Source organism: Ambystoma mexicanum, chromosome 10, assembly GCF_040938575.1.
Source record: "Ambystoma mexicanum isolate Mex_15411 chromosome 10, UKY_AmexF1_1, whole genome shotgun sequence".
Classification (NCBI taxonomy): domain Eukaryota; kingdom Metazoa; phylum Chordata; class Amphibia; order Caudata; family Ambystomatidae; genus Ambystoma; species Ambystoma mexicanum.
The window spans coordinates 1458791842-1458936020 of record NC_090932.1 but is presented as its reverse complement, the minus strand read 5'-3'; the positions used below and the strand labels follow the sequence as shown (position 1 = coordinate 1458936020).

Below are 144179 nucleotides of genomic sequence, written 5' to 3'. Positions count from 1 at the left end.
ATCGTTCAAGGGGTGAAAAAAGGATTGCAACCCAAACTGTAACGGTAGTAAATTTAATTTTACAAATGGAATGTGTTAATATTCAGCAATTTAACAGTAAGCACAGGTGCAAATCTAGACAAGACCAATTTGCAAATGTTTTTAACTGAAATGGAGTTTAAATAGATTTTTACAACAAATGTAAATACCAAATGGGGCATTTCTAATCACACAGGACCATTAACACTTGTCAGACACATAGGGTTTAAAGTGAACTTTACTGAGAATGTCAGGCTCTTGTCCAAGGAATATTTGGAGAACAGTGGCAAATGAGGTATTTGCAAGCACGTTAGGTCAGTAATATTGGTGGCATATGCAATTTATTCAATCATGGACAATTCAATTAGCATCTTTTAATTGTATATTATCCAAAAGCCAGATGGGCAAAGTACCTGAAGATGACAATTTTTGTCACCAGGACACCAATGAGGTTGCTCAGTAAAAAATGATATGCCACAGTAGGAATATATGGCAATACTGGTGCCACCTGGGGCATTCCAGCAGCATAATAACACTTATCATTTTTGCTTTATCCTTGATGCTCAGTAAAAAAAATGTCATGCCATAGTAAAAACGTAAATTTAGACTGGTGCCACCCAAGTAGGCCAATCTAGCTACCAAAAACACTTGTTTGCTTTACCCTTGATTCACAGTAAACCATTTTTACTGTGCATCAAGGATAAAGCAAAAAAGAATGACATGCCCCCAACTGGTCCATGCATACATTTATTAGCCTGCTCCTCCATCATACATGCAGACACACACTCTCATACACATGCATTCGTACAACTCACATTCTCCCTCATTGACCCGTGCATTCAAACATCAAACAACCTGCATGCAGGTATACATGAAAACAAACACACCAACATTGAAGTTCCCACACGTACATGCAAACACGTTTCATGCACTTCGCTTGCCTGCTTGCACCCTCAGCACACGCCGCCATGGATGACCGGATGGCTCACCCCTTATCGCCATAATGTGAACATGCTGACTGACAGATGAGAATTCCTCTCATGTCAGTCAGCGTGTATACACCATTAGCGTAATAATGAGAGGAGATAGGCCAGACTTCCAACGCCCTGCTCACCTCTCAATATTGTGAGCTGTGTTTGTTGCAGAGAACAAAAGCCTATGCATTCCAAAACAAAAGTAGACCAGTCACTCAAGCAAGATACGCGATTGCCTCAAACATAAGTCTTGCCTGTACAAATTAGGCATATAAAAATAAATCATCATCAACATAACCTTATTTGGCGTGATAGCCATCAAAGTATACAGAACAATCACAAATTAACAATACAAAGCATAGCCAACATTGAGAACAGCCAGAGAGGGCGAATGTTTTAGGCAAGAGAAAAGTCTCAATGGGCCTAGGACCTGCAGCAAGCCTCAACTAGTCATGCAAATTTAAGAAAGGCCCTGTGATGGCCGTCAGTGATTACGAAAAAACCTATTGGACCTTATTCCCCCCAGAGGGATAGCATTCCCCCCACCCCCTCCCCCCAGCCAACACAGGTCCTGGGATTCCGTGGCCCCCTGGGTGCAAGCACAGTTCAATTACGCTATTAGAGGGCAGAGTGCGGGACTTGTATGCCTTCAATACGGCCATAGCCAGTTCTTTGTTGCAAAGTTTTAATTCAACAGAGTCCTCGACCCCCCCATTTGGACGTTCTGGCACAGTTTAGGGTCCTTGGACAAAAATGGACACCCTCCTGTGGTTCTCAACCAGTGTAGAGTTTTATTAAGGAGTGCCTCCCTTGGTTCTGTGCTACTAGAGAGAGGTTTAGGAATTCTTTGCAGTAAGATGGTCCTGTTGTCCAGCGGCCTGCCAAACTTGGTAGGGGAGGGGTGTACGTTTGCGATCGCCAACCAAGCTGAGGCATCTGGGTGCGGAGACCCGTTTTGCGCTCGGATGGATTGAGGGAGCTTGGAATAAGGCCCCTCATTCATGTTCACTTTTGGGGGGGTAGACTGTGTTTTCCTCAGTAGCAGTGGGTGAGGGGGAGTAGGGGCCCTTATGGTGATGACAATAGGGGGGACGGGGGAGTTACAGACACGATCAACTCCATTGAGTAATTTGCCCCAGTCAATCTCCTGATTGCAGGTTGGATCCTTTGCAGTTATTCTGCTGGCCGCCTCTGCAGTGAGGGTCAGCAGCAGGGTCTTTGGAGGAGTTCAGCCAGGACTAAGTTTCAGTTACAGCAGCAAATGGGGGGGGGGGGCGAAGGGTGAATGCCACCAGCCTCCCTCTTCTCCTGTGCAGCAGTATCCGTAGGATTGGGTGAGGGGCTAGCAACAGGCCCTGACATTACGGTCGATAGGGGGGAGGGGGAAATCACAGGACTGATGATCGGGTGCATGATCGACTACGAGTTCGCTCCCCAAGGCCCTATAGGGGTCTGTGGCCGCGAGGGGCCCTTCCATAGCCCTTCTACCGGCAGTGCAGTTTGTTCGGGAGACCAGACAGGGATTAGGCAATCAGCATTCACCACAGGAGCAAGAGTGTTCACCTGGGGCTCGGGGGCTACAATGGGGGCTACAGCAGTCAGGTTCAATACCAGAGTGGAAGGACTTCCAGCCCCTTGGGAGCCCAGAAATTGGGAGATTGCTTTCATCAGCCAATGGGTATCCCCGAAGGCAGTGGGTGCTATAACCTCATGGGGGGCTCCTTGCGCACCATGAGCAGTTTGAGCAGATTTAGTTCCCAATTTCGAGTTCCTCTTTAGGAGCCTGATTTTCCTCTTGGCACCCAAGGCTGGGCACGGTCCAAGCGCAGGGCCATAGGACACAAGTGCTATCCGGGCTGGGGTTTCCCCAGTATCTTGTCCTTGGAGGTTCGGCATGATGCCCCCAAGGGAATGTTTTCCAGAGCATAAAGAGAGAAAGAATTAACTCCCAAGTTACCTCCTTTGTAGACAGGGCCAGCTTCCGTCCGTCGGTTTGGCTTCGGGTTGCAGTTTCGCGATATGGGTGGAATAGAAACGGAGTGTGTGGGGTACAGCTCCTCCCCTGCGATCCGCAAACACCCTGCGGAGCGCAAATACCCCGAGCCCTTTCTGCCGCAGGCTTCCACCCTCACGGGTTCAGCCCGCACAAAGTCAGCAGGGGGGGGGGGCAGGGCTTGATGATTGCCAGCAAGAACAGACTTCCCGGGCTCCAGGCTCCCCTGGCGACTCCCGCACCAGTTCTCCCACAGGAAATAATTCAAGGATGGAAAGTTGGCCATGCATACCATCTATTGGTCAATGATCTACATCTTAACTGTTCAAAAGACCAGAAGACAATTACTCATCAAGGCAAAAACATGGACATGTGGGTCACTTATTATGCCCTTCCAGATCCCAACCAGAGCACTTTGTCAGCAGCAGATGGTTTGCTGATGGAACCAACGATCAGATACTAATTGTGGTTGCTGCTCCTTTTCATTAAAAGCAGCCAAATTGTGGAAGCATCTATCCACTCACATCTGCCATATCTCAAACCAGAGTATTGTTGTAATAACAAAACACTCCTTTTTCTATGGTAATTGGGTAGCTACATGTATCTGGTTTGAGGGTATTTTGCACCGCCAAGATGCCTTTGCAAAGTGTACACTGCCCTGTATAAAAAACGATTATCATGCAATCAGCAGACTATACCATTGGTGTACAGAACCTTTCTAGCAAAATATGTGAATGTTGGCAACAAAAACAAATCTTGCATATACATAAAGGCCAGTTGCAACTGGTGTAATTGAGAGTTGGGCATTCATGCCACTTATCTGTCCATTATGCACCTGCCAACCATCTGCTAGCATCCTATTTCACCCTATTGGGGTACAGAAAGGGGAGGCCCAGTTTGTTAGCGAGCTTGCTGGACAAATTATTTGCCTGCTCCAGCCAGTGCTCTTACTCTAAGTGGAGGAGTGATTTGGAGTGTTCATCTTCATCAGGAAGATCAGCATGATCCTCCAACCCATAGCCAATGCCACAACTGAGCACACTACACATCCCTTCTTGCTAAACAACATCTACCTTTACATATATCAAAACAGTCACTGCGGAAGACTTCGCTGCAACCCTAACATACCGTAAGGCCTCATCGTACATGGACGAGATCTTCCCTGCCTCCATACGCAAGACCCTTCTGACTGAAGCACTTCTCCCTTACCTGACAATCATCAACAGCTCCCTAACTCAAGGTACATTCCTCTTGACCCTCAAGACTGGACAAATCCTCCAACTTCACAACAAACCAACACTGCACCCTTATGACATCAGCATCTCCCGCCCAATCACCCATCTTCCCATCCTAGGCAAGATCCTTTCAAAACCAGTAGCCACACAAATCCCCCAACGCATTAAAGCCAACAACCTCCTTCAGTCCTACTGTAGAGGAGGAGCCAAGTACCCCTACTCCACCTACCCCGCCTACATTACTGGAGAAGTATGAACCAAATTATGTGACATATACAACACCAATCAGAAGGCAAGAAGAAGAGGAACGACTCTGTGCAGTACCCATAAGAATGCCTATACCTAAGAGAATATGGGAAATAAAGTATCCATTAAGGAAACCATACCTACATCCAAGACAATATGATGGTCATTTGAATGCTATTCCTGATGAAACAAAGAAACTGAATGACCAGGATGAATGGTGATGTCATACGAAACTGAATCGATTCCAAAGATATAAGATAATCAGAACTGAGAGGCAGACGATTTATGAAGAATTAAGAAGTACTAAGGATAAGTGACATTTTGGGATCAAGATGAAGAAACTTATACCACAAACATGTGGAAGATATTTAGTTAGTTTAAACGTGTACAGATGCAATGAAACGCAAGCAGCAAAGCAATCATGAAGCTAGCCAAATGCTTATAGTAAATAGATTGCGGCAAGCACCAACATATACATATATACATCATAGATACATATGGATTGAATAAAGAATCAAGGTTTCACTACGTATATAGTAGTCATGAACAATGAGGAAGGCCTCAAATTCAGTGTCCCAGTCAAAAAAGCAATTGAATTAACCACAATATATTTCAGCTCAGGAGTTGGATGAGCAAGAGAGCCAAGGTCGTATCAGAACTAAAATTGGCTGACAATTAGCGTGAAACAGTAGCTCCTGTTCACGAAGTTCAAGTATAAACAAAGACGTCAGAGGACTATTGGAAAATACAGTTAAATACACGAAAAAGGCCTCAATTCATGGTGTCCAGTCACGTGAGGGAAGAAAGTTGGACGCGTGAGATCACACCTACGCACGGAAGCCAGACAGTACCCATACCCCTTAAAAAAAAATCCCAGAGAACAGTACAAACTCAAGGCCAACTTCAGACACTAATTGACACTGAAACGCTGAGGTGATGGTGTCCTTTTAATTGGTAGGAAGCTGGTATCGAGACAAGCTCACCCGCACCTGGTTGTTCAGTGTGCATGCTGCTTACGTAGGTGGAAAGCTATTGATGGGGGTTAGTAGCCAGTACGTACAAAAGTGATGGGTGGAAGGTTTTGAATGAATCTGAACCACTGGCTTTGCTCTGGGCAACCTTCCACACCACAATTGTTTAGCCTGTCTGCGCCATTGCAAAAGGGGTTCAGCCATATCAGTCAGGTACAGCCACCAATGGTAGCAGCCCAGCCCGATCTGCTAGGCCAGGTCCCCTCTGCACGGAAACACAAGCAACCCCAGGCATGTTTCGGCCTTGTTGGGCCTCCTCAGTGAGGTGCAGCTTGGTTCCCTATGGTGCAGCGAGCAAGGGACCCACGTCTGGGCATACCCTCTCTCACATAGTGAGACAAACAGTAAGCACAAAAGTGATGGGTGGAAGGTTTTGAATTAATCTGAACCACTGGCTTTGCTCTGGGGGTTTAGTAGCCAGCCAATGTTAGAGGACCCCGTAGTTGGTGGTCCTATAGTTGTTTACCAATGGGACGTTGTACATTTAGTGACGTTCATAGTGGCCATTTTGAAGGAAGGGCTTAGATGTCCCACCTGTTGTTGACTATCCTATTAATTTTCTCTGTTACTTTATACAGATATTACACCTATACTTAGTAGTTCACTTAGAGCCAATCCCGCTTCCCCATATGTTTTAGAAACTTGCCACGTAGGATGACGTTGGTAATGACGCAGGTCTACACGTCAGTAGTGACACATTTGGTCTATAAAAAATATGTTTTTTCTTAAATGACTTGAGAGTTGATTATCGGGTGATTGCTGATGTTCGTTGTACTCCCTGTTTTACTTACTTACATTAAAACAAACTTTTTGCCTAACTAGTTGTGTCGTCTGAATTATTGATGGTTGATTAAAATCTGCATCCCCATCCATCTCAAGGGTATTGCTACTCATCTTAAAGAGCTGGAAGTCCCCAGTTCACTACCAATCTGGCTTTGGACCCACACGCAGTATTGTAAAGGAGCTACGATCAAGGTGCTCAACGATGTCCTTCAGATCCTTAATGATGGCCATCCTTGCCTTCTGGTTCCTCATGCCCTCTCAACAGCCGTTGACACAGTAGACCACCAGACACTCACCAACATTCCACATCAACTAATAGGCATCAGCGAAATCGTCCTCAGCTGGTTGAAATCCTACTTTGTTAATCGCCACCTGTTCCCCGAAACTGCTTCCTCCAGATCAGTGATCCCCAATGTGTAGCTCGGGAGCAACATGTGGCTCACAGAACCCTAACATGTTGCTCGCCAGTTGCTTTGGGCTACTGTGTGAAGGCGCAGAAGGAGGATGTTCTACAGAAGACTGACAGTGTAGGATGGGCCAGCAAAGTGAGGCAAAGCTAGCCAATCAGTCTGCCCCATCAAAAAGACGATGTATTACTTGCTGTGGAGGCATCATCACAGTAGGCTGAAGGGCAGGCGTTTGTTGGCACACGGGTATGCACAGCACATAGAGCCAAGTAGGTATGTCATCTGAACATTGAGGCTAGAGATTAGGGAAGCCTCATGAAGATCTAATAAAAGCAGATGTAATAAACCCATCCTCCTGCACCCACACTTCGTGGACTGTGTGGCTGTGCAATGTGCATTAATCGAATGGGATGGGCCTTCAGGAGAATCTTGGGTCCAAAAACCTGGCAAAACTGAAGCACAGGCACGATCAATGCTACTTCTGTTGTAATCATCATTAAAACCAGCCTTTGTACCCTAACTTAGAAGGCCAGCCTACCTTATTCTTAGGGTATGTATTGAGCGCAGATCTAGCTTTGGGAAACACCACAACACTTTACAAATCATACGAGAAGGACATGGTGCGAAAAGCAGAGATACAAGGGAACACAGAGCTAACACTGGGGCAGGAGGAGGGTGGGCCGTTTGGCTGGAAGGGATCTACAAGCAACCAGGAGAGGAAACAGGGGGAGGCAGATCACCCAGTCTCAGATCAGGTGCAGAGTGGTGTGTTAACCTATGTGTTAGGGAGGAGCCATTTCTTGAAGAGGAGAGTATTTACAGAGAAAGCCTGTCTTTTAGGCATTTCCTTCCTGCACTGCCAGAGTTCAAGTCTGCACGCATCCTTACTTCTGGTGGATCGTAGGGCTTCAGCAATGCAGAGATTCTGTGAGGTAGCTTGGGGACTTATGGTCGACAGCCTTGTAGATGAAGCGATACAACCAAAAAACTAATTAGGTTGTCCAACCAGGAATCTTTATTTCTGAGGCTTGTGGATCTGCTTAGAGCACATGCTATGCATAGGCCGACATCTAGTGGTAGCTGCGGAGCATTACATTTTTGTTTTCGGAACTCGAAAAGGGACGTCAACAGGGCGTGCCAGTAATACTTTCCCTAGTGTGACGTCCACTGCACCCATGATCCTTCACGCATCGATGTCCATCAGATTGTTTTTTCCCGCCACCGTAGTCGGACGCATATCGCAGAGTTCCTTCTTGGCTGACACCATTTCTAAACTTAAACTTAGTTTTTCTTTGTCCTTTTGACAACCGTACACTGCAGGATCTCCAGCAATGGATCTCGAGGTCAAGACCACCCGTTGACTACAACGACTCATCTCGACAAACTTTGTTTGCAGTCTTTCCAGTCCCCAGCATTCAAACCCTCAAGGACAGCATGACTGCCATGTTTTACATAAACAAGCAGGGGGGGCACACACTCTCCAAGTCTGTCCAGGCTAGAACCAAAAACTTGGAAGTGGGAACTCAAGCGGCACATTAAGCAGAGATCCTCTACCCGAAGAGTAAGTGGCAGCTTTCAGGGGCTCTGGAACCGAGTCTATTTGTTGTGCGACTTCGTCCCACTTGTGGCAATTGTAGCTGAATAATAGCGTAGTATTTTTAGCTATTATTATTTGATAGGCAGCCGAGGAGGCTACCTTCCTGTCCAGGGTGTAGATCTTCTTGCTCTCCTTGTCAGGAGGGGCTTCAGCAGAGGCTAGAGAAGTCCCAGCTCTCTTTCTTCTGGTGGCGACTACTAGAGAGTCAGGCTTTAGCTGCCCCCTGATGTATAAATTGTCCAAAGGGGCTACTTGAAAAATCTTTTCAATTTGTGGGTTGACTGCTCTTGTCAGATTGGGGTTAAGTAGTGAGGGCTGAATATGCCTCTGGACCGATTGAAGTAGAGGATAAACTGTGCTGCAGATTTCTTATCCCCAAGGTTGTCCTCTATGAAGTCTTTATTGACTTGAGCTTCCTGTGTATCTACCTTAAAGTGTTCTGCAGCCTTTAAGAGCAGGTCATTGTACTGCAGCTGGTTGTCTATCGGGGAGTCAACCACCGGTTGGTCAGTGTTGTCTGGGGATTGGATGATTTAGACATCATCGACATCATCATAGTATTGGTCCAAGTCCCCTATGTCCCCTTGGTCCTCCGAGTCTGAATACGAGCCAGGGTCATGTGAGCCTCGAGTGTCATAATAATATGTGTCTTGACCTACCTCTTGATATGAGGTAGTAGCTTGCGTGGCATCTAAGCGGGCTGTCTTGGTGGCGGGGTGTTTGCTTGCTGCCTCGCCCTGAGGGGGGCCCTGAAGGTTGTGGAGTTGATCTGAGTGTTCATTAAAGAAATGTTTAAAACTGGACATCATCCTCATGACCCTATCAAATTGTTCTGGGGTCCATTGGGAGGAGGTTGACAACACTGAGGGAGTAGGTGTGGATGAAGGTTCTGGGGAAGGGCTTTGCTTAAGATGCATTGCCCTGAAAGGGTGTCCTCAGGTGTAGAATAATCCCCACTTTTAGTACCTTAAGACTTTAAGTCTTGGGGCGTTGAAGATTCAGAATTTTTAGACGCTCAGCCTTTCAGCGGGGCTTTCAGTAGGGCGTCAGGGGTGTGCTTTTTAATTAAGTCGCTCATGTTAGTGCCTTTTCCAGGGGCCGTCGATGCATTTTTCGACGCCCGGTCGCCGAAACCCGATTTGGGCTTTGGTGTCTGTTCCGGGCCTGCCATGCAATGGACCAGAGGACAGGGAATGTTTGTACCTTCCCTTCGACACCGCGTGTGGCTTATCAGTTGACAATGTGGTCGACTTTAGGCCATGAAGGATGTGCTTGGTGTGGTGTGTACTGGGGGTGCTTGAGCTGCCAGGTGTCGTCTCCATAGCAGAAATGCCAGCCTTCCTGTTGGAATCCGGGGCTCGCTCTCGGGAATCCATTGGATCCTGATCGCTCTAGGCATCACTGGATGCCGACATTGCTGGAGGCTCCTTCGACGTCCATGGCAGCCGCGGCCTGCATGGTGTGGTGGGCCCAGCGTTTCGAGTATTGTATAAAGATGGCAGCCTATCAAAATATATGGGAGTGTAGGGGAATATGCATTCTCTAAGTGAGCTGGAATAGGATTTTTGCTCCGCTCTCCCTACTGTGCAGGGCCGAGGCTCATTGGGGCCTGGAAAGGCTGCAGACAACGTTTGTCGAGATGGGAGTCGTCGTCAATGGATGGTCTTGTCTTCTAGAGCCACTGCCAGAGATCTTGCAGTGTACGGTTGTCGAAAGGACAGAAAGAAAAACTAAGTCTAAACGTTACTAAGTTATGGCATCAGCCAAGAAGAAGCTCTGATATTTGTGCGACTATGATGGCAGAAAAAACAATCTGAGGGACATTGACGCGTGAAGGACCATGGGTAAAGTGGACATCACACTAGGGATAGTATTACTGGTACGCCCTGTCGACATCCCTTTTCGAGTTCCGAAAACAAAAAATGTAATGATCTGTGGCTATTAGATGTCGGCCTATGCATCATCTGCAAGGTTGTGAACCATAAATCCCCAGGCTACCGCACTGAGAATCTCCGCCTCTGTGAAGCCCTACGATGCACCAGAAGTAAGGATACATGCAGACGGAATAAGTTACTTACCTGCAACTGTTGTTCTCCAGCATGGGTCTGGCATGGATTCACATGCTCATGAATATTCCCCGTCGTAAGGCTTGGAATCCTCGGTAAAGAAAAAAATATCACTTTCAGTTTTGTTTCTGAACTGTCTTTCTACTAATAAACGATCACTGGTCTCTGCGTCATACTGCCCCCAGCCAATGACTGTCCTCTACCTAAGCCCCTCCTCTAGCAGCCATCTTCAGATTTGGTAGCACGTAAACTGGCAGTAGGACCAAGAGAAGAGCCGCAGAGGAGTTGGAGGGAGGGTTCGCATGTGAATCCATGCCAGACCCATGCTAGAGAACAACAGTTACAGGTAAGTAACTTGTTCCTTCTCCAGCATGGGGTCTGGCATGGATTCACATGCTCATGAATACAAGAATACATAGCTGTACACACATGCACAACCACGAGAGGTGGCAAGACTCAACATAAGCATTTCAACAACTCAACATTAAGCATCTCTTACCTCCTCACCAGGCTCACCTTCAAGCGAACAGACGACTCTGGACTCCTCCCTGGAATCCCAGTCGACGCAGTAGAATCTCATGAAGGTGTGCGTCGACCTCCACGTAGCAGCCCTGCAGATGTCCAGCAGGGGCACACCAGACAGGAACGCCATAGTAGCAGCGAACGCTCTGGTTGAATGGGCTCTCAGACGGCCGGGCAATGGTCGGTTTGCCAACAGTGCATGATGCAGCCGGAGAGCCATCTGGAAATGGAAGCCTTCGAGAGGGCCTTCCCTTGGTTCACAGGTCAAAAGTTCACAAACAGCTGTGATGTCTTCTGAAAACACTTTGTGTGGTCCACGTAGAACTTCAGCGCTCTAGCCACATCCAGCGAGTGCAAAGTCCTCTCAGCCGGCGACGAAGGCAACAGGAAGAAAACAGGTAACACCAAGGGCTCGTTGAGATGGAAGTCCGACAGCACCTTGGGCATGAAGGAGGGGTGCGTCCTCAGCACTACCCTCGTCTAGTGGAATGTCAGGTATGGGGGTTTACAGGAGATGGCCTGGATCTCTCCCACTCTTCGTGCGGAGGTGATGGCCACAAGAAACGCTGTCTTCCACGATAGGAACTTCAGCGGTGCGGAATGCAAGGGCTTAAATGAGGGGACCCATGAGCCTGGTCAGCAACACGTTGAGTTCCCACACCGGGGCCGGAGCCGGAGCCTTCATCGTCAGGAACGAGCGGAACAGTCATTTCATGAACTCTTCACCAGGCGATGAGACCACAGAGATGACCACCCCGGAGTTCTGGTGTAGCGGGAGATCGCTGCCAGATGGATTTTGATGGAGGCGTGAGCCAGCCCCGCCTTGGCCAGCAACAGCAAGCACAGCACTTGAAGGGACGTGATCTGCAAAGGGTTGATCTTCCTTGCACAGCACCAGACAGAGAACCTCTTCCATTTGTGTCCATAGCACTTAAGAGTCGAGGACGCCCTGGCCTTTGCAAGCACCTCCTTGCAGTCCGCCGGGATATCGTACCCCTCGAACTCTAGTGCTGCAGGAGCCAGGCCTGCAGGTTCAGCGATCCAGTGTCGTGATGTAGGATGGCGCCTCCTTCCCTGGGGCGAGAAGATCCGCGTCCATCGGCAGTTTGACTGGGGGGGCGGGAGGAGGGACGCTGACATCTCCAGAAGGTCCGGGAACCAGATCTGCCTCGGCCATGCCGGTGCGACGAGGATCATCCTGGGGACAGACTGAGTTGACTGATGAGTCACAGCAACAAAGGCAACGGTGGGAACGCATACAGGAACAGGCCGTCCCAAGGGAATGAGAATGCGTTGCCCATGCTCCCTGGCTGGGGAAACCTGCTGGCGAACCTCCGGCACTTGGTGTTCGTCGCCGTCGCGAATATATCGATCTGGGGATTGCCCCATCGTCAGAATAGGTGATCCACTTAATCCTGCCGAAGTCCGCACTCGCAGCACGAGCGCAGCTCCCTGCTGAGCGAGTCGGCGATGGTGTTCTTTATTCCTGCCAGATAGAAAGGTACCAGGAACATCCTCTGGGCCACGGCCCAGTGCCACAGATCCTGCGCTTCCTTGGATAGGGCTGGGGATCTGGTGCACCCCTGCTTCTGGATGTAGAACATTGTGGTGGTGTTGTTGGTGAAGACCCTTACCACCTTGCCCTTGAGGGACGGGAGGAAAGACTGGAGGGTCCAGAACACGGCTCGGAGCTCCAGGACGTTGATTTGTAGTGACCTCTCCTCCAGGTGCCGAAGGCCTCTTGCGTGTAGCTCTCTCGTGTGCGCCCATCATCCCTCCAGGGAGGCGTCCGTCGCCACCGTTTCCTGATGTTCCGGTATCTCCATGCCCGCCCCTAGATCCGGTGGTGGGATCACCCGCGCGCATCGCTTAGCGGAAAGCCTCGTTGAGGGAGATCTGGTCTTCAAAGCTGCCCGCTGCTTGCATCCAACGGGCGTCAAGGAACTCCTGTAGTGGCCGCATCCGCAACCTGCACAGACGTACGAGGTAGATGCACAATGACATCATGCCGAGCAGGGACTTGATGGACCTCACCCTGGCCACTTCCATGGTCAAAAGCCATTGTACCTTGCCCAGGATGGCTTGCGTCCTCTACTCCGACGGTGAAGCCAACCATGCCACTGTGTCGAGTTTGGCTCCCAGGAACAAGGCGTCCTGCGACGGCACCAAGTGGGACTTTGCGGAGTTGATTGAGAATCCCAGTTCCGTGAGGAGGCGGACGGTCTTTGCTGTGTGATCGACGGCGAGTTCTGTTGACTTTGCTTGGATGAGCCAATCGTCCAGATAGGGGTATACGTGGATCCCCTGCAGGCGCAGCCGCGCCGCCACCGGTGCCAGGCACTTGGTGAAGACCCTTTGTGCCGACATCAACCCGAAGGGCAGGGTCTTGAACTGGTAGTGCCGCCCTTGGACCACAAACCATAGGAACTCGATGTCCTTTGCGTATGGGGATGTGGAAGTAAGCATTCTCCAAGTCAAGCGACGACAGGAAGTCACCTAACTCCAATTGTTCCAGCACGTGCTAAAGGGTGACCATCCTGAACTTGTGGGATTTGATGCATCTGTTGATGTGGCGAAGGTCTAGGATGGGCCGCCAGCCGCTGGTCTTCTTTCGGATGAGGAAGTACCGCGAGTATACTCCGGAGCCCCGGGGCCTCTTTGGGACGATTTCTATTGCGCCCTTTTTCAGAATTGCTCATACCTCCAGAAGCAGCTGTGGCATGTGGTTTTCTTTCCTGGCCACAGGCAGGAAATGGGGACACTTTCTTTGGAACTCCAGGGAGTGCCCGTGGGCCAGGGCATCCAACGGTCGGTGGAGATGGACTCCCACATGCTGACGTATTTCGCCAGCCAGCCTCCCACCGGGGTGCACAGGTGGGGGCCCCGACGTCACACCCAGTTCAGTCTTGTTTCGCAGAGGCCTTGCCACCTTGGCCTCCTTGGCGATGACGACTGTGTCCTCCTGTCTTGTTGCAGCCTCTGTAGGCTTCCTGCGACGAGGAGCGGGCTGCCTGGTGGTACGACGAGGAACTGCCACTGAATCCTTTGGAGGCACCTTGAGACTTGCCTCCGGAAGTCCAAAAGGACGGCCGTCGCTGATGGAGAGAACCTAGGGCCTGGGGCGTGTTGGTGTCTGCCTTGATGTCCTGAAGTGCCTCGTCCACTGCCTTGCCGAACAGGTTGTTCCCGTCGAATGGCATGTCCAGTACCCTGGTCTGCACATCCCGACGGAAATCAGTGGCTTGAGCCAACCGCGCCGTCGCCCCTGACGATTTCTTCTTGGACGCCACAGAGACCACCGAATCTGGGGACGGCTGTGCCCTGAGGCACATGGACCCGGTACTTCTTCTCGTACCGGTTCCTCTTCGCAGGGGCTGTGGACGGGTTCTTCAGAAGGGACAGTCCTTCGTCCCAGATGTCGTCCAGTAAGGGGACTGAGAGGACGGTCTTCCTCTTGGCCTCCCGTCGTTGGTAGAGGAACCCTTCCTTCTGCTCTTCGGGAAATAGCTGGAAAAGCTCCGACAGCCTGCCGATAATAGCGTGAAAGTAGACAATTCCGTCGGGCGGGGAGGCTCGGGCAGGGGGTGATGGGAGATCTGTCCCATCGTCACCACCGTCGTCCGTCCCAGTCTTCCGCGTCTCATCCCTCGGTGGAAGGGATGGGCATGAACGCTGGAAGGGAGGTGGAGGATGGATTAGACTCCGCTTGTTCGGTGCGCTCCCCGATGGTCCAGGCACCGCTGGATCGTCCGCTGGTGGTAAGGGCAACCTTGTCCTCATCTCATTTCAAAGCCATCAAGATTGCTCCCAAATGGTCTTGTGGCATCGGTTGTGATGGGAGTGACACTGGGGCGCTGGGCCCTCTGCTTCCTCAACAGTCTGCGGTTCCTCGTCGGCCCCACCGTGGCTCTCTACATCTGCCTCGTCGGGATCCCTCCCGTAGGCCCAGGCCTCCTCAAACTTCTTGTCCAGGATCTTTTTGACACCAGCCAGCTCATCTTCGGAGGTGGTATCTGTGTCCATTAGGGCTACCGCCCCCCCCTTTCTCATCCCGGGGTTTCCCCGGGGTCTTATTGATAGGCTGGAAAGATGTTTCCCTCCTGGGTGGCAGGGAAACTCTAGGCCCGGAAGTAGTCTCCACTGGGGTAGCCTCCCCAGGCTTCGCTGGGTGAATCTGGGCCTTCACGACCTTGAGCGCGTCTGAGGTCTTCACCTTAGGGGGGGGAGGTCCCCCTCACGCCCCCCACCCCATTGGCTGTCTCCGTCGAGATCGACCGGTGCTTCTCCCGAAGCTTACCCGGGTTCTCAGACTTCCTTTTCACCGAGCCAGAGCGTTGGCTCGTGGACGATGGTGTCGGTGACATTGCGCCCTACCTTTCAGCCGAGGAGCCCGAACCAACGGCGCTGCCGATGCCCATGGACTCATGGTGCTTAGCCTTTTGTTGGGCCCCCGTCGCCGGAGCATCCTCAAAGATCTTAGAAGACCGCTTGACCTCTTCTTCTCACCTGCTGCTGGGCTCTTCCCCTCCAACCAGTTAGTGAGCCGAGTACGACGGTCCTTCATTCTCCGGATGGACATGTTCTTACAGAATGCACAGTCCTTCTCCACGTGCGATTTGTCGTTGTGAAGGCAGTAGAGGCACCGCGAGTGCTCATCTTCCCTGAAGACATTCTGTAATCCACATCCAGGTCCAGGGCAGTCACAAGGGGGATTCAGGGGGAGGCAAACTGCCCCAGGCCTTGCTCATGGGAGGGGCCACGCGGCACCCCCTGCACCAGCATGAAAGGCAGCACAGTCCATGACACGGGGGATGTTCTTGCCTGCCTCTCACAGGGTCCTGTCCCCTGCAAAATGCTTTTTTTTGTTTGAACTGAGAAATAATGAGAGACTGAGGGGCTCAGAAGTGAGCTCCGCCGCCTCTCATTACTGTGCTGGCAGCTCAGGCACACTGAATGACAGGGGCGAAGGCCTCTCCTGTCATGTTCATGGTGCAGAGACCAGCAACATGAACATGCTGACTCACAGGAGAGGCCTCCTCTCTTGTCAGGCATTGTGTCTAGGTGCTGGAGAGGAGTGTGTGCGTGTAATGATGTGTTTATTTGTATGCATGAGTGCATGCAAGGAGTTGTGTGACTGGTGGGTGAATGCGTAGGTGAAATATGTGCCAGCCCCCACATCTAAATTTACTAGCCGGGGGTACACTACATTTAGGTGGGGGGGCTACTGGGTTGCTCTATGGAGGTAAGTGTTTTGTTTTAACATTAAATGTGTGTTTGTGTGTGTATATATGTGTATTTCAATTAATTGTGTATGTATGGGCTCATATATGTCGGTGATAATGATGTGTTTGTTTTTATGTATGCGTGCATGCAAGGAGTTGTGTGACTGGTGGATGAAAGTGTTGTATGTGCCAGTCCCCACCCCTAAATTAAAGGTAAGGGGGCTGTTGGGTTGCTTTACCCAGGATGTGTGGAACCATGTATCAAGGATAAAGCAAACACAAGGGTATAGCTAGGGACAGCGTCAGGGCCTTTCAGACATTTCATTTGAAAAGGGTCCTCGGGGGACCACAGCAAATGCCCCCCATGTGGTCAGTCATCAGTCTTGTAACACAGCAATATATTCCTTTTTATATTCTTTTTATTCTGGAGCTTGAAATGAGCGCTTTCAAATTTTCGCTTTACAGGCTGCGATTGATGAAGCCCTTCCGGCCGTCACTTCCCTGGTGTACACAAGTATTATCACCTTGTTACCTTTTGACACTGGTTCCTCCACATCAGCCACTTACTGACAAAGGAGGATTTAAAGATTTTTAGCTGGCATTTGGTGTTTCAGGTCCCTGCTAGCTAGCTGGCTGTCTCGCCGGGGCCTTTCAGCTCTTTCAGTTGAAAGTGGTATTGGGGGACACCAGCAAATGCCTCCATGGTGCCAGTCATCAGTCTTGTAACACAGCAATATATTCCTCTTTATATATTGCTTTCATTCTGGGGCTTAAAATGAGCGCTTTGAAATGCTCGCCTTACAGCTGCGTTGGCTGAAGCCCTTTCAGCTGTCACTTCCCTGGGATATACAGAAATGTTATCAGCTAGTTGCCTTTTAACACTGGTTCCACCACATCAGCCAACTTCTGGCAAAAGGGATTTAAAGAATTTCAGCAGGCATTTAGTGTTTCAGCTCCCTGCTGGCTAGCTGTCTTGTGATAATCAGCGTCTATTAACTCCTGGCTGTATTTTTTTGTATCCATTATAATGTATGCACCCAATGGGTGCCTCAGTCTGTTTTCCGTTCTAAGCAATTGGGGGTCCCCAACCGTTATGTTGAAATGGGCCCCAACTCATCTTCAGCCAGGCCTAGGTAAAGAAAAGATAAGTGTTATCAGGTGGCTAGTCTGGCCTACATTGAATATTGCCCAGATTAGCCAGTAATAACACTTATGGGGCACAGCCAGTCTGGATATACTTTTAGTGGCATGGAATTTTTTACTGGCGGCGAGTCCTTATAGGTAATACTGGCGTATATTGGTGCAGCCTGCATGGACATGTATAGGAACAGCCAACATGAAAAAAAATAATCATACTGGCATATTTTGTGGGCATAGGCGGCATGAATTGCAATGGAAAATGCTGCTGTGCAAGGTTCGTGACTTACATGTATTGGGTTTTTCCATGTGCTCCCATACAAAACCAATTTCAAACTCTCTGGCTTTTTAACCACATTTTTCAAGAAAGTGCTGTTAATGCACCATTTTCATTGGTTTCAAAAACATTTTTGCGCGAGAAACCCTCTGAAGCACCCCTTGTTTGGTTTGGGCTGCCTCACTGTGCTCCGACAATCCCACATGACTGGTGCAAACATTTAAGGCTCTCTAGTTCAAAGATGTATCAGCCACCACTCAACATCTACCTGTCACGATGTATGATGTGTGTATTAATGCGCACAAAGGGGCAGGGCGCTCCCTACAGCTGGCGTCACACACCACCCGCCGTCACACCATCCTATATATATTTATGCATATGGCAGAATTGTTATTCTGGAGTGAACTTGTCTTCAGTACAGAAACATCACTTTGCTGTAGTTGATTTGCTGTCATAATAATGAACCATATTTGGGTTCCTCCACACAAACGCAAGGGGAGATTTCCTGCGTCTCCTGTATTATAATTGTAAGGGGGTCTCACCAATCTTTTTTACCCCAGGCCTCAGCACACCATGTGACAGCCCTGTCCAGGGCAGATCCTAAACAGCTTGGATCCAACAGGTGTCGTGTCTCCTATGTTCTGGAATGCTTACGATTGGGTACTCCCGAATGTTTTGGTTTTTTGATATCTGGGGGGGGGGGGTGGAGGGGGTTGACACTATCAAATGGGAGACTTATATAGCGAAAAAACGATAGATAGGTCAACTACCCCTTCTTTAAGTCCCTAAGCTGAAACAGGTCAGATCAACCACAATCTTGAGAAATCACAAATTGTTTAGGCCACCACTCAATTATTGAGAGCTAACAATTTCATTTATTTTAATCCATCTTATACAAAATTAAAAACTTGACTGAAAAATCAGTACATTTTAACATACTCACAAAAAGTACTGAACTTGTGCACAAGCACTTACACTCTCCATTGGCCAACAGGTGCCACAGGAAACCCCCAGGGGGTCTACAACACTGCGAGACAATGGCCCGGTGTTTAAACATTAAAGAACAGAGTCCCCGCACAATGATGTGCGTCTCCCTCTCCTCCAGGATGATGAATCTGGTGGGGTGCCCACGTAGTTAGCGCCAACTTCTATAGGACATGGCATGCAATACAGCATTTTTTAGTATGCCTTCCGGTTCGGTGCAGTCACATGACTATCCATGTGACTGAAAGTCTAACATATGGATTCGTGCTGTGAATTGCCAGTTTCCCGCGGCTAACACGGACAAATGAAAGCATTCGAACAAGTGCCATAAAGCATAGCGAACCCCTTTATTCAAATGTGCTCCAATCTCTCTGACAAGATCTCCTGCTTCGGTAATGTCACATATTTGTGCAAGTGACCGCATAACGGAAATACAACCCTTTCAATCATTAGACGGCAGTTTTTTCCCGCAGAGACTCTGGACCCACACGCCAAGGCGTTGAAGGTAAGCATCTCTGACCTTCTGCCCACACTTTTTTCTCCATCTGACATGTGTCCTTTGGCTTAAGTTAGGCCGACCGCAACAAGGGAAAAGATTCTTTCAAAAACTTTTTTTGAAATAATAACGCGTTTAGCCGGAATAGGCACTCTCTTTGTGTGGATGTTCAATATGCAATTTGTTTGAATACTATCTGAAACCGCCACAAATAAGAGGCGTAATAGAATAGGGGCTTGAGAGATAAAAGAGATAGGAAATCTGATACCTCTTTAGAAGAGGGACCTTAGCACGAGAGGCAACTTAGTAATATGAAATACAAAACTTACTAAAGCTCTTGTATTTAATATTAGTTTCGGGCACAGGGAGGTATTGATTATACTTCTGCGATTGAATGATTGTAACTCATAGTCAGCTACTCCCCTTAATTTACAGAATGGTGGGTGCGACTGTGAGCCTTTTGAACAGCCAGACAGATTAGAGGCACGGCGTTCAACACTGAGTGCGGCACGATAATACTACCTCAACACTTTCTGTGTTTGGTTTATCAGACCAAAAAGGTACAACCTTGTTCTGTTTGTCCCAAAGCACGGTTCATTACAATAAATGTATGTGATATAAAATTAATTCGGGTATATATTGACCCACAGGAACGATGAATGATTACACAAGTTAAAATAAGCACCTTGAAAGCAGCCAGACGGCACAGAGTTTCTTGAATGTCCCAAAGAAATTGAAGTACGACACAGGTCAGTTAACATATGGGGGCAATAGAACATTTTGCCTTTTCTTAAATAGAAACCACCCATAAATCCCTTTTTTTAAAACATGTCTTTTAATTTTTTTAGAGTGTCTGGTAAACAACTGTGAATTTGGGAAGCATCTACTACACACAAAATAATTCCCCTGTCCTGAAGATGGCCTTTACCAACTAGACCAACAGCACCGTGAGGGTGTATTGTTAGAGTTATGATGGCCGAAACATAGGTTGACTAGAACTGAGTGAACTGCTACCCGCTTGTGTTTGCTCTTTTTTTAAATCTACTTGAACTTTAAAAAGGTGTCCTTTGTTTAAATAATAACATCAGGTTCACTGCTAAAGAACTGGATATAGTGACAGAGAGGCTGTGTTAAACCATCAAGGAAGAAACAGCTACCTCTACCAACATTAATAGTTGAATTAATTTGTGAAGGTACACCGTCAATCTGAAGGTGAACCTTATTATCACACAAACATCATAGATGAACAGCATCTGATTGTTTTTCCCTTTTCCCTTTTTCTGTTTTAACTGCGGTTTGATTTTTTCTTCTGCTTTGTCCTGGGCCATGACCGTGCGGGGTAGGCCTCAAAGATCTTTCGGAATGCTCCAAGAAGTGAAAACTATGAAAATTCACCCTTGGGGGTGTAGAAAATTCCAAAACGGGTCCCCATTAATCGGAAGAAGAATCGGTGGAGCTTGAGGCTCGAATTAACTGAAAAATGAGAGTAAAACTCTTTGAAAAAACGCAATACGCAGTAAAAGCTCGAGAGCTACAGCATGAGGACTCCCAACACTTGAACGTGCGGTAAAAATCTGAAGATGGCTGCCAGTGGAGGGGCTTAGGTAGAGGGCAGTCATTGGCTGGGGGCAGTATGACCCAGAGACCATTGATTGGTTATTAGTGGAAAGACAGTTCAGAAACGAAACAAACCGATTTTTCTTTACCGAGGATTCCCAGCCTGACGACAGGGAATATTCATGAGCATGCCAGACCCCATTCTGGAGAATTGAACTCTGCCAGTGCAGGAAGGAAACAACTGAAATACAGACTTTCTCAGTCTATGCCCCAAGACTGTGAAACCTCCTACCCATCAACACCAGACTCACCCCTTAATTCTACATCCCAGGAAGGAGCTCAATAGCCTCCTCTTCAAGAAATGGCTCCTCCCTAACACATAGGTTAACACACCACTCTGCACCTGATCTGAGACTGGGTGATCTGCCCCCCCCCCACCCCATTTCCTCTCTTGGTTGCTGGTAGATCCCTTCCAGCCAAACGGCTGACCATCCTCCTCCCTCATTGTTGATAGCTCCCTGTTCCCTTGTATCTCTGCTTTTCTCACCATGTCCTTCCCCTATGATTTGTAAAGTGCTGTGTGTTTCCCAAAGTTAGACCTGCGATCAATACCTACCCCAAGAATAAGATAGTCTGGCCTTGTAAATTAGGCTACAAAGGCTGATTTTACTGACGATTGCAGCAGAAGTAGCAATGATCGTCCATGTGCTTGCCAGTTTTGCCAAGTTTTTGGATGCAAGATTCTCCTGAAGGCCATCTCATTCGGTTAATGCACATTGCACAGCCACACAGTCCAGGAAGTGTGGGTGCAGCAGGAGGGGGGGTCATTACATCTGCTTTTAAAAGATCTACAAGAGGCTTCCCTAATCTATAGCCTCAATGTTCAGAGGACATTCCTAACTGGCCCACTGTGCTGCGCATACCCATTTGACCACAAACACCTGCCCTTCAGCCTACTGTGATGATGCTTCCACAACAAGTAATACATCATCTGCCAGGGCAGACCGATTGTCTTGCGAGAGTTTGCGTGGAGTTATGTGGAATTACTGGAGCGTGACTGAAAGCTGTTTTTCCTTCCTGTTGGAGCCTATGAATATTGTCACTTTAAGAGGATCCACCCCCTGCTATTACTATTTCCACTCCTGGCGCAAGTGTTGGCATGGAGTTATTTGGAGGTGTGGGGGCAGGAGCCCCCACCCTCCCCAGCCCAGGATCAGCGCATCTGAGCTGCTGCACCGTGCCACGAGGCACGAAGAGGATCGCCGCCCAGACAGGCCCCCACGAGCCCCCACCAGCACCCCTGTGCTGCCCACCCTTCCAAGAGCGCCTCTCCACCGCCCTGCCGCCCATCCCTCACCCAGAAGCGGCCCGGGTCGCGCTCCTGCAGCCGCGCCGACAACAGAAAGAAAAAAAAGAAAACAAAATGTCGGGCGCGATGCGGCGCCAGAGCGAGGCTCAGCGTCCTGGTTGCTAAGCAACCGTGCTTAATAGCACCCAACATCCGCCGGCAGGCGGAAGAGCCAGCCACCTCCAAAGGCCATTCTAAGGCCCTGTTTGCCCCTCTGCACTCAGTATTCATCGGCCAGGTGGCGAGGGCAGGAGCCCCCACCCTCCCCAGCCCAGGATCAGCGCATCTGAGCTGCTGCACCGTGCCACGAGGCACGAAGAGGATCGCCGCCCAGACAGGCCCCCACGAGCCCCCACCAGCACCCCTGTGCTGCCCACCCTTCCAAGAGCGCCTCTCCACCGCCCTGCCGCCCATCCCTCACCCAGAAGCGGCCCGGGTTGCGCTCCTGCAGCCGCGCCGACAACAGAAAGAAAAAAAAAGAAAACAAAATGTCGGGCGCGATGCGGCACCAGAGCGAGGCTCAGCGTCCTGGTTGCTAAGCAACCGTGCTTAATAGCACCCAACATCCGCCGGCAGGCGGAAGAGCCGGCCACCTCCAAAGGCCATTCTAAGGCCCTGTTTGCCCCTCTGCACTCAGTATTCATCGGCCAGGTGGCGAGGGCAGGAGCCCCCACCCTCCCCAGCCCAGGATCAGCGCATCTGAGCTGCTGCACCGTGCCACGAGGCACGAAGAGGATCGCCGCCCAGACAGGCCCCCACGAGCCCCCACCAGCACCCCTGTGCTGCCCACCCTTCCAAGAGCGCCTCTCCACCGCCCTGCCGCCCATCCCTCACCCAGAAGCGGCCCGGGTCGCGCTCCTGCAGCCGCGCCGACAACAGAAAGAAAAAAAAGAAAACAAAATGTCGGGCGCGATGCGGCGCCAGAGCGAGGCTCAGCGTCCTGGTTGCTAAGCAACCGTGCTTAATAGCACCCAACATCCGCCGGCAGGCGGAAGAGCCGGCCACCTCCAAAGGCCATTCTAAGGCCCTGTTTGCCCCTGTTCGCCGTGCTCGGCGCGTGGCGAGTTGTCCAGGACATCCTACCCGAACTCTGCCTCATCATGGACAAAAGCAGCTGTAAGTAACACTATGCCATTCTAAGCTGCTCTATAGAGCTTACATATGCGCATTAAAATGTACGCAGCTCCTTAGCGTGAGTCTCGTTCAGGCCCCACTCCTAGCCGCTGCCCAGGAATATTAGTGAATTGTCGCATTGTGCCTGTGCCCCACACTGCTAGTGAATTGTCGCATTGTGCCTGTGCCCCACACTGCTAGTGATTTGCTGCATTGTGCCTGTGCCCCACACTGTTAGTAAACAGGGCCCAAACCTCTGCTACCTGACCTCCACACTGTGCCTTAACTAACTGCACCTACAGATGACTACTACCCTATGCTCACCCATCATGGCCAATACCACACCCCCACCATCCGCACTCATCGCCCCCACGCCCTTCCTCCCATCTTTTTTCACCAAACCTACAGTACACAAACCCAACCAACCCTCAACGCACCCCAGAACCACAAACTCTAGAAATCAAAAGTTAGGCCTCCGCTCCAGACACTCACAGCAAACCTCTCTAAGCAAAACTAAAAACAAAATATCCCCTGAACACAAGAAACTGTCCACTCCCAAGAAGGTAGCCAAAAAGCCTAATACCACTCCCACACCTCGCCCAGACCTACAGTGTGCATTAATTAATGCCAGATCCCTCCCCGCCCACGCCACCGAAATCTATGACCTTCTCACCAACCTTGACCTCGACATTCTTGCCATCACCGAAACCTGGCTACACAACGCCGCCGGCCCAGCCATCTCACTAGCCATTCCACCAGGATACTCCATCCTCAGACAGGACAGAACATTATCTACAGGTGGAGGAGTGGCACTCATAGTCAAAGACCACCTTGAATTAAGACAAACTCCCTCCAAACTAGGGGATAACATTGACTCTCTATCTGCCACCATCACTCTCAATCTAGTATATCGCCCACCAGGCCCTTTACTGGATTTCCAAGACAACCTCACACACCTGCTAGGTGAAAACCTTAAAACCACTACAAAAACCATTCTCCTAGGAGACCTCAACTTGGGGCTCCACGACCAGAAAGATAAACCATCCACTAAGCTAGCACAAGCTCTCCAAGAAATGGGCTTTGTACAAAGAGTTCTCCAACCTACCCACAGTAAAGGGCGCACTCTTGACTGGGTAGTTGACCACAACTGCGGCATCGACATCAGCTCCACCACGCCCACGCCATGGTCAGACCACTTTCTCATTCACTTCTTCATCCCCCTACCTATCAACTTGGTAACAAAACTCTCACCTGCACCCCCAGCCATGGCCAGGAGCGCCAAGAACCTCACCAAAGAAAGCATCACACCCTACCTAGCTCCTCTCACGAACAACCTCCCTGCCTCATCTGACCCAGCTGCACTGGCAGATATCTACAAAACCACCATTAGCACTGCCATTGACATCATCGCCCCCCTACAAAAGAAAAAATCCAAAAACTCCAAACACTCCAATACGTGGTTCTCAACAGAACTAAAAGAACTACGAACTAAAAAACGCAAAGCCCTCAACGTATGGCAAAAAGCACCCAATGCCTCCTCACTATCGTCCTACAAATCACTGGCCACCCAATACAAAAAAAGCATCATAGCAGCCAAATCTGCATCATATAATGAAAGAATCTCCAACGCCACCTCAGAATCCAAAGAGCTCTTCGCCATCTTCAAGGAACTCTCCACACCGGCCACTAAGTCACAAGAGATTGTCAAGGACCAAGCCTGGTGTAACACCATACAAACCGCCCTTCTAAAAAAAAATCGAACTCCTCCAAGCCAAAATCCTAAACCATCACAAAAATCTCACTCAGCAAATCTTAGCTGCATCCCCTAAGGAAACAGTGATTGAGAACAAAAAGATAAGTCACATCACACCCTTTAAATTTAGAGAAGTCTCAGAAAAAGAGGTAATCGATATCGTTAACAGAATCAAACCCTCCAACTGCAAAGGCGACGCTTGCCCCGCCAAACTAGTCAAAGACTGTGTTGAGACACTAGCACCATTCCTCAAATCCTTCATTAATGCATCCTTCAACTCTAACTCAGTCCCAACCAGCCTAAAAGAAGCCTGGGTGCGCCCCCTTCTCAAGAAACCCACTCTAGATCCAGAAAACGCCAACAACTATAGACCCATTACAACAGTTCCCTTCCTGCTCAAGATCCTCGACAAAGTCGCCTACTCACAAATACAGCACTACCTTGAAGAAAACCACATCTTAGGCAAAAGGCAATCGGGCTTCCGCCCGGGGCATGGGACCGAATCTGCCCTTCTAGACCTTAAAATTCAACTTAATGACATCATGGACAAAGGCAAACCAGCTCTCCTCCTACTATTAGACCTATCTGCTGCCTTCGACTTGGTCAATCATGACATTCTAGGCACACAACTTAAAAATGAAGCTCACTTCTCGCCGGAAGCCGTCTCCTGGGTCAAATCCTTCCTAGAGGGTCGACTTATGAAAGTCTTTTCTGAATCTGCAAACGCTACCCCAACCACCATCCACTGTGGCGTCCCACAAGGATCCTGCACTGCACCCACCCTATACAACATTTTCACCCTCCCTCTGTTCAATGACCTCGACCATCACCACATAGCTTACACCAACTATGCTGACGACACCCAAGTCCTGCTCCCCCTTACTGGCTTATATGAACAAGACGCCGCAGCACTAACTAAAATATACACAGCCATTCAAACCTGGATGGCAGCCAACGGACTCTGCCTTAACGGGGACAAAACAGAGATCCTACTAGTTGGCACCAAAGAAACACTAAATAAACTCCCGCCTCTATACAAATCCTTTAACGTCGATAACTGCACCATCACAGTCTCCACTGCGGTAAAAACGCTAGGAGTATACCTCGACTCCACTCTCTCCATGACACGGCAAGTCAATGCCGTAGCCTCCTCTGCTGCATTAACCACTAAGATAATCAACGCCGTTAAACCCTTCCTATCCCCTAAAAACTGCCTGAATGTAGCCAGAGCCACAGTAGGTACCAAATTGGACTACTGCAACGCCCTCTTCCTGGGCACATCTGCACAAAACATTAAAAAAATGCAAGTCACACAAAACAATGCTCTAAGAGCAGCCCTAAGCATTCCAAAAAGGGAGCACATCTCCCAAGCCAGAAAAGAAGCACATTGGCTACCTATAAAAGAACGCATACTATTTAAATCCATGGCCATCACACACAGATGCCTCTCTGCTAATGCCCCACCCTATCTTTCTGAAAGGATCACCCTCCATACCTCCTCTAGACCTACCAGGTCACACCTGACCAACCAAACATATGTACCCACTTTCAAAAGAAGCAAAGCCGGAGGGTCCAGCTTCCAACACCTAGCACCCAAAAATTGGAACGCACTCCCCACCGCCTTAAGAAGCGAAAAATCATACCATGCCTTCCGTAGACTACTCAAAACCACGCTGTTCCACTAACCCCGCCTCACCTGTATTCTCACCACTGTAATTATGGAAATAACAGCAAATGTATGAAAAAACGCGTCTATGCTAATCTGTATATCTGTATACTCACCATGTATGCCTGTAACAAGTAAGAATTCTTAGCGCCACGATGCCCTCGGGCAGATGTGCGCTCTACAAATCCAAATAAATAAATAAATAAATAAATAAATAAATAAATGCCTGCCCCTGCCCCCAGGACGCACAACCAGCTGCGGAAGCGTTTACTCTCTTCAGGAGCTGCAACGGATTCAATGACACCTGATCCAGTGACTGGCCAATGCGATCATGAAGACGCTGACAGCGAGACTTAACTAACGTCAGCTGCACAGGCCGAGGTGAGCACGCTGCTGTGTGGCCTGCCTGCTACGAGCGGAGTACTTAGTATGGAGAGTGACGCGATAAGTGCGATATTCGTGCATGATGGTACTGGATCAAAAGATATGTCCTGGGGTGTGAGCCTAAATGTGTTACAAGACCCAGAATCGATCATTAGCCTATGCTATCCGGATAGCCATGGCGGTGAATGCCTACAGGATACACAAACCTTGCACCACGCGGCTCCCATGCAACACTGAATGGCGGAAGGGAGGTGTGAATATCTCAGCCCCGTAGGTACTCACTGGTGTCTTGTTGCCTGTGGGGTTATAGTTTGGTCATAGACCTGCTGCCACCCTGCAAGAGAAAAAAATTGACAGGTTTTGTGTCTTACCGCAGCCAACAAAACCTCCTCTAGGTGAGGCTCTAGCTGCATGCCGAGCGGACACATTGTTAACAAGTCTAGCCTCGCCACATGGCTTGAACTCATCTGCAAGACGAGTGGCAAGGCTATCCATGGACATTCTTGAGGTCAACAATTTGATACATAACCCAGAGAAACGCAAGAATGTCTTCAGAACGTCAGTCCTAAATAGCTCCATTAAGAGGCAGGCTCATGCCACAACCCCTGGTGACGGCCACTGTGCGCACCTTCAATTATGGGACTCACCCAATGTGGCATCAATCTGTTATCCCTTATTCATCATTGCTGACCCCACGGGGTCGCTGTTATTGATTCATCCAGATAATGCTCAACAACGGGGACCACCCGTTACCTGGGCTTCATACTTCAACTCCTACTGGTGCCAGCTCATCCCTCGATGATCCACTGTTGGCCTCAACTAACAATCCATTAGATACCTCTCCAATCGGGAGTCAACTTGATGAAAGGAGAGCAGCGGTGCCAAATACAAGCTTTGGCACACCTACTGGAAATGGAAATCCACAGCACCTACCAGCCACGATGATGGAACTTTATCCTAATGGCCTCTGACAATCTCACTAGTTCCATTTTTAAAACTGAATGTATCTTATAGCGAGGTGATGAAAGATCAAGCCAATCTGTTGGCCTTGATTCACACAAAACAGATCAACTTAGAAACCTTTGCAACCAAACTAAACTGCAAAATCGCTGCGGCTAGAGAGATGGCTTTCACATCTGGTTCCCACCCCATCTTTAAATAATGCTGACTCGATGGAGCCCCAAGCAAACAATAGTGAAGCATGTGGGTCCCTACAACACGCCAGCCAGATGATGTCATGGAGGGAGCACTCTGGTGAATCGCGTTCAACTGACAGTGCAAAAGTGGTTTCCAAGCTACCGAACATGTATATGAATCTAGCTAATAACACTCCCCCTCCCGCCATCATTAATAATGTAGAGCAGGGCAAATTGGATCCAAATTATGTGATCAATGTTCCAGTGCATCACGTTAAAGACACGCCACTGCCAGAGAGGAGTGCACAAACCATAGAGATTCTTGGTGCACCCTTGCCCTCTCTGCTACATCCATTGGCAGAGCTCAATGAAATATTCCTTCTCCATCTTTCAGAAACGGCAATCCTTCTCAGATGCTGAACTTCTGTGCTCTCTCCTAGAGAACGCAAGTGCCGACCTAAAGAACTTACCCTACGATATTTTAGTGGCTTCTCGGGAAACACTATTTATGACAGTTGATCAGAAACGAGCGCTCTCACAAAAAATCCAAAGCAATGAGCCTTTCAGCAAGGAGTATCACTGTCCACGATCAAGGATGCAGCCCATCCTTCCAAAGTTTGACTACCCGAGACGACAGCCTGTGTCATATACACTTACGATAGAGAAACTTGTGAAATCATCAGACAGGCTGATACTTAATCAGGTTAATGTGATTAAGCTTTTGCACACTATGCCCATACTACATTCAGTCGATTCAATGGACATTAGGATACTCCAATTTGTAGAGGAATCCAGAACAAATTGGGTCATACGTCATCAACGATCAGAGAGAATCTATTCTGAGATATTGGCCCAAAGTGATGCCTTCCTGCCTTTGGGATTCGATTTAGCAATACCCAGCTCTAGGGCAACTGGGAACTGCCCTCAGACCCAATCCGAGGAACTTATGAATATAACAATGTCAGCCCCCTATGATTCAACTGCCTTGAACAACTACCGCCTAGACTTACAATCTAAAGGAGAACTGGCGAAGGCAGCTGACGGCCGACGCATGATGATTAATTTCGATCCTAAAAACGTAAATGCTAGAAGAAAAGTGATGAATCAAAGAGGATGTGATGGATGAATACATCGGAGTATTCAAACTTTTACCATACAACTTCCATTACGAGAGACTCAAAATCACTGGCCACCAGAATGTGTTGATGCATCCTCATGGAAGCTTTGCTTGTGGAATACGAGAGGATTTGTCCACCCATTTGCCGAAAGAAATTTAGAATTATGCAGCTATGACATCATCTGCCTACAGGAGATGTTGATACGACACCAACCATTGTTTGACGGTTACCTCACGTTCATGAATCCTGCAACCACACGATCTACAGGTCGGCCCTCTTCTGGGCTTCTGATCTCAAAGTCTGATGCCAACTTCAGAACTGAAGAGAAATTAAACCCAAATCCATTCACCCAGATTACTATAATCTTGGTACTATCAGATCAAGAGGCACCTATGAAAGCCTATGAATTGCCTTTATGCAATTTGTACTGGAACCCAGCAGGGGTGAATGATAATATTTTTAATGACACCTTACTCAGGCCATTGATCTACATTCCCGCTATTCCTCTCTCAATTTCATTCTCTGTGGGGATTTAACATTCAGCTATTCAATATACCGGGAGTTCTGATATCTGAGGGAAATCTACCATTGAAGGCCAAATTGTGGAGACAAAAACTAAAGAAACATTCCATCCTGCTGATCAACGGCCAGATGAAGGGTGACATCCCCCCGGTTACAACCTGGCAATCAGGGAAGTTACAAGCATACCTGGACTGTATATTTACGTCAGCATCTCTGATCCCTGACCTAGACTCACTCCCTGCAGATTCTCTGCACTATGAAGGAGTGACCATAGGATGCTGCCTTGATATGGAAAACTCCTCAAGAGGGAAGACTATTTGTCACCATGCCAGCCTTACTCTTGAACAATGGAAACAAGAGACTGTGGATTAACCCAGAGGATGTCTCAAATCTCAACACAAAATTCTTCAAAAGCTCACGAATTGGAACAGAGTGCCTCAATTACGATTGGCTTCTCGATCCCTTTAGATCAGCGATCTTAAGACCTACAACAACCGATTCTAATGATAACCATGAGTATCACCGCAAGCTGGTGGAAAAAAGAAAACAAAAGTCGAGACCTAAGGAAATTGAAGTGTCTTCCTCCAGATTAATGTTTGATGCAACAGAAAAAAATTAAACGATATAAGAACTGGCTGCTTATGTCAAGAGCCCTCTGCACTCAATGGGACGCCAAATGTATGCTCTTAGCGCTCACAAACCGGACACTTGATCTCTATGGTCATTATTGAGTGGCTACAACAACCAGGCGGCACGTCTAATTGCTGATGTCTCTGAATCAAGTTGGATCACTCACTTCACAATACTCTTTGCAAAACCTCCCGAGTGTGAGATACAGCCAACTACTCCCGGTCAAACCCAAACCGAGCGTGAAGATCATTCTGAAAAGCTGGTGCGATCTGTATGGGAACTCAAGTGGGGCCGAGATGAGATTCTGCTGAAAATTAAACTAAATATGTCACGTGTACCAGGCCCTGACAGCTTATCCAGCATGACCCTTAAAACCAATCTGGAGGCTTGGGCTGAGCTATGCCAATCCCTCTTTGAAGTGATATTAAAAACCAAACAAATTCCTGATACGTGGAAAAATTAGATTCTGATTCCAATCTACAAGCAAAGTGACAGATCGGCGCCCACGAATTACAGACCAATAGATTTATTGGATCCTTTAAGGAACCTGTGTGCAACAATACTGCTTCTGCGTCTTACTAGCTGGATGAAAATGTTCAAGAGAAGGGACCCACGACAGACAGGTTTTATCAAGGGCGTTGGTATGAATGTTAACCTGCTAATATTGAACATACTAAAGCTGGGGACAACAAGGAATAAGAGCAAGATTTACGTGGTGTTAATAGACTTGAAGCAGGCATTCAACTTTGTACATCGAGACATCTTGTGGAAAAAACTCAAACATGGAATTGTCCTGCTGATATACTAGATGCCATCCAAGCTCTTCACACCAATACAAGTGAGATTATCTGCTATTGGAACTATTAACAAAAGAAAATTGATACCTGTAGAGGCTTGAAACAAGGCGGTCCCCTTGCGGCAAAGCTGTTCAATCTCTGAATTTCACATCTGGCATCAGCGCAGGAAGGTATTAGAGCTCATCCTCCTACATTGAATGACACAGCTGTGCCATGGTTAATCTATGCAGACGATCTGGTCCTGCTGGACAAAACACAGGTAGGACCTCAGAGAAGATTAGATCGACTAGCTGACCATGTGGAAATCAACAGCCTTGCGATAAATACAGCCAAGTTCCAAACCATGATGTTCTCAGCCAACCAACGACCCAGAAGACAAGCCCTCTCCCTCGTTTTACACTCGATTAAACTCACTCAGATCCGCTCATATAAATACCCAGGAGTATGGCTCAATACAAGTATTAGTGAGCAGGATTGGGAGACAGTGCTAAGAGCGAAAGCGGAATCTCTAGCGTGATTAGGCCTTATCCTCCATAAAACATGTGGCAAATTCTCATTGCGTCCTCTTCTAACTTTCTACCGACAACAGTGGTCCCAATCTTTTGCTATGGAGCTGTCATGATGCCTACCCCGGGCATCAGGACCAAGCCCATCAGCTCCGGGAGCAGGCACCCAGATACTTAATAAAACCCCAACAGCCGGGGGCTGTTTGGGTTCAGTCCTGGCGCATTAGGCGCCAGGCTCATAATGGAAATCAGTCCTGGCGCCATAGGTGCCAGGCTCATAGACTTTACTTACCTGATGCAGACCATGCTGCTAGTGAGTCCAAGCTAACATGAGGCCTGGATGGAACTATTTTTCTACAGGGACTATTTTTTACTCGGGCGTGGTTCTAGGGAACTTCTTACCTGGAACTACTTTGGAGGCTATTTAAACCACGACCGAACAACAGCACACGCTTTGCGTTATTCTGCATCCAGCAGCGTAATGCTCACCGTGCATCCAGTCTTCTGCCACGCCCGCTTCGAATCTGGAGCTCCTAAAACCAAGAGGAAAGAAAAAGGACAAGATTAGAAAACGAACTAGTTCGAATTCCTCACCTGATTTCGGATCCATCTCGCCTCCGGACCTGGAAAGAACATCATTTCTGTACGCGTCGCATCTCCAGCTGCAGCGCCGCGCCATACTCACCAGTCCTCGCAGCCTCCATCATTGCTCCGCCGAACTCCGGCATCTGATGGACAAAAGAAAAAACAACAAGGTGAGCCGAGAAAACCAACAAATAAAACGCTTATCATAGACTTACCTGATTACCACCGGAGGCATTATTCTATAACTCTCCACATCTTCATGTGCCGCACCTGCAAAGGGAGAGAAAACAACACGTTAAACACCGGCAACATTTACCGGACGGCGTCGGGTAATACAGACTCTTACCTGAGCGCCACCAACTGCCACAAGGGGTATCTTCTCACGATCTTAGTTGCAAGACAAAGAAGTAAGGGGGGACAAGAGTGAATCATCGGACATATTGAACTCTATGAACTTGATACTTACCGAACTTTGCCAGGAAACCTCAGAGTCAATACTCTCCGGAACTCTCCCACGCCTTCAAACCAGTGAAGTAACTGGCATCAACGCGCCCCTGCAATCCGCGCAGGATGGAGAGCTCATCATTTAAATACATAAGGTGAGGTTCCGAAAAGGGGATATCGGAGGTGACAAGAAGGGAGAACGAGAACAGTGTTGTGGAAATCGCTGGATTTGTTCCGCAAATCACTAGTCGATAGCGTGCTACTGCTTGACATCCAGAGAACAAGATCGAATGATGGTCATTCCTTCCTCTTGAACAAATGGAAGAAAAACTGCACTGACTGCATGGAGGCCCTGGAAGGCTCAATTGAAACCTTGAAGTGCAACCCACTTGCAATCAAGAAGAAAATCCAGAGGAAAGCCTGGATAGAAACCTAGGACCTAAAATCACAGTATATACTGTCTATAAACTGTCGGATTGAGGCACGTACATTAATTCAACTCCCTGCGTACCATCATTCGTTCCCGTGTCCAAAACTGTACGATTTGTTTCTGCGCTTCAGGCTAAATTTGTTCCCTACTCATGAGGTGCTAGGGCATACCAAACAACTGGGAGATCTCACCAACACCTGTTGCTTTTGCAAAAATAGTCTTCCTTATATCATATTGTGATATCTGCAAAGCCATGACAGCTATAAGAGCCCAATATTGTGAGCGGTCACCCGGGACTGCAATTACGTTAACCTTGGAGGAAAGATGGACCACACTTATCCTTGGGGAAAGAAGAGACTAATTTTTGCAGTTTGTTCTGAAATTTCAATCTTAAAAGAACTTTAGCAATCTCTCTGTCTCCCATCAGTTTCTTTCTTCCCTGGATTTGGATTTCCCTTTTCTGCTTTTCCCTTCTATCCTATTTTTCTTTTATCCTTTTTATTAGGCTTTAGTTGATAATCATTGGAAGAGATATGCAATAATGAAAACGTTTGTAATAAACTCATGCAATAAAAAAAAATAATGGATAGCTTTCCCTCACTTTCCTGGCCCATTTTACACTGCCATACTTCTATAGAACATCCTCCTTCTGGGCCTTCACACAGTAGCCCAAAGCAACTGGCGAGCTACATTTTAGTGTTCTGTGAGCAACACGTTGGACCCAAGCTACACAGGGATCACTGCCGTAATGGAAAAAAAATGAACATAAATATGAAAAATGATTATCTAGGGAACTACTTGACGCACAGCGATATTCCACATTTTTTTAATTCTGTCTCCCGATTTGCATATTTCATTTATAAATATTAAACTTGCACATTCACATCCAAAGTTACATTAAAATGAAGGAATGCCGCCTTTCCAGACCACGAGTGGAATTCCCTCGCATCTTTTTGGCATGCGACTGGTGGAACCACACCTGGTCACAAGATGTGGGAAGGAGCCAGGCATCATAAAATAGATTGCACACAGATGGAGAGGGACATATTATATTTAATATTGTGAGATGAATATTGAAGATATTTTTAGATACATCTGGAAGGAGGTGGCTGGGGAGCGGAGCTGAAATCATCTGGATGACTGATTCCTAGGGACACTGGACACAAAAGCCCTTTCAGAGAAAGAGATGTTATGACATATATTGGACTGTGGGCTTCAGACAGTTGAATAAGACCTGGCTGATGCAGCAGCTCCAGGTTAAGTGACTAGCCTATATCCCCAAAATGATAAGCCACATTTGAAATGTAAATCAAACCTGGAGATGGCCCCAAACTGTCCATGATAAAATCCCAGGAATCAAAGGGACTGGGAATGGGGGGGTGGGGAATATGAATGTGACAAAGGTACAATGTTAAAAGTGATGCCCGGTCTCTCCCATTTTCATAGCATACTCAGTGAGATTGTCATTTCTTTAAAACCCCAATGCATCATTGCATTGATAAGTGCAGTTTAAATGGACAGCATTTTGTGCACTTGAATGCAGAACGTTTTTGTAAAATTAGGCACTATTAAATAGAATCTTAGGCTTATGTCGGCACAAAATCACACAGGCCATAGTGTGTTCATATCACACGATTGTCTGATGTGGTGATATGAATATATGCGGCCAGTGGGCCACTGAAATTAGCAGAGAGGATACATCCTAGTCATAGACAAACGTGCAAAGTGTTAAACCCCTGCAGTCCCTTATCTTGAAATACACAGGTTGACCCATGTGTAATGTGAAAGGGTGTTTTACCATAGTACCCCTTAATGGGAAATATTACAATCTCCAACTCAAAACTTGCAGATCAGAAGGCAAATAGGAATAGACGTAGAACTGCACACATGTACAGTGAAAGATCCACACATATATAGATTGAACATGTCACACACAGATTGAAAGTAGCATAAACATGTTCAGAGAAACCTGCACATATTTATTCTTAGAAGACTGCACAACGTGTTAAGAGAAGACTGCACAATACAGGAGAGTTTTGTTCCGAATCCAAACCTGTAGGAATCATTTTTCACTGCTTGCCTACATTTAAATTACCTTCACGCAGCCAACACATTCCAAGCCCCACACTTATACAGGGGAGCTAAGTAGAAAGAAAATGTATTTAGCAATGTCAATTTTTCAAGTAACCTTTCTCCCATACCATATTGTTTCTAGATAGTGGAGAAAATCCAGTAAGAGGTTTAAAAGAGTCTTGGAATCGTTTTATATCGATACATACAGACTCTGGCTGCAATGCTATCATTGAAGTGGACTGTGTTGCCTAGATAGAAGCAATCATAGAAGGAGTGCATTTGGAATGCCTAGTGTGTTTGAGAGTATAAAATGTACCTAGAAATGATTATGGAAATGAATGCTTGTGTGAGCTTATATTAGCAAGATTTCTGGAGGCAGGTAAAATCTTGGGTTACTGACCAATTGTTTATGAGTATCTAACACTGCAGTGATTTCTTTGGTGTAAAGCTGGAGACTACCATTGTCAGACCGATGTCAATTCTTTCAAATAAATTTAGAGTTTTGAGAAATACACTTTTTCTTGCTGATAATCGTGGGGTGGAATTGTATACAGGGGACATGAAACCAGTCATATTACTCACAGCTATACTGACTAGGTTGGATAGGGGTTGTAGGGCAATATAGCAGGAGGGCCACAGGTGGCCAACTCCTGCATTAGACATTTCAGCCACACAAAGATGAATGTGGCTACTTTTCAATCTAGATTACTTTTTCACTTACACATTGAATTGCTGGTAGATTTGGTCTTCAGTCTTGCGTCTTGCAATCAAAAACAGTCTGCATCTTGAGGACATTCTCCACTTAAATATCACAGCCTTTATATCCTGGAATAAAGTACTCCTGCAATAATGAACAACTGAAATTATATCATTCAAATTCCACCTCTTTTTTTATTGGACTTTTTTAAAATAGTCTCCTACCTTTCTTTGCGAGCCTTTTACCTCCACTTAAAGAGTTTGGCCACAGACATATACTTCTGCTACAATTGAAAAGTATGTTTTTGATGACAGTGTTCTACGGGGAACGCAGTGGGTTTATACTCTACTCCAAGACGACAGACTTTCAATGAAAGGGCATAATGGAATTGCAGAGGGTCTGAATAGTTTAAATATTTAAAATGATAAAAATCTTACATACACAACTGATGCCTTTCTAGGCATATTACATTGTAGTGAAAAGTGTAAAATTACATTTCCACACCCATTTAAACGAGAGAAAAAAACATTCTGAGTAAGGGCGCGGTCACTACTGATGTGAACACTCATTAATTCCCCCCACAAAACAAGAGTCCCCCCACAAAACAAGAGTCTAACAGGTGCACCTCTGCTTGGGTGTGGCTTCAAGCTCATAGAACTTCCATGCTTGCTCCCCCACCCAGTTCGTATACCATATCAAAAGGATCGAGAGTGGTCTTTGTTCAGGCTCATTTGGAAAGTGGAATAAAATATTTTTCAACAGCAACTGAAAAATGTGCAAAAATCAACCTTAAAAGAAAGTGCCCCAATGTTGCCCCTGTGCAAAAATCCTTATGCAGATTGACTGGCTGGAACGAAACTGTTTTTACTGTTGCACACGATAAAAGTGACGCAAAGTAGATGTGTTCACTTTTTTTGCTGCACTGTGCACACTTTCTTTCATTTGTCCCTGGTTGTGCATTTCCTTTCTCACAGACGATTGGCCACATGATCATCCATAAAAATACACTTTCCCTTGAGTTGTGGAGCAAACGTGTGCAAAATGTCCATTATTTCTACAACAGCCAGAGTACTGTGGTTGCCACCATCTACCTAGAAACATAGGCTGCATGGGCAGTACATTTCCTTAACAGATGCCGGTGAAACAGGTGTGTGCATTTTCATACAAACATGAACAAAAGCACGAGTCGTATACGTTCAAGACACATTTTATTCATGGGATCATAAAGGCACTTCCAAGACCTGTGTTAGTACTATTTGTATAAAACGGCCATTATTAAATATTTCTTCTAAGCTATGGCCATTCCAATGATTCACTTATAAAACGATACAACCAAGTACCTACTGAAGGAAACATGGACTCCAGGAATGCAACAAGGCCAGACTTCGGTGGCAACAAGTAGGAAAACAGGGCGAGTCTACCGAAAAGAAATAGACCGTGGTAAGTCCGGAGTGCCACCAGACAGATGGCGACTGTACGGACCTCATTGGCCCGCAAGCCGCAAATGTGTCCCAATTGCCAGGGAAAGAGGTAGAGAAATAGTACTTTGTAGGTTGACGAAAATCCTAGGAATAGCCCTGCGTAGGGGTGGGGGGGAAACACATACTGCGACAAGGCTGAGCCCGCACTGGCCAAGCTGCGAAAATGGTGACTAAAACGGGATCCTTGGCAAACCGATATTGGGCGATAAAGCCTTGAAGAACTGGAATTACAAAAATGCTATTCCCCCTGAGTGGATTGGGGGGAAAATGGAAAGCAGCAGTCGAGCAGTGGAAGGGGGGGGGGGCGGTTATCTGGCATGTCCCACTGAGAAGGGCAGGTCCGTAGACCTTTCCCATGGACACACCCACAAGCCACAGGTTGCACAGCAACTCTGCGGTGTCCCCTCCCTCCCTCCCTCGCAGAAACACTAGCACCTTGGAGACCAGCTCATTGCTTGTCTGAGAACGCGAGGATATTCTCGCTGCACTGCATTCTCTGTGATAGAGACAGGACATGCAGTGTAGAGGCAAGGACAGGGGTGCCCATAGGGGAGCTTCTTCATGTTGGTGAGATCGTCGCCCAAGTACCGCTGTCATTGTTTTCTTGTCTGGTTAAAGAAAAAACAACAAAGGGCGGCTGTAAGGAAAAAGCCAGTGGTAGGAATGCCCGTTTCTGGGCAGAGGGTTACTGCCTACTCTGCAATATGGCCTAGGCTCAGGAAGTAAAAAGGTACAGGGTTGTGTTCAAATTATTGAAACAAGTGAACTTTATTAAATAATATCAACACTAAAAGCAATCACGAATCCATTCGATGGCACTGGTTTTCAAATTGGGCCACAAGTGGTATCACTACATATTATCCCCAGCAAAATATCGCCGTATATATGGTCGTCTGGAACGGCCATAGGCGATATTTTTTTGGGGGTGATCATTTTTGGGGTTTTTGGGAGCAGGGGTGTATGTACCCTGCTCCTTTAAAAATAATGTGGGAGTGTCCCCCACAGGTTCCATGTCTTAATATCACCACAAAAATATGGCGATATTTTTGTATGCAATATTTTTTCAGGGAAATTAACACATGGAACCCCACAAGTACTATTGTAACCACTGATCCAAGTTTACTTTGATAGAATTATGGCACTACCCCCAGCTCAATCTTTCCTTATTGGCAAGTAACTACAGGATGGTTCACATGTCACCAGGGCCCCCTCCTGCAACCCACGCAAATGCCCATTTCAAAGTCGAAATTGTCAATAGGGTTAGGTGCTATATGGCATTGCTGTGCTGTGTTGGCACAGTGAGACGGGGGTGGGGGGAGACACAAGTGCTGTTAGTGTTATTCTGCATATTAAAATAATACACACCTAAACAGGATTGTAGTTCGGGATTCAGATTTGTGGACGCTGGTAAAGGTACATGGTTCTTCCATACAATTAATCAATATTTTTTTAAGCCAATCCTACTTTAAAGGTCCAGGAACATGCACCGGTGTAAAATGGACATTCTCACGAACTCAGATGTTGTTACCACATGACTACAGAAACAACACGCATAAGTGCTCTTTAGAGTGAGGAGGGTGGTGTGCCAGGAGGGTGGTGTGCCTATGTACCCATTTAATGATACAAAATAAAACAGATCTTTGCAACAAAAAAAATCTTGACACATTAAAATATATAAAAATAAAATTGCAAGTCTATGGCCATTTCCTTGGCAAAGCAAGAGTATTCCAACACGTTGGCGATCCCCAAGTAGAAGGGCCAAGGTTGTAAATTTGCAGTACGCTGGAGTGGGGACGAAAGCGTGCTGACCAATTTCAGAATGGAAGGCAGGCATGGGCCAGAGACGTTCACCACTGAGCAGTCAAAGATTTTAGGGGGTGCTCCAAATACAAAACGTGGCCGCCATATGTAGGATTGACCCAAATGCCCACTTCTGAAAATTCATGGATCTACTGCTCTGCTCTCCAATCGACCCCGGGTTATGAAGGTGGTTCCTCTGCAGAAAAGGTGACCCAGTAACACCCACGCCCTCATTTACTGGCTGATTTAAAGGCAGAGATATACGAACTGATAACATTTAAATATCCAGTCCACAGTCTGGCATAGCGTACTGTACCCATCCCGGTTGGGATCAATGAGAACTAAACTCGCATCCCCCGCCCCCCACTTTCAAGCCCAAAGGCAAGTGCACGGTAACTGTACAACCTTACACCATCAGTACTGGTGAACTTTTTCACACGTTCCTACAATTAGCGTTTACAAATCTCCCTAAACCATTCTGCTTCCAGAAGTGGACCTCAAACAAGAGAAGTGCGGCAGCAGTTCTCAGATTCGAGTGACATTCATGGACTTCAGCACAGGTCCCGTGATAAGGTGTTTCCACAGTATGACAGGTAGGCAGCGGGGAAGGTGCCACAGGCTTCACGATGACTGATCTCTTGACCATGAGGTCATAAAGCAGGTCCTTTTAGACTCATAACTGCTCACATTTCAGTTGCCTTTCAAGCCACTCGCTCCTGAGCGCAACTATTTCTTTGCCAAACCAGTCGTGCAGTTTAGAAAAAGGAAGCGTCCCCGGGGGAATGGGCCCGTTTGGCTGGAGTTGTGCTGTTCGAGAGGGGAGTCCACATTTCTTTCGCCTTCTGGGAGGCAGAGGCGGGGGAGTGTTTTCCTCCGAGGCACCAGGAGATGGTGCTGCCGCCTCCCAGGAGGCGGTCAGGACATGTCCATTAGGAATAGGGTCCGTGTTGCTTGTGTTGTTCCACACCGCACAGCCATTTTCTTTTACCGTGCTGTAAGATTGGACTACTTGTTCCTGGGGTTCCGGATCAATGGCTTGAGGTAGGATTTCGGAATTAAAAATTGGCTTTTTATTGTGGCAGGCCACTCTGCCCCGGGCCACCAGACCTGTTTGCTGCAAGTCTTGCAGCTGTTTCTGGAGCTCTTTCACCACTAGCCTCATGTAGTCAAAGTTTGCCCTGGAGATTGCCTTCACCCAGGACTCCATGGTGGCCTGGCTGCTAGCAGCGAAAACATAGGGTCGCGATTTGGCATATTCAAAACGGATTGCGAAGGCGTACTCTTCGGTAGACTCGCACAGCTCCACGGTACAGCCCTCCAGGATGATGGCTCCGGAGGGCTCTTTGCTTTCCTTGTCCTCGAAATAAAACAGCATATTACCCTTCAAGACGAACCAGCGCTTATGGTAGGCAGTGCTCCGATCGCTCTTCTTGTACAGGAAGCCAGTGTTATCCGCAGCAGAGCTGCTCATGCCGTAGTACATCACGCAGCGCTCATTCAGCTTCATGTCAGAACAGCCCCAGTGCACCTTCAGGAAAAAGGCAAGAAAGGAAGGGGTTAAAACAGGGATTCGAGTCCAGACTTGTTTTTAGCTCAAATCTCATGATTTATCATTACAATGTACACATGATTGGAAGGGACCTGTAAGGCTCAATTACCATTTCTACTATTCCAGTATATCGTATGGATTAGTACATTACACAAATAAAAGTGTGAAGAAATGTTAGGTCCAACAATCTGAAAAGGATCAAAATGTGGAGTGTTCCATCAGACTAACTGAAAATGAAAAGCAAAGATGGTAGGGTTAACATATGTAAAGGGTCTCCCAGACGTCTTGAGATGCAACACAAAATGTCATGTAACTGCATTAGAGTGAAAGCCAGAGAGTCTGAAAGCTGTGCAAGTGTTGCAGAATCTGAAGAGCAACAGGTCAGAAAGCGGGACCTAGCGAATATAAAAGAAACAGAACAGAATTAAAGGGGAAAAATGTGGGATCCAAGCAGCATTAATGGTGCAAAAAGCATGCAGCGTTAAGCGAGCAATGCAAATATAAGGTCTATGAAAAAGTGCAAGACTTCATGAAACTGCACACTCCTCCATGGCGACCAAACCAAGATGTCCTCCACATTACACCAATGCTGGGGACTTCCCTACCTCCTAGGATTAGAAACTAATTTTCTGATCTTCAGAAAGAACCTGAAAACGCTACTATTTAAATAAATGATCCACCTGTGGTTACTATGAACTGACCATCTCGTTTCCTTTTTGGTTGTCTGTGTCTGAGTGCACGCGCCCTGATGCCGGCGGGCTGCGGCGCGATAGAAATAAATAAATAAAATAGGAAACCGCAGTTAAATGTAGAAAGACCTCCAACCCTCCAATCACTCTTACATCAAACACTCTCCATCGTCAGATTGGGGCAGCAGCAGCGAACAACTGCCCTGCTATGGCAATACTCCCGTACAGCGTAGGGAAGATGAACGCCCTACAGGTAGCTAAGAGTGTTGTGATACATAATTCTCTCAGGCAGAGGAGAGGAGAGGAAAAGGCGACACTCAAGGTAATAGTGCAAGATACTTCGTGAATAAACTCTGGTCCTGCATCACCTACAGTCCCAAGTGACAACTTATCCTACAGCGGTGTAATTTACCTTGGTGCAACAAATGCAGCTGAACTGGGGCCCAGAAAGGGGCGGGGGGGGGGGGTGGAGAGGAATGCTGGTCACCCAGCAAATGAACATGGCACTTGCTCACCCAACACACGTTCATAGCACTGCAAGGTTGTTTGTCAATATATCTCTGCAGCACCATGCGCTTTCTCCAGCACACTCAGTGCAAATCTAACTGGAGATCCACCCACATGGTGCTTCCAAAATTGTACATTTACTGAGAACATGAGACTGAGTGGCACTACATCCATGTTCCTACAGAAAAGATGCACAGGTTAATCAGCGTTCCATTTCACTTTCACGCAGTCACAACAGCATAGCAGCATGTACTGGTTGCTCAGTTGCTGACCTGCCCTCCATAAACAGGTAGCCAGACCTTGGTGGACAGCGTCTGGTAGACTGAGTGACAAAGTCCCCTGCCTTTTGGGTCGATTGTTGGGGTGGCCTAGGGGGCAGGGTGCCACCAATTGGGTTGCAATTCTTGGGACAGCAACTGCCTTGGGAGAATGCCCTGGCCAGTGCCACCATCCCCTGGTAAAGATACAGTGGGTGGCATAAAACACAGAAGCGTGATCCCATTAGAAATATCTTTTCCAGGGGAATAGGCTTGCCAAAGCCATCAACACTACCACCTTCTAAACATACACAACATCGTACGATCCGATTATTCTAAATTGTCATGTAGAGAAAAGCGGTTGCGATTGTGAACTCCCACTCCTGGCATCACCTTGTGGAGGCCTGGAGACAGCAGGTAGTGTCCCACGAAGTGTGCAGCTTTGGAAAAGGGATACCCTTCAGAGCTGTAGAGAAACCCGGGGAATGTAATTCCAAGATGGAGAATTCAATCCTGAATCAATCTGGCTGTGATTCTGCAACACGAGTCCACAGAACTGCCCACGCCTGAGTTAGGTTGCAATCCTGCTCCACCCATTCATGGGAACCTTACCAACAGCCACACAGATTAAACAGAACCATTGTAAGCTTACCTATGAATGGCCTGCCAGGACTGGAACGAGGGGTGGTGACTAAGAGCACTGCGGGGGAGTGAGGATAGAGCAGGAGAGAGTTGGGACCTGGTCGGAGGAGAGCAAAGGAGCAGAGAGAGATATTGAGCAGGTGACAGGAGGGAAGAGAGTAAGCGTGAGAGACTACTCAAGAGGAGGTGGAGGTGAAATCCAGGAAGATCGCCAAGTTGTCAAGAGGAGGAGAATGTGAACAACAGAAGGAGAGAGGAGAGAAATGTATACATCAGGAGGACAGTAGATGGTTAGTCTTCAAAAGGAGTTGAAAAACAGGAGGTTGGCGAGTGGTCAAGAGGAGTGATATGGAGAAGGAGGTTGCTGAAAAGGACAAGTCTTGCCCGGATATAGGTGAGGTAGCAGAAGGAAAGACCTAGAGGTGAACTCCAAGACACAAAAGAATGAACCTGGGAAGGGTTGAGGAAGAAGACAGTGAAGAAGAGTCAATGAGGTGCAGATAAATCATAGTGGTGGAGGAAACTGAAAGGAAGTAGTAAGGAAGAATCCTCAAGGTATGCACACTTCAAAACATTGAGGAGGAGAGTGCTATAGGGCTGATGGGCAGCAGAGCTAGGACTCACACCTGCCTCAAGACCTCTTGCAGTCAGAGGATTGCCATGGAGCTACCACAGACCATCCTGTGGCCTTGCTGCCCTTGGCCCTTCCCTGCATCCTCTCTGGGCTTTCCCCTCCCTGCCACTGCCAACCCAAAGCAGCTGATCGAATGAGGGATCATGTGACCAGGAAGTAGCTGTCTGGCTCGCGGACTGCTGCCTCAGGACCACTTACAACAAACCAATTCATTCATTTAGCTTGTTGAAGGTTTGCTTCAATTAAAACTTAAAACACATGAACACACCTGAAAATAATGAATTGTAAAGAGGAAAGTTGATGGCTTGAAAATAATGCAAAAAATGCCTTCAAGTAAGTTAGTTGCATTTCCCTATAGAAAGTGGGTATAAAACGCATTGGAAAGGTGACAAAGTAGTTTTACACGCAACGTGCCGAAGATTCCCAACCTGGTTACTCCACTGCTCATCTCCGACGGTCAAAGAAGATAGAACATATATAAGGTTGCTTGTGATCGCGTACCGAAGTAATGTGTCTGGACTGCTCTTTTTGGGGTGGAACCAGGTCTGAATTGCTTGCGTTTGTATCCGCCAATAACGGTGCTGCAAGCTGAACCATTATATAAGGCTGCCCAGAATAACTGTGGATGATATCAATTCGGTCAAGTTTGACAGCGGCTTGGCGGACTGTGTCAAAACGAGGAGATTCCCTAGACAAACAGACCCACTCGGGAGAGTTGCTCTGCTACTTCTTCATTCAACATTTGTGTACAGGATACTGAAACTGGTTTCCCACATGATGCGTTTCCTGTCTTTTTCCCCCAAACAGAGAAACAGGACAGGATTTTATTTATTGTTCGCTTGTTAGGCGCTTATAGAGCAAGTACATTCTGTTTCAAAGCGATGAAAAAAGGATGAATCAACTATGCCTTGTGAGTGTCCAGAACGTGCAAGTGCAGAACTGAGGGGACCCTGGGGGTAGGTGCTGGGGTGCCCATGGGTGAGCAACAGATGAAGTGCAAGGTATGGTAAGTGTGAGCCTCCAGGACGGAGGGTGTGCCGACTCAAGTGGTGAGGATAGACAGAAGCTGGGGGCGATTTGGTGTGGGAGGTCATGGCCACAAAGATGTATAATGGCCCTGGACACCAAACAAAGCAACTGTGAGCTTAGCAGAGGAGAGAAGGGGGGGGAAGGTGGAGGTAAAGAGGAAAGTCTTGAGGAGCTTCTGGAATTAAGAAAGTCCTGCTCAAGACGCAGAGGGAGGGTGGGCTGTTCCATAGAAGGGAGCCAGCTGAGAAAAGCGGTCAACCTCCTGCCCTCCGTTTAGCAAAATGCTTTACACACAGAGTTGGTGCCAGAGGAACGCAGAGGTCTAGAGGGAGAATATTTAGTAAGAGAGAGTTTCAAATAGTGCGATCTCCAGCCCCAGACAGCCTTGTGGATGATAGAGGGATTTGAATTTAATCTATAAAGCAACCAGGAGCCAGTGAAGACTTTTTAGGGCAGGGGAGGTATGGTCACTGGGCTTGAGGCCAAGGATAAGTCTTGCTGCCGTATTCTGGATTAGCTGGAAGGGGGGTGCTCAGAGTGGAAGAAGGTAGATTTAGGAGGAGGCTATTGCAATATAGTCAAGCCTGATTCCCAAACACTAGAACGTTACACGCCCCACCCACTTAAATCAACACCAACACATTTCATTCCATTTCTTCAATCCACCTCCTTGGCCTTCTCACAAGTCTCTCGGCACAGCTACGGCTCACTGCCATTGGTGTCGGACGTGTCCACATCTCCGTCCATGCAATCAGAGCAATTTTCCGAAGAGGCAGTATCCTCATACTCGGGATTGTCCTCGCAGATGCTAGCCATGCCTGGGTAAATTCTCTTGAAGGAGGAGGAATTCTGAGTAATGGAGTACTCGTCGTCCTCTGCTGAGACCATGGATCCCTTCACCTTTGTTAGGGTCATCTCCTTGTTCCGCAGGTATGTGGGGTAAACAAGCCTGAATCTTCCTTTCAAACATCAATTCTGACAGACACGCACCCATGGTGGTGCAGGGCGTGTTCGCACCCATGGTGGTGCAGGGCGTGTTCTGGTAGTTTCGCAGAAGAGTTAAGATGGTCTACATGAATGACCTATTTGTGAGAGTGCACACCTGTAGAATGTGCTTGATATTTGCCATAAAGCATTCTGCTGTGCCATTTGCCTGAGACCAAGGGGAGTGACCTTCCTATGTTGAAAACCCAGATGTCCAGCAAATCGGGCAAAGTCCTGTCCACTGAATGGAGCCCCGTTGTCAGACTTACTGTGGTAGGAACCCCACATGCCGCAAACATTTTGTCAAGCGCAGGAATAACAGCATGAGCACTTGTGGAAGACACCAAATGGACGTTGGGGTACTATGAAATTCGTTGATGGCTACTAACACGTACTTGCCATTCGTCAACGGAGCAAACAGGTTAACAGCATCTTCCTCCCACACTTTCAAAAGCATTGTCATTTTCAGAGGTTCAGGGAACACACGGGACACGACAGACTTGCGCACTATGCAATCATTGCATCCATCTTGGGGAATCATGCGTTTGTCCACAGTTGTCTTTTTGTGTCTGACATGCGCAAGGTCTATCATCCGATCCTGTAGGGACACAGGGATGACCAACCTGTTCTCATTTAGCAAGAGTTCTTGCAATGACACAGACAGCTCACCCTTCATGAGGGCAAACGTTTGCACCGCCTTCTGTTCTTCCGACAAGACGTGTCGCTATCTCCCCCGTCGGGACCCTCTCCTTGTTGTGGGACAGCAGGACATCCTTCACTTCTTGTAGGATTTCCTTCAAGTTCACAGCCTTTGTAAGAGCATTACAGATGATGTAGTTGACATACTGATCAGCGCTTTTTCCTTGGCTGGCAGCGGGAATCTGGTCAGGAAGTCAGCATGGTTTTGTTCCTTCCTTGTGTATAATGTCAAAACTGTATTCCTGCAGACAGAGACCGCAGCAAGCAATACAGGGTGGCATTTTTGCATTAGATTTCCCATGGATGGTGGCGAGTGCCTGATGATCCATCACAATCTTAATTTTTTTTCCATAAAGAGGTGGTAATGTTTGCACACCCATACAACACACAGACTCTTTCTCTGGCTGTGAATAAGCACACTCAGTGAGAGAGAGAGAGAGACTTCAACGGGCATACGACACATTGCACCTTGGAGATGTTGATCCTAGTGTATACTGCCACAGAATGGCCCCTAATCTGACAGGACTTGGGTCCACGTCAGCTCGGTTTCAAGTTCAGGGTCGTTATTTGCCATGCACTCAGCTGACGGAATGTGTGCCTTGATCTCGGTGAACGCGTCCTCACAATCCCGAGACAAGTGGAATTCTTGCACTTTTCCTGTGAGCAACCTCAACGGCGTGCTGACGTATGTAAAGTCCTTTAGATACCTTGTACAGTAGCTGGCCATGCTTAGGAAAGACAGGACAGCAGAGATTGATGATGGCGTGGGTGTCATGACCAGTACCTGTACCTTGATGGGATCTGGCTGAAGGTCTTCAGTTGATGTGTCCAAAAACCTTTAGCGTGGATTTACTGAATTCACACGTTGTTGCGCATTACATTTGCCTCCTCCAATGCCATGCAGACTCTCAACATGTGATTGTGTGCGTCTTGAACGGCCCCAAATATTAGAATATCATTGCTGTAATTTAGGCAGTGGGGAATGTGCTGAATTATTTAATGTATCGCATTCTGTAAAATGTCTGCCACTGATGAGATGCCAAAGCTCATTCTTTTATATCTTAACAGCCCTACGAGGGTAGTAAATGTGGCGATATAGCGACTCTCCGGGTGTAATTCGAGCTGATGATAGCCCTTATAGGAGGTCCAGCTTTGGAAACACCTCGGCACCATGCAAAGGGTGCATCATGTCTGTCATTCTGGCGGATACATGTCTCTCCCCTTCAATGGCCTGACTTGGCCTACGCATGTCTACGCACAGGTGTATTCCCAAGCCCCCCCAACCCGCTGGTGTTCCTTTTTGGGCACTGGGATGATTGGGGACACCCAAGGGGTCGGTCCTTTCATATGTTCAATTAGGTCCTGATCGAGTAATGACAAACTCTTCCACTTGAGCCTGAATGTTCAGAGGGATTCCTCTGTAATGCTGAGCAATCGGTTTGGCATCTTTTTTGATGTGGACCTGGATTGGTTTCCCTAGTCCCTTGAATAATGAGGGAAACAGCTTTGCCACGATGTTCTTTACACTCAAGGTATTTGCAAACACTAGCTGGGGTATCCGGCGTTGCCCGTGTCCTGATCGAGTGGTGTCTCATGTGCCCTGGAGGATGTTTGTCTTGTCCTCATGTCGGCAGGTCTTGCTTCAATTTGCTCTGGCATCTTATTTGCCCTGGAGAAAGTTGCTTGTGTCCTCTGGTCGGCAAGTTGTGCTGCCGTTTTGTTTCAGAAGCTCGATATTGATTTTCGCTTTGCATCAGATGGAGCTTTTCCAAGTAATGTTTGTTTTTTGTGCTGCATGTTTCAGTCATTCAATAGCTTCAGCACATTTGAGAAAGTGTCCAAGAAAGATCGATTTATTATGCTCTCTTCATGTGAATGAACTTGTAAACTGTAACCTTGTCATTCCCCATATTTGGAGTGTTGTGATAAAAACAAATTTAGTTTCATTCCCTTTAAAAATGCTTTCATAAACACTTTCGAAACTGTATACAGTAGTAATACATATCAGAGGGATAACCAACACAGACGTGGGTTCAACAGTGTGGATTTGAATAGCCGGACAAACACACACATACATACATACATTCCGCTTTGTATATATAAATTAACTGGTACATAATATGCGCCATGCCCATTTTAATACCAGACTTGAAACTTAGAATACTCCCACCCGGTACATCCCCTTAAAGCAGAGAAATTGACAATGTATGTTGTTAATCATTGTAAGAGCAGACTGATTCAAAACATTCCTTTACAGGGAAGCAGCGTGCTTGATGCATAGGGATATATGTCCATGTCAGGTTTCTTTAACATGGTTCCGTGTGGCAGACTGTCGTATATCTTAGTTCATAACATTTACAATACTTCCATTGATATTCAACATTAAGGTGGGGCTGTATTCGGCAGCCGTCTTATTTCCAATGGCATGAACGTACCCGCTCTTTCCGTCTGTGCTAGAGAAGGACCGAACCTGCCTGGGGAACAGTGCACTTCAATGCTTCAAATCTTCTGAGGCCTTGATTTCCGCTGCTGCGACTGGGGTTTGGTGGGACATCTTCCAGCAGGACGCTTGGGCCTGAGGTGTCGGAAAAAATGTTTGTCTCTTGAGCTTCTTCTGAGATAAGTGGGAGATCTTGGGGTGGAACTGCGCCAACTGTCTGGCCCCCGGAGTATCTTCCTCTGAGGGTTGTGGACAATATTTGATATTTTTGTACACATGGGCCGAAATTATTCTCCTAAACACATGCATTGCATCTGTGTCCCATGGCTGGGCAGGTACCTTCATGGGGAAAATCGTATCCGCATCGGTAGCGCTTCCTTCTAAACCATCTTGTACGCAGATTATACTTGACATACTGGGGCTGGGGTGGCCTGAGATACTGTGATCTTCCCTAGAGATTCGGCTTGCACGCAGATAGCCGTGTACTTGCATGCTAACATCAGGATCTCCTCTAGCAACCTTTTCTGAAGCAGCTTTTTTGCAAAAGTCATCTGGCTCACATCTTATCACTTGTGACCACAGAGCTTCAGCTACAGAGTAATTATCAAGTCACAGTAAGTTACCATTTTCCTCAGCGGAATGACGACCATATCCAGTCTTTCACGCTTCTCCTGGGTTGTTGTGTGAAACATATGGCGTTCATAATCTACATTCCTGTGTATGGCTTTGAGTGAGTAAGACAATTATACCAGTGTGTCAGTGGCATCCTCTGGCATCTCATAGACCAAGTGCCGCACTGTGAGACCCAGCGAATGCATAAAAATGCCTCGTAAGCATCTTTGCTAGCGCACTCCTTTGGCATCAACATGAACGCAGAAGTCTTGGCCATAGACTGCTGCTCTCAGTGATGTCAAAAGGCAGCACCTCTTGCAGCTGTAGGTTTTCCTGATGCTCTTCGGGGCAGGTGGGCCAACTGGGAAGAATGTGGAAGCAGCCGTGGAGGCCATGGAGTCACCAACTGACATTGTATGCATTCTGGCCCCTCTCACCTGGATCAGTGGCCGGAAGGGGCTCCTTCTCACCCCGCCTTCTTGGTGCCTTCAAACTGACAAGCCCTCTGACATCACTTCTACAAAGCACCACATCATTTCCTGGTGCAGCAGTGCTCTCTGTGGCCAGGAGGGGTGGCTTCCTTATGCTCCTCCTCCGTGTTGTCAGTGAGCAGAAAACCACAGATTCTGCTAGGCACAGCCTTGCTCCCTGCAGACAGTAGCGGTCACTCTCCTGGAGCCAATGAACTCCGGGCATGCAGCTGGTGGGCCCTGCACCAATACAGCAATTCTCACAACCTGGAGCGGCTGTTCCGCTGCTCGCCGAAGAAGGGATGAGCTCTTGATCCTCTACACAGCGTCCTCCATTTCCTGGACCAGAGGCTCCCCGCGCCTAGTAGCAGCAGGCATCTTCGGCGGGCGCACGCTTGCCGCCTGCGTCGTGGCTGCCGACACGAAATCTCAGTGGCTGGGCGGGATCAACGACCCAAAACCTTCGTCGTCAGTGTCAAGTTTGACAGCGGCTCAGGGGCCCATCTCGACATTAGGAGATTCCCCAGACAAACGGATGCCACAAGTGAGAGGTGCTCTGCAACTTCTTTATTCAACATATGCGCATGACGTGTTTCCGACCTTTTTCCGCCGACAGAGAAACAGGACGGGATGTCTCCCAAACACTCGAACATTACAAATTCAAAGCATGCCCATCCATTAACCAGCGGTTTAACAAACGAAGAGCCTGTTTTTATACTTTCCATTCTATATTCTTCAGATCTCCGCTTGTAATAATCCCAGAGTCTGACCACAACAGTGGTCGTCTGCTAACATTTAATTTGGCCACATATACTTCTTTACGTTGCTTCAGGATGCGTAGCAAGAAGCCTTCATCCCCTCTCCCCTATGATAAAACAATATCTTAATATAGCATTACATGCCGGATTGCTTCCCATTTGAAGTGATACGAGAATAGGTCTTACAACCCAAATAAAACAACGCTCAAATAATGGAATTCTGAAGAAGGGTGAGCCAGCTCTGCCTGGGTTCAAAGCTGTACCCCACAATCTCTGAAGAAAGCCGTACGCTTGCGGAGTCATCACACACTGGCACATAAGACAACAGAATTGATGCAAAGCAACAAACGAACAGGACACAATATAGGCATTTGTGAACCAATCCGGAATAGGTCTGTAGGTTTTCCGATTACATCAATTCAAATAAATGTTTCATTGCAATCAAACAAGAATATGTATCCAAGTCAACCGTGTATTCTCATGTACCCTCTTTCTATAGGGCAAGCCTTAAGGGCACGACAGGACATAAAAAAGGTGCATTTTTTCAGTGAACAATGGTGAATGATCATGCACTCTTGGTGCGTAAAACACATTGCTTTTGGTGTGCATGTGGCGGGCAGGCGATACAGCTTGGATAGTGGTCGGCAGCTTGTCCTTTCACACTGTTTAAAAAGGACCAAGGCGATACTAAACTTTCTGCATAATGAAAAATTCCTGTTTGGTGCACAATTTGCAATTGTTCATTCGTCTACTATCGGCCTAGACAAAGGAACCTCTGTATCACTTTCTGTTTATCACCTGTAATGGTTTCACTGTTCTGGTCTATGTGAAGGAAGGAAGGACCCATCACTCTCACGCAATCGTCTAGGTACTGCGCCAATGTTGGCATTGCACGGTCACAGCCCATGCTTTGCTCCAGAGTACATTTGCTGGATATTCAGGTGTAGCAATGCACCACAAGACGACCCCCTGGGTAGTTCAGTGATCTACAATTACAGAAGAACTTAGCACAAGTCGACCATGCTTGGAAAATTGTCACTATACTATAATGCAACGGAAATATTCAAGGATTTGTTGAGTGGGAGAGAAGAGCAGATCCTGGGTATTCAGCATCACCCAGTTGGAGGAGTTACCTCTAGGGAACAAGGAGCTGGTACCTAGAGAGTTGAAATGTTAACTTACACATGAGAGGCAAACGGTAACCTTTTGCCCATCATCTAGAAGGCCCAGACATCCAGAGTTACTGTCACATAGGTCTGTTTCTTTGACATCAGCTGGTCTAGGGAGCCTCTTACATGCAGTTAGATGGCCTCTCCTTGGTGAGGCCCTGCGGCAAACGAGTCTTGTCTGCACGACCACCGCCCCAATCCACCCCCCCGCCCTATCAAAGGCAGTTCGCACTGGGGTACTTGCGCTGGCAAGTGGAGCTGTCAGGGAGCGATAAAGGCCAAGAGGTGCCAAATAGCATGTACACTTCAAAGTGGTCAATAGAGCATTGGTTGTTGTTCCCATGTCTACCTCCAGACCCCGTGTCTCCTGCCAAGCATCCCTCCTCACGCTGAACGCCCCCCTGCAATCCACATAAGTGTGTCTCCATTCACGAGTCTTCCTGTGCCTTGTCTGCACGACCACCGCCCCAATCCACCCCCCGCCCTATCAAAGGCACTTTGCACCGGGGTAGTTGTGCTGGCAAGTGGAGCTGTCAGGGAGCAATAAAGGCCAAGAGGTGCCAAATAGCATGTACACTTCAAAGTGGTCTATAGAGCATGGGTTGTTGTTCCCATGTCTACCTCCAGACCCCGTGTCTCCTGCCAAGCATCCCCCCTCACGCTGGACGCCCCCCTGCAAACCGCATAATGCCACCACATATACACGTCATTCATTCACAAACACACCCCTGTTTCGAATTCTTTATAACCCACTTCATATTTCTAATGAGAACTTCTTTACGCTTTGCTAGTCAACCCGTGAAGGTGCTGGTTATCTGCTCTTCGTCTCTGTGAACTTCCGTGACCACTTCGAGGAAACTCGTCAGTTTGCAACCTGTGAACTGCTCCCTGTTCTACGACAAGAAACTACTCTGATCCCTGCATCTAACTGTTTGTTCGTCAAGGTAAGGCCATGTACCATAATCATTTTGCGTCCAATTTCTTTTCGTTCAAGACAGTACATGCAAGGAACTAGTCACATGTTCTGAGTTTAGTCAAATTATTTTTCTATTTTTTTAAAGTTATTCAAATACTTATCCGCATGTGAATAACGTGTATAGTTCCAAGAACCAAAACGAACCTTGCATTGGACCTTTTATGTGTCATTTAATTTTTTAACACATTGGTATTCATAGAGAATTGTTGATCTTTACTTTTCAGAACTTTCCACAATGCCTGCCTGTTCCATTGGCGGTTGCCCTTCGAAGACTCATAGTAAATCTGAAGGTACTATAATGCATGTTTTCCCTAAGACAATAGATCAGATAAGAGAATGGGTCCGATATTGCGGATATCCACCGTCTGAGCTTGAAAGTAGAGTCCTAGAAGTCTTTGCGGACAAGAGGGGTGATCGATACCGCATCTGCAGCAGGCACTTTAGCTCAGACATGTACTCCACATCATTGCTAATAAAGAAGAACACACCGCGAGCGAAGCGAAAATTGCTCTCAACCGCTATTCCCACTCTATTCGTCCACATCCCTCCACTGGTGAGTCAAGTTTACGTATTTATCTCTCGGCCTTGCGGTAGTGTGTAGCATTAGCTAACAATAATTTCCCCATTTATGTATCCACTCAATATGAAGCCGGAAGATTCTCCATCCGTGTCGTTATTGCAGTCATCAGCCACTTCAAGCGCCTATCGGGTAATCTTACTTAGCTATTCTGCCACTGACTTGTTTTAGGCATGTAAATCAATAGTTTTAATTTATCGTGTGATTATTTTACCTAATGGTACACCCTTGTACTCGTCCTCTAGTCTTTGTTTTCAGTTATAATTATTGTTATCCAAAATAATGCAAGTACTGTCTTTCAGGGAGATGCTGAGGAGTCCAACGCATTGACGACAACCGTTGATGTCACTCAGATGCTGGAGGTACGTTTCCGGACCGTTCCATTGATGGAGATCATCAGATCTTGCATTCTTGTAGCGTGATTGTTACACACAATGTTTCTTTCGTTTTTAGCCATTGATATGTCCTTCTGTCGTCGCCCTCCTATGTGCCTTCTTTTTTCAATATTGTGTTCATTACTAATGAAAGTCCTATGTTTCAGGGAGTCGATGGAGCATTAGTCCAAGAAGAAGGGGGAGCATGCAGTTACGGGTCGGCGCAACAGCTTGCAGAAGTGTGCACCACAGTTACATCGTCCCTTGATGTTCTTATGCATTTCGAGGTATGGATACTGACAGTTCGATCAAGCAAAATCATATGACGTGATTACATCCGCTATACTTCCTTCTTTATTAACGCAAGTACTATGTTTCAGGGAGATGACGGAGCTTCTTCTACAAGAACATCACCCCTAGTAGTTGATGCAGATCTCTGGGTGGTGACACTTCCAACGATCGAGCAAATCGAATCATATTTAGATATCCATTATTTATTTTAGACAACTGATCATTTGTGCAGGTCTATTTAGATGAGCCGTTGACGCCTGCACAAAGTTTATGTTCTTTTTAACAAAATAGAAAACCATACTAATGCAATTACTGTGTTTCAGGGAGTTACTGAAGCATCATCTTCAATAATATCATCAATGGAAGTCTATGAGGAGCCCGAGGTATGGATCTTGACAGTTCCATCTAACTAGATTAACAATGCGTGAATAATTGTCGTTTGAATGTTCTACAGAAAGCGTTCATTTGTGTTTTGCTATTGAGATGTACGTGGGTATTGGTCCCCAAGTACATTTTGTGTTTTCAATATTATTATACATACTAATGAAAGTTCTATGTTTCAGGGAGTCGATGGAGCGTCAGTGCGTGATGGATGTGCTTATCATGAAAATATAGTCGTTGCAGCGCAAGAGGAAGTGGAGACATGCACACACGAGTCGGAGCAACAGCGTCCCGATGTTGAAGTTCGAGGCAAGAAAGTTTCAAAGAAAAGAAAGCAAAAGAAGGTTAGTGTCCTGGTCACTATATTATGTTGTTTTTCACTGTTAATAGTTCAATACTGTAAGTTGTGTTTAAACTGAACATCCCTTTTCCAATCTGTCCTCTAGTTGCGAGTGGGTGTACGAACTAAATCTACACAGACAGTGAAGCGAACGAGAGATGTTGCTTGTCAAACCTTTTGACAGGGACTTGAGACTGGAGATGCATCGTGCCAATGGGAAGAATATGAAGTGATTGACAACGGAGCTATACCACATCCAGCCATTGATAGTGAATGTCCTCCTGGTAGTTCGGATGCAGTCGGAGATCAATTCACAGAATCCACACCCGCAAAAACTAAGACCGCGAGAAAGTTGAAGAAATTGTTTTATTCACCCATCGCCGGAGAAGGAACAGATGTTGCAATGGAAGAGAATGAAGTGGACGACAATGAAACACCATCAATATCACTGAACATAGCGGAAGACGATATCAGAGATTCTACCTTTCATGTGAGTGACATGTCCTCAACGTTACAGGCCGAACCAGCTGGGATGCAGAGTGACAGTATAAGGAAAGAGGCCAAATTCATTGTATTCGATAGTTGTTTGATTGATATTATTGTTCGGATGAAATGTGGGCATTCGGTTGGTGGGGAAGTATGTGGGGAGCCATTGATTAATGTGACTCGTGCAATTCGAGGCACTAACCTTAAAATACATGCCACCTGTACAAAATATCATCCTTTCTCATGGTCTGCACAACCCATGCTGTGGCAACTGCCAGCAGGCAATCTACTTTGTGCAGCGGCTGCACTTTTTAGTGGTTCAAGTTTTAAAAAGTTAGAGTCTTTCTTTCAGTTTGTGGGAATCCATTTCATTGCGAAAACTCAGTTCTACAAATACCAAACCGATTATCTATTTCCAGCCATTAGCGAAGCTTGGAGAATGGAAAAAATGTCTATTGATAGTACATTTGCGGGCAAACGGTTCAGGCTAGCCGGTGATGGACAGTGCGACAGCCCAGGATTTTCAGCCAAGTACTGCACCTACCACTTTCAGGACATGGAAAGTAAGAAAATTGTGAGTTCGGTGGTCGTGCAGGTGTCACAAAGTACATCCTCAGTGGCCATGGAGAAAGTTGGCTTTGTAGCATCATTGCAAGAACTACAATCGCGGGGAATGGTGATCGACCTGATAGCCACGGACAGACACGTTTCAATTGCCAAGACAATGAGAGAAGAGTACAAAAATATAAATCACCAATTTGACGTTTGGCATCTTGCAAAAACAATCAATAAAAAAATGTCGGCTGCAGGTAAAAAAAAAGATATGCAAGGTATTTCACAGTGGTCCAAGTCAATCAGCAACCATCTTTGGTGGAGCTCAAAAACATGTGGAGGGTCGTTGGAAATTCTAATGGAAAAATGGCGGTCAGTAATGTTACACTGTAGCAATGTTCACTCATGGACCACAAACCAACATTTCCACAACAGAAGAAGTGGTTGATTCCTTCATCACCCACTCACAAAGCCATTGAAAAGATTGTATTTGATAAAACTATAACAAGAGATTTGAGGGGACTCACAGAATTCTGCCACACAGGAGATTTGGAGGTGTTCCACAATATGTGCCTAAAGTACAGGCCAAAACGATTGCATTTTGGCATGGAGGGCATGATAAATCGGACTCTTCTATCGGTCTTGGCACATAACCATAATGTTGGCCGTCAACAAAGTAGGACGACCGGAACTTTAGGGACGCTTCGCTACAATAAGGCCTTCACTAAAAGAAGTAAACAATGGGTGATCAAACCAGTGTTTCAGGATATGCAATATGAGTTTATTGAGAGACTTATTGTTGATGTCCTAGATAGGCACATACATGGAGTTGTGAACTAACCTGTGCAGGGGACAACTGCATTGCCACCCAACATTGCCTCTGTTCCATGTCCACCTAAATAAGAGCTCATTGAGAAATACACATCACGGTTTAAATGATTGTAATTTGATTGTCTGTTCTCTCGAGTCTCCTCATGTCGCAGGCCCATTGAATATGTGTAGCTATGTAATGTGTAAATAAAAGTGATTGCTCAGTGTACATGCAATGTGTCTCTCCACCCTTGCCCCTCCCTTCACCGTGCAGTAGTGCGAACCACCCGGGTGTCACCTGTGACTTTGCTCTCGAGTCTCCTCATGTCGCAGGCCCATTGAATATGTGTAGCTATGTATTGTGTAAATAAAAGTGATTGCTCAGTGTACATGCAATGTGTCTATCCAACCTTGTTCATTTGCGCATTAAATTAAACCAAACAGTAATATAAATCATTTTTCAAAAAATATAGAATGTCTCCGTATTTATGGTTCTCTGGGGCTGCAAAGCACGCAGACAAAATGCAAAGATGGAGTGTAAATTTCAAGTCCTGTGAGATGGCCTTACACTGAATGTAGCTAACTAGGAATGTGTGCTCGTTCAAAGTGAAGGTCAGCTGCTTTGATTTTTTGCTCGGGTGCCGGAATGGCCCACGACTCAGTATAAGGTTCTATTGTTATTTGACCTTGACAGGCCGGGACCATCCCGAAAGACTTCTTTTTGGGGGTGTGGTGCAATAACGTAAGAAACGATAATGAATAAAATTTCAGAAACGATAGCCATTTAATGTTCGTTCATTAGAAGAAATAACGTCGGCATAGAAGGAGTGGTATTTCGGGGCTGCCCTACGCACAGACACAATGGAAAATGCAAATATAATGTAAGTAACTCTTTAGATGAGTTTAGACCGCAATTTAATTACTATACAGTAGCTTTAAAGACGGGTTAAGTTGTACTTGTTCGTTCTATGTGGCATATTGTTTTGTACCGCGCACTATCTTGAGGAGAACCATCTCCTTTTACGGAAGCACCTCAAAACCTTCCTCTTTGCTTCTGCTTTCTCTCTCCCTCTCCCCTGCTACACCTGGTCCACTGTCTGCGACCTCGGTCCTGGGCCCTTCCACTCTCCACCTGCACTGCCTCCCTGTCAACCCCTGCACTGGGGGACTGTCTCAGTATCCTACAGCCCCCCCTTGACGTATAATACCCAGTTGCACTTTCCTAGCTATGAAATAATTTCCCGACCTGATATATAAAATGAATAATTTTAATAAAGATCTGATGGTGAGACTAATTTCATTTTTTATGTTTTTAAAACAGGTACATCCTTCATTATTGTCTGTGTCACGAGTACCAGACACCGGCGGATGGCTTCTACAACCGCCAGTTGCTTCTCCGCGTGAACAACGTTAGCACCCTGACCATTTTATGGGACGATCGCCAAGTACAAGTATGCCCTTACGCGGTACTAACGGCTAGATGCAACATACAGACCGTTGTGGTGGCCTAGTGCCTCGTTGTTGGAACAGCCACGCGATTATCAGTGCGACCGAAGAGCTTATTTTATCGTAAACCAACACCCTGTGTACTGCACACGAACATCGATTGCCTCAAGACGAACTATTTTGGATCGAGAGCAAAGAAAAATGCAAATCGCAGAATATTCTCTAAACATTTGATGTCCAATAAATGTACTTTGCCAAATGGACAATCTTGCCGTTTGCTTTTAAACCACAGTTTCATATTCCGAATTGTGGCGCTGTATTGTGAGATGATCTAAGACCCTGTGTACAGCAAAGGAACATCGCGTGCCTCAAAACAAACTTTTTGGAACGTGAGCAAATAAAAATGCAAATCGCTGAATATTCTCTAAACATTTGATGTCAAATAAATGTACTTTACCAAATTTACAATCTTGCGGTTTGATTTAAAAGTACACTTTCATATTCCGAATTGTGGCGCGCTGTGTTGTGAGCTAATCTGTGTTGGTTTCCGGGTTCTGTGTGGAGTCGCGTAGAAGACGCATGGGCGCGTTTGCCTACGCAGCACAGAAACGTCACAGAGAGAGGCGGAGAATATGAATGTTTTGATAAAGTCTGTTTCAGGGGCGGGGGATTTGATTTAGTGCCGCAAACGCAGGTGAGCCAGGGCGATGGGGGGAAATGATAGGATTATCAGAAAATGGCGGCTGATTTCGAGTGCGTTAATGGACGAAAAGTCGGGTAAGGTCCATAGGAAAGTTTTCTACGATCTACCGATTTATGCTTAAAAACACATGGCCGAACCGTAGGGACAATAAAAAAAAAGTCCCGGAACTATCCTTTAACGACCTCAGAAGGATGAAAGGCTGAGTCAAACTAATGGCGACCCACAACAGCAATCCTCCACTCGTGCCCTAGTTTCTGAATATTTTCGGTAAGTCAGGTCTCCAGTAGACGAATTTGATGGCCATTCACAACAGCATACCAGTCCCAGTCTAAGAGTTTGTTCTTTAAACCCGAGATGTTCCAGGATAGGATACCAATAGTAAACTTAGTACTAAAGTTCATCTGTCACATTAACAAGTGGAGGTAAGTTGCCATGGGTCGCGATTTATCAATCTAGTTTGTCACACTCATCTACATCAGTTAGTGAGGAGGGTAAGGTTGGGTTGCTTATTGAAAGCAAATTTAAACAATTGCCTTCTGGCACTCCTATTTTATTTCTGCTAGCCGTGGAGTTTGGGGACGTTTTGGTGCTGTGGAATTTGATAGAGATTGCAAGATTATCTGGGGAGGGATTCTATTGTCAACAGAAAAGAGGCCTTCCACTAGTTTCTGGTCACAGAATTGGACTATGATAGAATCATAACCTAAATTCCTGTGCTGATCGTCTTGTGGTCTATAAGCATCTACAATATCCTCTTGAATGATGGACAGGTACCCTTTCTTATGTCGCAACCAGCGAGTGACCTTATCAAACAGTGAATCTTTGTTTTCTCCCCAACGCCCTCATAGTTTAGGGGCAGAATCATGGTGAAGGTATCCAGGGAATTAAATGTATGGGTTGAAGACAGATTTGGATTGAAACTTCACTGAACCATTTGTGTGGGGCCACCTGGAAAATGTACTTTGAACGGGAGATAATCATCGCATTCCTCTAGAGTTAGCATATGCCAGGATGGAGTGGATATAATGCCTCTTGTTTATGACTTTCAGGAGTGGTGAGAGGGTACCTGCATGTATTACTCAAGGTAGGTTTATCACTCCTGACCAGATTACTAAGTGTAATGTGTGTGTCATTCTGGGCTGGAGCACTGGTGTTTCTCAAGTCCTGCCGCATCTGGGTTTCGCAGACATCAGCTATCAACTGGGGATACAGGATGACATGCCGGTTGTTTCGAGAGTTGGAAATAGACAGTTTACTAATGAAGTCTTTAAAGTCATTAATGTCCTTATAGTGTAAATATCTCTTTGTTGTTAAAATGGGTGTTATCTGCCCTCCTAAAAGCACATCGATATACATGTTCAGCCACAATGTGTGTGCAGGATATGCAAATGTGAGGGGGTGCACAAATGATGCTATGTGGGTGGTGTGTCTAGGGTATTTATAAAGTTAAACACATAGGAAGAGAGAGTTTTTGGGAAAGCAGCAAAAGAAAGGGAGCTTGTCGAAAAGGAGAAAAATTGATTGGGGGTGCACTTGGATGTAGCTGATGGCCTTTTCCAGAACGAACCGCATTGCCTAAAATGGATTTGGAAAGAGGGGTACACTGAAAAGAAGAGCTTACCTTGCAAGGCTCCCTTAAGCTTTTGAGGTCCCTACCTGCCTCTTGTCTTCAAAAAACAAATTACCCCAGTGCATTTAGAGAATTGTCCCAAGAATTAATGAAATGCCAGGAAGAAGTTGAAATTATTTTGGGGGAACCCTGTTTACAATGTCACTAAGCAGGTACTAGGCTTGTCATTGAAACCTTTGGGAAGTAGATTTTACTCTTTTGTCCAGAACAGTTACTCAGATTTGCTTTTATACGCATGGATGTTTGTGCATACTGCAAATATACACTTTAGAATGCAGATTGCATTTCTTTTCTGCAAACAAACGTCCTGTATTTATGTGTACTATTGTGGGTGACTTCCCCAGCACTGAAAGATAGGAGACAGCAATAAAAGTTCTTGATTTATTCTTTCGAATAAAGCAGAATATTCAGAAAACGTTTTTAGGCCCAGATTTTGGGGTGTCCTGGTGGTGGGTATTCGATGAGGGATATTTCTCCATAAAAAGAATAGACATTTAGATATAGTCCACATTACAGTAATCACAGGGGTTCTCCACACAGAGTTGCTCCCTTTTAGGAACAAGAGTTGCTCCCTTTTAGGAACAAGAGAAGAGCTGTGGAGAAGTTCCATGAGAAGAACTGAACATTATATATATATATATTTATCGTCAATAAACAACCAGCGCATAACCCTGGTAGACCATCAACCAGTTCAACGCTCCATGTATAAAGTTAAGAGATGGTGGTCATGTATAGCACCCTTCTGCCAATGTTGGCCTCCATCTGTGTGGCTTGGTGAAAAGGGGGGGTTGGGAGGGGCTCTTGATAGTTCGAAGGGTGAGGAGCGGAAAGACTGCAGTGTTGAGGAGTGCATGCACCACTTACCAGATTGCAGGGTATAGATTTGCTTGCGTTTGTGTAGGTAAACGTAACCTGGGGTGCGTTACCCGCTAGAGTTCTCCCAGATTTATAAAGTAATAGTAGAGGATGCATTGGAGTCAAGTAGGGGGTTGTTAGGGAGAGGGGTAGGGTGTGAATACACGATCCTCGCGGAATATTACAAGAGGAGGGAGTGGGTCTCAGGGTAAGGGTGGCTGTGGGTACGCCAAATCCCCTATTCCTTAGAGAATTATATTTTTAGTAATTTGTGGAAGACTACAAACCTAGGAATGCAAAAATGATGAATAGCACCTGTTAATCCACTTATTAAAATGATGCACAGTAAAAGCAAAGTGAATACATCTGTATGTGATCAGGACCCTATGATTAACACCAAGCAACGAGGAATCGGAAATTGCCCCAAACAAGCACACAGGTAACCTTTCTATCAAGTTGCAAAATTCTGCAGTTTTGAAAACTTTGTGTAAACTAACCAGCTTAATACAAGCTACAGGCAGAGGCCAAATGGCTCCCCGCTATTTCAATCCCTGCTACCGATACACGATAAATAGGTGCAAATAGGTGCACGCTCAACAGCAGAGAAATTCTCGGTACATTACTGTACAACATGCACCCATGCCAAATGCATACTTCGGATTGTGTGGTATAAACCAAAAGGCATTAGATAAGGACAATTACTTTTACATGTGCCAACCTCTGCTAGAAGAGCAGATGACTGGAGACAGTATGTGTGCAAGGATGGCCACAATCCTGTGCTGGGCATGGAAGAACGCAAGAAGCAGGTAAGCATACACTGGTCTATGGGCATTTACATTGTAACTAGCCACAAAGGGCAATTAAATGGTGTGCACGTTTTGGCTCATGGGCAACGCCTAGTGTAGAAAAAATATAGTAAGAGGTAATTGGCAAGAAAGTATAATTATACATCATTCCTTGTGTATGTTTATGGCATCGTGACTTCCTGAAAGGTGTGCATTCTGTGTGTGCCTTCGTTGAAATTGGTTGCCTTGGCTAGCAGTTTAATGTAAAGAGCCCCAGATGATTAAGGCTTGACAGGACAGTGATTGTGTGGCTATACTTTGGTTTGAAGGGTGTGCCCATGTTTTGTATCAAGTACTTTTAATGATGCTCATCACTTAAGATGTGGAATTTATTGATGCTCTGGTGTCATGGCACTACATTTATTGGGGTATTAGAAGCTGCACTTGGCATGACAGTTCACATCTATTGGTTTGGCCAATGCTTGTTTAGGGATGTGGTGAGCCATAGTCCCAATAAAGCGGTATCAGAGGCCAATCACGAAATCGACTTGTGCCTAAGTGGTCATTCACAAAGTGTTCACAGGCAGGAAGTGTGCTTTCGAATGAGAGGAACAGGATGCGTGCTGTTCCCGTAGTAATAAGTGCACGAATTGTAATGGCCGCCTGCGCGTGCAGCAGGTGCTCAGCTAGCAAATGGAATTTGTATTCAAGAGAGACCACGGGTTTTGCAGCAGCGTAGCACCGACCGCCTCCACTACTACAGAAGACCAGAGTATTCAGAGACAGCCAATTCATTAAATAAATAATACATACTTCTATTTAAAGAAACAAAACGACGGACTGTCTCACTGATGAAGTTAAATTCTGAAAGAAAGTAAAGTGCGTAAGGGCGTCCTTTTTAAAAGATACAAAAGAAGTGATCCTGTCAGTGGTTTGGAGGCCCTAGAGTTCTGGAGAGACCTGGAAATGCTTGTGAATGTACCGCTCTACATAGAGGGGTGTCCTTGACTGCACTGTACATTATCACAGTCTAGCAATCATTTGGCGAGGAAGTGTTGGAGGTGTGGATAGAACAATGAAAATAACAAATCCTGCATCCATGTCTCGCTTCATCCACCGAGCCTCAAAGCTTGGTTAGGTCCTTGGCCCGGAATGGCCACAGGTCATGGAGTAAGCGGGCCAAGTCATTAGGAGAAATCAAGCAGGCAGGCGTGCCACCTCCTCTCACCCCCTATTGCCCCCCGAATCCCACAGTTGCCACTCGTGGGAGGCCCGCCAGTTTGGCAGCAAAACATAATAATGGGGGTGGGGCTAGGCAGGGGCGTTGCTAAGGGGGGTCCAAGGGGGCTATAGCCCCTGATCTTTTGGTTGTAGCCCCGATAGAATCTCAGGAGGTACAGCCAAAAGACTAGCTAGCCCCCAGCCCCGACAGTACCGACATCAGCTCAGCCCCGGGTCTTTTCCAGACCTAGCAACTCCCCTGGGGCTAGGACATCACACCTAACGAGCCCAGGACAGGGCCCAAGGTAACATTACACCCGCGAGGTGCAAAGACAAGAAGGAACACATTGGGTTAGAGCGGGGCCAGCCAAGGAGGTGCCAACAGAATAGGTTGGGGGCAGCAAGAACAAAGAGAAAGCCGGCGCCGAGAGGTTCGCCTCCGGCAAGAAATCCAAAATAAAAGCGAGCAAAGTCACAAAGGGCAGAAGCAGCTGCAAACAGGGCCGCCCCTGGGATTTGCGGGGTTAAGTGCGGGCCCCTTCATTTGCATTTGATAACACAACAGAAGTGACATCACAATACAATGACCACAACGTATGTAAACAGCAGCAAAAGCATGGTAAAAAGCCCAACAATTTATAATGAAATATTCCAAAGAAAACTAAATCCAAACACGAGACGTGTGCTTTAATGGCACTTATGTGTTCTTGTGGGTAAACGTCGAAACAGGACAACCTGGTGTGAACACTTGAGAAAGCAAACTTTTTTTTTTTTTTTAATGCTGGCCTCAAAAACACAGAACGGGGCTGAATACACCCATTGATAAAAGTGGGCGAACGCGGTCCACGCACATGTATCGACTTGTGCCCTGAAAATCAGTACTGGGCCAGAACTAGAGAAAATATCCCCTCTAGTCTCCAGGATGACAACCTCTCTCATCACATCCATGGTAAATATTCATGGCTCACTTGCATGCTTCATATACATAATGTGAGGACAATGTTACCTTCTACTTCAACGCTTTTTGGCTAGATAAATATAAACATGTGGAAATAAGGCAAACAGCTAAAACGGTTTTGTGCAATATGTTTAATTGTGCTGGAGGAAGGAACAGATTTTTTTTTGCAGTTAACTGCTGCTTTGCATGTGCTTTCAAAATAAAAATGCCTCTTTGCAGTTCTTAACACAACAATGGTCTCTTAAATAGGCCATCAATAGTAAAATGCACCCACTTTAAACAATCTGCTTTAAAAAAAGACAGTGGGCCTCATTACGACCCTGGCGGGAAGCCGTGCCTTTATTACAAGAATCACTGTTGGGCCACAAACTATTAGGCTTGTGAAGGGCAGAGCTGGAATAAACTCTGCAAAAAGCATCTACTGCAAGTCTTCAGTAAGAACAAGCAAGCTATAAACAAAAGAGGCAAGTACCCATTCAGTCAAGACAATACCTTAGGTTTGAAGAAGAGGATCCAGCTGGCTTCTGTTCTAGTTGCAGTCCTGCAGATCCTGGGTTCCTGGGCCTCGGTTGTGGGGACAAGAGGAAGGACGTCTAGAGGACTCCTGCACTGCAGTTTGAAGGTCGTTGGCGGCTACGGGCTCTTTCCAAATCGGCGGCACTTTGCAGTCTCAGCTACTGGTCAATAGCACCACTGCGGTTTTTGGACACTTGATGGGCCTCCCTTGCGTCTGGGGTCCAGCACTCTGTTGAGGTGGCTCAGGCATGGGCCATCCTGCTTCGGGAGGGTCCTCATGGTCTTCCTGGAGCTCGGGTCTGGCTTAAAGATGATGCACTCGATTCTGGTGTTCCTGACCCCTGGCACTCGGTTCCTGCAGCAGCAAGGAAGTGCAGCCAACATGGAGAAGTTTTCCAGCAGAGTTTGTCTTGGGGTCAGTTGGTCCCACCAACCAAAGGGAAGACGTCATCCATTCCAGGCTTCTCCAGTCGATACGAAGTTGGAGCTTCAGCAATGCAGCAGGGCTTCACTGGGCAGTTCAACGTTCTAGGAGGGTGCAGCAAGATTCTCTTCCATGTTCTTTCATCAGATGTTTCTTCCAGTGGTCGACTCTGCCTTCTGTTCAAGAGACCTCACCTTTTATGCAGGTTTCTCCCATTCATGCACAGCCTAGCTGTCACTCACAGCAGCGGGGGCTGCAGGGACAGCCAGCCAGTCAAACCGCACTGGGTGCATTCAGTTAACCAAGGAGCCCAAGGACAGGGAGTTTCGGGCACCTCCTTGGTTCCTACCCTGCCAGACACACTGAAGCCAATGGGGGGGTTTCAGCACTGAAGCCTGCCAAAGGCAAAAACACACAAAAGGGTTAAACCTGATTTGGCACGCAGAGTAAAACCCAAGAAAGACCTCATAATCAAGAAATGCTGAAAAAAGAAGACCAGGGCCATTTTGACAAAATGGGGACCCATTGGTGCAATATTGCAGCTGAGGATTCAGCCTGCGGTAGAAACGCACAATGGTAGGAAAATTAAACCACTGCCACCAGCCATTAAAAGGAGTGCGTGTAACATAAAAAATGTTACATGAGTAAGTAAGAAAAGGGGCCACTAAGTAGCCCCCAGTACTTCCACATAAGATGGGGTGTACTGGACCTACATAGGAAAAACAGATAACGTAAATTTCTATTTACAACTCTTGGAAACAGTAGTTTACCCAAGAGAATATATTTAAACCTAATGAGAAATCAAAAGAACTTCTCTGTGACACTGCACTGAAGGTGCTGTGATTCACAATACAAAAGGTAGATGCTTATGGAGTTTGTCAGACTCCAAAACCAAACAGAGTCCAAATCAGATCAAAAATACATGAGAGAGCGAGAAAAAAGGTCTTGCTCACTCCAGGATGAAAATTGAAAGTCCTAAAGTTCAGCACAGAAATGGGAATCCCCTCCCTAACATCAGGAGGCTGCAGCAAGTGCTAAGAGAGTGCACTGCAGCAAGCTCAGGGACTCTGAGCACACGACCCATGCTGCAGCCTGCAAGAGGGAGTCAACGGCACTCTTGGCGCAGGGCCCTAGCAGGCGTGGGACAAGTGCAGCCACGCCTGCTGCACACACCTAGCACCAGCCCCGACTGAAAAACCACCGTACCCACCCGGCAAAAGGAAGGCACTAGCAGGAAACCACAAATAGTAACTGCCACGCCAGAGTCTGCTGTGCCCGTTACCATTTGTGGTTTTCTGCTACTGTCTGGTGACCAGACGGTGGTGCCAATGTGATGGAAAGACATGTAATTGTTAATGAAAGTCAGGCATGGGGCAAAGAAGACATAAGGATGCAGAGAGCAAAATGGCTAAGAGGAAAAGTAAGGGCAGTAAAACGTAGCCCAAGGAATCATAGGCGAATTGGCGGTACGGGTCAGAGCAGAGGAAGCCCACATTGTCCGGTGCTGCAAAATGAGGGAACCTCATGTAGCTAAAGGGCACAGGCCCTTAAGCTAAGGGAGAAGCGCCAGGACACTGAGGGGGGGGGGGAGGGGGAAAGGCGACAGAAAGGCACGCCAACCTCCTTATCCCCCTTTTTCCCCTACCACCTGCTGTCGCCTGCTGTCTCTCAGGCAGAGCCTTACACAATGAGCCGGGGAGGGGAGCCAACGGGTTCTAATGGGCTCAAAGCACCCGCACCAAAACCCCCAGCATCTCTTCCCCTCTTCAAAGGAGAAGAGTATAACTAGATAAGAAGGGAGAGGTCGCCAGCCTGTTGGTGCCTAGAGTCAGCAGACACATGCATGGCCCAGGCCATATTATTGCTATATAACCAGGGCAGATGGAGTAGGTCTGGAGAAAGAACACTCAGTTCAGAGTGCAGCAGTATTCTGCGTTCGCAGAACCCCATTTTGTTTGAAGTTAAAACCGGCCAAGCTCTGCTCGGAGTGAGCCGAGAAGGTAATCCTCGCCTGCAGCTGAAGTGCAGAAAGCTTGGCTGGGTACGCAGCGCATGCCGTCAGCGGGGAGCCAGAGAGAGCCGAATGGGGGGACAAAATCAGTGCTTTCTACACAGAGGAGGCATTTCATTGAAGCAGTTGACCCATTGACTTTTCCCCTCCCTAAGGTGGACCCTGCACAGGGATGGAGTTTAATGTACCCTCATGTTCGTTCTCCCTCCGGGATGGGAGATTAATCTTAGTACCGGAGCAGCAACGCGTTGCCTTGGCCCCGGCTAGCGGTCATTGAGCGGGCGTTTCCTGCTGGAGCAGGAAATTAATCTATTTGCTGGTGTGGCTGGCAGGGCGAAGGCTCCCTTTCTGAGGCAGCAGCTGAGAAGCAGAAAGACCGGGAAGCATATTAGAAGGACACGCCTTCCAGGCAAATGTTGGGAATTTGTCTGGGGTGCAAATGAGGGACGCTAATAGTTCAGCCAACACAAGAAGGAAGGCTGACGGCAAGTTTTTATCATCAAACAAGAACACTGCACAGTGTTTGTTACAGTCGGCATATGCACATGAAAATGCACTGTCCAGTTGTCGGACGTTCAACAGCAAATCTTAAAATGCAAGTCGTTTAAGCATTTCCAAGGGAAGGTCAGTAAGTACAAAAGGGACGTTCGCGATTCAGGATACAACGTTGGACCGTTTCTGAGGTGAGTGGGGTTTGAGGGTCAGGGACGCTAGGTGGTTGCTGCCCATGCAATACACATTTACTGCTCTTGCGGGCAGGCCTTGTGAGCCCCTGCCTTCCTGGCATGGACAGGGTGGAGTTACTGCCAAGGTGGGTGGGTTGATGGAATACCTACGGACCAGACAAGGCCGGCAAACCCACCCTCCTCTCCTTGCCCCACAGTGTTTTTTTAGAACAAAGGCTATCGCACTACTGCCTCCGGTTATACCGGTCCACAGGCATGCCTGTAGGGCGCATAGAGATAAGGCAGCAGAGGCCATTTCTGCGTTGCAGTCTCTGGGCTTTGGGGATAGCAGAGTGGTTGGCAAGAGCACTTCAAACCCCCCATGACGACAGTTCCTCAGGCTGTGAGCCCGCAGGGCGATACAAAAGCTACTGAGCCTCGGTTTCACCCGCAAGTTTATCTTGCGTAACAGGATTGGTATTTAGTGGGATTGCAAGCAAAGTAAGGGTGTCATATGCCCATGAGCAATGTTCCCTCTAAGCTGTGCACGTGTGCGCTTGCCTAGTTTCTTTCTGGGTGCCGCTCAGAATTTGTTTTTTAGCAGCGCACAAAGGCAATTCTCACCTATGCAAAAGATTTAATAAGGCACAAGCCACAGCAATTACCTAACATTTGCTTTCTCTTAAAATAATTAACTAGTCATGATATTCTGGTGTAGCTCATTTACATTACCATACTATGCATGTGTGACCTTAAAAACAAATATGAAATAGTGGCTCCATGAACAGAAAAATCTAAGATATGCTTGCACACATTAACCAACTACTTTTCCCTCCCCACCCATGAATCCTATGCTTTAGTCTACGATGCGCTTACTCTAACCTCTACCCCAAAACAAATTTAGATATTACCAAACAACCTAGACTCTTCCTCTCTTGGCTCTGCGAAAGGTTACCAGACATGTAACTGCATCCACTTATTTTATGTTTGTTGTAATTTGAATAGTATTCAAGTACCAGAACTTCTGTTATTCATCGTGCCTTAGAAAAAGTTCCTTTTTCAAAGGCCTTCCAATGAGTACCCTGGAATCCCTGAGATATGTCCTGTATGCTGCAGCACGACTTATGAAAGGACTCTGGAAATTCAACCCCGACTCTCCTCTAATTGCACTGGCTCCCGCTGCAAGCCTTTATCATCTTCAAATCCTTTTGCACCATCTACAAGGCTGTCACCCTGAAGTCCCCAAGCTACATCACTGGGAAACTCAGCATCTACAGAGGCCTGCAATCCACCAGAAGTAAGAAAGCATGAAGGTTTGAACTCTGACGGCGCAGGAAAGAAATAAAGAGAAGAACAGCCTTCTCTGACTATGCTCCAAGACTCTGAAACCTCCTACCATCAACATCAGACTTACCCCATTGCTGCTATAGTTCAGGAAAGAGCTCAAGATCTTCCTCTTCAAGGAATGGCTCCTCCGTAACACAAAGGTTCACACACTCTCCACTCCCCATCGTACCGAAGACTCTGATTTGCACCCCCCACTGTCTCCTCCCCTAGTTGCTTGTAGATCTCTTGCTGCAATTTAGCCACTGTTGCCCTCCCCTGTTAGCTCCCACTGCTTTGTCTCGGTTTCCTTGCTGTGTTCTTCCCCCTAGAATTGTAAAGCGCTCTGTTGATTCCCAAAGCCAGGTATGCTCTCAATAAATACACTAATAATATCAATAATAAAAGCATCACCCACACTATGTAACCTAATTATCTCAAATATCGGATACTGACTGTAGGTAAACCAGCTACTTAGATGTGTAATCTCACCCCATGCTTCCTATTCTTAGTACATGTCTCACACAGCGCTTTGAAGTGGTCCCTTGCATGTTAACACATTATAAAACTCAAATATTAATTTGCTCTCTAGGAATTTTGAGTTGACCAATGTCATGCCCAGAGTCTCCTACTTTAGCATTGCTAAAGTTACCCTATAAGTGGAGAGCAACATTGCAATATCACTTACTTGGCCGAGGACAACCACGACACCCGCGGGAGGTCCCACAAGACAAGAGTAAGGGCCCGGAAAGAACCACGCCACGGGGCAGAGGAGAGGGAACGCGGCTTCGGTGGCCACACAGACAGCGCCACCGAGGAGAGGGCTCCAGGCGGTAAAGGACGGCTCCGGCAGCCAGGCAGGACCTGAGACACAGCTCAAGAGGTGACAGGGACTCTTGGGGAGGAAGGAACTGGAGATCACGTCGAGGCCCAGGCAACAGGGGGGAGGCAGGAACCGCAGGAGCGGGAGACAACGGGTGCCCCCCCCCACCCCCGATCACAACCTAGAGAGCAGTCAACCGAGGGCACAGAAGAGCGGCACACCATCTAGGGACCCAGGAGGCCTCACAAAAGTGATCAGCAAAAGCACAGGATTGCCCTTCTGGACCCCCCAGGGACAGACACCCCGAGCTCAGGTGGAGGGGGCCACAACATAGAAGAGCTGAGGGGGACACCAGGTCACTGAAGCGAAATAAGACAGAGGGGCAAGCACAAGCCCCCCTGACCGCACAGGGGACCGCGGAGGGGACGTGGACCCCATAGGAAGAAGCGGGCCACCAGGAAGAACACTAGCAGCAAGAAACAGGGCAGAGAGCCGAGAAGGGAAGGCCGCCTGGGGAGAGAAAAGGAGGGAGCACCGGAAAGGCAGTAAAACGCGACCTGATACACACACGGGGCAAGAGGAGAGATTGCACTCAGGAGGAAAGGAAGGGTTGAAACGAATGTGCAAGTCAAGGAGAGCCCCCTACTCATGAAAGGGGGAACATAACTACAACTGCCTCAAGGCCCAAGCCCGGCTCGACAGAAGCAGGGGGAAGTAGAGCCCCAGCACCCGAAAGGGAGCCCCACCGGAAGAAAGGGGGCAGAATCCAAGCACCCCAAACAGGGTAGAGAAGTGATACACACCGCACCAAGGCGGCCCGGCCATAGCAACCAAAAATAAAAGCAGACTGAACAAAGGTGGGCAGGCGCAGGGGATACTCCGGAACTCTCACAACAATGTGGCAGCCCAGAGAAGCCAACAAAGTCCAAATGAACTCCCATGAAGGAATGGCAGGCTGCAATACCCCAAAGGACGTGGACCCAACTGCTGCAATGTCACGCCAGGACCTCCATGGAGAAATGCTCGCCCTGCAGACCAACCTGGCCATGGTGGAGATGAAACAGGAGGTGGGGCAGCTGGGAGAGAGGACGGACCTTCTGGGAAAGGGCCTGCAGGAGATGGACAGAGAAACAATGGCAAACAGCGAGGCGATTGAAAGACTGGATATGGCAATGAGAAACCTGGAACCTAGGATGGAGGACATGGAAAATAGTTCCAGGAGAGTCAACATTAGGCTCAAACTGCTATCGGAAACAGTGTCAGACAAGCTGAAAGGGGCTTTACAGAACATCTTCGCCGATCTACTAGGAGATGCTACCCCAGATAGAGTGGAACTGGACAGAGTCCATAGAGTGGGACGTATCAACAAGAGCCCAAATGCCAGACCAAGAGATGTACTCGCAGCATTCATGAGGTATGGTCAAAAGGAAGCAGTCCTAAAGGCAGCTAGACAACGAGAGCCGGGGGAATACAAAGGTCAATGAATCGAAGTGTACCAAGACCTAGCTAACAGCACCCTAGTGAAGCGCTGCCAAATTAGCCCAATTCTTACAATACTCAAAAAACGAGGGATCCGATACAAGTGGACCTTCCCCTTTGGTCTCCTCTTTGAGTGGGCAGGGTCGCAGAAGAGAATAACCACCTTGTAAGAAGGGGCTGATCTCATGCACCTAGACTCGGAGCAGGAGCACCGAGCAGGGAGACCAGAAAGATCACCAGAGGCGGAGCCAAGACTGAGACCAAGACCATGGGAATGGTTGACAGTTGGACAGGGACGGAAGAGAACCACACTACGAGGCCCACCCGGGAAGGGTAGAGGCAAACGCAGAAAAGGGAGAGTGTGGGATATATTGACCCACTCAACAGTAGTTCCCCACATCACCAAGCTGCATGTGTGCAGAAAACAGCAAATGGCTGTGCTGGCTCCTGTGAGCGCTATGGACTCAAAGCTTAGTTTTTGCATAAACAAAAAGATGGCTGCACCTTCTTGCAAAGCATACATTGGGCAGGATGGAACAAGGACACACTAAGAGTGCGCCAGTGTGTTCTTACCTATACAAAAGAAATGGAGTGAAAAGGCAGCACTGCTTTGCTGAAAGCCCAAGATCACCATGGTAAAAGGAAACTTTTCACCTTTAAAATAATGCTGCCGACGCCATTTCCATCCGTTCTTCCTTAAATCACTGTGATTAATAAGGCCCTGTCATGCCCAGTATCTCATTGTGCCTCAGCAAAACCAGGCATGATTTCTGAATGACAGGCCCTGTCAAACCAACTCTGAGAGAAACCAACAAGGAACTTCACTTCTACTCGCACGGGAAAACACGTTAATTTCTTTACAAATGTATCAAAGCTCAGTAGTTCAAAAGAGACGCCGGCTATCTGAGCCATGTCAGTTTCAATGCATCTGTGCTTCAGATGAACAAATGCCGCCTAGAAGAAAGTAACTATGGCTGCGAGGCAATATTACCAATTTACCAGCTATAGACCTAGTTTCACTTCCAGAATATCCCTGTGATATACCTTTATACCCTAACCAAAGAACTGCACTCCAAATCAGTGTATTTCACCCATTTTAATTAAAATCTGTTTGGGTAATTTCAGACGGGAATTGCAAAATTGCAAAGTTTCCAACGTGTCATTTTGCTGCAATCTGTTTTAAACTTTCCACTCATTTTTTAACTGTATGCTTTTGGTAATCCATTCTTTGTGATTGTTCGTGTCTTTGTGTTGTTGCTTTAGTGAGGAATTATATTTGCTTCAAGGTTTTTAACACATTCATTATTTATCCATTTTCGAGTATCATTTCTTAACAATGCAAGGGGTTTCAAATCTGTTTTTCTCCCTCATTTGGGGGGCGAGAGGAGGTCAGATTTGGATTCTGTTTCCTGTTTCTTATTCCTGATTACCTGCTGCTCGTTACCTGTTTATCCACTCAGAATTGATTATTTGTGGGTTGAGGGAACATTGCAGGGGGAAATTCGAACTTGGGTGCCATCTTTTCAAAACCAGAAAGTGCTCCTATTCCGATGTGCTGTGTCTATGTTCCACTAGCAGTTTAAACCCAGTGCATTGCTCACATTTTTATTGTAATTATCACCCCATTGGTGATTGCTGCCCCATATTAAAAAAGTGTATGATTTCTTTGGAATTTTAAAATGAATAAATAAATATTGCATTTTACCAACCAGCCTGGTTCATGGTCCATTGTGACCCGGGGTATTTGAAAAGGGGGTGTGATACGAGTGATGTACCATCTCAATATTGAATCTAATATAAAGAGAGAAGCATTTCAGTCGTGCGCTGCATACTAGGCCGAGACCAAGGTGTGTCCCTGATTGAAATCCTTAACAAGAGGCAGCCAGCAGAGGGAAACCCTGAGGAGGTTACTAGATAAAAGGTGGGTGGACATAAAGGAGAACACAGGGGAAGGGGGGAGTACTCATCATGAAGTTAGTAAGGGCGATGAGGCCCGGGGGGCAGGAGAGGAGACTCTCGATAGGGGGGAGGAGAGGGGACAGGAGGGTGAGGGAAGGGGGCAAGACAAGGAAGAGGGGCAGACAAGTGCGGAGGGCACAACAAGACAAAACAAAGGAGAAAATGGAAAGGGGACCAAGAGGGCTCATGCGGTAAGGTGGGTAAGGGAGAGGGGGGGAAAGGGAGGGGGTTTCCCAAAATAGCAGCAGCCCAAGGCATAAGCGCTGAGGCACACTCTTCAAGTGAGTGACTCAAAAAGTTGGGGGACTTAACTCCCCTTTAAAAAGGAAAAAGTTAGAGAGGTTCTCGAGCAAGGAAGGACCAGGCATACTGGGATTACAAGAAACGCACCACTTGCTCAAAGACCAGGCACGATTAAGGCTACGCGGATTTGATCAAATCTTTCAAGCGTCAGGGAGGTCGAACACAGGGTGGATGGCACTGGCCATCATGAACACAGTGGACTTTAGGGTTGCCGAAGTCCTCTGAGACAAAGAAGGTAGATACATAATAATGAGGGGAACATACATACACAATAACAGCAATCTACGCACCCAACACGGGTCAAGAAACATTATTGAGGCGATTCCCAAGACTACTGGAAGAAAGTGCGAGGGGCGAAGTGGTTCTGATGGGAGACTTCAATATTGCCTGGGATAGGGACCGGGACAGGTCGGGGGGGAAAGGCGTAGGAGGGGGAAGGGAAGCCACAGCAGAACTACGGGATAGAATGGCACAGATGGGTCTAAGGGATGTGTGGCGGGCAATGAAGGGTGATGAAGAAGGGCAATGAAGGGTGATGAAGAAGGGCACACATTTCTCTCGAGTGTGCATGGTACGCAATCTAGGATAGATTATATATGGGTAAAGGCAGCCCTCCTGCGAAGGGTCACGGAGGTAAAATTGGCCCCATCGGGATAGCAGACCATAAAAATCATCACTATGCAACTGGAACTAGGGGACAAAAGAAGAGAGGGTGTGGGGATGGAAATATCCGGGACCCTCTTGGAGGGACCCAGTAATCAGAGGGGAATGGAAGGGAAAAATGAGGGAATCTTTTGAGACCAATAAAAGGGGGGACACAAGGGACGATACCAGATGGAATGCATTTAAAGCCACAATGGGAGGGGAGCTCTTAGCGGCCAAAGCACAGAGGGAGAGGCAACTGGCAGAGCTGGAGATACAACTAGAGGCAGAGGTGGAAGCGGCAAGAAAGAAGGTGGAGGAGACACCCAATAGATCCTCCTTGAGAGAATACAGGTGGGCGATAGGTCAACTGGGGATCTTAAGAACAAAGCGTAAGGGGCACTACTCTTTGTCAGACAAAAATTTTGCACGAAAGCAAACAAGGCGGACGCCCTCCTGGTGCGCCTTCTGAGGGGAGTCAAAAACATGATCACGGCACTAAAGGCAGAAACCGGGGAGCACATCACACGCATTGAAGATATCCAAGCTTAGCAAAATACTACGAGACGCTGTACACATCACAGAACCCCCCCACCCCACCTACAGGAGGAATTCTTAGAGAGGGTCAATTTACACAAAATAAGTAGGGAAACCCAGGAGGCCTTAGATCAAGAGATCACGGAGGAAGAGGTGAGGAGGGTTCTCGCAGGTCGGCCCATGGGCAGGGCTCCAGGCCCAGACAGCTACACAGCAGCATTTTATAAAACCTTGACAACTATCTCTAAGTACCGCACCTGACACACCTTTACAACACTTTTAAAGACACGGGCCGTATAGCCCCCTCCATGGAAGAAGCCAAAATGACTCCAATCCTGAAACCCCATAGGTTTCCCATGGAACGCACGTCTTTCAGACCAATCGCATGATCAACGTGGATGCAAAAATATATACTAAGGTCCTGGCGGTCAGACTGGAGGGGCTAGTCCCAGGACTGATCCACCAGGACCAGGCAGGCTTTATAAGATGCAGACAAATGGCAGATAATGTACAGAGGGTCACCCACCTGTTCGGAAAAGCACAGAGAACGAATACTCCCGCGGTTCTCTTGACACTAGACGTTGAAAAAGCATTTGACTGCGTGGAGTGGTCCTTTCTGTTCCGGGTCATAGGGAAGATGGGCCTGGGCAGCAACTTCCTTAAAATGGTACAGGCCAACTACCAGTGACCACTGACACGGGTGACAGTGAACAGGGCCATCCACGCCCATTCAAACTGGGAAGGGGAACGAAACAAGGATTTCCTCTTTCCCCGTTGCTCTACGCAATTTATCCAAAACCCCTCCTGCAGGCAATACGGGAGGCAGATGACATCCAAGGCACCCCCCTTGGAGGAAAACAGCATTAAGTGGCCGCATTCGCCAATGACATGCTGCTCACCTTGACCAGACCCCTAGAACCCATGAGGGCATGTAGGGACCTACTGGAGGTATTTGGGGAGGTGGGAGGGCTGTGTATAAACATCAGCAAATCAGAGCTGATGAATCTCATTCTAGGGTTGGAAGACCGCAATAGGCTGAAAGCAGAGACCCTGTTTGTATGGAGCCCAGCGGGAATCAGATACTTTGGAGTGCAGATCACCCCGACACTCACGGGGTGGTATGCAGCAAATTACCCCTTCCTACTGAAGGGAGTAAGGAAGGATCCCCACAAATGGCGGAATCCGTGAATCTCATGGATGGGGAGACTGGCCGCAGTGAAGATGGTCACGCTACCACGTATGTTATACTTATTTCAAGCAATCCCGCAGGCAGTCCCGGCAAGATTCTTCAGGGAGCTACGATCCATGACGAATGACTTTATATGGGAAGGAAAGAGGGCAAGGATCAATAGGCACCCGTTTATGGCTCCCTGGAGGGAGGGGGTGTTGGCCCTCCCTAACTTCCAGCTGTACTATGAAGCAACCCAGCTCGATTGCTTGCCGGATTGCCAGCCAAGAACAACGCTCTGAGAAGACAATACATCTCAGTCTTCAGACGTAGCAACAACTGTCTCTCCACTAAGGACGGAATACAACAAAAGAGTCTCCCTGACTTACAAATGTCTCAACAACTCAGCCCCTTAATACCTTACTGATAAATTCACCATAAACCACCCCACCCAACCCACCAGGTCGGCCAATTCCGATTGCCTGGGAGTTCCCAGGTTCAGACTAAAAGATGCAGGGGGTAGTAGCTTCCCAGTCATGGCTACTCAACTCTGGAACTCTCTACCCACCTCCTTAAGAACGGACCAATCTTTCTTTAAAGCCAGGAAAAATACCAAACTCTGGCTCATCTCCAAAGATGTGCCACAGTAGATTAGGTGAGTTATCTTACACTAGAAACCAAGCAGAACAACCCCTGTGCCGTCCATAAATCATTACACTACATCCCCCTGCATATACTATAGGTCTTTTGTTGGCTGGCATCCACTTCCAATTTACACTCTTATTATGTATTATAACACTTTATTCGTATGTATTGTAATTAAGTAACTGTATATGCCTGTGACGTTGCCTCTTTTTGTAACCAAGAAACTGTATATTCATGTAATGCGCCCAGATACCCTTGGGTTGGGAGCGCACTATAAACAAACAAGGGCCATCAAGGAATGGCTCTGTGAGGGAAAGCTGTGAACGGGATGGACAGGGCAGTGACAAAACGGAACCTGAGGGAGTTTGCTCTGGCTGTCGAAACAGCATAAACCTAAACACATGTATGAAAGCACCATTACGAACTGGTGGCGTATAATAATTGGGACTAGTGAAAACTCGGGGTATTACAATCTTCCCCATTTACAACTCATTTCTCAACAATGGAGACTTCACGCCTGGGATAGAGAAGGGAGCTTTTAGGGAATGGCAGGAGGGGGCTGCAGGATGATACGGAACATGTTCCAAGGCAGAGAGATTCTGGCCTTTACAGACTGTAAAAGGGAGTTTAGCTATGCCCAATTACGCCACTTGCTGCTGCACCCCGTGAACAAGAAGGCGACCAACAGGGAGGTAACGCCGTTTGAGACATTTCTAATGTCAAATGATGGGTGTAGGGGTCTGATCTCCAACCTATACAAGATACTAGACAATGCCATCCCTAGACAGCAATGGCCGTACATGCACAGATGGGAACAGATACTGGGGAGGGACATAGTAAAGGAGGAATGGGGAAACTATGGGGGAAGATTTCCAGGTTAGCAAAGGCTTCTCAGGTGCAAGAGGCTTGGTCTAAAATACTCTTTGGGCGGCACTACACGCCAGCCTGCCTTCACAGATATTACCCAAGAACATCAGGGGAGTGTTGGAGGGGGTGCGGGAAAGAGGGTACAGCGGAGCACGTCTGGTGTAGGTGCTCAAAAATGGAGCCCTTCTGATCCGAAATACCGCAGGCACAGAACAGGCATACGGGAAAGGTGGAAGTAGACCTCCGGAACAGAGCTTACTGGGCCTAAAGGGAGGGGAGGCAGCAGGAGAAACCAGAGCTCGAGAAAAAGCAAAGGTGGTTCTAACCCTAGCAGCAATGACTTTAATTGTGCAAAGATATATACCCACAATCCACGACTGGCTGTGCAAAGTATGGGTAATAGTATGCCCTGAACAGTAATGTGCATCAATTTGCAGGACTGGGGAGAGACTTTGGCCTTCCTTGAAGACGATTATAGGGCGGTGTGGTGCCCCCAACAGCTCAAACTCTTAGACTTGCAATGAATATCCTGAGTCCGCACAAGCCGAAACTGTTTAAGAAAGGATGTGTGGATGCCCCAGGGGTTAGGGGGGAAGGGAGGCAGAGGGGACAAGTTAGGGAATTGTTTCACATGTTGTAAACTTAAGTTTAAAAAAAACAACAAAAAAAAAAAACAAAAAGAAAATAACAGTTGGGACAGTCAGAGAAGTACAGTCCCAGGCTGGCAGGCGCAACTTGCAGCAAGGGAGATCACCAAGGAAACATGGTCTTCCAGAAGCTCAGAGCTAAAGAACAAGGGTTTTAGATGATCCTACCTACACAGAAGATTAGGGGAAGCGGACTAGAAGAATTGCAATGGGCAGGCATATGGCGCACACCATTAAATACAAAAATTAAGAGAGTGCTTCTCATGGATGCCCCCATAACAAGGGCTTCTAGGCAATTCTGGAGAATAATTATGGATTGACTTGAAATCTTCCCCATATGAATTGCCTTAAAACTATGGGCCACAATGTTTGAGCGGCAAAGGGCTGGCCAGAAGTGTTTGGTGAAATCCTGACAGGAGGCTAAAACCAAAATAGTGGCCAAAGACGAATGGTCCGAGCCACGATGCGAGTATACAAAACACACCACCGCTAAGGGTGCCAGCAAAGGTTTTTCCCCCTGTTGGAGAGCCAGAGGCCACCCCAAGGTTTTTAGTCCAGACAAAAGGCTAAAACCAATGGAAGCGGACCACACTGAATGGCTGGGGTCCAGTAAGAGGTGGAGGCGGCAAAATGCACCACAGTTACAGGCACCAATAAAAGCGCCCGTTCCAGTCAGGCCACTGCAGGCTTCCACGTGTGTCTGGATGGTTTTGGTAAACAAGGTGCCAACAGCGAGAGCACTGAAGCAGACCAGGTGATGACCAGAGTGCCAAAATAGGTTTGGGATGTTCCGACAGGGAACTACTAAAATCAGCTGATTGATCAACGCTGAACGGTTGGGGCCAAAAGGAGAAGTCAGCGGGCAAATGCACCCAAGAGAAAGATGCCAACATAAACCCACTCCCTGTCCAATAGCCCAAGCCTCCCCCCGCCTCCAAGGGTCTTATTGGAGTTAGCCAGCGAGGCTTTAGCTTTGAAAAAGACCAAGCAATACAGTAAGTGCCTGGCTACAGTAAAAGAGAACATATGTTGCACATACAAAAGACATAAATGAGAAGTAAGTTACAAATGTGTAGCATGGGCTTATGGCCAGAATAATAAGAAAGCATGGGCTCGGATGCGCCCGTCAGCCACAGCCTACTTTGTCAAATTGGCTGGGGAGAATAACCAAACCCACAGCGCACTGATATATTATGATTTCAAGGGGTGGGGTAAACTCAAAAGGACCAGCGAAAGTCAAAAGACGACCTCTGAATTTTGCAAAACTAAAACCAATAATGTTTAACCTGGGTGAAATAGGTTCACACATATATGAGACTAAGCTATTCAGGGCAGCCTTTGCGCCCTCAGGGTCAGCGAATTAATATCCTCTAATACACGGGCCAACAATTGTTTAGCAATGTTAGACGTGTGCATGGGGCAGGACTGCATGACAATATAGATAAAAAGTCAAAAACTGGAAAAGGGGGGTTGAGCAACCAATACTTAGGGATATGCATCGCAAATGATTTCTTCGCCACAAGCCCCCACCTCGGGTGCCAGTTCTTAATACACATGGATGGCAAGGCCCTCAGCCAATTTCAGTTTGAGGCCATCCCCAAAAAAGCACCTATTCTGAAGGAGTGAGTTCCATATTCTGCGCTGTCCCAGCCAGCCTTAGCAATGGCTTTTTAGTCACTTTGAATGGATCACATCATGTGGTTAAGTGGGGGGAAGCTGGGATCCCAGACAATTTCCTGAAAACGAGCATAGTCATTTAAAGTAGTATTTGAATAGATTTTTTTGACAGCCTCACTCATAAATAGTACGATGTTAGTATTGCTTTGTATCCATGGGCCAAAGATGCCCATTGTGGCAGAAGTTACACTTCCCCCAATGAGCCATACCACCCAGAAGGATAACATTGGCACTTTATAAAGTGTGCACTGCATAGTGAATTTATGGTAATGTCACTTGTGAGCCAAGGTTCACTACTCACAGAAAAGTAAAATACAATTATATAGTACCACTATTAGCACCTGCCTGCGTGGGTGGCATCCAGATGTGGGGCCCGCTGTGCCTCTGCCATCTGCCTTTGACTTCTTTGCCTCAGCTACCAAGAGTCTATTCCTGGGCAGCTGAGGCAGGGATAGCTGGGGAGATGGTGGAGGGGAAGCGGCAGCGAGGGTGGAAGGAGTGGTGGGCGAGGACGGCGGCAGGCAGAGGTAAGGATCTGAAGAGGCGGGAGGAGGGAGGACGGAGGAGGGAAAGCCGGGGACGGCTGGGCAAACTCTGGAATACAGGCTACCGCAGTGAATATTGCCCGGAAGCCTTGGAACCTTGCAGGCGGTCAGGAATCCAGTGCTTTGCATTAAGAGGAATATGGGCATAATGTGGCCAAGTAAAACACTACGATACAAGCATGGAGTAGAACAGATCATGGCCACAGGCTTTATTATTTACATCATCATATTATGGGAAAACCACCCACTGTGCTTTTGGTCATCGTGTGGTCAGGAAGAGTAGACCCACTTTTCCCCAGACCATCTCCATAACTTCCCAGAGCTCATCCTCTCTTTGTTCCGTGATTCGTCAACCGGTGGTGAGCTCTGTTTACAGGTTCCGGTCACCTTTAGCGTAGAGCAAGTGGGACAACCTGGCCTTCCAGGGGTCCTACCCTTTCCTTCTTTTGTGGCTGGAGAACCACTTTTTCCATAAGGTGAGGAACCGCTAGCCCTATTGACATAACATCTGTTTGCACTTATCCTAGGACAGTGAATACATAAAACATCACTCAAACTTGTTTTGTGTTGACAATAAAAAGGCAGTGGCTTTTTATTATACATAATGCTAATAAACATAACAGAGATTTATAGATTTCACCAAACAAACGGGTGTGCAGTATCTTCTTAGTTCTGCACTTTTGGGCACTTGGGCCAGGAACTGGAAGTTGCCCGTCCTTGCTCACAGAGTGCCCCCAGCGTAAGCTCTCGGGTCTGTGTATTTGCGACCTGTAAATTGGCTGGTGCAGCACTCCTGTTCCTGATGGCAGTTTCCTTTAGGCCCATGCCGCCACACCGAGTGGGTTCACGGCCACTCGGGTTCCCCCAAAAGACCATTGCTCTACTTAAACCTCTTTGTTGCTAAATCGTTCAGGATCCATGTGTGAAATGGCTCCCTTCACCGACAGGTGGTTACCCTCTCTGTGAAATGGGTCTGGGTCAGAAAAAACTATGCTCCCATGCCTGATGAAATTCAGGCCCCTGCGTGTGCAAAAAGATAGTTCTATGCTTTTGTTCAGCTTCTTCTTAGCTATGTCAATAGCTCTGTTTGAAGAGGCGTGTCTCCATATTTTCCTGGGCAATATTTCTGACCTTAATATCCAGTTCCTTTCCAGCTTCTTGCTGTCCCCGTTTGGGATGCAGAGATGTCCTGTTTCTTCCAGGTGTATTACTAGGTATTCTGGTGTGGTCTGAACCCTACTAGAACTGCCCGTCTCAAGGGTATGTCAGCTCATTTCATGCCCTGTGCGCCCCACCAGGAGGCGATGGTGTTTTAAAAGGGTTGTTTTTCTCTAGTTTTCTCATTTCACCCTCCTGCCCTAGCCACGAGGAGTGCCCCCCCCAATCCAGGCTGACCTGTAGGGGCTTCATCTGTTGAGAGATATTTGTTAAGTTAGCTCTGGCCTTATGCATCTTCTGAAACACCTCGATGCCCAGACGCCTATTTTCTTGACCCCCCCACACCACCGTGGCCCTATGCCCCCACTCCATGCAGCTGTTGCTGCACCTATTCTGAAGGAGTGAGTTCCATATTCTGCGCTGTCCCAGCCAGCCTTAGCAATGGCTTTTTAGTCACTTTGAATGGATCACATCATGTGGTTAAGTGGGGGGAAGCTGGGATCCCAGACAATTTCCTGATCCCAAACAGATCACACCATCTCTGTCCCTTTTCAACAATAAACAAAGCAAAACGATCATCTTAAGGCTTTTCAAATTATTCCAGAGATTATAAATGCACCTGTGGTGTTCTGTCTGTCAAATGAAAAAAAGGAAAAGTGCTGTGGGGATCGTTTAAGAAAAAGCCTGCATTGGACCGAGAGAACCACCTGCATATCTGCTGTCCTCTGTAATTTTGATCGTTTTTTCGGAGAGGTGTACTTAAGGCGCAGAAATGTGTGATGTCCTGGGTTTCTGTGGCTTTTTTACACAATGCCTTTAAACAATCATCACAGCTGCCTGTCAAGCGCATGCATGATGGGTGGGCTGAACATGGACACTCATTTATGCGGCAAGTCTAAAAAAAACAATTAAAACAAACACACAGGCAGAAACTAAAGGGATTTCAGCACCTGGGCCTGCGTGCAAATGCGATGCGGGCGATTTGCAGCATGGAGTAGCTGTGGGAGGCGGAAGCAGACTGTAAGTCCACCTGTTTCCTGATGCAAAAGCACCAACATGCCATGGATTCTAATTAACTGGGGGAGAGTTGGGCTCCGACAGTAAATTACGACTGTCCTTTTTTCAAGAGCATTTCAAAATATACCCTTACATTTGTTAAAATTAGTGAGCCCCAATGATGCTTCAAGGGTAACTCTAATTTGGTAAACTCATTCAAATCAAGCCTACTTCTACGTAGCAAATAGAACCGGAGTAGTTTTCAAATAATTGAAAACCAGAAGTAATCGGGATGATGCTTTTATTAAGCTAACTAGATCACATCTGGCAAAGACCAGTATGTGTTAACCCTCTTTTCTTTAAAGACAGTAATGTAATTGCATTCCTAAAAATATAAGTGGTTGCATAATGCATAAGTATTGTTCCTGTAAAACACTTATTGTCTCGGTTCATGTATCTAAATCTCAGTGTCAACTATATTTCATTTTGTTGGGGATGACTTATCACGAGAACACTTTTGAAAATGTACATGATCACATTGCCAAATGCTTTTGATGGCAAACCTAATTCTGTGACCTTCTGCATCTGTGCAACTGGAGCTCAACCCCCGAGCTGATCCCTACTCCTTGACATTCTCTCTTATCATCCTTTTGCTTTATACCAGATACCCTAAAATGAGAGGGCAGCAAACCTATTTCACTGAGTTTGCACAGTTCTCTGCCTGCTACGGCATCTACTCTGCTTAGTATCCAACTTTCGCTCCCATTACATAATGAATACAAAAAGCTAACTAGATGTTTACGCAAAGTAGTTATAAATAGTTCCATCTAGTCTATAAATCTACAGATCTACTGCAATACCATACACTGTAGTTGGCCTCCAGAGCTCGCTTTGCTCTATGATTATGATTGCATTATATATTAGAACCTGCGGGAGAGAGTTGGCCAAACTGTTTTCACAGCCTATTTACCATATCTATTTGTTGTGTCCATTCATGGAGCTAACATTTTACATTTTACAGACACTCTTTCAGGGCACGCAATGTCTACTCGCCCACTCGCATAGTTGCATAGATTTAATAAAGGGTGATTTCCATTTGGAGGGTATGTTTGAAACATTTATGTAACATTTACTTTGTTTGCAGTACATGTCAAATAAAACTTTCCAGTGCATGACTGGCCACTAGGTGGCAGCAGTGTGCCATGGATAAAGTGGGTTTGTGGTGACATGCACAATTTTTTTTAAAAAGCACACAAAGAAAGTGCAAGGCCTGACTCCTCTCACTAATGCCTTACTTCAGAGGTACACACAAATGCTGTATTGATGCTTATTTTACATATTGGGTACAAATAACTTCTTGTGGCATTAAAAATATTAGTACACTATTTCTATCAAATGGTTTACTATGCTATTAGCACATTCTGCTAATCAATTTTTGAAAACTAATTTATGCCTTGTGGGGGTATACATATCCATCTAAATAGGAACAACCGATAACCTGCAACAGTATTCCCTTTTTCAATCACTCCAGGGTGCTTAGAAAGGTTCTCCTAGACCCCCCCTAATCTCTGCCACACTTTTTATATAATTGGTCGAAAAGGACTTATTGACATAATAATTGGAGAAACACCCATATAATTTACAGGCAGTTGTAATGTGCGCTATGCCAATAATTCACAGGACAAGTCTGCTAGAGTACACAGGAGCATTCCTCAGCAGTGACCGAGTTACATACCCATCAGACAATTGCGCATGCAATATAAAAATTAAATGAACAGTAGACAAAGATGTTGCCATCATGCCACAGGATTCCTAGAGTCTGGACTCATGATTTTGTTACAATAACACTCACAAAGCCAAGGCCTCTGAGACCAACTGCTGAACCATCGACAAAAAGTAAAAGCTGACCAGGTTCCTCCTTCTCAGTCATGCCCACTAACCCATGAGATTACATACCAGTGTTCCTATGGACCTTGCAAGAAGACATGATGCTTCAGGAAATCCCGAAAAACCTTCATCTTTACCAGTCTATAATAAAGGAAACTATGCTGGTGGTTGCGGTGGGATGCTGGACCGAATTGGGCCAAATATCCCCTTTCATGCACCTTTAAGAAAGGATGCAGGACTACAGAGCCCCACACTTTCCCGATAACACTCCATGGAGGTACAGTTGCTCTTGACGCTGGACTCCTCATGTTGGCCTCTCCCATGTGCCTCCATAGCAGATATAGGGCCACAAGACCACCGCTTGAGTGCTCTGGGGGCTGTCCCAATTGTGTTAGCCTTCCCCAGGTGCCCTCCAGATCAGTCTCTATTCTAACACAACAGCACCGTTATGCTCGCTGGAGGATGTAAAATTGGATCAGCACCCCTCATGCACCCAACTGCCCAACTACAGGAACAAGATGTTAAGACCACCATTGATTCCGGTATAGGCTGGTCAAAGGAAAATTGGAATATGCCAACGAAGACCTACATTACCACCACACTGTCAAAAATAAAGTGTACTGAGGAAAGCTTTTCTGAAAGAACGAGAGAGGCTCCAATTACAAATTATGCCTCCTAGTGAATTGTGCATTTTGCTTGTTGCCATGATGAAAAGCATGCCCCTGTAAGATGCGAGATGCAAATAAATGTGTGTGCGCTTAAGAACCTTTTTCAACCGTGTAAAAGCAAATCCCACAAACTATAACAATAAGGCCTTTTGATTGAATTTAGAGACTGCCTTATAAGTGCCGAGGACAAGGCCCTGAATGTTGGTGTGCATTTGCATCCAAAAGAATTCAGCAGACTGAGACTGTGCAATGGAGAACATGACACAAATATAAATGGTCTGTGATTACAGTTATGTTCCTGGGTCTCAAGTACATAGTAAGATGCACTTGTATATTATGAAACCTGCATTTCTTTTCAATTGCTGTGATTGCTTCTATTTCATTTTAACTAAAATAATGTGGAACATAAAGATAGAAAATCATAATTTAAAGTCCCATTTTACTCTACATTGCATTTATTTCACTTTGAATCACACAGTGTATTATGTAACGCAAAATGGAACATGCCTGAGCAAATAGCATATTTGGCTAGGAGGATAGCAGCCCCCAGCTAAGACGTGCAGTCAGGAGACCTGGTCATGAGCTAAGCCTTTGTTATTGTGCTGATGGACGATTTCCCTGCTTGAATTCGGTTTTTACCAGTATCAAGCTAATGAAAGTCACAAGACAAACGACTAGGGTATTACATTCAAAATTACAAACCTTTGAGCTTTCTATGTTAGTAAAATGGAGAAGAGCCCATTTCCCATGCATCAACAGTGCTATCTGCAGGCCAAAGTCAGCATCATCTTCTTTTACAAATTGAAGAAAAGTCTTTTGTGACCCTTGTCAAAAAATGCTTAATTCTTTGAAAAATACTATCTGTGAGGATGTGGTCAGAAATACGAGTTAAATTGCAGACTGAATTGAAAATACATCTTTTCACCCATATAAAATGTGCATGTGGCGTCATGGAAAAACTTGGAGAAACATGAATTTGGTCAGGAAGTACACATTGCACCAGGGAGCTTAAGGTCTTAAATTGTTCCTTCCAAATTACAGATCAAGATGATCTGTATTTTATCACGCACATTCACAGTTAATGATAATGTTGTGTTATTTAGATAACGCCTTAATCCAAAGCACTTTACAGAGCACATATTTACATACAATATCACCCAACCAAAATTGGTACTCATTTATCGACCTTGGAAGGATGAAAGGCTGAGTTGGCCTTGCCGGGATTCGAACCTGCGACCTGCAGATCACGCTCAGATCGCAGCAGCGAGTGGTCAACCCGCTGAGCTATCTTACCGGCTTAGTGATGTCCCAAAAACTAAATTGGCATTTCACATTAGTAGGGAGTTCATCCCTCCCTTCTAGTTCATGGGACTAGTGAAAGAGACCGAGTCACAAAACTGGAACAGAGTCAAAAGATCTATCGTGGCATGCAGACTAGATGGTGGAACACGGGGAGTGAACATTGAAGATTTCCTGGATACAACTGGTGACAGGTAGCCAAGGGGAAGACACCTGGGTGACTGTTCCCCATGCAGACTGGAGACTGAAGCCATTGAGAGAGGCGTGACCAGCCCAGCTTGAAAATGATTTTCCATACAGGCAGCTGTAAAGAAAGTATGCTGATGGAATAATTCCACACCGACAGGGACCCTGCGAATTCCCCAGAAATGAAAAGCAGCATTTCAAAACTAAATAAAACCCTGAGCTAATCTCCACACTGTCCCTATTAGCCATGGCATAATCCTGGAAATCAAAAGGCGCTGGGAATCAAGGGAAATTTTAATTTGACAAAGACACAGGTATAGTGTAAGATAAAAGGCCCTGCACCTCGCATTTGCATTGAATACCCATTGAGAAGTCATTTACATAAAGACCAACGCGTTTTGTACTGAGAGGTGAACTGAAATGCATTTTGGTGCAACTTAAATGCATATTGCATTCATAAAATTAAGCACCATTTCAGATAGAACCCTTGCCTAATACCGGTGTAGAATCACACAGTCCATGGTGTAATTCATGACACACTATTCTCTAATGTGATCTCATGCAATATGCAGCTGATGTGAGGCTAGTCATAAATCAGATATTCTATTTGCGCAACGGAAATGAACACAGTTCTGTGTTCATTTCCATTTACACGGGTAGCATAGCTCAGTGGCAATGCGCTCGTCTTGGAATCGGTATTAAGTGCGTTATGAACAAAAATTAGAATTGTATTTATAGAAAGTTTTGCAAAGTATTAAACCCCCTGCAGTCCCTTACCTTGGAATGTATTATGTGACAGGGCAATGGTACTGTCAAATTGTAAATGTTACTGTTAAATGTTTTATCTACAGGCCAAAACTGGTGGAGCTGAAGGCAAACTCAATACAAATAGATTAAAAGCAGTGCTTGCGCTTGTATTTAAGGTTGTAACACACATATTTTTAAAGATACACCCACAACCAGAAAGTTACCTACACATGTTCAGAGAAAGCTGCAAATATTCTGAGAAGACTGCACACAGGTGTGTTCAGAGCAGAGTGAAAAATCCCAGAAAACCTTTGTTTCTGAGTCCAATCTTTCAGCAGCCATATGAAAACCTGCCATACCACAGCGTAACCAATACATTCAAAACCCCACACTTATAAGGGGGAGAAGTGCAAGGAATATAGGTTTCGAAACGTGAGTTGTTAAAGTAATCTTTCTCTGATAGCATAATGGTTTTGATACTGTTGAAAATCAAGTGCTTTTGAATGGTGTTCACACCCCTACAGATAAGGGGTGTATCAGCCACGTTTACTCCCTACAAATAGGCAAATGCTCCCAAAAATTCTAAACAGGGAGCAAAAATACTCCCAACAAATAATAGTAAACAGACAGGACCTTGTGCTCATACTTTCACCCATACAGCGCCATGTAAATGTTTGGACCAGTAGTGCACGTAGTAACTCCAGAAGAGACTACTATTATTACTGCCTGATTGGAAGAAGTAACCATGTATCTTTTTTTAATGTGTATGAATAACTAGGTGCAAAGGAATAATTATTACAAAAATATCAGTTTTCCTGTTAAAACATTTTTACTTGCTTATAAAAAAAAAAAAAAAACTCCCATTGGGAATTGGACTTACATTTTTACTCCCTAACAAATCATTTTATTCCCAACTTTAAAAAACAGGGAGTAAAAGACTGCTGCTTAAAAATCTTACCTGGAGCGCTGGTTTTACTACAATAAAGCGGCAATGTTATCATTGAAGTAAATTGAGTATATATTTGCTTTGAATGCTTGTGTGAGAACCAGTAGTGAGATTCATGTAGGCAGAGAGAATTTCGTTAGATCGACTAAGTATTTATGAATGCATAAAATTGTAGTGATTTCCTTGGCAAAGTTGTAGACCACCTGTGTACTTCTAAATATATTTCGAGTTTTGAGAAACCCCACCGTCTGTTTATTACCCAAAATTGTGGGGTCCGGCTGCATAGCAGGGGGCATGAAATCACTCACGCGACCTTAGCTGCACCTATAGGTAAACCTATCCGATAGACATTTCTACAACATCCAGGACCCTTCCTTTTGCCAGATAAATACCTTCTTCCTCACCTTGCACCACACAAATACACTGGTTGCTGCACACATTGTCGCTGAACGCTGCTAGTACCCAATCACACATTAATGCCAGCTGAGCCATGCAGAGCCTACTCTACGCGCAAAGGCACATTCTGTAGCTTCTCACCACAGGCAGGCGTATATCCTCAAGACTACATGCAGACCGTTCTTGGTACAGAGTCAAGCAGATTAACGCTTGGAACCCCCTCCCACCCCACTTGTATACACACTCACTCCATGCGCCAATGCCAGGAACCACTTAAAAAAAATATCAGCATACAGAAATAGGCACATCCAGCTTACGTTCATCAACACCCCAGGATTTGCACCCATTTCTCTTCTTCCTCCAACCAACATTACCTTGGTCTTCACCCTTTCCAGGCACAGCTATGCACCAAAAGGCCACCAGAATGGCACAACAGAAGACCACTTTACATCACTGAAGCAGTGCTGACACAGCGAGCAATGAAAGCAATGGTACAGATGCCCTTCATAAACACTATCATCAGTTGGTTCATCGCAACCACATTTATACCCATACTTGATTTTATGGAAACTGCATTGTGTTCTTATGTAACATTTTTGCCATGGCTTTGTGCGCAAGTAACATTGTAGCTGGTATGCTTCTGCTTTGGAAAGGGCTCTCGCAGAGGCGGCCGCTTCAGCCTGGGGGCGGCCTGCGCATTCAGCGGGCTTGCGTTTCTGGGCAGTGGGCGGATGTCGGATGGTTTCCATATCGGGACTTTCATGTTGATCCGCCGGAGTGTTTCCAGGCCAAGGGAGGTGGTAAAGGGTGAAGCGGCTGAGACCAGACAGGGGACCCCAGGTGAAGCAGTGGGTGGACTGCTACCTTCCCGTGCACGAGAGAATCGCAGGGAAAATACCCCCATGAAGTTTGTTTAAATGGGAACATGGTGCCAGTATTGGGAAGACCCCAGGCTGTGTGAGTGCTGTGGCGTGATCAGGGATTATAGGTGTAGGCAGTGCAGGAAATTAAAATATACTAGGGGACTCTCCAGGGACGTCATTTCACCAAAATGCCAAGGGAAGCGGAACTGACATCACATGACCCTTGACCTCTGATGACATCACAGGAAGTGATGTCATGGGAAGCGATGGTACACAACCTTTCACCCCTTGACAAAACAGGAAGTGGCATCACATAACATTGTTCCTAAGTATACTATGAAAAATATGGTTACGGACAAGGGTGTTGCTGGGTTTGCAAAAGATCTGGGGCTACGCTAAAGTCGGGACTCGGGGCTAGCTAGCCTTTGGGTTGTAGCTCCTGAGCTTCTATCCGGGGCTACAACCAAAAGACCTGGGGCTATAGCCCCCTCAGCCCCCCCTAGCAACGCCTCTGGTTATGATATCAGTATAATGTGATATAGATTTTCATACAAAAATGGATCGCCGTATGTATCGTTCAGATCAGTGTGCACAGGCTCATATTACCAAATTACTGTGAAAGCAAGCAGACATCCATGGTCAAATGATAATGATGTCTTATTATATGTAGTACTCATGCTTAAACACCTTATATAGAACAAATATACATAAAATATCCCCCAACCTGTGTTGGTACTCAATTATTGACCTCAGAAGGATGAAGGGCTGAGTTGAGGTGTTGCAGAACAGACTAAATCAGTGACTCACCCCCTGAAGTGTGCCTGAAATAAACCAGTCTAACAATTATTGTAAAGAATTCCAGAAAGACAAAATGATTTGTAATTCCTATTCTTTCTTATTTAGGGTCACTGCTGACAGTGTTCGACTTGTGGAACCCAATTATTTTTTTATTATTATTATATTTTATTTTTTTAAAAGGCCTGAACAAGAAAGTCAGCCATTCCAGAAGCAAAGAGCCTCATGGCGCTGGCAACAGGAGCTAGTATAAATAAAAAAAAAAGTGTTTCTTTTTTTCCAGGGATAGCAAGGGAGACCACAGGGATAGCAAGGGAGAATCCTCCTGTCATTTAGGGGTAGCAAGGGGGTCACAACTACGACCCTTGAGTTCTCCCTTGCTACCCCTAAATGACAGGAGGATTTGGGACTCGTGTCTACACGGAACGGTGCTCCAGTAAGACAGCTCTGTCATATTCCGGCCCAATTCCTCCCCTGGGTGTAGTGCAAGAGGGTGCCATGAGGGTGCTTCTTGACCTATCCGCGGCTTTCGACCTCGTGGATCATGACGTCCTATGCCACCACCTCTCCTCTACGGCCAAATTTTCCCCTGAAGCCACAGCATGGATCACCTCCTTCTTACAAGACAGAACCATGCAAGTATTCTCGGACCTAGCATCTGCCTCACCTACTATCATACTCTGTGGTGTGCCCCAAGGCTCCTGCCTCTCACCCACCCTCTACAACATCTTCACTCGACCCCTTTTTCTCATCCTTGACGCCATGGGCATTTCATACAACAACTACGCTGATGACACACAGATCCTCCTCACCCTCACTGGCAACTACGACACTGACTCCATGACCCTCAACAACCTCTACAACACCATCCAAGCCTGGATGGCAGACAATGGACTATGCCTCAACTCAGACAAGACTGAACTCCTCCTGGTAGGCTCACCCGACACGCTGAAAAATCTAGACTCCCAGTTCAGTCACTTCACCATAGACTCCATCAAAATACCTGTCTCAGAATCAGTCAAAACACTTGGCGTCTACTTAGATTCCAACCTATCCATGGTTAAACAAGTCAACGCTATAGCCTCTGCAGCTGCATATCATGCCAAACTAATCAACGCAGTCAGGCCCTTTCTCTCCAAAGAGAACTGCACTAACATAGCCAGAGCCATCACTGGATCTAGGCTTGACTATTGTAATGTACTCTTCCTAGGTACATCCAACAAAAACCTAGAGAGGTTACAAATCATTCAGAATAGCGCTCTCCGGGCAGCCCAAGGCATTGCCAAACGAGAACACATCTCGGAAGCCAGAAAACGAGCTCACTGGCTCCCAATAAAAGAAAGGATCATCTTCAAAACTCTTACACTGACTCACAAGTGCTTTCACCTTACTGCCCCCGACTACCTCTCCCAAAGGATCCACCCCGTCTCTACTACGAGGCCAACCAGATCACCATATACTAACATGCTTTCTGTGCCATTAGTAAAAAAAGCCAGAGCTGGCGGCTCCAGCTTCCCATATCTCGCACCCACTCACTGGAACGCCCTACCTCCTATAATCCGAGGTGAGGCCTCCCTTTGCACCTTCCGCAAATCCATAAAAACCATCTTATTCACATTAAGATTCCTCGCACCAGCTGAATACATCTCCTATGTTCCATCGCATAAACTGTTTGTAATGACCAACTGTACCAACCAAAACAGCAGATCTATGCCTGTTGAATACATAATGTACTGATGAATGCTTCTTTGCCTGTAACTAAGCTCTTGCAAGTAACAGTGCCTCAATGCCCATGGGTTACTTGCGCGCTATATAAATTTAAATAAATAAATAAATGAGGTAGGACAGGGGAGGACAGGAGGGATGCATTACGAATGAGGCGAAACAGGGAAGATCACATGCCTATATATAATGGTTTTTAATGAAGTCAGTCCATATTGAAAAAGATATGGAAGGTTGATTTTTCAACAATATGATTTAAATAAAGATATAGGGGGTGCGATAAAACTGCTGTCAATGACTTGAGGACAGAAAAAGCAACACAGTTACAAAATGTGCATGAGGAATTCACATAGAACCCATGCAAGACATGCCTGTGGAAGGTCAACCAATTGTAAATAGTGTGGAAAGAGATTTAATTAACTTAATTGCGCACGTCATAAGAAGATACAGATCGAATTGTTAGAAAACAATGCAATCATGAGGAGTTGCTAGCATATGCAAGGATACCGCCACGTCAGGTTCCTTTTGAGACTATCTGGTATTTCTTTTAAAAAATCCAGACTGCTTGAAAATATCAGTGTGTTGTGATTAGATATTACCAGATGCTCATGGCATTAAGAAGCTTAATGTGCAAACCTACCAAGTTCACTGAGTCAATGCATTAAGGTACAGATCAATGGGTCAGCCTGTTAGCTAAACATTGCAAGGCTAGATTGCAATGGTAATCGTGCATTAGGGTTTAAGTCCATAAACTGACCCAATAAAGAAAAAGGCTCTTAAAATTGAAAAATTAGTTTTGGTAATAAATTTGAGAAAACCCTCAGGCCGACAGGGATACAGATCAAGGGTGGGGGTAAAAAGCTAAGAGGGACAATGCCACAAGAAAGTAGATGCATATGTAAACCCAGCCCAATTAGATTAGATAATCATGAATGATCAACTAGGATGTAGATTGGAATAAAAGATCTGGTGTATTGTCACGTTTCGACATGTGGGCCAAGTGTAACCCCAATTACGCACATACCATTTCTACATTGCCTCAAGGAAATTGCTGAAGGTTGCTTTTTCCCCCTCGCCAAGAAAGTAAAGCACATTAGCTTCTGTGTCTTCCAAGTGATGTCCCTGTCAAGCACACTGCAATCCTAGAGTGCACATTGTCCCATGAACAGGATTATGCTAGGTTCCACACTGCACCTAGAAAATTGCTGCACAAATGTTTCCCTGCCGCCAAAAAAAGACTTTCCCCCATTCACACAACCATAAGAGAATTATCGTGCTAGCTTCACATTGCCACAAACTGCCCAATGTCACGTTCTTATTGCCCCAGAATATTATCTTCTGTCTTATTTATGTTACCTGGCATTTATAGATAGCCCCAAAATACCCACAAGTCACTCACATTGAACCTTGCAGTGCCCATGGCCAGAGACCCACATACACATCAAACTATATATGCCGAACCTGCCGTTTCTCCCCCCCCCCCCCATGAGACGAAGAGAGACCAACAGAACACGAGACACATAGTTCAACAAATTTAGCCACACTCAACGTTATGAGGTTGGGGATGGAATAACACCTATGGTTTAGAAAGTACTTTCACAATTAAACAGGATGGCCTAACTGGATTGCTAGGACAACAGTTGTGTTATGTTGCTTCGATTTTATGCTGCACCAAATCACCACCAGAGCTGTGGAATGCGATTAAATGAAAGGTTGTGGAGGTTACTGGTTCTCCTAGTTTCTCCCCCTTCCTAAAGTGCAGCATTTTCTCTGGGTGTCCCATAGCCTTAGTTCCTTAGGGAGTATGGGATGGGACCAATGCCTGAAGGGCTTATGTAGCATAACTAACGAAAAATGGGCCACTATGCTAAAGGAGCCTTGAACAAACAAAAGGATCTAGAGTCCTTGTTCAATATTCCTAACTTAATATACACAATGTCACATTGCTTTAGCGACCAGCTCACTTGTTTGAAGCCATCACAGGGATATAGCACACAACCTGCTTCTCTGGTGAGCCTGCAGTCGCTTTGCTACAGCACTGCATCAAGTTTATTTGCTTCTCTGGAAATTCTGCCTGCTCCAGAAATTATCCCCCACTGGTTAGCGGGTCACATTTCGAGCCTCCTTGGTGTCGCAAATGCTGACTAACAAGAATTCCTTACGTACTCACCCTTGCTTCAGGGCCTGCCTCACCAGCAGGAATTGCACCCCCCCCCCACCCCCAAGAGTATTACAGTTACTTTCGCCAGCCTTTAATAACCCCTGGCCAGGGTTGCAGTCAGGCTGAAGTTAATCACCCGCTGCCCAGCGGTCACTGTCCTGGGCCTGTGCCTTAAGCAGGTTCTGGCTTCCCCTTTCTGTCCACAGGTTCCTGCTAGGATCAAAGAGAAGGGTCCACAAAAGCTTGTAAATAAAAGAAAAGTAATTTTAAAAAACGAGGCCCCCTTGCTTTCTGACCTTGGTCAGGATCAGATGTGCCTTCTCTCGGGTTCTCTTTCTCACAGAACCACCATCCAGAGTGTGCAACATCCTGCTCACGCGTGTGCCTTTTTATAGGTCTGATCTACCTAAATACTTGGGCAATTTCTTCAACTCCCACAGGTCGCAGGATTGGTCAGCTCAAGAGTTCCTCATTGCTCCCTCTCACGTATTGTGAGTTTCCCAGTCAGAGTGGCCTTAGGAGTTGTCACTTTTTCTCATCCTCTTTCCCACTCTGATGAAATCAATGCATCTGCACCAGTAAAGGGAGACGAGAGACTCTGGGGGTCAGAGGGAACTACCCGCTCTGTAATACAAACGCTGGATGAAAAAAAAAAAAAAAAAAATGGGACGAGCGGAGAAAGCACACAAAGCCCCTCAAGTCTTCCCAATTCTGGCCAGAGAACACAGGAGAACATGTTCCTTCTATAGATATCCGGCAGAGAGTCCATAGGCTAATTTATAATCAGACAGAGGCAGAGACGGACACAATCACATGCTTGGACAAAAACAGGTTTCCTGGTCTAAACGAGGATCAGAGGTCAATGTGCAGAGTTAAGAGCCCCAGCATTGAGCATGCCTGGCGGGGCAAAGCCTGTAATGGATTGCAGACAGGGCCCCAAAGCAAACAGCAGATAAAGGAATCATGTCCTTTGCTGGTTGTGCGATCCCCAATCACAGCTTTCAATCAAATCCACATAACTAGTTAGAGGGTAGTCAATTCACAACGAATCTGGCTTGTTGACAGTTGATGTAGGTTGCACCATAATTCCCCTGCCAGATTTGGCATGGTAAACCCATACAGTGGCTGATCTTCCACACTCTACAACTAACCTCACGAGGAAATAAGGAGGAGGGGGAGCTCTGTCCACTAGGGGGTAAGGTGGGTGCAAGGGCCCAGAGCCAATCATACAAAAACAACCCAAAAACGACAAGGCAGCCTATACTATTACGGTGTCCAGTCAACTCGTCGAAATAAAACTGGTCGACTGCAATTTGGGCGACGCAATTTGGTCGAAAACCAAATGGTCGAATTTTTTTTTTTATTTATATATTTATTTTTCGGGTTTTAGTTAAAAAAGGGGTTTTTAGAGAAAAAAAGGGGGTCGGGGGGGGACCCCCCCCCAAAAAAAAAAAAAAGGGTTAAAATAAAAAAAAAAAAAATTTCGACCATTTGGTTTTCGACCAAATTGGTTCGACCATTTGTCTGGTCGACCATTTTTTTTCGACGAAATGTCTGGCAACCACTATTACTGTATTAGCCACACTGTAAACAGTAGCAGGACTCCTATAGCTTTGTGGAAGAAATGACAGCATGCCAGCGAGAGGAGAGGATGATCAAACGCAGGAGGATTTGGAAGAGCAGGTGTACGTGAAAGCAGGTTTACGTGAAGGTTTACGTGAAAGCAGGTTTAACAGCAGGAGGGGGCATGAGCTGCAGTGTCCAAACCCTGTGCGTCACCTGGGGGCAAAGCTAGAGATCAAGAGAGTCAGATCTAGGAAGCCACAGTGATCCAGGGCTCAGAAGGAGAATTCAGGCTAGGGCAGAGGGCTTGTGGAGGCCCTGGGGACAGAAGTTGGTAGGTGTCATACAGAGTGGAAGAAAGGTTGCTGAAGCAAGTAAGGGATGCTATATATCCTTAAGAGGTTACCGAAAGGAGTCAATGGCTTGTGAATAATCACTAGGTATCGTCATTTCACCCCAAGAAGGAGCCCTTTTACATGAGGCTAGGTGGGTGCTGCCGCTACCCAAAAGTCCCTCCATGGATGGTTAAATGCAGGAGGACCTGATGGGGAGAGACTCCCCCTCAGCGGATAATGACAACCCCTTGGGGAGAATATTACATCACCACATGCCTTAGCCCCAGACCGATCCATTTCAAACCACTATATTGAGAACAAACCTGTGTATTTCTGTTGCACCTGGGGTACAGTCAAGACAGAAAATACTAGGACCAAGAAGAGCACAGAAAACATGAGACATATTGATTGTGCTAGTACTGAGACGAGGCATGAGGACTGCAATGGAGCCATTGACAGCAGATGCTTACGTTACGCAGGGGCGGAGTAAGATCCATCATAAGTGTGTACGATTTTCCCAATCCAAAAAAAACTTTACACTTTCAACAATAAATATATAGTACATAATTCAAATTACAATGAAGATTAGAATATTACACTGAGACATATCAATCATGTTATTAAAAAAGATTTCCAGTAATGCATTACCTTAAAAACAACGTCATCTTATTTATATCTCCTTCACTAAAATGTAATTCCAAACAGAATAAGCAGCACCAGAAATCACTCTCGACAATAGATTGTTGACCAAAACGGATATCCCGCTCCCCCCCCCCACATCCTCTATTCTTGTCACAATAGAGCGATAGTGGATTGTATATTGGAGCCTTCATTCCTTACATTGAGTTAACAGATGTCTAATCTTCTCAATGCTCATCTTACAAATTGTGCATATCCTCTTTTCAACTGGGATTTCCCCCCCCCCCAAACCCTGATGATCATTTAGGAAGGGTGTAAATTGAACCAGCAGCATAATAAAAATGGTGTAGACCTTGATCTAACACGCCATAGGTTTCTTAAAAGGGAAGGATTGCCTGGAATATTCCATCAAGTAGTTTTACCTCAATGGCTCTAATCCCACCCATACGCTTGCTTTGCCACCAGAATCTTCTTAGCCACTGCCATTGAATCAATCTTCCAGTTACCATCCTTAAGAGGTCTGGATAGTCACTACACATGGTTTTTAGAACACTACTTCATAGATGATCCCTGACTTTTTTGCATTCTGCCATAGTCCAAGTATCGGGGCCCCATTATCTTCAAGCATCTTTAGGTAGAACAAGGATCTCTTGGTCTTAGCAAGAGTTAAAAGCGATATCAATCTAAGTTCCATCTCCATCGCCTCCACCGGAAAATATTTCGGGAGGCCTAGGCAACATTGCTACAATTTGCCTTCCAGCTGGGCTACCCAGTGAGCAAATGTGTCCATGCATGTCTATACAGCATAAAGCATTATATGGACAATGCTGGCCTTATATGCCACAAGTATGCCCTCCACTGAGTAACCAGCTTTGTTCCAAATGAATGCTTTTATGACGCCAAGTCTACGGGTTGCTCTAGGGGCCAGATAAAGCATTGCAATTTTGTCATGATTAGCAGATGCAAGCATCGCTCCAACATACACATACATAGTGCCTTCTTTGACTTCATGGTTTCCAATCTTTCAAACAAAATTTCTGCGGCACTTACGTCTGCCAACCGACATTGGCAGTCCCATCAAATGAAAAGAGAAAGACTCATCTTCCATCCTCATTGGAGAATCCGGGAGTTTCAAAGTCTGCACTCAACCTGAAGAGAGGGCTCTGCAGAGGATGCTGGTAGTGGCTGAGGGAGTTTGTAACGGGTCCTGTGTCAGCAGGATCAAGCCCAGTGGGAAGCAGGCAAAACAGTGGCATGACCTCCAGGAGGAGGTGGACTCCACGGCCCCCAAACGGTGCCAAGAATGCATGAAGCCACAACAGGCAGAGCTGCTGCAGAAACAGTAACGAGGCAGACGGCTGCAGGAAGCCAGAAGGAGACCTATCCCAGTCCCCAGAGAGACCGACGACGTGTAAACATGTCCCAGAAGGTAACTGTAAAAAGTGCTGGCGCTGCCAGCCAGGGGAAGGGAGTCATTCCCCCTGGCATTTGTTTACTAGATGTAAAGACTGGTAGGGGGGTGTCTGTACTTCCGCTCTCTATATGGTAGAGGAGAGGCACAGCAGACCCCAGCCAAGATTCTCTATAAGGTAGCAATGGACGAGCAGTCAAGGCCTAGCTTCTCAGGAGGTGATGCAGGCTGGTTCTTAAGTACAGTGTAGTCCCCGAATCCCCACAAAGGAATGTCCACACACTGTATTACTGAAAACACAGTCTTTATATAATTAATATTCAAAGGTATGTACACGATCACAATACCGCACTTTGTACTCGGAAGTCAATAATGATAAATATATACAATTCTAAAGTGGTACCACTAATGTTATCAAATCTCATTAAAGTGCATCAACTGTACGGTTAAAATGTCACACAGATTAATAACGAGGAAACCAGCAATAGAGATAGGAAGGAACGCAAGATGGTTGAAACAATAGGCAGAATACTGACCCCTACCACTAGGCACAGTTCTGTGTGGAGATCCACCCCCCCACCTCAGCAACCTGTAAAATAAGATATATCGCACAAGCCCAGTCCATATGTTCAATAGTCTCACTTCTTCCCATTTAAGGTTTTATCCCCCCAATGTACCTGGTGGAGTAGAATTCTCTGACGATGCATCGACCGATCCTTCTTGAGTGCCTCCCTTTCAGGAGGGAGCCACGGATCATCGAAAGGTGTCGGGGAACTTGGTGTTCGGCGTCGGGGAATCAACGGCCCTTCTCGAGTGCCCTCCCTTTAAGGCGGGAGTCACGGGTCGTCGAACGTCCGACGGTGAACAGGGTGAACTACGGCAGGGAAGTGGCAGCTTTGTTCCTAGCGGTGCTCGTTGACGACAGAACGTTGACGACCTGCAAGGAAGAGGCGTGCGGGGCACCTCGGTGATGATGGTTCTGGACCGCAAAGAGATGATGAAGAACTGTGGCCCAGCAAAGGCGTTGAGTCGTCAGCGTCTGTGGTCTTTAGGTGGCGGGAAACCCACCGGTGGATGCTCCTCGGCGCGACTACGGTCGGGCCTTCTCCAGCGGGAGACAAGCGGATGACGATGCAGACGAGAGCGTCTGATGATCAATGAAGTTCTTAGGCAAACGGGAGCACGGCGGCTCTGGTCGGCGATCATCGACAGTTGCGGACAACAGTCCGGGTGCTTCTCCTTGGAGTTCCGCAGCAGTCCCCTTATCGGGTCGGCAGCCTGTCGAAGGTCTGTCTACCAGGGAGCATTGGCAAAGATCAGCTGTGCACGATGGTCCCTCGTAGCTCGGGAAGAGGGCGCCTTACCAGGTCCTCTCTGGGTCAGTCCTTGGAAACACAGCATCTTTCAGATTGCGAGGGAGAGCCACTGCACTCCTTGTCAAGCGGGGTTTAAAGGTCAAGCGTCATTTACTCTAGTTACTCGTCGTAGTGGACTTCAGCTTCTGAACACGATTCCTAGCAGTGAGAGGTCCCCAGATATACTGGGGATCTCCCATTCATTCTGCTGGGTCACACTCAAGCATCCAATCACGACTACGGGCATTCATTTAGGCAGGCAGCCAATCAGGCATACGAGGTATTCAGGCCATTCACTTCTCTCCAGACACTCACAACAAGTTATGTGTATTGGGACAAGTACCGAGCCATTCAACACTCCAAGCCGCATTCATACCGGTTTCGGGCAGGGTTGTCTCAGTCATTGTGTCAACCACCAGATACTAGACACCCACAACACAGAATGCATATTCGTCTCACACTCTATTCACCCAGGTCCCACCCACAGGGGGTACCCACAACATACATCACCGGGAAGGCTCCAGCTAGTCTGGCCGGGCCTTCACAACAACACCATATATGGCATTTCCACCCAACAGCCAGTCAGGGGGAAGGGACAGAGTCAGGGCTTCCCAGGACTTTGGGAAAACAAGGTAATGGGTAATAGAAAGCAAGAGGCCACCGGGGCCATCTTGTTTTCCATCAGGAATCAACTGATCCCAATGGCAGGGCCGGGGTATCCCAAAATGGAGGATACTCCGCGCACCTGTCAAATTCAGCAAGGAGCTGCCACCAGCCCATACCCTGCTCTGTGGGCCCCCCACAGGTGCCCAAAAACATACACTAGGGGCACAGGGTTGTACCCCCACCCATGGGTGCCATAAGGGTATCCCACGGGTCCATTCACCAAACCAAAAGAAAGAGCTGCACCGCCATGAGTCCCACATGAACTCCTGCACGGAAAACACAACAGAACACACGATAAAGAGCAGTAAAGGACAAGGATACGGAGGCACTGTCCCTCCGATGCATTTCCAGCATCACACTAGAGAATATTGTAGGAACAACACCTGTTTACCAGGAGAAGAAAGTTATTCTCCTGGAGAAAGCACTGTGTTAGATTGATACAAGCCAGGTGAATGGAGTTATTCCTCCTGCTACCTTTTTTTTTTTTTTTTAAGAGAACACTTTGGAATCGTCACACATAAACCAGTAGAAGGGAGGCATTCTCCTGGAGAAGGGAACTTTCTGTTGGATTACATAAGTCTTTAGTTATAGTGTAGGGGATAGAAGTAGGTTGTAACACAGGACACTGGACATTCATTTGGACGTACATTCTTAAAAATCCTTAGTATTACTTTGAGGCAGGGAAACCCCTCTAAGAGACGGGGCTAGCGGCAGTTCTTTTAACATCAATAAAAGGACTGTAATAACAAAACATGCCACTCGTGTCAACATCCTTCTTTGACAACCTAACAGGCCCCTTGCCCCCTAGGGTTGGCGAATCCAGTGGGACACTATACCTCCAAGGCCAAAAGATCAACACCAGAAAGACAGGGTGGTGTTCGGGATAGGATGGCAAGGAATAGCGATCAGCCACACCTCAAGACACCTACAATTAATAACCAGGTGTGTGTGTGGAGGTGATTTGAGGGGTTGAAATCCTATCCGGAAGTTCCCAAGTGGGGCGCTTAGCAGATGAATACATTCTCATGTTGTTCTAGGCATGAAAGAGAGGTATAGGAGATCCTGGGGAAGAGGAGGCTTATGGATTTGCCCAGTGCAGACCCTTGAGAACACAAGGGTTGTATAGACCATTGGCAACCATCGGAAGGAGTAGAACCAAAACAAAGGCACAGTGGCTCGGAGGACCACTCTCACAAAAACCAAAAGAAGTGCACAGGGACACTAGCTCATTGAAACCAAGTGACTTTGTTATGCACTATTCTAAGCAGGAGTACTCAAGAATGTTGCTTTTTTTAACAGAGCCTGGACCTTTGTACTCCAGAACATGGGTCCTTCTAGAGCAGGCGATACACATTTTATTCAAACCATAGGGGCAAAGGTTGCAAGCTACTAGCCAGCCATAATAAAAGTCACTCCCCACTTCACTTCTATGCATACACACAGCAGCACACCATTTCTAACTCACCAAAAGTCAAACATCACGGGGAGCTGCTGAGCAGTAGAATGATGTGGATGTGAGCTCCAAGTAATCCGCGAGGCCGCCACCATCATTCACAAATATCCTGGTTGAAACTACACAATTTGGTGCCTTGATCATATAACGGTGCAGCGGAAGGGGTCAGCGACAGCCTGCGACTTTCCCGGTGCGAAACAAGGCCAGAAAACACAAGAGCGCAGAGGCTCAGAGCAGTGACTCCGTGCAGATGCACAGAGAAGCAGCCACCATCTTGCCCGCTCTTCCAACAAGTCGGCAATTCAGAGGACGAATCGGCCCCTATGAGCCTGCCGGGGCAGCAGAGAGTAGGCAGGGGAAGGCCGAGAGATTGTGAAGGGAAGTGGGCGAGGAGGCACAGATAGGTGGCCAGAGTGAGTCAAAGGCCCGGACACTTGGCCTTGCAACAGCCAGCAGTGACAGCGTGAGAGGGTACCCTGGAGGGTGCGCGATCCGGTAACAGCAGATCCGCTTCAAGCATCCCAGTGAGTCGGGAGCAGTAAGCCTGGTGTGCCACCCCAATCATTGGCGGTGCGGGCTGGGCTCCCCTGCGTACTTGCTCGCAGGTGGTGTATCGGAGGAGGTGTGGACCCTCGAGGTCTGCGGCTCCCAGCAGGGAGGCCTGAAATCAAGCAGGGAGGAGAAGCAGGAAAGCGGAACAACCCGCAATGAGTGGTAAAAATTGGGGGTCTGCCTGGGGCCACCCAGCAAGACTGTATGGGAGCCTGAGGAGAGCGTAAAAGACTTCAGATCAGTGGTGGGACTCAAAGCTATGTGGCCCAGCGACGGGTCAGGGCAGAGGGCAGCAAGTGACATTTGGCGGTGGCAGAGCAAGTGGTAAAGGGATGGCAAGCATTTCGGAGTGGCCCACATGGGCAGGGCGGAGGGGAGTGTAGGGCCTGCATAAGCAGTGAGGGCTCAGCTGGCCCTTTTAAGAGGAAGGTGCAGGGCATTGGAAGCATCTAACCGGGGAGGGCTCCCCACTGCAAAATGGCCAAGGAAAACGACAAGAAGGCGCCATAGCAAAATAGACCAGTCTGCAGTAAATGGCCTTATAGCTTCACAAACCGTCACAACGAGCATCCCCAATATGGTGGCTCCAGGTCAGGATTCTGCCATCTCGCTCAGGGACATCATGGGGGCCATTGCCGAGTCTCGGTCCTCCATGGAGGAAAAGATAGACGGGCTATCCTCGGAGGTCTCCTTTCTGCAGAAGGACTTCCGTAAGCTTTCCTCGAGGGTGGACGAGCTGAGGCAATGGATATCAGACAAAGAAGATGTGGTGAGGAGCATGGAGAGACAACTAGCATCGGTATCCCAGAAGCTCAAGACCCTGGAAAGCAGTAGGAGGACAGTGAAGGGAGGTTGAGGCGAAATAATCTCTGCATTTTGGGGCTACAGAGAGAGCAGAGGGGCCCTGCATGGAACTTTTACTGCAGCAATGGCTCATAGATCTTATGGCGCCGAAGAAAGGTTCCAACTTGTTCTCGATAGAAAGTACCCACTGGCAGGCCCAGACTGGGATCCCACCAATGTACCATTATCGCAAGGCTCAAACTATCCAGACAGACGCTCTCCTGCAAATGGCAAGGGCCATCGGACCGATCACATTTAATGGCTCTCAAATTGGATTCTTTCCAGACTAGACAAGGGAAGTGCAGCGGGCACGACAATCCTTCGACCCAATCAAGAGAAAGTTACTCTTTAGTGGCATCAAGTATGCCCACTTCTTCCCCTCGCAGCTAAGGATATGTCATGGGCCAAAGGCGCTCCTCTTCTACACGCCACGGGAAGCATGGGAATGGTATGAGACCAATGTCCAGCGTGCAACGGCCCCCATGACATGCAAAGAGTCACAGTGACAGCCCCCGGAATAAGTAACGTCCTCGGCCCCACTGTATTCACAGGACCCCGTGACTCCAGAGGACAATGGCAACACCCCGGAACGATTGGATGATGCATACCTTTTCTGTGAAGTGCGGCGCAGGATATGGCTTAGTGGAATTGTTCGCTTTTTAAAGGCAGATGTACTTCAACAAATGAGGCCTCTGAATTGCGGATTGCCCGGGGACAGGTCCATGTGTGTTTTTAACTGTCTCAGAGGATGATCCGTTCATGTTTGAGTTAGTTTGCCTGCGCAGGGTTTGCACAGACGCTTGGTGACATTTATTCAGTTGTGGGTGAAGTGCGGGATGGGGGAAGTTGGGAATGTTTTTGGTTGTTGGTTCACATTGATTGGCAGGGGAAGGGGTAGAAAACAGCACGGATGGTCTTGGTTTTATCCCTGGTCTTTAGAGGGAAGTGGGAGCCCCTGCGGTATGGGGCCTCAGACATTGCTTTTCAGGGAGAGTGACATATGACAAAGGGGGGTCACGTTCCCAACGTGGAATGTAAATGGCTTATGCTCTAGTATTAAACGTAGGCTTGTTCTTCAGTCTCTAAATAGATACTCACCAGATTTTGCCCTCCTTACAGAGACTCACTTGGTAGGGTTGCACTGCAAGTTCTTCACAAGATCCAACTATAGAGCAGCCTTTCATGCCGGTTTCACTAAATGGGCACAGGAACTTTGATCCTTATACATAAGAGAGTGACATTTTCCGTCGCTGAGGTGAGGACAGACCCGAGGGGGTGGTTCGTACTGATCCGGGGGAGCTATGGAAGGCCACATGGGGTAGCGTGGCAGTTTATGCAACCCCACCCACTCACGCAAGAGCTACTCAATGACCAGCAGCAGCTCATTGTGCAGGCTCAAGTGGACATGTCGGTCCTGGGTGGGGACTTCAAGAAAGTTATGGATACAGGGTTGGACACGTCTTGGGTTGGCAGTAGGAACCCAGAGCTGCTCACCAAGCTGTGGTATTGTGCTATGGCGATGGGCTGGTTAGATGCCTGGAGGGGTTTGCTTATTGGGGAAAGGGGTTTTCATTTTTTTGGGGGCTCTCTCTTCAGGCGGGACTATTTTTATCATCCCACAGGGCGACAGTCACAGACTACTCGCAGTGAAGCTCCTAGCCAGGGGAATTTCAGACCATTCGCTGCTGCTCATTGAACTAAAAAGGAGCGGGTGGGTGAAGCCCTTACCCACGAGGAGACTGAACTCGGATTATCTGTGTTTCCCAGAATTTTCAGTCAGCGCACACACCGAAATACTTTCCCATAAATAAGGATTCTGTAGACAGCCCGGTTACCATCTGTGAGGAATTTAAAACAGTTCTCGGGGGGAGGTGATCTCACTGGTAGCGGCACGGCAGAAGCAATACACGTCGGCAGTAAGGAAGCAGGGGCAGCAATGGGGGTGTCGGGATCTAGAGGGGGGTGCAGCTGTCATTGCAGCCAGCCCAGGAAATATTCAGGAATGTAGCACTGGACAATGCTAAGCAGGCCACTGGCACAAACAAAGCCAGATTCATGAGGCCGGGGAAAGATGTTGGCATGGCTGGAAAGGAGGGATCGGGTAACAGCCATGTGCGATTCCTGCAGACCGACACTAGGGATGTGCCAACGGAAGATGTGGATATTGCTCAGGCATTCGCGGTGTACTGGGAGTCCTTATATTGCAACCCGTTGAGACAACCCTGGAATAAGAGACCAAGGGTGACTGACCCAGCAGTTCTCCCACAGTTGACAGCGAAGGGATCTGGAAACAGACGTATCCGAGGAAGAAATAAATAGCTATTTCTCAACTGCAGTCAGGGAAGTCCCCGGGGACCGAATGGCTTTCCAGCAGAGGTCTGGAAGAGATTGGGGGAAGTGGTGGTGGGATCACTCCATTGGTTATTCTTGCAGTGCAGGCAGGAAGGGCTTCCTGGAGGACTTGAGGAAAGCATGTAGAGAAGATCTCTCCAAACAGGGCAAACAACCGGAATACTGCGCCCTCCTACAGGCATACTGCTCATCTAAATCGGGAGGCAGAAGTCCTGGCGTGGGTTCTGGCTAACAGCATGTTGGGGGTTATAGGGCATCTAATCAGTGTGGGTTCAAGCCATCCAAATCTACCCACATGAATATACGCAGGGTGCACATGACCATGGGTCAAGCCTCCACGAACTCGGGTCCTCTGGCCTTACTCTCTGTGGACTTTGAAAAGGCATTCAACTCCATGTATTGGGACTCTCTGTGGGACACTATGGAGAGTACTTTTTTAGGTTGGATGGGATCTGTTCCAGGACCTTTCCCCTGGGGCGTGGGACGAGACAGGGATGTCCCCCTTCTCCTCTACTTTTCACGCTGGCAGTGGAGCCACTAGCAGTGGAACTTAGGGCTAGCCCGGATTGGTTGGATTCAGATGGCCATGGGGCGGTGAAGAGTGGGTCTCTCTCTATGCCGACGACTAATTGATCTTTATCAGCAATCCATTGGTCTGCAGGGGTTCAGTGGACTCATGGTCAACTGTAGTTTCTTAGGATAGACTTGCACCCAATAATTAACAAATTTAAGCTTGATGTAACACACTTGCAAACCCTTCTTTGAACATGATGGGCAAAGCAGCCCTCTTCAATATGTTGTTTTTGCTGATGTTTGTGTACGTGTTGCAGAATGCCCCACTCCGAGTTTCGAGGTTCGTCGTATTCTGAAAGATTGTGAAGGTTCTCAATGAGCTTATGTTGGGTGGCGGAGGCGGGGGGGTGTAGGAGTAAACAAGCATGCGTCACTCTCATAACTCTGCAGCTCTCCGTGTGGGTGGGTGGGATCGGCCTGCCTTGCTTGTAATGGTATTATAGGGTGGCACAGCTGGGAGTAGTGAACGACTGGCTACACAGGGATCCCGGGTTACCACACATTGCAGCTGAGCAGGGCTGGATGGCAGCAAGCTCTCCGGTACAAGTGCTATATTGGAAGGGGCGAGGGGGGGGTGGGGAGAGACAGCATTCCAGTTTATGATGAGCCATGTGCAATAGATATGGGCTGAGGCACGTTGGATGAGGTGGGAAACCCACCTTAAATCAACCTCTTTGGAGCAACTCACATTTTCCAGAACTTCTCAGGATGGGTCACTTGGGATCCAGACCCTGGCAAATGTCCTGTTTGAGTTACTATAGGAGAGATTTGGTCTCTGGGTTAGTGAGTACTTAGATATATGCAGTCGAAGCATGGGATGAGGTCACAGTTCCCAGATCTGAATAACATACCACAGAGCTCCCCACTAGAGGCCATTTATTCCCGGCACGTATCGAGAGCAAGATCACTTCCACTCTTTACCAAGTAATATTAGCCTTCGGTCCCAAGACCTGTCCCGCCTCAAGGTCAGATTGGAGGGGGATGTGGGCTATTTGGATCCTGAGGAATGGGTGGAGACATTGATGTTCCCCAGGGAAATTGGAATATCCGTCAGGCTTCACCTCATACAAGATATTAAACCGGGTATATCTACTGCTCCCGCACAATGCTGCATTGGTGGGGGAGAGCCAACAATGACAGCCGTTTATGATGTGGGAGACCCAGGGGCACGTTCTTTCACATAATATGGGAGTCAAGTTCAGCTCTTCTGGGGGAAATGCATTGACAGACTGTCTGCTGTATTGGGTTCTGAGGTCCCCATAGATCTGAAATGTGCACTGCTGGGTATATGAGGAGAGGTTGGGTTTACTAAACGTGAGAAGCTGTTCCTGTCTTTTGCCTTGGGGAAGATTAAAAAAGTATCACTTCACTCTGGGGTCCCCGGACCGCTGGGTGGGCGGCAGAAGTGGACGTGTGAATGCCCTTAGAGAGACAGGTGTACAATGCATGGGACATGCCCGGCACAGTTTACAAAGGTGTGGGGCAAATGAGGGGTGGGGGGTTGCTGAGGGTATGGTGGGCTCTTATTGGATGTGCGCCGATGTTGGACATGGCCATCACAGGTGGTCCCCTTGCACGAATGGCAAGCTGATAACTTGCCTTGTTTTGCAGAACGCTCCCTTCTTTTGTTTAAGTACCACCTTCGGTCCCATAGGATTCCTCCCAACCTATCACAGAGAGCCTTACTCCCCCAGTTTTTGGGTCTGCAGACAGTCATCAGGCAGATAATTGGATGGGTGACTGCAGTGGAGAGAGCCTTTATACATGTGTAGGGTACTATGATGATGTTCAGACAGGCTTTCTATTTCGTTATTCCTCGAAGGGTGCAACCCCCATGTGTAAAAAGGCGAAGCGATAATGAGATCTTACAAAACGCACAGAACTTTGGAACCTGCTGAATAACGATAAGAAACAGCAAGACATTACAGCCAATGTCACTGAACAGCAATGGATCCAACACTTACTCCAACCAAAAGAAGGACACTTATAACAATCAACATCGCGCCACCAAACGATGGTGTATACAATACGAGAAACAAGAACTAATCGAGATGATATCTAAGCTGAACATCTCCCACGCTCCGGGGCCTGAAGGCCTGTCAAATGAAACAAAAGTCGAGTTCCCAAATCTGGGAACTCACGTCCTCTGCACTCTATGGGTGGCTCAATGAGGAGTCCTATTATTAATTTTTTCTATTAAATAGAAGACTGGGTAATATATTCGATTGAGATTAACAGTAGAATGAGCAATAATAATTGTTCAATTGCATATGTACAAATATACACAATGACAAAACGTATATTAGTTTAAATCCAATGATTTATTTAGGAGCCCAACGCGTTTCGTGAATTGTTTCACTTCTTCAGGGGCAATTTTCAAACAATCTCTGAAAAACATAACATTCAAATAAATCCAAATTAGAACAAATCATCTCAATGCAGAGTATCTTATATATTATTACAAAGGTAATCGAATCAGTCATATGATAACGCCTAATTTTGTGGATAAAGATCCAAAAAGAAACCCATATCATGCTCATTCATTTGTTCCTTACCAATGGTCATAGACACACTGTGTCCTATCTGTACAAAAAAGTTCATCACAAAGTGAATCACATATAATATCTATTTAGTATGTTGCGTTATGTTGCGTTATACCCAATAGTCAAAGTTATTGCTGTCAAAAATAGGGCATGTCAATATTCCAAGAGAACATTTACCTATGGTTTAGACTATATCAGCCATCAAAAAGATAGTTTTACATCATAGAGAAGGTGGGAAGTAGATCCTCTGTCTATTTGCGTCAGAATATGCTGAGGTCCTTTTTGAAAAATATGCACAAAAAAAATATTGTAAAAAATAATTAGAATGGATAGGTAGGGAGGCCACCAGGGGGCGCACAGGCAATGGCTGCCTAAGTGCGTAGCTCCCGCCGTGACTGGGCTTCGGCAAGGGATTGAGCCACCCCCGACCCCCCCCGGCGGGCCCGCCCCAACGATTTCGCCGGGCGCCCCCCCCCCCGAGCACCTCGGGAGCGAAAGAGCGGCTCTCGAAGCCCCCGGGAGAAGGAAGATCGGGACTCGGGACTTGCGCTGGGAGAGGAGCGCGGCCCGGAAGGCCACGAAGACAGAAGAGAGGTGGGCCCCACCCGCGGCAAGACAGGTCCATAGCCCGGCCCGCCCTCCCCCCCGCGACGGGCATTGTTTCCCCAAGGCCAGGCGGAACAAGCCTGGGGACTCTCCCTCGAACAGGAGACGGCGGGACCCACCCGGAGTCCGGGGACCCGTGGCGGGCTCTGGGGACCCGTGCCTTCCCCTCCACCCACGAAGACCGAACGAGGCAGACGGAGCGAGGCGAGGTGGGAGGACCCCCTCCACCCCGGATTCTCAAACGCGGCTGCCATAAGCCCAACGAAAGAAGAAGGCGGCAGAACCTCGGGAGGCCCGGGGACCGCTCCCCGCGGGCGTGCGGGCCTTCGGATCGCTCTGGAGGTGAGAGCCGCCCCCCCCACCCCCCCAACGCAGGAGCATCATCAGACAGGGGGGTTACCAGGGTGTGAGGCCCCCGCCTGTCGTAGGTGGGGCATGTGCCCGCCCGGGGGTGGCCCACCACTCCCCCCCCCAGTAAAAGCAAGCCACGGACGAACGGCTGGGACTCCGCTGGACGGGCACTGGCTCTGGATCGCCCCCTCCCCCCCAGCAGAACCTAAGAAACCCACGAAACTGACCACACGGGCTATCGGGCCCCCAGCGCCCCTCCAAAGGGCACCCAGCAGAGGCCCCGATCCCCCACGAGGAGTCTGGACAGGGTGTGAGGCCCCCACCAGGTGACGGTGGGGCGTGTGCCCGCCCCCCCGGCAACGTTTTACAGCCCCGGCTGGTGTCGGCCCGGGACGGGTCCGCCCGAGGGGTCGGTCCCTCGGTCTAGGGGACCCCCCCTGCGGACGTCCCTGGGAGAGCGTTCTCCCCGCTGGGAACATTGAGGCCCAGACAGTGGACCACGGGAAGGCACCTGATGAGCTGGCGGGAGTCACTGCAGGAATATCGCTTCCAGGAGGGCAAAAAAGGCGACAAAGGTACAAGCCTGAAAAGAACCATGGCCCAGTCTGAAGACGCAGCCCCCTCCTCCTCAGCCATGGAAAGGGGCTTCGCCTCAATTTTGCAAGAAATAAGGGACATGCGTTCGGATATCGCACAGAAGTTTGAAAAAATAGACCAGAGGGTGGAAAATATTGAGGACAGATTGCTCCAGGTCGAGATGCAGCAAACAACCTCGGCACCCCAAGAGATTCAACTCAACATGAGGTTGGAAGCCCTGGAAAAGAGGGACGAGGAGAGAGCCCGCCAGATGGACGATTTCGAAAACAGGGAGAGGAGGAACAACCTCAGGATTTTCGGGGTGCCTGAAATGGAGGGGGAAACGGAGAGGGACGTCACCAGAGCGGTGCGGGACATTATCACTCTACTGTTTGCGGAGGAGATGACCACAGAGCCTACATTTGACAGAGTGCACAGGGCGGGGGGCAGAGCGGGGGGCCCCCGTTCGATCTTGGCACGGTTCCATTACTACTCGGAAAAAACTAAGGTGCTGGAGGAGGCCAGGAAGGCCCGAGAAATCACTTATAATAACGCCCAGGTCTCCATATACCAGGACCTCTCCGCATACACTTTGGCTAAGCGGAGAATGTGCCGCCCCCTCACGCAGCTGCTAAAGGAAAAAGGGATACGCTATAGATGGGGCTATCCCTTCTCCCTGACATTCGAATACATGGGCCAAAGATCTACCCTAATCACAGAAGAAGACATCCGCGGTGCGATCCAGGAATACGTGGTGGACACGGGCCCCCGGAGGGGCCCTTCGGGCCCAGGGGGGGGCGAGCCCGTGGACCCCGGCCCACCGAGAGACAGGAGAAAGAGAACCGGGTCGCGAAAATTTAGGAAAATGAATACTCCATCTCCGGCGAAGGAAGGTGTTCTGAACGGTTCCGAGGACTGAGAACGGACTCGATCCGTTATGACTCAAAATGGCACTTGGAGGAGTCGGAGGTGTATTCGCTATCTGCATCCCCACGAACAGCAAGTATATGGGTCTCACAAAAGGAATGCAGCCGTGGGAGGGTTTGGGGGGCTCAAGAAGATCAGCTTTAAGGGAGATTAGCCTGGCCACAGGGGGCAGGCTGGTGGTTCGGCCAAAAGCCAGTGTTGGCGGAACTATTTGGCTGGACGCCGGGGAGGGGGCAGGGGGGGTACACGAGAGTTAAAGGGGTTCAGTTGGGAGTTGGGGTCGGGGGGCAGTTGGGGTTTTGTTTCATGCCCATCCGGGGGGGGAAGGGTGGGGGGAAGAGGAGAGTTCAGAGCACAATTCAAGGAGCATTCGGGAACGAGCATTACAGAGTCGTCGACAGTGCGGGAAAATTACTTTGACCATGGCTGAGAGTCTGCCGGCCCTGGGTGTGGGCTCCCTCAATGTCCGGGGCTTAAACTCCCCCACGAAACGATCCCTGGTTAGTAGGGAGTTCCGAAGAGCCAAGCTCGACATCCTCTTCTTGCAAGAGACCCATTGGCCCCTGGGGAGGGAGCCCAAATTGCGGGGTGGTGGGATTGGGGAGGTCTTCAGCGCCTCCCACAGGGGAAAGAAACGAGGAGTGGCTATACTACTAGCTAGAGGAGTCAACTTTGAAAAAGATACCACATTGAAAGACCTGGGGGGCCGCTTTCTGCTAGTCCGGGGAACCCTGCAGGGGGCCCCACTCACCCTAGCGGTCATTTACGGTCCAAACGAAGGCCAAGCACAGTTCTGGGAGGAGATGAGGGAAAAAATACAACTCTTTGTTCACGGCACGCTGGTGGTGGGTGGGGATTTTAACATGGTCCTGGACCCAATCCGGGACAGGAAGCGAACAGGCCCCCAGACCCTCAGGGCAGCGGATGAAATCATGGCCCGAACCTTCCAGAGGGTCAACTCAGAACTAGGCTTGGTGGACACGGTCCCAACCCCCAGAGCCGAGACCCCCTCCTTTACGTACTACTCAGCAATCCATACATCGTTTTCCAGGATAGACTACATCCTGGTGGACGAATCCTTGTCCCCATTTATATCTGGCTATGGGGTGGAGCCGGTCCCCTGGTCTGACCACGATCTAGTCAGGATTACTATAGCAAGGGAAGGGCTGAGTGAACGGGGGGGAAGATGGAAGTGTAATGACTTTCTTCTAAAAGACGATGTACTAGCGCAGGAGATACTTGAGGCCATCACCGAATTTTTTGAGTTTAACGACAATGGGGAGGTAGGCCTACACACCCTTTGGGACGCCTTCAAGGCCACCTTACGAGGAGTCCTGATCAAAATAGGATCCCGGGAAAAGAGGGTAAGGGCTACCCAGGAAAGGGACCTGAGGGAGAAAATTGCCCAATTCCAACCAGGGGGTTCCCCGGCAGAGCCCTTAGACTGTGACAGGATGGCCGCCCTGGCCGATTATAGGCTCCAGTTGAAGGAACTCCTACTCCAAAAAACCGAGAGAAGTCTCCAGCTGGTCAGACAGAGGTACTATGAGAAGATGGACAGGGCGGACAGGATCCTGGCCTGGAAGCTGCGAGAGGTCCAGAAAAGCAAAATCGTGAGAGCGGTTAAAAATGAGGAGGGGAAACTAGGCCAGGATATACCCCACATAGGAGAGGCGTTCCGCAGATACTATGAGAAATTATACTCATCCGAATATAATGGGGATGAGGAGGAAATCGAGGGGTTTCTAAACTCTATACAGATCCCGGCCCTTTCCAGGGAGATGGCAGAGGGGTTGGAGGGCCCGGTGACCGAGGATGAGGTGGAGCGAGTGATTAGCGGCATGAAGGGGGGTACCTCCCCGGGTGAAGATGGTTACTCAGTCTCCTTCTACAAAAGGTTCCGTTCCACCCTGGCCCCGTACCTGGTAAAGGTGTTCAACGCAGTGCTGGAGGGAGGGTCTCTCCCGGACTCCATGATGGAGGCGATCATAGTGGTGCTCCCCAAGGAAGGTAGGGACCCCTCGGAGTGTGCCTCCTACCGCCCGATATCACTGTTGAATACTGACGTGAAGATTTTGGCTAAGGTGATTGGGAGGCGAATAGAGGGGGTCCTGCCGAAACTGGTCCACGGAGACCAAGTGGGTTTCATAGGAGGTCGTCAGGGTGCAGACAACATCCGAAAAACTATAGACTTGATCCACCATGCCCAGAGGGCTGATCTTGACGCGAGCGTCCTATCCTTGGACTCTGAAAAGGCGTTCGACAGGGTCGAATGGAGATTCATGGCACTCACCCTCCAGAGAATGGGCTTTGGACCACAGATACGGGACTGGGTGGCCGCACTTTACAGGGCCCCGAAGGCGAGGGTTCAGGTGAATGGCAGGCTATCGGACCCGTTCTCCCTCTCGCGGGGAACCAGGCAGGGATGTCCGCTTTCCCCCCTGATCTACGTTCTTGCTATGGAACCCCTGGCCATCGCAGTCAGAGCTCACAGAGATATCAAGGGGATCGAGAGAGGCGAGGTGGAATTTAAGCTATCCCTCTTCGCAGATGACATCCTGGCCTACCTGGTGGACCCGCGGCGCTCGCTTCCCCCCCTCTTGTCTCTGTTGGCCGCATTTGGGCGCTTCTCGGGGCTCAAAATTAACACATCCAAATCGGTCCTCCTTCCCATGAGAACATTAGACCCGGGTCTGGACCCCCTGGACAGGTTGGAGGGGATAGCAGTGGGGAAGGCCGCTGTCCGTTACCTGGGTGTCCTCATCCCCAGGGACCTATCCAAACTCGCCCCTATTAATTACGATCCTGTGATGGCGGGGATTACGGCAGACCTGAGGAGATGGGGCTCCATGATCTTGTCCTGGTATGGCCGCATGACGGCAGTCAAGATGAACATTCTACCAAGGTTGTTGTATCTCTTTACCTCGCTTCCTGTGGTCGTCCCTGACCAAACCTTCAGGGTCCTCCAAAACGCGGTCCGTGAGTTTATATGGCAGGGTAGGACACCGAGAACCGCAAAAAATGTCCTGACTCTACCTAGGGAGGAGGGAGGGTTCGGGCTGCCAGATTTCCAACTCTACTATCGTGCCGCCCAGTTGAGGGTCCTCCTGGAACATATGAAAGAGGGGCTGGGCACATATTGGTCCTATCTGGAGGACATAGATGCCCATCCACTAAAGGTCCGGGACCTCCTATGGACCCCGCGGAAATTTATCCCGAATAGATTGAAGTCCCACCCAACATTAGGCATTCTCTGGGCGATCTGGTGGGAGGGCCCCCAGACAGCACACTTAACGTCATGGCCGTCCCCGATGTCCTCTCTATGGAGCCAACCCCTCAAGTTGGGCAGTAGGGGGTTCCGCTGTGCACAGTCCTGGTCCGATTTGGGAATGGAATAGGCAGGGCAGATGTTCAGGGAAGGAGAATTCCTACCATACGAGGAACTGAGGGAAGCCCTTGGTCAGGGGTCACTATCCATTTTTGAATATCTCCGCTTGAAGGGCATCCTATGTGACCAGGCCTGGGGCCAAGACTTGAAAAGACAACTGTCCCCCTTTGAGAAGTTCCTTGATACAGCATCCTCCAGGAAGGGGGCGGTTTCAGGGATATATAAAATTCTGAACACTGTTAATTTGGGAGAGAGGAGGCGGTTCCGCTCTTATTGGAACGAGCTGGCAGGGGAAGAGATCTCGGAGGATGCATGGTCCAGGATATTTAAAATAGCATTCCACGGGAACTTATTTACCGCGGACATGGAACACAATTTTAAAATCCTCCAAGGATGGCACAGAGACCCAGCAAAGTTGTCAAAAATGTTCCCCGGGGTGTCCCCAGCATGCCCAAGGGGCTGCGATCAGGAGGGTTCGAGGGCACACATGTGGTGGCACTGCCCGAAGGTACAGGCATATTGGGAGGAGGTAAGGGGCTGGATCGCTGAAATCTCTGAGGAAATGCTCCCCCAGAACCCTCTGACCATGCTGCTGGGCCTCCCCCCAGAGGACACGGACACATTGAGGTATCCAAGAATGTGGGAAACAATGCTACGAGCGGGTAGAGTTGCCCTCGCCCAAAAATGGAAGAGCCCAGAAACTCCCTCCAAGGTGGAATGGCTAAAGAAGGTCAAAAATATGTTCTTGATGGACAAACTGACGGCAATAGTGAACAATGTCCCGGCCTCCTTCCAAGCGAACTGGTACGGGGTGCAACAGACCTGGGGATGGGATGTCCATTGATCCGTAACGTGGAACTGGGAAAGGTGTGGGTGCCCATGGCCCGGGAATCGGCAGACGAACAACAACCATACGAGAAGTCAACGCTCACGCTCGCTTCTAAGCTCCAGACTAGAAAAGCTTGCAGCTCAAAGCCCCGATGTGGGGTTTTTGTTCTTTTGGGTTAGGGGGGTGGGACTGCATTGGGGTGGTGGGGGTGGGGGGGCAGAAGCCTTCGGGCCCGTCATTTGATTTCATGAGAATAAGCTTGATGCCCCACTGTTTGTCTAAGAAAATGTTAATAAAACCAAAGTTTAAAAAAAAAAAAAGAATGGATAGGTAGGTAAGAAAAAGTAAAGATAGTAAAGGCATAGCTGTGTTTTACCAGCAAGGGTCTCACAGTTTTTTAAAAAAGTTTTTATTAAATTTTACAAACAAACAAACAATAAACCAAATAAACAGTGCATGTTCCAACAGTTTCAATACACTTCAACTTCCTAACCACTACTCCCACTACCCCACCCCCCTTGCGAGTCTATTGCATTGAACCTTCAGTTTCCACACCCTGTGGTTCGGTCACCTCCTCCACAGGCTCAGTCGGGTCGTCTAATGACCCAAACAGTCCGGCTATCAGTGATTTCGAGGCCATCAGGGACTCATTCTCCTCCTCCCCCCCATTGCTACACACTTCTTGCCATGCCGTGGTTTCGGCTTCTGCCCATTTTTGCAAGTCTTTCCACCACAACTCTATCCTCGGCACATGGCATGACTTCCATCCCATGGCAATCCTCCTTTTTGCTAGCACATAAGCCAGGTCCCTTAGTTTGCTTACGTGCCTGAGTTTCAGTGGTCTCGGGAACCCCCCCCCAGCAGACAGGCCCACACCATATCCACTACTATCTTGACCCCTCTTCCTTCTAGTTTCTCTTTTACACCCCTCCAGAACCTCTCTATGATCGGGCATGACCAGAACATATGCACCATGCCCGCGTTCTCTTCGTCACACTTGCCACATCGATATCCTCCAAGGCGTCATGTAAGCCCTGTGTGTTATGTACAACTGTATCTGTTTCAGCCTCGCGTTTCTAGACACCTTCTTATGATACCCCTGCGCCCTTTCCCACATCCCATCTCCCATTTGGGCCCCAACCTCCGTTTCCCAGTCCATTCTCAGCTGCGCGACCTCCTTCCCCACTTTAGAGATCAACCGTACAGTCTGGAAATCTCATGACCCCCCCCTCAGCTATATCATCTATCACGTCTATGGTGGCATCCAATTCTTCCTCCAGCACAGTTTCAGGCCAAGTGCTCTTAATCCTCTGTACCATTCTGTGGTATTTAATGTACTGGCCTTCATGCACCCCAGCTACTTCCTGCAGCCCCTCAAAAGTAACACTAGAGCCCGCCTGCCAGATGTCCCCCATCGTTGCCACCCCAGCCGGTTCCCAGTGGGTCCGGAGTATCAGTCGCAGCTGAGCGTCCGCCCCTGTCAATACTACCAATGGCATCTGCGGTGAGCATGGGGACGGGTCCCCAATCATTTGGCATGCCCTGCGCCACACCTTCCACCCTAGTAGCATAATTTTAGGGCGACCCACCATTTCCGCTCTGGGTGCCCACATGACTTCTTTCAAATAAAAAGGTGTACAATCCCGCCCAAACAACCTGTGTTCGGAAGTCTCTTCATCAGATAGCCATTTGGCGACATACTGCAACTGGCCCGCCACATAGTACGCTTCGTAGTTCGGCAGCTTAATTCCCCCCTTTGTCATGGAAGTTCTAAAGCTTCCATAACGCCACTCTGTTTCGCGTGCCGTACCACAAAGTCCCTACACATGCTATTTAGTTTGGTAAAAAAACCCTAGGAATCAAGTACGGTATATCCCCGAAGTAAAGTAAGAGCCTCGGCAGGACCGCCATCTTTAGCATCGCTCCCCGCCCCTTCATCGCCAGAGGCAGCTTTGCCCAAAACCGCATGCACTTCTCAATGTTCCTAATGTTTACTTCTGCGTTACACTTATGCTCCTCTTCTACAGTATGGTATATATTTATCCCCAAGTACCGAAACGTGCAAACCGCCCATGGCACTTGCAATACAGGTAATCGCTCCGATGGAATCCCCTTGTACCCCCCCCCAATGGGAACATGCTGGACTTCTGGGGATTCACTGCTATACCAGACAACACAGCGGATCTCTCCATCACTTCTAGGATGTACTGGAGATTTTCTTCTGGCAATCGTAGGTACAGTAGCATGTCATCTGCGTATAGGGAAATCAGGTGCCGCTCCCCTGTCACCTCAATGCCTATAGTGTCATATTGTTGCCTCAGATAGATCGCAAGAGGTTCCAGGGCCAGTATGTAGAGCATAGGATACCACGGGCATCCCTGTCTAGTACCCCTGCTAAGCTGCCACCTCTCTGATATCGCATATCCTGTCTTAACTCTAGCCAGTGGTTCACTGTACAAAATCTTCGCCCACCTCACATAGCTAGGCCCTAACCCATAGTGTTTCAGGGCCGCCAGCAGCCACGGCCACTTGACAGAGTCGCATCGCATCCAAGGACACGATTGCCATTTCCTCATCCCTTCCACTGCCAAACTCAATGATCCTCTGGAGTCGCCTATGATTATTGGTGATCTTTCTATGGGGGACATAGCCGTTTGATCCGGATGTATTAACTTGCTAATGACCCTCTTCAGTCTATTAGCCAAGACTGCAGTTAATATCTTGCCGTCTTGGTTCAGCATTGACACAGGTCTAAAGGAACCACAGCTACGTTCAGGTTTATTTGGCTTAGGGAGAGGTACTATGACAGCCTCATCAGTGACTCCGGTAAGCGGCCCATCTCGAATGCTTTTTTTATCATTTCTAGCAGCGGGGGAGGGGGGGGAGGGGAAGAGGACCTCATCTTTATATACACCTTATAAAATTCGCTCGGGAGTCCATCTGTAGTAGGCAACTGCCTCACCACCTCCCCCAGCTCTTCCAGGGTAATCGGGGAGTCCAGTTCCTCTCTTTCCTCCTCGCTTATCTTGGGCAGCCCCATTTCCTCCAGCATTTCCTCTATCATTACACGGCTGCTTTCCCCATCTTCCCCGTATAACCCTTTATAATAATCCACAAACGCTTAACTCCCTCCTGAGTATCCTCTACGCTACCATCTTCCCTCTCTATAGTTCCAATTGTGGCTCTGGTGGTCTCGCTCTTATATAACCACGCCAAAAGTCTCCCCGGTTTATCGCCTCCCGCATGCTGTCTCTATGTACCTTTTATAATTAAGGTTACACAACCTCTCCCAGTATTCCGCACATTTTTGCTGTAGCTTAAGTATCAAGTCTAGTTTCTCTGCTGTATCGTCACCGGCGTTTAAGGCCTCTTCCAATTTTGCTTCCGTCTCCCTCAGTTCAGCCGAAATCCCCCCCTGTAGGCCCTTGGATTTCGCCATGGCCGCACCCCTCATGACACCTTTAAAGGCCTACCATAATGTCCCTGCCGAGTCCACACTCCCAGTGTTGGTTTCAAAATAATGTACTATCTCCTCTCGCAGGTCCTCCCTAAAGAAGGGGTCCCTCAATGCCTCTGCTCATAGGCGCCATGTCCGGATCCTCGCCCTCGGGGGGGGGTGGGGGCAGTATTGCCATGCAAGAATCAGGGGCAAGTGGTCCGAGAGGACCCTGGCCCTGTACTCTACGTGTGCCATCTCCGCTATGATTTCAGGTGATGCAAAGACATAGTCCAGCCTCGTTGATAACTGCTGTGGGGCAGAGTAATGCGAATATTGCCTTTCCCCAGGGTGCCACACTCTCCATGCATCTTCCAGCCCAAAGTCATCCAACAGACTCTGTAGCGCCCTGGCTACAGGGGCCGGTCTATCTAATTTCCCATCCGATCTATCCACCCTCGGGTTCAGTACGCAGTTGAAGTCCCCTCCCCAGATCACCGCGCTACCCACACACACACGCTCAGATTCGCACTCACTGTCCTAATGTACGCTGCTGTGTTCTGGTTCGGGGCGTACATGTTAACAATACTTATCTCCCTGTTCTCTACCAATCCCCTCAGTATAACCATCCTCCCGTCTGTCTCAGCCACCACTTGCAACCGCTGAAACGGGACATGTGGCGCTACCCATATAAGTACTCCTCTTGCGTAGGCCGAGTAAGATGAGCCCACCAACACCCCTTTCCATTTTCCCGTAATCATGTCCATCCTCTCACGTGTGAGGTGGGTTTCCTGCAGCAATGCAATATCTATTTTCTGCCTGTGCAGATATAGCATAACCTTGTTCCTTTTTAAATAGCTATTAAGCCACCGCACATTCCATGTGAGTATTTTAAGGTCCCCCATGGCCTGGTATGGACCCGTTCCCTTCCCCCCAGGTGTTGTTTAGCTTCAAGTTCCAATCCAATCCATATAGGCTCGCATCCCACTCTAAAACCCCTTTAACCACAAACACACCAAACTTCCCGCTCCCTCTCCTCCCCTCACCCCCCTCCTCTCCCCCCAACTGTTGCTCAGCTCCATCCCTGGATCTCAGGCTCCCCCGCATCTAGCTCTTTCCGGCTTTCGCCTATACCCGAAGCTCCGCAGGGTGAGGCCGCCCTACTGGCCAACCTACTACAACTATAATTCGGGGGGGTAGGGTACTACCGCCCTGCGCTCCAATAGCACATCAATTAACTACACATTGCCAAACAATTTAAATATATGTAACTGCCACTATATTCCAGTCCATCAAGTCTCTCACAATCACCAATATGTAATGGAACATCAGCCTCCTACAGCCAGGCCCATCGTTCTCAGCCTTCGCCTAGGCGCCCTCGGGATGTTCGCTCGCCGCCATAGCAATATGCATACCGAGTCACTTTTCGCGTCCATTTTGTGTCTCTTCCGTGTCTTGATCCGGGCAGCCCTGCAGATCCAGCCATGTTGTTGCTTCTTCCGGAGTGTTAAAAAAAAATGCAATTTGCTCTTATGCACGACCTTCAGTTTCGCAGGGTACAGCAGCATATATTTTATCCCAGCTGCCCGCAGCCTCCTGTTGATAGTTACATAGCTGTACCGCTGCCTTTGGACCAGCATAGTAAAATCCGGGTATGCCGTGATAGTGCTCGAGGCCCTCTCAATTGTTCTGCCTTTCCGAAAATATTCCAATATTTTCTTGAGGTCTTTATAGTTCAGTATTTTAGCAATTATCGCTCGTGGAGGGGCCCCTGGTCTCGGCTTCCTCGTAAGGGCCCTATGTGCTCGCTCCACCGCAAAACCCTGCGAGAGTGTACCGCCCTGATTGCTTGTAGGAGTAAGTTCTCAATGTAATCAGACGGGTCCTGGCCTCCTTCACCCTCCGGCAAGCCCACCACGCGAATATTGTTTCTCCTCGCTCTCCCTTCTGCTTCTTCTGCTCGAGACTCCAAGTTGGCCACTTGTTGTTTAAGGACATGGATCTCCTTTGCATTGTTGGTGCTGGTGTCCGTGTTAGATTTCACCGCACCCTCCAGGCAGCTTGTGCGTTCCGCCAGTCCCCTGACATCTTGTCTCAGCAGGGAGACTTCGATGCCCACTGCTTCAATTTTAGCTTCCAGGGAAGTGCGTAGGTCCATCATCGCAACCCCCCACCCCCCAAGATTCCTTCAGCTCTGAGATGGCTTCTAAAATCTGATGATTATCAGCCGCTGTAGCGCCCTCAGCCTGTGCCACCGGACCTTTGGTTGCGCTGGTCGCAGTAGACTGCTGTGTTTTCGCAAAAATATCCATCGTGGGTTGTTTGTTCTTATTCTTACCCACGGCCCCTCGCGCCGCCATATTCCGGTCTCCGTTGGGTCTCCCTAGCGTCCGAGTGTCTTCCCAACCGTAATTTCCGCTCTTTACCGACTGTCGTGGATGATCTCCAGGCATTTGCAACATCCTCTCGCCGCTGCTAGATGCTGGTCAATGCCGAGCGAGCGCCGCTCGTGCTTGTCGTGGTGCGGCCTGCATTTTCACACCTCTGTTGTCCTCGGGCCCCTGCCGTCCGGGCCAGCCCCCAAGCCTCAACGACCCAAGGCACACAGCCCCCAGGGGTTTTGTTCCTTCTTCACCTCGCCATTGCCGTTCTTTTCCCATGGCCACCGCCTCTATTCGTCCTCTTCAGGTACCCCAGTGTCGTTTCCTTTGTTGTTGGCCATCTTGTGTGACAAGACAATGGACCGATCTGCCGCCGTCGTTCGTTGACCAATTCCTCCAGACCCCCGCTTGCGAATCTCTCAATCTTTACACAATGAGCAGAGCACACATTCCCGTGCGTGTATGATCAATTCTGGAACCAATGGCGCATTTTAAAAGGTAGTTTTTTTGGATCATCTGTCGGATCCTCCGGAGCTACACGGGAAGCACGTCCTACTCCATCGCTGCTCAAGCCACGCCCCGGTCTCAACACAGTTAACGAGTAAATACTGAAGCGGGATCCAATTTAGTAGTGTGGTCAGCTATTTTGTTCAGGAATGAATGGGCCAGGGAAAACCCCTGCTCTAAAAAGAAATCCGAAAAAAAAGGAAGGGTTAAATGACCCTAGTGGGTTTAAAGTCAAACAAGTATCAAGAGTCGAAGTACACTCACGTTGGACAAAATAGTGTAGAAGAAAGGAAGAAGAACACAGTCTTCCGGGGGGAGCTGTCTCCTGGCAGGATCCGCTACAAAGGAGGTGACTGGAAGCGGTCCTTAAATACTCAGAAGTATAGCGATGCAAATCAACGTACTGCGTCGAGAGAACGTGTGACGTCACGGTGTAAACACTGTGACGTCATCACGCGCATGCGCAGTTGTGTGTTAAAGCAGGAACATGTATATTCCGATGTAAAGTGTCTCGGTAAACACAAAAAGAATATTAAATGGATGCTGAAAGCAAACTCGACTGGTTATTTAAACTGGAGTTAAAGACTCTGAATAACGGGAACAAGAATCATTAACTCCAGTTTAAATTACCCCACTGTTCCTGTTGATGTTTTCCTCATGATAGGTTTCTGAGATTGTGAGCTTGCGTAAAGACAGTCTCACTGTTACTAATGGTCTTTTTTCCATTTCATCTCTCTGTATACAATTGTAAACACCTTACAAAACTGAACGATTCTGATTATGTTGCGATTTTTATATTATTGTCTTTTTTTACCATTCATCACAAATTAGATAGATTTAGCATTAGGGACATGTGAATTCAAACCATGACGACGACTGATCTTTTGAGATGTATCCCACACAACATGACTTTCTTTACACTATTTTCTTATTTTTTTCTATTTTTTCCATCTCCTCCCTTTTTTTATTACTCTTAGGATGTTGACCACACTTATTTCATACTATTATCCCATAATACTTCTTTATGCACATCATCCGATTTTATTGGCTCTTACTTTGCTTTAGATGCTTTTACTAGTTAAACATCATCCAGATGTTTTCTGCCAGTCGAGTTTGCTTTCAGCATCCATTAAATATTCTTTTTGTGTTTACCGAGACACTTTCCATCGGAATATACATGTTCCTGCTTTAACACACAACTGTGCATGCGCGTGATGATGTCACAGTGTTTACACCGTGACGTCACACATTCTCTCAACGCAGTACGTTGATTTGCATCGCTATACTTCTGAGTATTTAAGGACCGCTTCCAGTCACCTCCTTTGTAGCGGATCCTGCCAGGAGACAGCTCCCCCCGGAAGACTGTGTTCTTCTTCCTTTCTTCTACACTATTTCGTCCAACGTGAGTGTACTTCGACTCTTGATACTTGTTTGACTTTAAGCCCACTAGGGTCATTTAACCCTTCCTTTTTTCAGATTTATTTTAGAACAGGGGTTTTCCCTGGCCCATTCATTGCTGAACAAAATGGCTGACCACACTACTAAATTGGATCCCGCTTCAGTATTTACTTGTTAACTGTGTTGAGAGCCTTGCTGGTAAGACACAATTATGCCTTTACTATCTTTACTTTTTCTTAGCTACCTATCCATTCTAATTATTTTTTTTGCATATTTTTCAACTAGGACTTCAGCATATTCTGACGCGAAAAGACAGAGGATCTACTTCCCATCTTCTCTATGATGTAAAACTATTTTTTTGATGACTGATATAGTCTAAACCATAGGTAAATGTTCTCTTGGAATATTGGCACGCCCTATTTATGACAGCAATTACTTTATTGACTATTGGGTTTAACACAACATACTAAATAGATATTATATGTGATTCACTTTGTGATTAACTTTTTTGTACAGATAGGACACAGTGTGTCTATGACTATTCGTAAGGAACAAATGAATGAGCATTATATGGGTTTCTTTTTGGATCTTTACCCACAAAATTAGGCGTTATCATATGACTGATTTGATTACCTTTGTAATAATATATAAGATATTTTGCATTGAGATGATTTGTTCTAATTTGGATTTATTTGAATGTTATGTTTTTCAGAGATTGTTTGAAAATTGCCCCTGAAGAAGTGAAACAATTCACGAAACGCGTTGGGCTCCTAAATAAATCATTGGATTTAAACTAATATACGTTTTGTCATTGTGTATATTTGTACATATGCAATTGAACAATTATTATTGATCATTCTACTGTTAATCTCAATCGAATATATTACCCAATCTTCTATTTAATAGAAAAAATGAATAATAGGACTCATCATTGAGCCACCCATACAGTGCAGAGGACGCGAGTTCCCAGATTTGGGAACTCGACTTTTGTTTTATGGCTTTGCAGCCCATATGCCAGGTCTGTCATCTTTCTCCTCCGCACCTTAAAATGCATTATTCCCTTGTATAAAATCCACTTACTATGGGCCTCATTACGACCCAGGCGTTGGGTTAACGCCGTTGTTAACCCTTAACGCCTATTCTGATTTTAACGGCTGCTCTTAGCAGCCGTTAAAATCCATGGCGCTAACCTGCCATGATGCTAATTACGCCATTAGCGCCTTCCCCACTCCCATTATGCCCTATGGGGCAAAAATGGGAATGGGGAAGGAAAAATGGGAAATGGGGATTTACCGCCCCACTCACCTTGGAATGGGGCGGTAAATCCGCCATCCACAATGGTGTAAACGTAGTTTACACCATGGTGGTAAAGTTGGCGCAATTAGCGCCTGGGTCGTAATGACCCCCTATATACACACAAAAATCAGGTGTGTCGATTGATCTACTCATATGGCCTGTCAAATGAAACCATCAACAAACAAAAAAAGATACTCATCACTGGGCAAGTTTCATGGAATCAATTCTTACAGCAATCAACTCGACCAACCAAATTCCAAAATCCTGGAAAAAGGAGACCATAGTACCAATCTACAAACAAGGACCGAGAGAGGATCCTTGGAATTTCAGACCCATAGCGCTTCTAAAAAAATGTAAACAATGGGCAACAGAACAAGAACACTTTGCAGTCCGACAAACATGATTCACCCCGAATGTCGGAACCAACATCAACTTAATCAAACATGAAGCATTAAAAAACAAAACTAAGGTACCATGTAGCTTTTATTGACTTACAGATGGCATTTGATTCAATATCCAGACAAAAACTGTGGGAAAAGTTAACATGGAAATGTCCAGCAGAAATAGAAGAACCAATCAAACTGCTGTACACAAACACCTCCATAAGAATGACAAAAAATGGCCTCACGACGTCTTCTATCAACACGGACAACGGTCTAAAACAAGGATGCCCATTGGCAGCTACCCTTCACAACCTATATACTGCAGACTTTGCAGTCCATATGAAGAACAAAGCACTAAACCCGCTGAAAATAAATTCAAGTCCAGTACCCGTAATGATGTACGCGGGTGACATTGTCCTATTGGACAAGACAATGGCTGGATTACAGAATAGTTTACATCTACTGAGTGACTACATGAAAACAAACGAACTGCAGATTAACATCAACAAAACAAGTGATGCCTTTGACAAAGCAACCTTTTAAGAGGCCTAAACCTCTAAAACTAATCATTGATGATACACGGTTTGACGAAGTAACAACATTCAAATATCTGGGCATAACCATTAATCAATCACCAATAGAGAAACAATGGATTGTCAATCTAGAGGCAAAGATGCAATCAATAGCTAGACAAGGATGTGTAACACATCAAAAATGTGTAAACTTTTCTTTCAAACCAATCCCGTCTTACTACAAACAAAAAGTACTACCAACAATTACGTATGGAAGTGAAACAATGCTGCAGATACAAGATATCGACTGGCTGAGACTAGAAGGTGTGTTTTGGCGAAAGATCTAGAAACTACCATCTTCTTAGCCAATGGTGGGAATATGCCATGAAATAGCCACACAGTCCAAGGTCTCAATCGTCAAATGGAAACAACTGGATATCTTACGCAAACCGTTATCGGACGAAAGAATACCTGCAATAGACATTCTAAGACAACACCAATTGGCCATGAATAATTCAGTTTTACAAGCATGGAAAGAAGAGCTTTTCCAGATGATGAAAACGGAAGATATCTCACTTGAAATGTTCATTAAAAAACCACAACATGCAAAGAAAAAAAAAAAAAAATAATAATAATAATAATAATAATATATATGATGGAAAATCACTGGTTAAGGAATTGCAGCAGCAAAACAAAATACTCAAGAAACATTCAATGCTCTACAAGCATTTGAGCCATTAATGAGACACTGAAGTATCTAACGATCTTTCCAGATCCAATAATACACGCAACATATATGAAGATCAGATTTAATATCCTACCGACCAGGACTATCGAGCTGCTACGGAGTCAAATTGCCGCTTCTGTAAAACTGAAGTATGAGAAACGATATACCATCTCATAATGATATGCCCTGAACTAACTAAAAAGATACAGCCCTGGTGCTTTTTTCAAGATCTCATGAACCGAAATGGACACAGAAACGCGATGGACACAAATTATGAATGGCCAAGACAAGAAACTAATCTTTACGGTTGTGCAATTCTTACAAAAGGTCTTAGAACTGACGCATGGACCCATTGAACCAGCAATCTAACCATGACCAGCATAACTTAAGACCTTTTTAAACCTTGATCGATAAATTAAGTTTGAAATAAACTACACCATTTAAAAAAAAAAAAAAAAGAAAACTCCAAATTCTGGTCTTATGGGCTACTATTTCTCCCTCTTTGTGGCACCACTAATTGGCTTGTCTGGTGCAGACAAGAAGGTTTGAAGACTTGGTTTTCTATTTTGAGATTAGATGGCAGCATGTGTACCTCTGTATTCTGACTTCAGCTTGGGAAACAGTCTCTGTTTACTGGGGATTGCTCTTCCATAACATGACTTGATAACAAAAAGAATGTTTATAAGTGTGCGAGATTGGGGCCTTTCTTTTTTAACAATTGGGGTATGTGCGATTCACAACAGTGATACGGATACAGAGAGTGCCGTTTGTTCAGTACCAATTTAGGCTCTCACTACTTAGATGGTACAGCAGCAAGCAAAGTTTCTTTATTCTCTACGTCCAAGTAAGGGCCAAAACTAGATAGACATATTAGACACACCCATTACTAAGGAATGAATATTTACATTTATAGTGGTTTGGTTATCACAGGGAAATATATAATCTGGAACAAGAAACATTATTAATAATATTTAATTTAACATATATTTAATTGAGAAATAAAATAAGTAAATAATCAGGGAAATATAGGGGGTCCCATAACTCAATGCTCGGCAGGTCACCTAATGACCATACTGTGGCCTGCATATTGTTGTCTCGTCAACATTTTCAGTCAACATAAAGTGGCCAATTTACTTTGCATATTTTCACAAATATCCATACATAGAAAAACGGATATGAAGCACTATTCTAGAAAATGTGGTAGAGTATTTTACTATCCAATCGACATCTAAATACTATTTTCAAATAGGAACTCGGTGATAATTAGTGTTTCAACCAAGCAGTTGAAAATAGGAGTGAAATATTACACTGGGCTGTGCCAACTGAACTCCATCAATTGCATTTCTGTATATTGCAATAAACTTAAAATGCAAATGTCGATTTTGTTTCTGGTGAGACCCGAAGGGGTTCTATTTAAAATGGCCAGAGAAATTAGAATTGGGTTTGATTTTTAAATGTTCGGTACATGAAAAAGCGTGTCAAATTATTTTGCCTTATTTTTTTAAGGGGAACGCAGGGTAAGGAATAAGCATTTTGTATACCAGTTTCCCAAAATCAAAATTCCACACAAAACCTAACCCCCCCCCCTACCGACCCACACATTTTGTATGCTCTGAGAATGACTGTACATGACAGTTCATTATACATTCCTTTACCAAATCAGTGAAGTCCGATTAAAAAAGGCCACATTGCAGGAGGTGCTACTCTTTCTCTGACACTAGCACAGGGAATTAGTTGACTTAGCTTTGGGAGAACAATACCCTCGCCCCCTTTAAATGTCTAAGGAAATTATATGTTTAATTACAGTAGAGTAGAATTTCATTTACATGTTTGCTTTGTTGAATTAATTTGCCTAGAACGTCTTTGGTTTCACACAGTCCACTGACTGACATTGGGAAGGTGCTGGCTCCCAGGTCATCAGATTTTCCTCAGCCCCTTTGGATCCAGGTAGGAAGGTGCCCCGTGCTCATGTCTGCTGCTTCTGGCTCAGATGGAAATCCTTTTGACCCAGCCCCCCCTTCTGCAAATGTTGCTATAAAATCCTTCAGCCAAAGTGGGTGTATGTTGACGGGAAGAACAGTTGTTTTTCTCATGGCAACATCACTTTACCGACTGGCGTAAACCCCACCCAATAGCATCATTCGACACAACATTTTGGATTGGAAGGGGCTTGTGATTGGTTCCACTTCTCCCCACTTCTCCTCACATCCACAAAAGCCATCCTTCTTGCTTTCACTGGCCTATTGAGTTTCACTTGTTATAAGGAGGCATGCATCAGCTGCAAACAAGCCTCATCCTTCGAGGTAACGACTGATATGGAGCTGAAATATTCATCCAGGCATAATTATCCAATTTATGACACCACAGAATTTTCTAATGCTATGTTTGCTTTTATTATTTGTAAAACTCTTAAAATAATTAATTTTGACCGTTTATTTACTCATTTGAGAAAAATGCTCCCAAGAATTTCTTAGGGGATTTCCAGGGCTTAGATCAGGAATGACTGATTCCCAATTGGCTCAAGTGGCTTCTTCCAAGTCAGTCCCCACCCACTTCTCGAGGGCCTGTTCCATTGGTATTGAGGGTCCGGATATTCTGTCCTTTCTTGCCTTTCAGCCACTTGTCCACGAGGTCCAATTAGTGTGTGGGTTCGATTTTACCCACAAATATCAATTTGTTCAGGTCAAGAACAATTAATCCAATTAAAACCCAAATGTGATTTAGCATAAAGTTTGAGAATTAAAACAAAAATATTTAAAATCAATTATCGTCCAGGGCATAAGATCAAAATAAAACTGTACTAAGTAAATCCCTTTACATCTAGGTAGTTAATTGAAAGCCTGAATGTCTGCCATGTTTACAGTGGCTCAAAGAATAAAGGTGTCTCAATTATTGAAGATTTTAGAAGGTCCGAATTCGAATGCTCTCCATCAAGCTGCCACAATGTACTGGTTCTTAATCCCATGTAGAAAACCTCTGCCGCACTGGGCAAGCATTAGGTCAACACAGTCCCTATTACTACAACCGCTGGATTGGAAACAGTCATTCCTTGCTGCTACTTGCCAAAACTACTGCAACTGCTTTCAGAGAGACAGGTTCAGACTTGGTGCCAACATGCTGGGAGCATCATTAAAATCAATTAAATCCTCCACTCCTCCAGGCTCAGTAGGTCCAAGTTCCATTCTACTCCAAATTCTTCCCTGCTGCAACTGCTTTCAGACTCTGATGGGCTCAGAATATCCTAACAGATGTGAAGGAGGATGAAAATCCTAGGCTGGAGTACTAACTCAGCCGCCATTACCACCGACATGTGCATCTTTGAAACCCGTCACCATTAGAGTAGCACTTCCTTGAAAACATTTGCGGGTCTTAATGCATTGCAAAAGCAGAGCGACGTGGTCAAATGCATTCTTGTCCACGTTCTTCACAAACTAATCTAGTGTACTCAGTTTCAGGCTTGGTTTCTGATTTTTGTCTTTGAACAACTTATTTGAAATGCACTGCTCTGGAATGCTAGGTCAGTTTTGAAGCCTCTGCACTGCTGCTCCCCAACATTTATTTACATGTGTCGAGATATTGGCAATCAACACACTACATGAAAGGTTGACATTGGCAGGTGCACTGGCCACAGGAGTATGTAGGGAGAATAAGGGGAGCTATGAGAGAGCATGTCAGAGGTGGGGGCCAGAGGAGTAAGGAACCTTATATGCAAGTCGGGCCCAGATCTGGACAGAGCCGCATCAGGGGAGACCACGCAAGCCAAGCGCCTCAATTTGGGATAGAGAGGCAAACTAACCAACCCAACTAACAATTTCCCCTTCTGCATACACGTCTCAAACTCCAAACCAAACTTACAGCACAACAAACCGCACAAACTTCACTACAACAACAATACAAAAACACACAGTCTTGCACAATAGTACACAATGACTACTGGCCGCGAACACCCCAGGCCCAGCCAACGGACCCACCGAGCTGAGGCCGCCAACAGCACATCACTGATCTCTTGCACTTTTCCTGCTTACTCCCACTAACTCAACCTCCCCTCCTCTTTTAGAACCGCCAGAGCACCAGGGGACCACTCCGGTGGTGATAATGTTAAAGGACATTTGTACCGCGCACTAACATTAACAACACAACCAAAAGGTTTCCCCCCCCCCAATAACTTAGTATATCGACCTGTAAATTAATGTCTGAAGCATTCAAGCCCTGTCGGTTCTTTAGACAATGACATGTACGGTGTTAGCATCCTAGTGCAGCCCCAAAAATGTATCTAACAATTACAAGAAATCATAAATACTAGTCTTTTATGCCTTTGGGGGAGTTTTATGTATAGAGGTTAAGGTTACATTATAACTGGAACACTTGACAGACTTATCAGCCTGAATGCATTCATTTATGTTTAGGGTTTTTGTATGGAGTGAAGGACCTTTGGCCATTCTTTTTGAGGCATCCCGTTAAGCCACATGGAGCAAATGAAGGCAGTGAAATGTCAACAGCTTAAATTATCAGAGAAACAGATAAAGAATTGACTGGGATCGGAATGCCATGGTAGATCTTTCCAAACGAGAGAGCCTTGAACTAAACAAGTGTTCTGTGTTAATTCATTAACGTTAAAGATGATGAAGTGTTGACGTGGAAGAAGGAAACCCTTGCTCAGGAGCTCACGTGAGGCAGACGGAAGGAATTAGAACTAAAGATGCAAGCTTTCTAAAATTAGGGCACGATAGCGTAGGATATTTCCATAAAAGAAGTGGAAGCCTGTTGACTAATGGCCAGATAGACTTTATTTTGCATTCTGTGGTGCAGGCGGAGATACTGTCAGAGATGAAAACAATGATGTAGTGGAGCGTGAACAGCATCCCTTGGAATGTGAATGGGGAGTATGGAAAGAGCTCCAAACCCCCCCCCCACACCCATTTTATTCTCTGCATCCATACATTCTACCAGGTACGAATGACTCACGCAGAAATGTGGCATCTTCGGGAACACAGCCATACAGGGTCATGATGATGACAGCAGAACCCATCATGAATGTGCAGTGTGCCTGGGAAACATCCGTAGACAAACACACACAATCCACTAAACCTGGGAGGCCACAATAAGCCACATAAATGGTTATTTAGGGGGTCGAAGTGGATTTAGAGGGGGCAGAGTGAGGGAGGCATGAGGGTGGCATAAGTGTGTGCCTTGCGCGCGCGCGTGTGTGCGTGTGCGTGTGCGTGTGCCTCTTGTGAGGGTATGATTTGAGGCGTACAAGTGTGTGATGTGTGTCTAGCATATAAAGGGTTTTACAATTTCATCAATGTACAGCAAATTGATTTTTAAATACATTTAATAAATAATAGCCCGAATGAAGGATGAGTGGTGGGAAATATTTATTTTACAGATGGACCTTTACAGATGATCAGGATCTGCTGGAGTGAGCGCGAGTTGTGAGGGGTACCAGGAGGCTACCCACAGCAGCATGTGTGGCGAGCCCTCTGTGTAGCACGATTTGGGGAAAAGTAAAGAAGGTCTCGCAAATTATTTTTCAACTCCTGCTAGACCTGCAGGTCAAGTAACTTAGTTTACCTACTCAACCAAAGAGAAATGCACTCGACCCAAGACTACGTGGGGCACACGTTACCAGCGCTTTCTATAAAATGGTGCATGTCACAATAAGCCGACTTCATGTTTGGTGTACTGCTGCCACCCAGAGGGCAGCCACACACAGTAAAAACTGTATTTGACATTGAGTAAATGTCAAATAAAAGTCTCAAACATCTCATGATTTCATTGCACTCACCATCAAGGTAAAGTACCATGCAAATGGTCCTCAACCTTCATAAAAACTACTCAACTACGCTAGTGGTCGCATAGATGTTGTGAGCCCTGTAAAGGAGAGTAGTTTAGTGGGGAGGGAGTTCCTACTCCAGGGATATTTAATCAAACTAGGTGGAAGGCACAGTTGCTAATACACAGGGTTTTGACATTACTTTTAGACTGCTCAGTTGGTAGCTTGGTTATCCTAGGGGAAGGCAAGTCTTGGAATTAATAGGATGAGGATTGCTGGGGTTCTATTTGGGAAAGTAGCGCATGGGATGATGCCAACAATAGATCCTAGATCTAATAAAAACAGCTTTTAATGCATTAATGTATTGCTTGAAGGTCATAATTGAGAAATATGGGGTTTTTGATTGTCAAGCAGGCTGGTCACGGATTCTCATTTCTTCCAACCCAAAAATATGTTTGGTTTGTGATGTTTTTGAACTGCACATCAATGTTCAGTTTGTCGGTTTTCCGTCATCCACATTCCTAACCATGACAGGTAATTCATTTGTAGAGAGAGCATCATCTGTGTAATTGTTGCAGGTGAGACCAGAGCTTTGGATGATTTCCAAGGAGTATGTCATATAGATTTTGAAGAGTAGTGATGGCAGGCTTGAGTTTTCTCAACAAGATATTTAGGTAAGCATTCCTGGGAAAAAGGAAAGAAATAATACAGTATACCGCAGTTCACTTTACTACAATGCCCACAGGCCTTTTTTGGATTTGTAGGATTTCATGGATGATGGTGTTAAAAATCAAAGAGATATCAAAGAAGGCGTGTGCACTTGGTATTTGGGAGCACCAGGCTCTGCAGGGCAGTACTAGCTCGGTGGGGTCGTCCAGCCATACAAACTACATTGCTGTCGGAGATCAATTTACTATAAAATACTTGCCATCCCAAATACTAGAGGTGGGAGGACAGATCCTTATGTGACAAGGGTGTAACCATTTGGAACTTACTCCGACTTCATCAAAGACTTAAATGGACATTAATAAAGGTCTTAGTGAGCACTGAAAGTACACCTCCTTTGCAACACAGCTCACTGGTTTTAAATTCTACCACCATTGTATGGTCAGTTGTCTATGATTGAGACCACATTAACACCTCCATTATGCCTATACCTCCCCAATAAATCAGAAATCATCCTCTGCCCTTCAATGTCTGTCTCCACCTGGTGTACGGTCTATGAAAAGTTGATAACCTGCATCCATAAAGCACATCAAAGACAACAAATCCTAACTATATGTTTATTTGGCCCCAACTTTCAGCATGTTATATTTTGTAGCACTGTAGATCAGGCCTCAACATTTGCATTTGCCAGTAGCGAGTGATAATTAACAGTTGGAGCGTAAGAAATGGTACGTTGTGTGCATGTGGAGAATGGAGGGGACACCATTTATTTCTTCGGCTACTCGCTAGCAACTTTAAAATGTTTACCCGTGCAGTAGATAACAATAACAGGTGCCATTATCCATGACAGCGGTACAGCTACCAAACTCGGAAGGAAGAAAGTCTTGGCCGTCTGTGCTTGGATTAAGGGTGTAACGAAATCGCTAACTGGCCATAGTTGGGAAGACGGTCAAAGATTTGGCTGTGGTTGAACAATTTCTCGTTTTCCTAGTTGAAGCCGAGGACATGCACTTCTAGGGCTTGCAGGCAAAATCTCCTGCTTCTAGGAGCAGAAAAGATGTGATAACAATGAGTACAGGCCGCATTACAGAGACCCAGTTAACATTGACAGCAACAAGGGGGCAGGAAGAAGTGGGTAGAGCCCTTCCTGTGAGGAGCATAGAGAACCTTAAGGACGTCTAAGCCCACAATGGGTGTTCATAGAGACAGTCCAGTGCCTGAGGGGCAAACAGTATAGAATACTCTGCCATGCTTTATTAACCTCCTGGAGACCCTAATTCAAGGCCTCATGGGTATTATGAAATATTAAGGCAATTATAATAGTGTGTTTACGGTTACAGGATTTCAAATTCAAAAGTTCCATATCCTGCACATTGTCACTCTAATTGCATAGGCCCCTTCAAGGACAGAAAGCCAAGTGCACGCATCAGAATTATGCAAGTGCCCCACAAAACTGCAGCAGGTGGACGACCTACACAAATAGCCCCTCCCCCTTTAAAGCTGAAATAAATGATTGCTTTGACCTTACTCGTCAATGTAGCCTGACCTGCAGCATAGTTGGAAGGTGGCTATACAGGGAGTTTCACTCGGCGTCCACCCAGGTGCCCGGAGGCTCGCCCGGGCAAAGATAAGCTTTGAGACCGGAGCACTCCCAACCCCCCCCCCCTTCTCCCTCATTAACGCATCCTGCTGTGGTCTTAACACGTGTTCATTCGGTTTGTTATGCTCCATTTACAGATGTCCCATCAGTCACCTGCTGTCCAGCAGGTAGAAACTTATGGGAGATCTTCTTAAGGGCAACTCCCACTTAAACTCAGATTGTTAACACTTGTGCGTCTCCAAATTGTAAAGCTACAATCGGACCAAAGCCAGCAGTTGGCTGGTTCATTTGTGAAATAAAAGGAAAGTAAATTACTGTTAGAAAAATGTATTAAACTATCTGCAGGTTGGAAAACAAAAATAAAGGGGGCTAAAAGTTACAAGCTACTAGCCAGGAAAAAAAATAAAAATAAAAAATTCCCTTACCCCATCAATTATCCACATCTACATGGCACACCGGTTCTTACTTGCAAAGAGTCAATTAACACCGGCTAACGGTGTTTGCAATTTTTGAGGCCTGCAATTAAAAAATAAATTCACCAGCCGCCACGAGAGCTAAATCGCAAGAGCATAGCATCGGCAGGGCATTGCAAGTTTGACATGGGAGAAGAAGGAGCTCTGGGTCGGCATATTTTGGGGAAATTAGTGTAAATAAAAGTGCTGTTGGGTGACCAGTCTGCAGTAGTTTTCAAACGCACTCGCTTTATTAGCCTACAAAACGTTCCTGCTCAGCAATTACTTTTCAAGAAAACGAAAGAATCCAAGGTGAAAGATGACCCACATCGCTAGTTGGGAAAGATCTTCATAATGACGCCCCCCAAAGATCCGGACAATGATATGCCCATGGCAGTAGTTTAATCACTGGTAGATCAGGACCTGCTTTAGTTTAGCCCTGGGCATAGATAGCAGGAGCATATAAAAGGCCCTTTTGGGAAAGTCAACCATTATTACAGGTGTAGGACACTGCAACGTATTCCCTTTACAAACATTCCCTGAATATTTGCCGTCTCTGCATATCATTATCATCAGGGGTTGTTACTACCCATAATGATGCTAGTTATTGTATTGACCCAGGAGGAAGGAACACTTGGTCAGCCCTACCAAGAATCAAACCTGTGACCAAGAGATCTCAAACACCCAGATCTATGGAGCAGATGCTCAACCCACCGAGATAGGTTTCCATCGTTGTCTTACATGTAAAGGTTTCTGATCAACTGCTCAATTGTATGTGGAAGCAGTGCTCCAGGTAAGATTTTGAAGTGGGAGTATTTTACTGCCCATTTTGTAAAGGTGAAAGTAAAATTATGTTTTAGAGAGTAAAAAAGTAAGTCCAAATCCCAATGGGAGCATTTCATAAGCAAATAAAAATATGTTTGGACTGGAAAACCGAAATGTTTTTGTAATCATTATTTCTTTCCACCTAGTTATTCAGGCATATTAAAAGATACAGGTTTACTACTTAACGATCGGGCAGCAATAATAGTCGTTTCTTCGGGTGGCACTGCATGCAGTACTAAGCCAAACATGTCCATGGACCTGTGTGGGTGAAAGAGAGGGAACAAGGGATTTTTGGTGGGAGTTTTTTTACTACCTATTTTTATATTTTTGGAAGTATTTGACAATTTGTAGGCAGTAAAAGCGGGCGATAAGACACGTTATGTGTGTGGAAGTATGTGTATTTTACGGCCAGGCTTGGCTCCTTCAAACTTGTTACCCGTAATAAATCAGTGGCGTTCATGGATTTTAACATCTAAGCACTTGCTTCCTTTCCTACATAAGAACGTGTACTGTGGAGGATGAGCGGGACACGTTTCAATCTACATATCTTGCTTGGTGTATTGTGTTGTAATCATTTTGAAGACCTACTCTATCTGCTTTGCTATTTTGCCCATCTGACTGAACTCGTGGTTTGATGCTTTTTAAGTCAAGTTTATCTTTGAGGTCAACTATGCAGACAGCAATGTACGATGGCGTAAAACTAAAAGCCGAGACAAAGTCAGCTGCCTAACGGTCAACTATGAAGCCAGGAAACTTTGAAGTGGGGGATCTGGGATTTGAACCCAACATCTCACTCCCAAACCCCCAATTTATTCCCCCAGCCTCAAAAGCTCAGGGTTCTTTTGGACAGCGACCTCAAGCGCCAGCAACTCACTTCAACAGCAGCTAGACAAACGCTTAGTGTCTTAAACATCTGGAAAAGCCATCGGATTCACTGATCCACCAAAGCCTTGATTTCTACCCTAGCTCTCAGTACTCTCGGCTACACTTCGGTCTGCTTCTGGGCATTCACTCTACTCCTTCATTTCTCTAAACAAAGTATGCAACTTTGCTGCGGGTCTTCTTCCACTGCATCCATGCACACACGATCACTCGTATTCCTCATCTTTAGATCGATTCATGGATTCCCCCCACACTCCCAAATGGCTAACTCCATATACCTTACCCTTCTGCTCCCCTCCCACATAACCATTCCTCACTTAATGAGATTTCCTTTACTTCACAAGTTTCCAAGATCTCTCCCCTCCTTTATCCCCTCCTGCCCAGACCCCTACTCTTTCTGGGCCAATAACAGATCCATCACTCACCCTCCACCGGTTCGCTTTTCTACTCAATTGCAAAAATCACTAGGCACACTGACACTGCGTGTAGTTGAACTGGTACCCTGCAGCTACGATGTAATTCGGGAAAGCCGATTCCTGCAGTGACTCACTGCGAGTCCGCTTGCAGCAGTGGAAGGGAAGAAATCCAGGAGTAGCATGTTGAGCAGGCAGAACATGGCTTGCATACAGTGAGGGGCATGATGACACAGCAACCCAGACACATGAAGGATCAGAGATGGATGCCGATCGTGTTCCAGAAGGAAAAGTAAGCAGTATTAAAGGAGGCATGGAGGGACAGGCAGAGAATGTTTAATGAACAGCTTTGTCAGACAAAAGGTGTTAATTAAGAGGAAATATGGCTGTAAATCAAACAGAAGGGAGACACGTTCCCCTTACCCTAAGAGGAGGCGTTTGGTCAAATCATACCACCCTTATTGTTCCCTCTGTGGCACTAGGAAATCTAGCCCTGACACAAGGGGTAGGGAGTCTCATGATAAGAGCAAAGGGAGAAATAGAAGAGGTCCCAGTCTCCTCCGCTCCCTAAAAAAAAAAAACAGAGGATTCCCAAGAGCCCAGAATCATCCCGGATCAAGAGGTAAAACTCAGCCATCCACTTCAGGATCTATGTCAATTCTATAGAATTCCTGACAATCAGTAGTTGAGAAGGCAGACAGCTGTGCCAGCGAGGGCTGTTGGAAGGCATTCCTGAAGACCTGGAGGACATGGATACCAGACCCATGGTTGATAAAGAGCATGCAGGTGTGAAACGCTATAGAGTTCTAGATACCTCCTCCTGATGACCGGTGCAATCCACATTTAGGTTCCGAAGCACAGAGTCAAACACTCAGCTCTGTGGGCGAGGATTCAGGATCTTCGTTAAAAGTCATCAGTGGCTCCAGTGTAATGGAAGAACTCGGACAGGGATTTTATTCACCAGTTTTCCTGCTACCGAATGGTCAGGTGGTTTTTGCTTGGTTCGTAATTTGAAGGCATTGGACCACTGGATTCCATATCTCTGCTTCACGATAGACGTTTCCAAAAGATTTGCCTCCGTAGCAGCAGGGTCTGATGCTCACAGCTCTGGATTGTCAAGATGCGTAATATCATCTGCTAGTAGTACTTCGTCACCAGAATTATCTCTGATTCGATATCTGGAGGATGCATTTCCAAAATGGGTCCTCCTGTTAGGCTGAAAATGGCACCCAGGATCCTCACAAAATTGGTGGCTACAGTCATGGCTTGGTTGCACCATGAGCATATGAGGATTCACCCCTACCTTGACGACTGGATGATTCTAGGATCTTCACTCGAAATGTCGAGGACACATACCATTAGAGTTTGGGAGCTGATTTCCCACCCGAGGTTTTGATCAATCAGAAGAAATCTTAGTTGGATCTGGTAAAGAAGATGTAGGGATGATGTTACTTCTGATGGAGAGAGCAGAAACTCTGATGCTCAGTTTACACCAGTTGCTGCCAGGACTGCAAATGAAATTGGTTCAGGATATAGAGGCTTGTGGCTGCAAGCTTATTTTTTTGTTTCAGGGGTTTAAGAAAGGGATAGCAGAAGCATCCCTTGAAGTCCAGTGGCCCGCTATTTTTGCAGTGTCCTATATTAGAAGGTGGGAGGGGGGGGATTAAGAAGCTGTATGGTGCTGGCCCCCTTACTTGAGGGTTCTTCCCGGGATCTTGATTTTTAGGCCAGGCCCGAGTTTCTTCCCAAAATATGTTCATCTTTTCATTCAGATCAAGATCTAGTCCTCACTGCCTGTGAGGAGAGGAATTGGACTACTTAGATGTCAATCAGACTGTCCTTATTTATCCACACTGCACAACGTCCTTTCTGCCCTGTGGCAATCTTCGTCTCTCTTGGGGGTAACAAGAAAGGGTGTAAATCCACCATCGCTACTCTTAGTTGCAGGCTCAGGCGTATTAGAACTGAAGCACATGAATTGGCGAGGATCCTCTTCCTCCGATTGCCCGGCACAGATCGAACACGGGAGTGACAGCTTCATGAGCGGAATTGATCAATTAGTGGTATTTGTAGGGCCAATACTTGGGCATGTCGCTCATCATTTTTGAAGCACTGTAAGGTGCAGATTCCAGGCTCAGAGGATCTGGTGATAGCTTCAGTTACACCACAATCCATGAGAACTTAATTTAGGGATTTTCCTGCATGGCTTGTAATAAAGGTGTTGCATTTGGACACGGGTGTAATGTCACTTTTGTGGATGGCTCGACTCGGTCTCTCCTGTGTCTGGCATATGTCCTCATTTAGTGAGGAAGGTGAAGAGGGAGGGGAGCAGAGGGTAACATCCAGATTACTTAGGGTAATCCACATTACATCATCAACCATCCCTCGCCACCTTGCTCACATCCCAGACTTCCTACCCTGAAGGAGGTGGCGTTGTCAGAGACAGGTGCCTGGGTGATGAGATGAGAGTGAGGGATCATCCACAGTTATTGGCACAGGAAAAGGAGGAGCCAGGGCAGAATCAGGAGCAGAAGAGATCTTTGAATAAGAGGCTTATATCATGAGCTAAAGGAGACCTCTTTCAGTGAGTAAGGTGACGGTGGATGGTAGCTGACGTAATGTGGATTACCAAAAGCAATGTGAGATCGCCACCACTCCTAACACTCGCTCAAGCAGTACTCAGCCCATCTGCCCCTACTCCACCCTGCACTGCTACTTCTCACTCCTGTCGCTGTGCCACTGGGCTCTCGATCCACAGGAATCAAAAATAGCACCTATACAGGGCTTCACGAGACAGCCCTTGATCCTGGATTGGCATACTCCTGTCTTCCAGCATCAGTACACCCATCATCCCCAGGTTTAGCTACCACTGTATATCCTTGTGAATAATTTGTATTACTATAATAAGTCAGCAGTTGACCTCTTCTTTAGGGTAAATATTCTTTGCGCCATTGTTCATCCTTCCAAAAGGGATCTCCCTGCATCACTACTTTGTACCGTTACTAATGTTAAGCATCTTTTCATTTGCATGCTCGGTTCTGTATGTTGGTTTATTTATTTAGTAGAAGCACCCTTTCCCTGATCTAAAAGGAAAGGAAAAAAAATGGTAACATTACGTGATCCTGGCCAAACCATATTACATCACTGTACTTTATTTCCCTTAGCCACCACAATTGTGATCCTGTAGGAACGATTCTTTTAAGTGCACACCACACAAAAGACTCACTAATGCATGGTTTTGTCAACTGCAAAGGTCAATGGAGCACTTTCAGAAGCAGCATGCAGAATTCTGGTAAGATGTAAATCCTGCAAATGTAAAGCAGTTCAGTGGAAGGCGTGAAGGCACAACAATCAGATAAGATAAACCTATTGTTATATTTAAAAGTACACAACGTGCCAGTTCACAACTCAATGCACTCTGCTTTTTAGTTGGGTACATGGTACACAATATTCCTTGGTGAGAGAAATGTTTGAATTTGCGCACACACACAACCACCACAAAGTTAGGTGACCGAGTTACCTCCTTAAACTGGACAGCAGGCCTGGCAACTAGTAGGAGGACGCTTACCATACTTGCCAACCCTACAGATTTAGGCAGTAGGCTACTGCTTTTTAAGCAGTCCTACCCACATCAGGCTCCTCAGCGGTTCTGTGACCACAGCGAAGTCAATGACGCAAGGCAGGGTGTTTGTGATACCATGAAATTCTGAAGGAAAGGTCATATGGCACAGTTTCGGGGTACTTTATACAGTATTCTACCAGAGAGTGTTTGTGAATGTTCCAGACTCTTGGGAGCAGAAACCACTTGAGTAGGCTAGCATACCCTGTCACTATAAAGGGCAAACAAGCGGACTATTGATTATTGTGACGTCAGAGCAAGACTGGTATATCACTTTCGCTGTGACCCGATTATGCTAACATACACTGTCAATCTCCCCCACCCCCCTGTAGATTTGAACCACCGCATATAACCCCCACCCCACACACGCACTTGCAAGTCAGGCATGCATGAAAAAGGTAACACGAGCAGCACAAATTACTTTCTAAAAAGAAAGGCAAGTGTTTAAACACATTTAGAAAATAGACCTAGAAGCGTACTCGTGTAAGTAAGTCTAAACTGTGGCCATGTTGCGGATAGTATATATCATCCCGCACCCCTCCAAACATATCAACGAAGGAGCCCTTTGTTTACGGAGGGCAAAGACATGCCACATGAATGTAAATGCGTGTCAGAGGCGCTGCCCGGGCTCAGCCCCTCTGCGCCGCACTGGCCGCGCTCTGTGATTTGCCATGGCTGGGGCTGGGGCAGTGAAACCTGAGCGGGGAGAGGGACGCACACTATTTATCTCCAGCCTGCAGGAGCTCGCAGCCACCAGCCCGGCTCTCCCTCCAGCTACGGGGATAGCTGAGGGCACAGCGAGAGGACGTCTGGGTGTCTCACTCGCCTCCCTTCCCCCTTGCTCCCTCACCTGTCTCCCCGGAGTTCCCTCTCCTCCTTCCGCTCATTCCTCGCCGGACAGGTCACAGGCTCCCCGGGCGAAGAAAGCAGCCTGCCTGCCCGTGGAAGGGATCCTCCTCCCGGCGTAGTGGGAATGGCCTGCTCCTCAAGGCCACTCAGCCCGCCTCCGCGAGTTAACCCCCTCTGCGCTGTCAAGGCTACGCGGCAACATGAGTTACCCTGTTAGCAAAGGTCGAGGGGGTCGATGTTGGTGGAAATAGAGTTCCTTATTATATTCTGGAAAAGATAAGTTAGTACAAGTCAAACGTGTGATGTAAAAGTGCGGGAAATTGTCAAACCAACAAAGAAAGACAGTAAAAGTCCCCTTGAAGGGGGAATGAAACAGGAGGTAAACAGTTCATGGCCACATATCGCACGTGACTCCTTAAGCCATTCCCGGGTTTTCTGCCAACAGCGCTCATCATTTACTTTTTCTATTGTAAGAAAATGGTAGTGAGTAGTAGCTGGTTGTATGGCTATTAAATTTAAATGCATCTGGGTGCATTTCTTAAAGGCGCATATAATACAAGGCACATTAGTTAGAGTTACAAGGGCACATTTCTTACAGTTACGTATGTTACAAGGGCATATTTCTACAGTTACTTATGATGCAAGGTGCAATGCGTGCGGTTAAATCTGATACGTTTGTTACAGACAGTTTATTACAGATAAGGTGTGATGGATCACGGGTCAGGGGTTACACAGTTGCCAACCGGTAGTATAAACATGTGATTCTTAGACTTGCTTTTGCAAGAGAAGCAAGGTTTTAGAGTTTTTTCTAAATAGATGGAAGGAAGGTTCTGCTCTCAAGGTAGGTGGTAGGGTGTTCCACAATTTAGTGGCCAACACGGGGAAGCTGCTGCCTCCTGTTTTCTGGATCTTAAACTTAAAAAGTTGTCAGCCAGCTAGCTAGGCGCCAAGTTAGCAAGGCACTTACGTGTGAGTGATAGAGTTTTGTACTCTATCCTTTCGTTGACAGAGAGCCTCTGGCTGTTCCGTCTTATGTCAGAAATATGTTAAGATCTTGGAAGGTTCAGAGCTGGTTTTATGGCATTGTTTTGGATAACTTGCAAATTGTTAAGGTTGCATTGACTCGTGCCTAAATAAAGTGCATTACAGTAATCGATTTTGGAGAGGACTAATGCTCTGGCTATGGAGGTGCAGGTAGATGTGGAAAGGAATGGTCTACATGCGTTGATAAGCTTGCAAGTGTAGGCAGTGAAGGAGGCTATTGCGTTGATTTGTCTGGTCAAGGTAAGTGAGGCGTGTAGGTAGACACCTAGCATTTTGACATCCTTGGTTACCATTATATTACTGCCATCAATGTTGAAGGAAGAGTATTGTTTGTCGAGTTTTTTGAGTCTGAATTGGGAGCCTAATAGCAGTAACTATGTCTTGTCATTGAGGCAAAGTCCATGCTAGCCATCCAGGCTTGCATCATGAGGTAGATGTTGTTTAGGACTAGGGGTGTACCGAATAGTGAAATAACTATTTGGCCGAATACCGAATAGTTAGCAAAACTATTCGGCCGAAGCCAAATAGTGAGCCGAATAGTTGGTTTTTTAAATAAATTTTCCAGCACATAAGAAATACTGCTTCTTAAGACAGTAAAGAGCATGTGAATGCACGCATCATGGATGCGCACATTCAGCTGCCCTTTTCAACCACATTTCAGCATTTGCACAACCAAAAGAGGCCCTGGAAATAATTTTAAAATTGGCCCCATGTTACACATTTTCAGCAAGCCTAACCCTTTTCCTATCGTAAAATGTGGAATTACAGCAGAAAAGAGGGCCAGTGTGTCAGTTCATAATACAAACACACGCATGTAAGCATGATGTACCCTTCAGTGACTATGCTACACACAGAGACCTTGATGTAAATTCTGCACATATACGAAGAAACTGTACATGTGAAATGGGGGGGCGTGGGAGAACATCATGGGGCAACGGAGGGGATGGGGGCGAGGGAGAACATCATGGGACAATGGAGGGGGTGGGGAGACATGGCAGAACATCACGGGCAACGGAGGGGGTGGGGGGACATGGCAGAACATCGCGGGCAACGGAGGGGGTGGGGGGACATCATCGCGGGGCAATGGAGGGGTTGGGGAGACATGGCAGAACATCGCGGGCAACGGAGGGGGTGGGGGGACATGGCAAAACATCGCGGGCAATGGAGGGGGTGAGGGGACATGGGAGAACATCGTGGGCAATGGAGAGGGTGGGGGGACATGGCAGACCATCACGGGCAACGGAGGGGGTGGGGGGACATGGCAGAACATCGCGGGCAACGGAGGGGGTGGGGAGACATGGCAGAACATCGCGGGCAATGGAGGGGGTGGGGGGACATGGCAGAACATCACGGGCAACGGAGGGGGTGGGGGGACATGGCAGAACATCACTGGCAACGGAGGGGGTGGGGGAACATGGCAGAATATCGCGGGCAACGGAGCGGGTGGGGGGACATCATCGCGGGGCAATGGAGGGGGTAGGGGGACATGGCAGAACATCGCGGGCAATGGAGGGGGTGGGGGGACATCATCGCGGGGCAATGGAGGCGGTGGGGGGACATGGCAGAACATCTTTTCCCCACCTCGTCACTCTATATACCCACTGGTCATTTCATTCTGTTGCTGTTACCCACCCATTCACCCTCTTTGTGATCTTTTTTCCTGTTCCCATATTTCTCTCTCTCCCCCCAACACCCCCCCCCACCACCTACTCCCCAGCGGGTCGCTGCTTTCCCCATTCAGTGCCATTGCTGCCGCCTCAAGAGATGGGCGCTATGAATCAAAAAATTAAGGCGTTGCAAGAACACAAGGCTACTGGCACTCCCAGGAAAACAGATGATCGTAGGCAGAGAAAATGAAGCATAATATAGCTTCGCCGACCCTGCAACTGTAAAATGGCCTAGCAGCAGTTCACCTTTGATCCCGCATCTGGAGGGGAAGAATCGTAAACCTCAAGAGTGTCAGCAGTGGCAGCATAAAAATGCATTTACAGCCTTGCAGAACCTTAGGTGAAGCCGGCACAGCAGCAGTTACCCACCCTGGGACCGCATGATGAGGGGAAGCTTTTGAAATCTCACCTTTTATTGCGCCAATATGTCACCTCAGAGCGCTTGTGGCACTACAGTGATAATAAGAGCAGAAGGGGCGTAGGAAGTGGGAAACAAACTCGCAGTACACAGATGGAGGGAGGAGCGTGCATTTGAGTGCCATCACTGCTTGAAAAATACGTGTTATATAAGTGATCTGCATTTTCCTGATGGATACAACAGCACGCATTTGTACCAGTGACTAACAGGGCTGTTAAACAAAAATGGCAGGTTATGCCCTGCACCTGAAAAGCATACTCATTTAATTGCTGTGTCTGTTTAGGCTGAGCAGTACACACGCTGTGTATGTGGACAGGCAGCAGGGTGAAAAATGCACACGGTAAGAGGACACCACACCAAAAGCATCACGTTGTATCTCTTTATCTGTGGCCCCTCACGTTGGTAAAAATAACTATACAAAAAATATATACATGGACTTACATAAAACGTAATGTGCTG

At 47.0% G+C, this 144179-nt stretch overlaps 1 protein-coding gene across 1 annotated transcript; it reads right to left on the bottom strand.

Annotated features, from left to right (window-relative positions):
* Positions 1-36938: 36938 nt before the first annotated feature.
* On the bottom strand, positions 36939-140788 carry PHETA1 (PH domain containing endocytic trafficking adaptor 1). The gene is made up of 2 exons (XM_069619529.1): positions 140593-140788; positions 36939-40556 (listed from the first exon to the last, which is right to left on the bottom strand). Exon 2 carries the CDS (start codon positions 40533-40535, stop codon positions 39702-39704), a length of 834 nt encoding a protein of 277 aa, XP_069475630.1. The 5' UTR covers positions 40536-40556; positions 140593-140788; the 3' UTR covers positions 36939-39701.
* Positions 140789-144179: the final 3391 nt, after the last annotated feature.

Bases quoted from the DNA above. Each gene is read 5' to 3' on its own strand.
- PHETA1 (XM_069619529.1), bottom strand. From the start codon at position 40,535: ATGAAGCTGAATGAGCGCTGCGTGATGTACTACGGCATGAGCAGCTCT.